Below are 144,179 nucleotides of genomic sequence, written 5' to 3'. Positions count from 1 at the left end.
GCGCCTTTATCAGCTGAGCCATCTTGACCCTTAAAAATATTGGTGAGGAAAAAAAGGAGGAGGAGGAAGAGGAGGAGGAAGAAGAGGAGGAAGAGGAGGAGGAAGAAGAAGAGGAAGAGGAGGAGGAAGAAGAGGAGGAAGAGGAGGAAGAAGAGGTGGCGCTGGTGGAGGCTGCAGGAAGGTGGTTTATGGCAGAGCTTGGAAACTCGTTGTACAAGGTCCCTTTCAGCCTCCATCTCCTTGCCTGCACAGAGCATTTTCCTACTCTTCCTACATCCCTGCTTTTGGTACTTTACCCATGCTCCTGGTTTGCCCGGGACTATTCCAGCCTTATCAGTGGTGGTCCTGTACCTGGAAAGGCCTCTTTCAACTTCAGCTATTAAGACTTAGATATGATGTGTCCCAAGAAAGGCTCATGTGGATCATGAGGGCATTAAATTCATCCCTGGGTTATCCATTAATAGATTTATAGCTATATGGGTTCTAAGGAGATGAGGCTAATCACTGAAGCAAGTCACTAAAAGTATAGCTTTGAAGTGAGAAGCCCTGGGATCTTTCCCATTTCTATGCACCCTCCCATCGACAGGAGAGCAGCTCGGTTTCATCAGACCCTTGGCTAGGATGGACTGCCCCCATGGGGGCTACGATGCCCCCCAGAGGCCTATTAACAATGGAGCCAGCTGTAGACTGGCATCTCTGAAAATACACATCAAAATAAGTCCTTCAGACTTTAATCTGTTTCCTTGGGTATTTGTCACAGCTGTCTACAGAGGTGACCACGGAGCCAGTTAAGGGTACGTCAGGACAGTTGACTGCCCTAGCTGCACTGTAAGCCGGGAACATTGCTTTGAGCTTTTTGGCTCTCTGAACTCTCACCATTTATCTGGTTCCTGGCGTGTTTTACTTTACAGGGGGGCCTTGGCATATAAGAAATGTTTCAAAATTAGCTTATAACACTGCTTAAGGGCAGAATGGTGTCTTTCATCATCTCTTATTCCAGACAACATTAAACCAGGGTCAGGTATGTAAAAGTCACTCAAGAGGTGGAATGAAAGAGCTCATTTAAGGGGAAAATAACTCTCACCTGTTGTAGTTTGTCAGCTGAGGAGTTTCCACATTGAGTCACAAAACTGAGAGCTAGGAGGTGGACACCTGCCTCTGTTTCTACTTCTGCACTCAAGACTGTTTTCCTGACTTCTGGTTACCTTTTAAAATCTCATCTCTCACTCCTCCACCATGTTTCCTAAACCATAACTGATGCAAGATTGTCCAGGAGGTAAGAGAGAGCGCAACATATTTTCCCAGAGATTAAGTGTTTATACAGAGGTTGGTTTCTAGCACAGGTGAGTGGGATGTGAGACCTTTGGCATAATTAATGTGCTTTGTCAGGTTTCTTCATCTGGAATAATGGCAGACCACCTGAAAGTTCTGGAACAGTGTGTGTGTGTGTGTGTGTGTATGTGTGTAGTGTTTATGGTGTGTATGTATGTGTGTGTATGGTGTGTATGTGTGTGTATGTGTGTATATGTGTGTATGTGTATGTATGTGTGTATATGTGTGTATGTGTCTGTATGTGTGTGTATATGGTGTGTGTGTGGTGTGTATGTGTGTATGTATATGTGTATGTGTATGTATGTATGTGTATGTGTGTTTGTGTATGTGTATGTGTGCGTATATAGTGTGCATGTGTGTGGATGTGTGTTTGTGTGTATATGTGTGTATGTGTATATTTGTATATGTGTGTATGTATATGTGTGTGTGTGTGTGTGTGTGTGTGTGTGTACAGTCAAGTCTCTCAAGAGATAAACTTTGGCATGCTGAATTTTTTTCCCTTTGGTTTTTCAAGACAGAGTTTCACTATGTAGCCCTGGCTATCCTGGAACTTGCTCTGTAGAGCAGGCTGGCCTCAAACTCACATAGATCTTCCTGCGTCTTCCTCCCAAGTGTTGGGATTAAAGTTATTTGCCACCAGTGCCTGGCTAGTATGCTTAAAATTTAATAACTATATGCACTTTAGCTGGTTTAGGAATTGGGTAATGATGGGTAAAATTGTTCAGTGCTCTACAAAGTGATGAGAGAAGAAATACTATGATTTGTTTGTTTTAGTTAGAAAAAAAATTAAAGGCATGAAGTAGTGGTGAACATCTTTAATTCTGGGTCTCAGAGGCAGAGGTGGACTGTGAGTTCCCAGGAAAGTCAGAACCATACCATGAGATACAGTCTTAGAAAAAGTTTAAGGAGCTGGGTGGTGGTGGCGCACGCCTGTAATCCCAGCACTCTGGGAGGCAGAGGCGGGTGGATTTCTGAGTTCCAGGCCAGCCTGGTCTATAGAGTGAGTTCCAGGACAGCCAGGACTATACAGAGAAACCCTGTCTCAAAAAACAAAACAAAACAAAACAAACAAACAAAACCAACCCAAATCCAAGAAACCAAAATACCAAAAAGTTTAAGGGCTGGAGAGATGGCTCAGCAGTCAATTCCCAGCAACCACATGGTGGCTCACAACGATATGCAATGTGAACTGATGCCCCCTTCTGGTGTGTCTGAAGACTACTACAGTGTACGCATATACATAAAATTAATAAATCTTTTAAAAAGAGTTTAATATGAAAATATACATGCCCCAACTTTATGTTATAAGTAAATAGGTCTTGTGGGGAGGGCAGCTACAGATATCTTGGCTGCACAGCCATTCAAGTCCTCTGGGGCACTGTGTGCAGGGAGTGGTGTGCACTTTTAACCAGAGGCAGGTGGATCGCTAGGTACGAGGCCAGCCTGGTCTACAGTGCAAGTTCTAGGCCAGTCAGGGCTACACAGAGAAATCCTGTCTCAGAACAGAAAATGAACAAAAAGTTCTCTGGGGTGCCTCCTAACATGAAATGGTTCCAATATTATTCTGTTGCCTGCTAGTTACTATGCCACGTATTCATTTTGATCTGAAGGTTCATAGAGGGATCAGATCCCTGAAGTATTCCTTGTACGTGTCTGTTGTCAGGTTCATTTCAGTAATAACTTCCTGCCCATACATTGCTTCAGCTAGGGAGGGCGGCCATTGATCCATGTCTGTCACTGACGGGCAGCCTGGCTCTCTCACCCAACCTTGGACGCTCATTCGCAACTCAGGAAGAAACTTTTAAAGATGTCCTCTGGGACAGCAACAGTGCTTTTAACCCCTGAGTCATCTCTCCAGCCCGCACCTGTTGCTCTTCCGGAGGACCCAGGTTAATCAACCCTAGAAGCCTAGTAGGAAGAGTGTAGTCAAAAATCTTTTCTGAGGGGGTAGTTTGAAGACAGGGCTTTGTTCTCTAGCCCAGGGTTTCCTTGTACTTACTATGGAGTCTGTGATGGCCTTGGACTTTGGAAATCCTCTTTCCTCAACCTTCTGAGTGCTGAGATCGAAGGTATGGACCAACATGCCAACCAAGCTTTATTCAAATATGCAATTTAAAATGTGTGTGTGTGTGTGTGTGTGTGTGTGGGCTCACCCATGTAGAAACCAGAGGTCTATGTCATTCTGGGTATCACTTAGGCTCAGGGTCTCTTGTTTGTGGAGCGATTCCTTTACCCACCGACCCTTCAGATTTCTAACAGATGGTCTTTGATTACACTGCTAGTAATCAGAATTACCACTTGGATTTCTGGTGGTAATTAGCTTCTAGCTTCTAATATAATAATAAATATCACATTACATATTTATTATTTTATGTAATATGGTTGTTATGCCTGCTTGTACAGCTTACATGTGTGCAGTGCCCAAAGAGGCCAGGAGATGGCACCCCCTGGGACTGGAGTTACAGATGGTTGTGAGCCACTGTGTGGATTCTGGGAATTGAACCCAGGTCCGCTGAACGAGCAGCCAGTGCTCTTAACTGTGAGCCGTCTCGCCTGTCCCTTTACTGGCACCATCACTAAACTCCAGTGGAGCTGAGAAGTAGGTCAAAGGTTCTGGTGAGCAGATGCTCTGTGAGAAGATGGTTTTGCAGACCTGCTTTCGTCTCTGGGTATGAAGTTTAATGTCTCCCCGCCTTTCACTCCAAAAGTCATCCCAAGACACCTGTGTCACTATCCCAGCGTCTCTCTCTGACTCATGACTCTCTCACCTATATTAGTTCTTCATTGTGGCAAAGAGTCCAGTAGGCCCAATGTTGCACGTTGGGTAATTGTTCTCTGTTGCATATGCATTGTGTGTCCTGAGGAAACTTGAATTTCAACAGCCAACACTCTTACTTGTTGGATTTCTTAAATACATCGCATCTAGAAAGCTTCACTATTTTTTTTTTTTTTTTGAGACTAGGTCCCACGTAGTCAGACTGAGGTTCAACTCTCCATGGAGCTGTGGATGACTTTGTACTCCTGAGTTTCCCGCCTTTACCTCCCAATCCTGGATTACAGAAAGTTCTCTAAACAGAAAGTTTAGAGAACTTTCTGAGGTGCACTTCCCACATCCTATATGTGTGATTTCGTGACATTCAAAATCTGTTTCTTGAGGACCTGCCTACCATTACCATGATAGATACCATTGGGGGCAGTGTCATAATGGCATGCATGTTCTGGGGGAGAAGGGGGAAGGGAGATGGGCAGAGGGAGAGGGGAGGGGGAGAGAGAGAGGAGAACAAAGGAGGGAGGGAGGGAGGGAGGTACAGTCCATGTGCTAGTTTGCTTCTCTCCTTTCACCTTTTTGAGACAGGATCTATCTTGTTTATGTCACACTATGACCAGGTTCCAGGGTAGCTGGTCCTTAAGCTCTACCGCCACCACCTCCCATCTTGAGGGAGGAGGGTAAATAATACAGATGCATATTGCTGTATTGGAATGTTTTGTTTGTTTGTTTGCTTGCTTGTTTGCTTGCTTTTGAGACAGGCTCTCACTATGTCCAGAAACTCTTTCTGTAGGCTTGTAGACCAGCCTGTCCCTCAAACACACATAGATCCCCCTGCCTCTGCCTCCCCAGTGCTGGGACAAAAGGCTTGCATTACCATCCCTGGCTGGGATATATAAATATAAAATCATATATGTGTGAGAGACATATGGGTTTTTTTGGGGGGGGTTGGTTTCGGTTTTGGTTTGGTTTGTTGTGTGCCACAGCATGTATGTAGCGGTCAGAAGATAACTCTGTGGAATTGGTTCTCTTCCCAGGTTTGCTGGGGTTCCAGAAATCTAACTCAGGTCACCAGGCTTGTGGGGAAAGCGCCTTTAACCGTGAAGCTGAAGAAGCAAATAAATGTTACATAGTTTTAGCTCTTATGGTGCGCAGGATTGGACACAGTACTTTGCACATACTCTTCCACAGGGCTCCACCCCAGCCAAGGAGGCGGTGCCACACACCTTTAATCGCAGCATTCAGCAAAGCAGAGACAGCCAGATTTCTGAGTTTGAGGCTAATCTGGCTTACAGAGTGAGTTCCAAGACAGCTAGGGCTACACAGAGAAACCCTGTCTCAAAAACCAAAACCAACTAACCAACCAACCAAATAAATGTAGAGTTTCAGACTGGAGAGATGGCTCAGTAGTTAAATGTACTCTCTGCTCTTACAGAGGATCTGGGTTTGGTTTCTAATGCCCACAGATGCCTCACAGACATTCATGATTCTAGTTCCATGGGTTTCAGTGGCTTCTCCTGACCTCCTTGGGGACACCAGTCATGTCTATGGTGCACATACATACATGCAAACAAAACACTCATGCACATAAGATAAAAATGCATGAATCTAATGAATTTTTCAAGATTTTACAGTTCCTGGTTTATTTGTTTTGTTTTGTTGTTTTTAAGACAGGGTTCATCTATGTATACACGGCTGTCCTGGAATTTGATCTGTATTCCAGACTGGTTTCAAACTCAGCAATCTGCCTGCTGAGTGCTGGGATTACAGGCATGCACCACCACCACTGGCTAGTTTCATGGGGTTTTAAGTATATTCAGAATTTTGGACTTTCACTTGTAATCATTTTAGAATAGTTTCATTCTTCTCCAGAGAAATGGTGCCAATGAGCAGCCCCCTTCATTCCCTCCCAGTTCTAGGCAAGTACAGAGCTGCTTTCTGTTTCCTGTAGCCTGGTTAACTTTTCTGGATATTCAAATAAATGACTCATAGAATATGCGGTTTTCAGCAGCACCCCTTTCCTTGGTTAGCATGCCACAGAGGTCCATCCACGTCGGAGCATGCGACAGCTCGCAGTTCTTGTCATCTAAGGGGTAGTCTTCTGCTGTGTGGACGCCTCTCGTGTATCTGCTCATCAGCTGCTCAGCATGGTGAGTTGTTCCCACTTCCCACTGCCATGCACGCCACTGCTGTGGACGTCCTGGTGCTGGCGTTTTAGGGTCGTTTCCAGTTCTCTTGGGTCTCCCCAGGAGCAGAACTGCTGAGCCTCATGGTGATCCTGCTTAACTGTTGCCCAGAACACTTTTAATGTTGTAGTTGTTGTTTTCCTTAAAGTCTATTTTGTCTGATACCCCATCTCCCTATGGCTACTCTGGTGGATAGTCTGTTATAGTCTGTATTTCCTTCTATCAGCTGTGCTTTGCAATTTTTATTTTTTAACAACTTCATATATATAGATACGTGATGGGAGAGGTCCACACTCTTGAGTTTTTAAAAATTGCTGTTATGTGTGGGTATGAGTACAGTCATGTGGAGGTCACAGGGTCACTTTAGGGTTATTTCCTTCTGTCGTGGGATATGGAGACTGAACTCAGGTCATCAGAAAGCAGCTGTACCTGCAGAACCATTTTTTATAAGTGTTTTATTACACGATCTCTCTCTGTCTCTCCCTCTCTGTCTTTGTCTCTTTCTCTCTCTCTCTCTCTCTCTCTCTCTCTCTCTCTCTCTCTCTCTCTCGTGTGTGTTTGTGTGTGTGTGTGTGTGTGTGAGAGAGAGAGAGAGAGATGGTGTTTATGTGGAGTGGAGGTCAGATGACAACTTAAAGTTCTTTCTCTCCTTCTACATTGGGTCCTGGGCATTGAACTCAGGGAGTCAAGCTTGGCGGCAAGCATCTTTACCTGCTGGGCTAGCTCACTGGTCCCCTCCCCCTCCCTTTTGAGACAGGATCTTGCTGTGCTGCCTGTCACTCAACTTAGCCTTGAACCCAGTATGTTCCTGCCTCAGTTTCCCAACAGCTGGCACTTCAGGACACACTGTCTGTGCTCAGTTATCACCACAATTGATACAGTTGGTTTAATTGCAGGCGGGGAGGGGGGGTTGAGACAGGGTTTCTCTGTGTAGCCTCTCCAGGCTGTCCTGGAACTCACTCTGTACACCAGGCTGACCTCGAACTCAGAGAACCGCCTGCCTCTGCCTCCCAAGTGCTGAGATTAATGGCGTGTGCCACCATCACCCAGTGGATTAAATATTTTGTTTTCTCCTGTGTTTTTATTCTTCCTCTTTTACTGTTTATTATAACAGATACAATTCATAACTAACTTACCATTGAGCAAGCAGCCCTTGTGTGTGTGTGTGTGAGAGAGAGAGAGAGAGAGAGAGAGATAATAGTCCCATGGGATCCAATGCTTACTTTGACACCCACAGGCACCAAGTATGCACATGGTACACACATATATACATATATGTACACAAAACAATTTTTTTTTTTGGATTTGGTTTTTTTTTCGAGACAGGGTTTCTCTGTATAGCCCTGGCTGTCCTGGAGCTCACTCTGTAGACCAGGCTGGCCTCGAACTCAGAAATCTGCCTGCTTCTGCCTCCCAAGTGCTGGGATTAAAGGTGTGCGCCGCTGCCACCAGCTCAATATTTTTTTAAAGCAATGGTAGGCCTGGAAGGATGGAAGGGAGGAAGGTTCAGTGGTCAAACGTGCTTGTTCCCCTTTCAGAGGCCCCAAGTTCCATTCCCAGCACCTACTGGGCAGCTGGCAGTTGCCTATAACTTCAGGCTCAGGGAATCTGATGTCCTCTTTGGCACTGGCATACATATTGCATACACTCACAGGGTCACACATAAATATACATAAATAAATCTTAAAAAAATAAAACAATTTCTTTTAGATCTGTTACTATTTTGTGTGCACGAGTGTTTTGCCAGGATGTATGTGTGTGCATCGTGTGTGCCTGAGAAAGTTGGGAGAGGTTACAGATCCTCTGGCGGATAGTTACATAAGGTTGCCAGCTGTCATGTAGGTGCTGGGAATCAAACCTTGATCCTCTGCAAGAATGCCAAGTGCTTTTGACCACCGAGCCATCTCCCCAGCCACTGTGTGAATCTTTTCAAGTTGGTGAAAAGCATTGTCAGTCCTTTAAACTTTCTGACACTGAAAACACATACGCAGTACTTCTCCAGTGTGAATTCTTTGGAGGGAATTGGAATGAGGGATGGTTTTCCCACACTGGTTATGCACAAAGAGCTTCACATGACTGTGAGTTTTTTCGTATATTTTTGGGGGGGGGGGGCTCGAATAAGTTATCATGGAGTCACCACCAGAGAAGACTGCTTGGATGGGTTTAAGTCAATAGAAAGTCTTAATCAGCCAACCTGCCACTACACTGGGCATTTGGGATCCTAGCATAGCCCCAAGCCTTTCTCTCAAGGTGAACTTTTAAGCACAAGAACCGCATCATGGGTTGACATGATTTGGTTAACAAGAATAGTTAGCCTGAAGTGGGACTACAGAAGCCAAAACTCAAGCTTCTTTCATTAAGACAATTTCCCATGACTATGGATTTCGATGGATTAGGCCTTTGTTTTAGCTTGGGTAGGTGGTGCTATCTATATGCTGAGACAGCATATGTTTTACAGCCTGAAAGGTTGGTGCTTCCAACCATGGAGTCAGTCGTGTTAAGGTCTCAGGGCCTACTAATGACTAGGGGCCCTGTTACAAAGTGAGGACCTTTCCTTCCCACAAAGATCATTGATAGAAGACCTCTCTGTACTGTGAAGGTGTTCGTGTCTTTGAAAGGAATGAGAGGAAATGAGAACTTTCCCACAAGGCATGATATACGTGGTGTTTCTCTCCAGTGTGAGCCTTTTCTTGACTTCGATCAGTACAGAAATACACAAAAGCTTCATCATAGTGTTTTGTCTGTGTGTGTGCACGTGTTTTAAAGAATTGATTGTTATGAGTGTTCTGCCTGCACATATGTATGTGTACCATGAGTATGCCTGATGTCTATGTAGGCCACGAGAAGACATGAACTCCATGGAACTGGAGTTTAAGATGGTTGTGAGGTGCCATGTGGGTGCCTGAAGACCTAGACAGCTCCTCTGCAAGGGCAGCCTGCGCTCTTGACCAGGGAGCCATCTCCCCAGCCCTGCCTTCTGATTCTCATGTGGGTTTAGTCACTCACTAGTGCCACCTACCTTCAGCCTAAAGACCTCTACTTCTTATGAGGTGAATCTGTTAGCAATAGACCCTCTCAGTTTTGGATAATCTGGGAATGCCTGTACCTTGGAAGTTTTGATTTTCTGACTATAAAATTTTTGGTTCATGGGCAGCCTTTCCACTCTCCAGCTACTTGAATATAGCACCTGATGGGTTTCTGGTCCCATTGTTTCTGATGAGCTGTTAGCTACCGATCTTTTTATAGCTCCCTTTAGATTGCTGCTTTCAGGATTTTGTTTTACAAGGCTGACACTATCACTATGCTGTGTCTAAGTGTTCAGCTTATCCTACTCAGTGTCTGGTGAATATCTTGGCTGTTTAGATTCAGGTTCCTAATAGATAAAGATGGTTAGACCTGACACCCTTCCTCCTGAAATTCACCCTCAGAAGACAGAGATAAGGGGTCCCCACCTCGGACCTCCACATGTGCTCACTCACACTGCATTAATCACACTACATGTGCACCCACAGAATACCACACACACAGGAAAATACAGGGAAAATCAGTGAAAAAAATGTCAACATTTGTACATATCTAAGATGCATAAAGTATTGTATGCAAAGAGGTAAAACAAAGACTACAGTGTTAAAATGCTCATCTCAGAATGGTATCATTTCCGGACATTATTTTCTGCTCTTATAATTTGATATGTTGCTTAAGGTTCTTCTCCAACAAGTTTCTCTTATTCATCTAATAGAATATTTTTTTCTTTGTGGAATTGAAAAATCCCTGTTGGGATATAAGAAGGAAACAAGTTCCTTCCATTAAGTTGCCCAAACATATATATATTAAGAATTCCAGAAGAGAGATGAAAAGAAAAGGGGAAATTAAAAAAAAGAAACAAACAAAATGTAAGCCAAAAAGACAAATTGCTGAAAATGACCAGCACTGAGACTCTGCTCCTCATAACTGAGTGGTAAATACTTGGAGGCATTGCTAGGGTCCTAAGAATTTTTTTTTTTTTTTGGCTTTTTGTTGTTGTTGATTTGTTGATCAGGCTTTCTTTGTGTAGTCCTGGATCTGGCTATGTAGATTAAGCTAGCCTCAAACTCAGAGATCTACTTTGCCTCTGCTTCCTGAGTCGCTGGGATTAAGGGATGGGTCTCCATGCCTGACTTTCTTGACTCTTTCTGAAAGATTTTTTTTAACTGTTAATTACGTGAACACATAAGTACAGCACAGGAGTGCAGGTGTCCACAGAGGCTGGAGGGCATTGGATCCCCAAGAGCTGGAATTTCCAGTACTGTGAAGCACCTAACATGGGCTGAGGAATCTCTCTAGCCACAGATTATAAACTCAGGTTTAGATCAATAGGAAAGCAGAAATTAGAGATGGCTATAGCCCTCCTCCCCCTCAGTTGTCCAACACCCTCCTTATCAAAGTCCCCTCTAGTGGTACACTGTGTCAAATAATGTACAGGCACATCCTTGTCACCAGCATATGCTGTTGATGTCAGTTCCATTCACTGCTGGGATTTTCTACATCTCCCACGACCCCCAAACACAGGGTTTCTCTGTGTAGTCCTGGCTGGCCTGGAACCCACTTAGTGTATCAGGCTGGCCTGGAACTCAGAGATCCTCCTGCCTCTGCCTCCTGAGAGCTGGGTGAAAGCCCGGCTAGAGACTGATGACTCTTCCACCATGTAAGTTAAGACAGCTCTTTGTAGACTACAAATGATACAAAAACTTTCAAGATGACAAAATCACCGGAAGGAAGGAAGGAAGGAAGGAAGGAAGGAAGGAAGGAAGGAAGGGAGGGAGGGAGGGAGGGAGGAAATCTGTGTCTGACTGTACTCCAGGCCCCATGCCTTTTGTTGGTTTGTCAGCTCATTAAAAAAAGACTTAAGTGAAATATTAGTGGTTTATTTTTTATTTTTATTTTTTATTTATATCGATAGAGAGTCTCACCATGTAGCCCAGGCTAAATTGAAATGAGCCTGTTATCCACTTTGGACTTCTAGCTCAGCCTCCAGAGTGTTGACATTACAGGTGTGAACTACCTACCACGCCCAGATTATTAATTCATTCAACATTTAATGTGTGACACACAGGTGCTGTGTTAGGTGTTTCCAAAAACTACAAACAGGACAGAACTGCAGCCCGGCAGGATTCAGGGGCAGTCGATTGTATATGGGTATATTCTGCGCTCCAGAGTACTTGGCTATCTCATTTTATCTTCTGTTTTGGTTATCTGGAGACTGGTTCTCACTCTAGCCCAGGCTGGTCTGGAACTCATCAGGTAGCCCAGTCTGGCCTTCAATTTATGGCAATCCCCCTGCCTTCAGCTTCTGAGTACTGGGATCAAAGGTGTGCACCATCATGCCTAGACCTTCCCTCATTCTTAATCAACCTATTTTCTGTATGTTTTAGTGTCCATAGTAACAGGCTGGGCCAGGATGGCCACTTAGTTCCCATTTGGTGTCATTAAGGGAGATGTGTTCCTCTGAAGAACTAAGATGTTCAGTTTTTTGTTGTTTTGTCCTGTCTGTCTGTCTGTCTGTCTTGAAACAGGGTACCTCCATTTCCGAGCTGGCCTGGAATTCCCTATCAGACTAGGGGAGCCTGGAATCACCTGCCTCAGCATCCTGAGCACCAGGATTGAAAGCAGGCATCAACCTGCTCTGCTAATGTTGACATAGTCTTAAAGTTCCATTTCTATTTTGGCTTTTCTGTAAAACCTAGCACATTCTGGTAAAGGGGCTCAGAGCCCAGGCTCAAGCACCGCTCTCCTCCTCTACATCAAAATGAACCGAATCTCTAATTAAAATGTTATCTGGCTTTTATACTTGCTCTTCCTCCCTTTCTCCCTCCCTCCTTTTCTCTTTCCTTCCTTCTTTCTTTCTTTCTTTCTTTCTTTCTTTCCTTTCTCTCTTTCTCTCTTTCTTTCTTTCTCTCTCTCTCTCTCTCTCTCTCTCTCTCTCTCTCTCTCTCTCTCTCTATTCTTTCTGGTACTGGGGACTGAAACCAGGGCCTTGAGCCTTGAGTTTATTAGGCAAGCCCTCTTGTGAGCCAAATCCCCAAGCCCCGTGCTTTTCTGCATTTGATTTTATTGGCTGTAATAAGTATGCATTATTGATATAACCAGACAAAACATGAAGGCTAGGTTTGATTGCCTCCTGTTCAGTTCCTTCAGGTCTCAGTAGGAGCAGAGTAGTGTGGCTTAAACATTAACCCGCGTGAAGCCTTTTCTCGCTCCTTCTCCAGGATGTACATTCTTACCTCTGTCAGCACTGGATCCTGCCACCTGCTCTCTTAGTCAGATTCTGAATACAGCCTTAGCTCCCGCATCAAGAATACTACTTTATTCTGTCCTGTAAGAGGTTTCAAATATTAGCTTCCCTATTCTTTGAGGCAGGGTCCCATTGTAGCCAGGCTAGTCTCAAAGTCCCTGTGTTGCAGGGATCACTTTGAATTTCTGAGCTTCCTGCCTCCATCCCAATGCTAGCAAGAGCACCTTCGTGACTGGGTGACACAATGCTGGAGATGGAACTTAGGGCTTTTTGTATGCCAGGCGACCGTGCTGCCAACTGAGCTGCATCCCCAGCCCTTTCCCCATTCATCTGTCTCCTCATTCTCTCTCTCCCACGTGGCTATTGCCTAAGCTCTTCAGCATCTCACCTATATTACACATCAGCCTTCTAATTAATCTACCCACCTCCAGCTGCACCTCTGTCCCGTGAGGTCCTCTGAATCCCGAGTTTCTCCTGCTTGGCATTCTTCACCGGCTCCCCGATGTCTATGGGACACTGAGTCAGGATGTCTCAGACACACTGACTTACTAATTCAGCTTTAGCTCTTCTTGCTTCTCAGGAAGTACCCTGCAGTTAGGGACACTCTGCTCCCTCTGCGTGCCTTTTCTGGCTTAGAGGTTTGGACCTTCTTTTCCCTTTATTTTGTAAATTCCTCCTTCCTTTCCTTGACAACTGCTCTACTAGTTAGAAAGTTAGTCTCGGGACCTCTCCTCTTCATTCTCCATCCAGAAGAGCAGCCACAGAGACAGTAGCTGCTAATGGAAAGCTTTGAAAACATGCACTTACTAAATACAGTGACCCTACTAAGTAAGCACTGCCTGAAACATCTTTTTTCTTGTAACATTTGTCCTACAGTTTTCAAATGACTTGGTTAGTGCTCTTCCCGATAGACAGTCTCAATCAACTGGCTACAGGTTCTGTAAATGTTTTGTGGATTTTTTGGGGGGTTTTTTTGTTTTGTTTTGTTTAATTTGGGTGTTTTGTTTTGGAATATGATGAAATGAGTAGCATTTAACTAAGCCTTGATCCCAGAATGAGGTGATGTGAGATTTTTATGGGCCAGTTCCTAAGCACTTGGATTCTAGCCAGAGGCTCTGGAGTTTTTCTCACCTTTACTCTAGATGATATCAACACCCACCTAGTTGCTCAAAGAAACGACCTGTAGTTACCTTGAGTCCAAGTTTCTTCACTTCTGCACCTCAGGGAAGTACTCTGACCTCTCTCACCCTTGATTTCTACAGTAAGAACCCCAATCCAGGGAACGACTATGATCTACCCCAAATGCTTAGCCAAGAACATCTCTGTTACCTTGTTTCTTGTTGTTCCGCTTTGCTCTTCTGTAGAGATCCTGCTCCATATTCTCTATAAAATAGGTTAAAAAAAAAAAAAAGGAAAAACCCTAGATGAAAACAAACAAGAAAAAACACACAAAAAACGACAAGAAAGCCCAGGTTGGCTGCGGAGTTCCTGGCCTTCAATACCAGCTCAGGCAGGTGGATGAGTGAATTAGAGGCAGCCAGGACTTTGCTGTGAGGCCAAGGTTCAATCCCCTCCCTCCCCCCAGGAACCCTTTATCTTCTTTCCTTTGAACTTAGGAATAAGAATACAAACATCAAGATTGGGCTCCTGCTCAAGGCTCCAACCTCAGTATCCTCCCCCTCCTGCCCGGGCTCCAGCCTCGGGTCCTCTCCTCGGCCCAGCCAAAGCTGCTCAGTATCAGGCTCATCCCACATTGTTCTTCTGCCTGTGGCTGGGATTTCTAAGTCTTCCTTATTTGGGTCTTAATTCAGACCGCCTCAGAAAAATCAGCCTTTCCTTTGTCTTTACAAAATGTTTAAGTGGTTAATCATGTGCAATTCATGCCATCCAACTCTGTTTTTTTATGAAAACCTAGGAAACCTTTAAAATTAATCATGGCATTGTTTCACAGCTTTTCCTGACCACTATTTTTTCCTAACACCTATCACTACTTGTAATTGTCTTATTTTTCTTCCCCACTAGAAACACACGCTTGCAATTGTGGAGGCTGCTTCTGTTTTTAATTCATGGTTGTGCCTTGAAAGTGTGCCTTGAAGTAACGGGACATTCAAGTCCTTTAAAAAGCGTCCTTGGGATGTAATAGTCAAAAGATGATTTGGATTGATTTAGGACATAGATAAAGCCGTTTAGGCCTTGGACTTCTCAAAAGCAAAGATGTGAGTGAATTTAGGGTAAAGGCAAGTGAAAGGGAAAGCTAAAAGAAACAGAGACTGGAGAGACACTGTCAGCCTGCAAAATTGAACTTCTGTTCCTTCTACTTCATCTTTTATCTGTCTGTCTGTCTGTCAACAGGGTCTTTTTACAAAGCCCCGTCTGTCTTGGAACTCACTATGTGGATCAGGCTGGCCTCCAACTCACAGAGATCCACCTGCCTCTGCCCACGGGTACTGGGATTAAACGTGTGCGTCACCAAGTTCAGGAGCTGTATTAACAGCCCTGTATTTTTATTTTTAACTAACTAAATGTATAGGCAAGTGTCTCTATCAAGAGTCCCAACAGAAGTAAATTTTCAGTCCCAAATGTTCTAACTGGTGGGATAGGAGGAGGAAGCAAAGGCAGTTGAGCACTTCCAAATGCTATCACCAAACTGTTGACAGAACCATTAATCACAGTTGTTCCAGGGAGGGCAAAAACTGGGCACACTGTGCAGAGCCCCGCTCTAAGGTAAGCAGTGGTGCCTGCTATGGGCCAGCAGGGGAACGAACTCCTTTTGTGAACCATCTCCAGAGCAGGCAATTCTTGCAAGCCTCAGGCATTGTTTAGTGTATCTGACTTGGAAAGGAATGGTCAACTGGACAGATTATGAACTGACTGAAAGATTAGCGAAATCAATTTAGCTGACACTGTTTTGCAGGCCGACAGGATCTTCCCAGTCTTTTAGTTTTCTTTTTCATCCCACCTTTACCCTAAATTCACTCACATCTTTGCTTTTGAGAAGTCCAAGGCTTAAACTGCTTTATCTATGTCCTAAATCTATCTGTATTATTTATTATTATTATAGTCCCAAGGATCCTTTTTAAATTACTGGATTGTCCCATAACTTCAAGTGACTCACTTCTGTTGTGTGTTGCTGAAGGACAGGCTGAGTCAAGTAGAATTTAGACCACAAAGCAACTTATGACAGGTTTCCGGCCACTGCTTCTGTCTTATTGCTTAACGGTCAGTATCAGAGCCCCCGCTCTGTCCCATGCTATCTCGCAGGCTGTTTTCAAATTCTCAGGAAGTTGACTAGGTACCCTCGGCGACACCCAGGAGGAGAGTTGGGTGGAGCCAGAAAGCCAGGTAGCCGGAGAAGCCCAGCGGGTACCCTAGAGCCGGGAGGGGCGTGGCAGTGGGCGTTGCCAGGCGCCGCAGGACCACCAATGGCATCCGGGAGCTCGGGGCGATGCGCGTGACGCAGCCGCGGGCAGGAAGGTTGGGGCGGAGAACGGGGGTGGGGGCCTGCGCTTTATCTTCCTCCGTAGCCCGGCTAGCGGCGTTGCGGGCTGGCGAAGGGACATCCTAAGGCTGCGACTCTCCCGCGGCCGCCCAGCCTGCTGCCTAGACCGCCGCAGCTGCCCTCCGGTCGCAGGTAACCCCAAGCTTCCGCTCCGCTTCTTTCCTTACCAGGTCCACCCTGAGCCCGAGAGGAAGGGGACCGCGGTGGCGGCGCCGCTCCGGCGCTGCGGGCCTGGCCTGGGCCGGACTGTCCCGCCCGGACGCTGCCTGCTGCGGTGGGAGGGTCCCGCCGAGTTTGGAGGGGAGAGCGGGAAAGTTACCCAGAGCCATCCGATGCATCCGATGACTGGCAGCCTTTCATTAGCAGTGATGGTTTGATGTCCGCTCCGAATCCTGTGGCGTCTCTCAAACCAGTCAGTAATGAAGAAAGTTGAGAATTAGAAGTCATCGCATTCTTTGAAAAGCGACATCAAAAAATGCGCTCAGGAAGTCAGTGTTTTGTTTTTTTTTCCTGATGTGGGCGGGGGAGATGTATATATATGAGGGGAAAGGTGGCATTACCAGACACCGGACTCTATATGGGCTAGGGGCGCCGAAACCTTTCTTCAAGCTCGTATTCTGTTTTTAAGTAGCAAGGGAGAGTTAAGTTTCTGTCTTTGATCTTAAGTGCTAATAGGCGTGTGCTTAAGCGGTTATTTGGGAGAAATTACTGTAAGCTCCATTCTCTGCATAAAACTCCTCCGTCACCGTAACACTTTAGTTGCTACTGGTTCCCCTGCCCCCCAAACTTCATGCCTTCTTCAAGAATGCAGGATCCAACTTGAATATTTTCTTTTCTTTTGTTTGCTTTCAACTGGGAAATATAAATGACTTTTTCCCCCTAAAGCCAGCTAAGGCAGCATGGGAGTGGGGCTTGCAAAGAGCTCTGATGCTGTCAAGAGTTAGCAGAGTAAACGTGGAGGAGCACGTGGCTTAGCTCGTCACGTGCTTGGAACTGGGCAGGGGTTTCACGTTCTCTCAGGACTCAGACCAAGCTGCTGGGGGCCGAGCGCCTACTATCTTCAAGCCTGGGCTGGTTCTTCGCTCTCCAGCTTCCTTTCTTGTGCTTGGAAAGCGTCCTCTTATCTCTTGGACCATTTCCCCCAGGCCTTATTCCCCTTCTTCTGCCGCCCCCTAAGCATTCCTCAAACCAAAGATCACTTCCGGGCTGGAGCCACTGGTCAGTATAAGCCTGTTAGCTCTCTGAAGTCTCCTTACCAGCAGTGTTGTAAGTAGATGCTTTAATTGCTTTATAGTGGATTTCTCTCTCTCTCTCTCTCTCTCTCTCTCTCTCTCTCTCTCTCTCTCTCTCTCTCTCTCTCTCGTTTTTCAAGACAGGGTTTCTCTGTAGCCCTGACTGTCTTGGAACTCACTCTATAGACCAGGCTGGCCTCAAACTCAGAAATCCGCCTGCCTCTGCCTCCCAAGTGCTAGATTAAAGGCGTGCACCACCACTGCCTGGCTTATAGTGGATTTCTCGAGGTTAGTCTATCTTTTCTGTGTCTTCTCAGTGTCTGGCCCAGTATCTTGAAGGAACAGGACTGAAGAGTTGGAGGGCCAAGGAAGGAACTTTGAGGAAAAAGCATTAACAGAGGAGTGCCTGCTTCCAATGGAAGTTCCATTTGTCAGACAGAACTCCTAGAATTTTTTTCTTTTTTGCCATGTTGGATAACTAGTTATATTTAATCATTTGTAAGTAAAGTAAACTTAGATGTAAATAAAATTTGCCCAAGTTCTCATATTCTTCACTCTTGTTAGCTGACCCAGTTCTGTTAGCTACATGAAAAGGTTGTAGGATTGCCAGGTGGTGGCCCAGGGTTGCAGAAGCAGTTGGATTTGAGTTCCAGGTCAGCCTGGTCTACAGAATGAGATCTAGGACAGCCAGGCTATACAGAGAAGAAATCTTATCTTGAAAAACCAAACCAACCAACCAAACAAACAAACAAAAAATCCTACAAAAAAACCTTTCCCAAATCCCTGAAACAAAACACCCCCTAAAAACAGACACATTATGCTTTGGATTGTTAATTTCTTCCTCTCCGTTGTTCTCCCCTTCCCTTTCCTTCCTTTTGGCAGGAACTCGTGTAGCCCAGGCTGTTCTAACTGTGTAGCTGAGAATAATCTTGAACTCCTGCTTCTCCTGCCTCACCCCCCAAACCTAGGATTATAGGTGTGTAATCACTGTTTCGACGTTGGATTGTACACTCTATCCACAGAGGTTTTTTTTTTTCTGCTGAACCTCAGGGTGATGTAGGAGTCATTCACCTGCAGTAGCTACCCGGTATTTATTTGTGATACAACTATATAGGATCTTTTGAAATCTTTGTTAATGAGAACACTGCCGGAGGCTACCGTGGACATTTCTTTGGGACATGATTCATTTGTTTCTCTAATTCTTTCTATTTGCTCTCTGGAGTCACGATGCTTACCGCAGAACATTACACGACTTCCCTGTACAGATTGGATTCTTATATTTCTTTTCTAATCAGTGTGTTACATTTTAATACTCTTGAGTGTGTGTAGGGATGGCACACACATGTCGCTGTAGTGAGTATGGAGGTCAGAGGACAACTTGGTGGGCTTGGTTTTCTCCTTATACCTTTATGTGGCTTCTAGGAATTAAATTTGGGATGTCAGGCTTGTGTGGCAAGCATTTTCACCCACTAAGACAGCTGGCTAAGCCCTCTGGTCAACTGTGTTACCTCAAAGGAGGATAGTTCTGCTACACAAACCTACATCTTTGCAAATGGAGTGGAGATGTGTGCAGTGGTCAGGCCTATTATCCCAGTCCTTTGAGGAAGAGGTAGGTGGATCTGAGTTCTAGGGCAGCCAGGGCTACACAGTGAAACCTTGGCTGAAAACACAAACGACAAACCCCTAAACAAAACAGACAGAAAAATCAACAAGAACTAAGATGTGCAAATGTTAAGTGAGCTAGCGGCTCGCCTCCCCTGGTGCCCTAAACTGTGTATGGTCCTTATTTTCCTTTACTGCTGGGCCTCTTGTGAGAACAGTCCTGTGATCTGATTTCAGTTCCTCAAACATTTTGCAACCTACTCCAGTACATTTGCTCTTCCTGAAACCAACTGTACATGTAGTTAGTAAATCACCCACTTTAGCATATCTCCACATTGTGAAATAGCTGTCTCAAGCTCCACCTTCTATTTTTTTAAATAACCATATATATATATATAAAACCCAAACCCTTACAAATAAATATAAACGTCACACACCTCTGTTCTTGTGTTTGTTCTTCACCTGAATTCTTCCATGGTGCTGACCCTGGAATCCCTCTGAGTCCTCTCATTTCCCTAGCATCCTGTGCTCCTTTTCTCCTTTAATCTTCTTTGCTTTTTGTCTCTTTGCTGTTAAAGTTTTAAATGCCTCACAATACTGGGGAAAGCACTTCACCATTATACGAGGATATGCTAGGATCCACTGCTTACCATGCTAAGTGCTATGTAAATAGTAGCCTGGTTATTTCCTGGGTGGCCTACCTGGGGAACTTCCAGAACTTGTGCCTTAACCTTAGTTGTCAGTGCACCAGGGCATGGTAGATCCCTATCTTCAGTCCGGACCCTTGTGTTCTGTTGCCCTTTTATACCTTGGCTGGCCTACAGGCACATAATACTGGTCTTATCTAATTTTCCTCCTCCCTGTAATTAGCATAATGCTATTCCTAGCCTTTCTGAGTGAGCATACTCGCTTGGGATCTGGGAACAACTGCCTTCTGTTTAGCCAGCCACGCATCTCAAAGACTTCTCCTGTTAATCATTTGTCTACTTATCTGATCTCCCTTATCTCTTCCCTCTTCATTTATTTTTCCTATAAGCGCGTGTCATGTGAATCTTCAGGCCTTTTGGCTTTCCTTATGAGCTCATGGTTGGCACTGCCAGCCTTGCTTTGCTCTGAGTTAATCTTCCTCAAGATAAATATTAAGTCCTTCTTTGAGACCTTTTTTTTTAAAACTTGGAGACTGAACTGAGGGCCTCCCATGTGCCAGACAATGAACCTGCTATTGAAGTTCACACTGAGCTCCCAACCTTCCCTTCTCACAAGTGTAATTCTAGTGCTGTGTTTGAGAGGGAGAAGAAAATCAGTAAGACTAGAAGAGGAGAGGTGATTAGGAGACTGCCATAGAGGTCAGTGGAGGAGTGGAGGTGTGTGTGTGTGTGTGTGTGTGTGTGTGTGTGTGTGTGTGTGAGAGAGAGAGAGAGACAGAGAAACAGAGAGACAGAGACGCAAACCCCAAGATGTCCCTAAACTCTTAACCGCTTTTCTGCCTCGCCCCCCCCCCCCCATTGGAGATACAGGCATGAGTCCTTTTGCCCAGCCTTGTATAGTGCTTTTGACTTAAGTAGCAAATGTGAGAAGCGATTAGAATCACGATTCCAGAGACAAATGGATTTGTTTTGGATTATATAAGGGAAACTTAAGAGTTTCAAGGAAAAAGACCAACCAAATGTGTACAAAGAATGGCAGTATAATCCTATTGCCTGGGGTGGAGATGAGCAAGGCGGAAATGGACAGGACGTCAGCAGTCCGAGCTGGGTTCGATGATGCACGACATATAATCCTCATGGGCACGACCAAGGCAACTCTTATACGGGAAAACATTTACCTGGGGATGGCTTACAGGTTCAGAGGTTTAGTCTGTTATCATGGCAGGAAACATGGCAGCATGCAGGCAGACGTGGTCCTTGAGAGGGAGCTGAGAGTTCTCCATCTTGATCTGCAGGCAGCAGGAGACTGTACCACACTGGGCATAGCTTGAGTGCAGGAGACCTTAAAAACCCACCTCCACAGCTATATACTTCCTCCAAGAAGGCCACACCTCCTAATATCATCCTCTCTGTGGGCCAAGCATTCAAACACATGAGTCTGTGAGGGCCACACCTATTCAAACCACCACCACTGCTTCCTTCAGAGGAAGCATCCACTCCTGCTTATCGCGGCTGTAATCATTTCTGTGGGATGGGCAGATGCTCTGTGGCCTCCTCTCAGACTGTTACACGGATGACTTGTAAATCGCTATTACTAGCCGAGGCCAAATTGTTTGTAAGTTCCTCTTTTGCTCATGTGCATATGTATGTGTCTATTTTTAGATTCATTCATTTTATGTGTGAGTGTTTTGCCTGTATGCATGTGTGAGTCGTATGAATGCTTCCTGCCCACAGGGTCAGAAGATCATTTAGATGCCCAGAACCACAGTTGTGGATGGTTGTGAGCCACCATGTAAGTACTGGGGACTGAGTTGGGTCCTCTGGAAGAACAGCTGGTCCTCCTCACTGCTGAGCCATCTCCGTACCCCCCATAGCTGGGGATCTGAACTCAGGTTCTCTGCTTGGCACAGGAGGCCCTTTACCCACAGATCCCCAATCCCAGTTTTAGGTCTTTGATACATTTTGGGTTAAATTTCGCCTAGAATGAGAGATGAGGGTCTGCCTTCGCTTAGCCTTTGTTGGGTAGCTTTCTTTTTATTCTATCTTTGAAAAGTGTCAGTTGCTTTTACTCCGTTCTGTCTGTCTTCACTAACAAGAAGAATGCACATGACATTGTTACCACAGACGCAAATAACTGTGACTCTGACTCAGCTCTTAGTCTTAGAGCTTGTAGTTCAGTTACCACTGAAACGATGAGGAATCTGGCCAATGGATTCTGCTGCCAACAGGGTCAGCACAGAGCAGGGTCTGTGCTTGTTCCTCTCTCTCTCCCTCTCTCTGTCTCTCTGTCTCTCTCTCTCTCTGTGTGTGTGTGTGTGTCTGCGTGTGCGTGCGCATGTGTGTGTGAATTTCTGAATGTGTATAGGTGCCAGAACAGGGTGTCTGGTCTCTTTGGGGCTATAGTTGCAACCCATTGTGAGCTACCTGACGGGTGGGGGCCAGGGAGCTGGAGAGTCGGGTATTCTGGGAACCAAAATATGTTGTCTGGAAGAGCAATAAGAACAGTTAACCTCTGAGCCTTCTCTTAGCCAAGAGAGTTTCTGTTTTAACTCTTTCTCACACATACAGTGTTCATCCTTCAAGGCTTAATCAACGATACCTTTTCTCTTGAATCCATTATCTCGATCTAGCCTTTCTTAGAACTCTAAATGTTTGCAATTAATATCACTGACTTGGTAATCATACTCTCTAGGTTGTGGCTTCATGTGTGACTGTTCCTAAGAGATGTAAAATTAGCACCTGCCTTCAAATGGGAATAGTACCAGCAGCCCAAGGACTGAGTCATTCATACTCCTACCTCTCGATAGGGGTCACTTAAGTAGCTATGAACGAATAAAAATAGCCCTATATCCCCTCCTCCTTACCCAGCGTCTGCTGTAAAGTCTACAACAGAGTTAATGAAAACCTGGCTTGAGGGTAGTACCCACTGTTAAGGCAGCAGAGGTGACTGAGGGTCACTGCAACTCTCAGGCAATCACGGTGTATGGCACTAGAAGTGACTACAGGCTCAGCCCTGTAAAGCCAAGCCTAGTGTACTGAGGGAGGGAAGTTCCTTGTACGTGCACTTCCGCCATTGCCCTTCCCAGTTGGCTGTCTTGGAAGGCACCTCAGCCATGGAGAGGGTGACACAGTCTGGCCTGCAGAACAGTTAATGGTGGCTCGTGAAAGGTGGAGGTCCTCTGGCTAGGCCTCCGAGGTCTGTCTCATTACACATCTCTGTCTTCTGCTCTCTCTTCTCTTCTCTTCTCTTCTCTTCTCTTCTCTTCTCTTCTCTTCTCTTCTCTTCTCTTCTCTTCTCTTCTCTTCATTATTTTGAAGCAGGATCTTTCTATATGACTATCCTGGAATTTGGGATAGACCAGGCTGGCCTCAAATTCACACACACAAAAAAAATTCTCCTGCTGGGATTAAAGGCATTGGCCCTCCATGCTAGCCCTTCTACTGATCTTAGGGTTCAGCTGCTCAGCGCTTTGCTCAGTTAAATTTTTCTTTAGGATGGGGCTGTGTCTAAAAGCGGGGCCCTTGGAGCTAGCCAGCTATTTGATAGGGCCTAACGTCTTCAAACTCGTTGCAATATCTTATACGTAAAAAGTCTTAAAACTGGTTAAGACGACATCAAAAAAAGACAATATATCATTATTAGTTTTCCTCTCTTTCAAACCTAGTAGTGATATGACATTCCCTAGCCAAATACTTAGTGAATTGTTCCCCAGCTTTTACTTTTTAAAGTAAGCTAATCTTTTTGTGATACTATGGTTCAAATCCAGGCTATAGCCATGCACATTAGGAAAGTGCTGTACGTCTGAGCTCCAGCTCCCACTTTATTCAAATTTTTAACCGACACATAATTATTAGGCACACTTAGGATATGCAGTGATGGTTTCCTGTGCACTGCTCGGTCAGGACAGACAGCTTGTCCACGAACTGCTCCTTCATGCTGCATCCGTCTTTATTCCCGGCCCTCTTTCTTTCCTAGGACGCTCGATGGTGGGAGAAGAGAAGATGTCACTAAGAAACCGGCTGTCAAAATACAGTGAGAATCCTGAGCAAGATGAAGCCCAGAAAAATCTCTTGGACACACAGAGAAATGGTAAGGGCTTTAATGTTTCTGAGGTAAATTAATGAGCCAGCGAACAAGTTCCCTGCTTTAGGACAGGGCTTGTATTTGTTATTACAGATTCGTTTTGGTGCTTTTGTGTATCTGGTAGTGATACACAATTAATTTAGTGACGAGCTGGAGAGATGGCTCAGTGGTTAAGAGCAGTTGTTCTTGGTAAGGTCCCAAGTTCGAATCCCAGCACCCATGTACATGGTAGTTAGTAACTATAACTCCAGTTCCAGGGAATCTGCTGCCCTCATCTGGCCTCTGAGAGCACTACATGCATGTGCTACACAGACACGTGCAGACGAAACTGTGAGCATAAAATAAGAATAAATAAATAAAAACAAATTCAACAAACATTTCTATTGTGTTTTAGATATTACCCATTCATTCAGCCAGCCCAGCCTACCAGTGATTATTGAAATGTCCTGCTGGATCCTTGATTACAGAAGTGATTAATACATATGTGTTTGCATTTATGGAGCCTCAAGTTACATGAATGGTGTAGCCCTCAAAATCATGCAGTTTGGGATATAGTTTACTGATGCCCTGGGTTTGTTCCCCCGCGTAACCAACCAAACCAGAACAAAACAAAAAACAGCATTGTCTTAGTTAGGGTTTCACTGCTGTGAACAGACGCCATGACCAAGGCAACTCTCATAAGGACAACATTTCATTGGACTGGCTTACAGGTTCAGAGGCTCAGTCCATCATTATCAAGGTGGGAGCATGGCAGCGTCCAGGCAGGCATGGTGCAGGAGGAGCTGAGAGTTCTACATCTTCATTTGAAGGCCACTAGGAGAAGACTGGCTTCCAGGCAGCTAAAATGAGTGGTTAAAGCCCACGCCTACAGTGACACACCTACTCCAACCTCCTAATAGTGCCACTCCCTGGGCCAAGCATATACAAACCATCACAGTCACACAATTGAATTTCTATAGATAAGTGTACTCTCATAAAGCTACTAATTTTTCTTTTATGTAATGAATGAAATTGAGTAGGGAGCAGGGTCTGAACTGATGTATAAATCTCAGGAGAGGGAAACTTTGGGGATTTAGTTTTTGCTCAATACACGAAGAGTGTAATGTAGCGCTTGTTTTTTTTGTTTGTTTGTTTATTTTTTTTAAGACAGGGTCTCTCTGTATAGCCCTGGCTGTCCTGGAACTCACTCTGTAGACTAGGCTGGCCTCGAACTCAGAAATCCACCTGCCTCTGTCTCCCAGAGTGCTGGGATTACAGGCGTGCGCCACCACCACCCGGCTAATGTAGCACTTGTTAAGGTTGAGGCTTATGGTTAAGAATGGAAGATTTGGAGTCGCAGCCCTCGTGATACCATCTATTGCATCAGGATATTTATTTTTTGCAATGGCATTTGTATAGTTTTGCTTTCAGTGGAGATTTGAAACTCGAGACTTGTTTGGTTAACAAATAGGGGAAGGATTTCTAGAGTTGTCTTTGGCACCCTCAGACCTTTTTTCATAAAGAGGCTGACTTTAACCTTTCCTACTTTGGGTATCAGCAGCCAGATTGCACCAGGACTGTGAGGGGTTTGTGTAGTCGGTATAATGAGGTTTACAGACAGACTCTCCGGCAGCTACCTATGACATATTGCACGTGGTTGCATTCTAATGTGCTCCAGAGAGTGAAGTTTATGCATAAAGGCAAGAGGCAGCCCCGGACAGAAGTGTTCTCCTTTCTTCCATTATTCCTGGTCTTGTTGTAGTCTGGGTTGTTTCCTTTGCCTGGATTCCTACACATTAGGTTTCCACTTATTTTTTTTTAATGTTAATACTTCTTAGAGACTGAGAAAGTATTATTGAAATCTGTCATTATAACATATTATTGCTCTCTTTATAGTTCGCTTTTTAGAAAGCTGTTTTGTTTTGCCAAGAGGGTTTTTCTCTGTTGCTTTGCGTCCGTCTCCCAAGTGTAGGCAGGCATCAGAGGCAGTCGGCACCAAGCCCAGTTTTCACACAGGGCGTCCTGCTTGCTTGACAAACATGCTGCTGAGCTCGAGTCCCCAGCCAGGAGTTGTGATCACTCTAGGTTTTAATACAGCTGTTGAAAAATTAAATTGTTTAGCTTCAACTCAGAAGCGTGTCACTCTCCTGGTTTTAATACCGGTAATGCGGATCAGAAAATAAAGTGTGTTTCTCCACTTTAATGCTTTGTGGGATCCGGATGAGTAAACTGTGACCTTTCAATTGCAAGGGCTTTGAAGGCCTGTCAGGCCGGCCTAGAGCTTACTGCTTTCCCTCACATGTGGTGAATACAAATTTCATTTAATTCGTAGGGTCCTTGGTGGTTCATATATAGGTTAAAATTTGAGACACAGCTTACATACAGACTAAAATGTGCCCCCTCCTCCCCTTTATTTTTCTGAGGCGGGCTGTAACCCAGGCTGGCCTGGGACTTGGTTACGGGGTTGGAGTTGGCCTTGAACTTTTGATTCTCCTGCTGTTGCCTCGCAGGTGCTGAGACTATAGATTTGTACCACCATGTCCAGATTGCGACACAGCTTTTAGTGTGGCACATATCATTTGGGGTGTGAATGACGATCACCTCTGAATGAAGAGATTCTTCAGTACAGCAGCTTGAGATCTGAGTCTGAATCTGCAGGGAGGCCCCACAGTGTGGAAGTATGCAAGAGCCTGCTGATGGTACTGATTGCTTTTTTTTTTTTGGAGGTGGGGTGGGGCAGATACCACTGCTGTGAAGAACTTTGACACCTAACTTCTTTATACTTCACTGATAAAATTCCACTGGCCTTCATGACACACGCCTTTAAATCACAGCCCTCAGCCGGCAGAAGCAGATGGGTCTCTGTGAAGCCACATTGAGCCCATGTCTCAAAACCAAACAAGGGCTGGAGAGGTGGCTCAGCTGTTAATAGCACCAACTGCTCCTCCGAAGGTCCTGAGTTCAAATCCCAGCAACCACATGGTGGCTCACAACCATCTGTAATGAGATCTGATGCTCTCTTCTGGTGCGTCTGAAGACAGCTACGGTGTACTTAGATATAGTAATAAATAAGTCTTTAGGCGGGAGCGAGCCGGGCCAACTGGAGCGAGTAGGGGTCCTGAGTTTAATCCCCAGCAACCACAGGATGGCTCACAACCATCAGTACCACTGCTACAGTGTACTCATATACATAAAACAAACAAATCTACAAACAAAAAGATAATAATTGTTGGGGGAGGCTGTAGAGATGGCTCAGTGCCTAACAGTACTCACCGCTCTCTGCACCCACTAAAGGCTTGCAGCGACCATCTTAACTAACTCAGTTGTAGAGAATCTGACTCTGGCGTCCTCAGGCACCAAGCATGCACATAGTACACAGACACACATGCAGCAAAACATTCATATGCATAGAAAAATCTAGGTCTGGAGAGATGGCTCAGCTCTTTCAGAGGACCCAGGTTCAATTCCCGCACCCACTTGGCAGCTTATAACTGTCTATAACTCCTGTCTGTTTCAGGGGTATGCAACTCCCTAATACAGACATATTCAGTCAAAACACCAATGTACCTAAAATAAGAATAAATAGATTATTTTTTAAAAACTAAAAAAAAAAAAAATACTTGTATGTATATGTGGCACAGACAGGGAAGCCTGCCAGGGTTACACAGTGAGACTGTGTCTCAAAAACAAACACTCAGTAGAGAGAGCTGCTTAGTCAGAGGGAGCTGCATACCTGAGTGAGGTGTGGGCTTCCTGGGAGAGCCTTAGGATCCTTATCGGTGATCTCGGTGTCCTCGAAGTCCTTCAGAGTTTTTCGGCCACTTTGGCCCTGCTCTTTTCCAGTAAATGAGATCACGGGGCTTCTTGAGGTGCCTTGGGTACAATTACAGTCTGATACCTAAAACCACTGGTCATGTAGGTTGCTCCACTGGTCATAAAGGTTGCTCGGGGACTGAAGACCTGTTTTTCCTGTGAATAAACTTCACAGTCTTGTTTTTTGAGATTGCCAGAAAATTGTAGATTTATGTCTAGGAAAGGAGTTTATGTTCTTTGGCCTGGTCTGGTGATGTTTGAATAGCCTTTCTTGGTTTTTCTGAGACAAGACAAGGTTTCTCTGTAGCCCTGGCTGGCCTAGAATTCCTTGTAGAGCTGTGTGGATCTGGGATTATAGTCTGTGCGATCAGGCTGGCTGTTTGAACATTCTTATTGGCACTGTCTCTTCAAGGGATGTATTCTCTCTGTCAAGCAACCTTTACTGAAGTTTTTAATTTTGCTGGGGTATTTTTTTTTTAAAGATTTATTTTTATTTAATGTGCATCTGTGAGTGCAGCTACCTATAGAGGAAGAGGCAGGAGAGTCAGCAGGTCAAGGCTAGTTTCATTTACATAGCAAGTTTGAGGTTACCCTCAGATAACTGAGACCTTGTCAGAAAACCACCACCACCGCCACTACACACACACACACACACACACACACACACAACTCCTTACTCTGAAAATTCCTAAGTGTAACTATTTTAGATCTAGACTAGAGGTGTCTTTCTTTTTTTCTTTTTTAAGAGTTACCTATTAACTCTTTGTGTTTTGCCTGTGTCAGGATGCCAGATCCCCTGGAACTGGAGTTACAGACAGTTGTGAATTCCATGTAGCTGCTCTGAATTGAGCCTCTGGAAGAACAGTTAGTGCTCTTAAACCCTGAGCCATCTCTCCAGCCCCCCACAGACAGCTTTCAAATGACTCTTATTTTTAATCTCATTTTGGCAAGCAGAGTAATGTTAGGATGAAAGGTAGTCTGTTTTAAGGGGAAAAAATGGGAAGGCTAAAAAAATGCTTATGTACATGAGTATTTTGCGTGTATGTGTACATGTGTACTTGGTACCCACAGAGGTCAGAAGAGGGCATTGGATCTACAGATGGTTCTGAGTTACCATGCAGGTGCTCGGAATTGAACCCCGGTCTTCTGCACAGTGCTCCTAGTCACTTAACTTTTTTTTCCATCAATAATCAGAATTTTAAAGTCAGTCTGGCCTTCAGTAGGCAACAAAACCTTGCTGGTCTCTGCCAAACCATTAGCTAAGTCTGTCCTTGCTGCTAACTGATGAATGTTCTTTATATGAACTTTAAAATCACTTGTCACCTTGTAGCACTCCGTAGCCACCAGGAAGAGCTCTTCTGCTTCCAGTTTAAGTGTTTGAGTGTGACAGGGAATGTCAGAAGGCGTGGCTTCCCTAGGCTCAGTTATGTACTGGCCCACGTGACGTGAACACTTTTTTTTTTTTTTTTGAGTTAGCTGATTTATTTTGAAAACAAAAATGGGACAAACCCCTGCTTTTTTCACTGGGTTTTGGTTAGATTATTGATGTGTGATACATTCTTTACAGGTTATCTGTGGAGTAATTGATTATGTGTATGGACCAGGTCTTGACAGATATTGCAGTGGTTAGACCAGGGTAATTGACCTGCCTGTCACCTCATAGCTATACTTTCTATAGATTGGTAGTGCCTTTCAAGGTAAAGGGTTAGCAGTTCAGAGCCCACAGCGGCGCCACAGAGTAGGGTAGGGAGAAAGGTAAACTGTCTTTGCAGGACTTGCTAAAGGAAAACTGTGTAAGATAGTTGGGGCACAAGCTAAATGGATCGCTGGAAAGAGCTGTTGTTTAAAGTATTGCATCTCAAAGTCAGGATTTTATTTTTGTATTTTGTTATTATGTCTAAACCAAATATACTGTTAAATATCTTGCATTTCAGTTTTTAAAATTAATTTTTAAGTTAATACACAAAGAATAGGTTTCGTTTTCCTTTGTTGTTGTTGTTATTATTATTACTACTATTATTATTATTATTTATTGTGTGTGTATGATGTATATGTATGAGTGTGGGTGCACATGTACCGTAGCATGAATGGAGGTCAGAAGTCAGTCACAGCATGTGTGGAGGTCAGAGGTCAGCTTTGGGAGTTGGAACTTGGGTTTACTCCAGGTACTGAAGAAGGATGGTTGAGCTATCTCAGAACACTTGTTGCTTTGAGACAGCATCTTACTCTGTAGCCCAGGTTGGCCTTGAACTCTAGGTGACCTTCCGTCAGGCTCCCTACTGCCTCCAATATCAATGTGCTGTGGCGGCAGCGTTCTCCTACGGTTGGGTCCTGGGAACTTGAACTCAGGGCTTCAATCTTGGCAGGAAGCACCTTTACCAGCTGAGCCATCGCACCACCCCCAGCCAGGTGCTTTCTGTTTTGTTTTGTTTCTTTAATTTGTTTGTTTGGTTGGTTAGTTTTTCAAGCCAGGATCTCTCTGTGTAGCCTTGGAACTCACTTTGTAGATAGGCTGGCCTTTAACTCAGAAATCTGCCTGGTCTGCCTTCCGAGGTGCAGGGATCAAAGGGGTATGCCACCATGGGGTTGTGCCACCACCGCCCCTCCCCCCAGGTCAGTTTTAGCACTAGGTTTCCTCTTCAGGTGGCACCCACCCAAGCTCTCTGTCATGGAGCAGTCCTCCTCAGCTGCTACACCAGTCCTGACCGAGAAGTCAGTCTCAGCAAGACCAGAGGTGGTTTGCTGTTTATGGGAGCTGGCCCTGGCCTGTGGGCGGCCTGTTTGTTTCCTCTGGTCAGGCTTCCTGGTTTACTTTCTGGATGAGGTAGGGGTGGTGAACCGTGAGCTACACGTCCTGTTTCTCCTCTATTGGCTATCATGCTTGAAGGGTTTCTGAAATACTTCCTTTCTGGAATAGTCTGTGCTTTTTCTTATTTTGACAGTTTTGTACTGTATCATAGAGGCAGATTCCAATTTGCCAATTTACCTAGAAGTCCTAGAAACCCTTATTAAGCAGGGTGTGGTGTTACCACCTATAATCCTACAATTTGTGAGCTGTATGCAGGTAGATCAGGAGTTCAAGGCCAGCCTGGGCTATATAGTGAGTACAACCATGGATAACACTGATTTGACTGACCATGCAACTGGTAACCTAGACACTAAGTATACATTATCTGACTTTTGGCAAAGAGCGTATTAAATTCAATATTGTAAAGCAATGTGAGCTTGACTTTTGACCAAGGTTAAAGTTAACAAAGCTTAAAGGTTAAAAACCTAGCAAGTCTTCATACTATTTTGTTTTTTTTTTCTAGAAAAATCATTTTAGCATATGCTTACCATCATTTTTCTTTATTATTTGAGGCTATCTATCTATACATAGATAATTGTATAGATAGATATGTAATTACATAATTACATTATGTAAATGTAATTAAACATTTAATAAAATATACAAAATACATATACATAAAATGTATGTATGTGCCGGGCGTTGGTGGCGCACACCTGTAATCCCAGCACTCTGGGAGGCAGAGGCAGGCGGATTTCTGAGTTCGAGGCTAGCCTGGTCTACAGAGTGAGTTCCAGGACAGCCAGGGCTACACAGAGAAACCCTGTTTCGAAAAAACCAAATCCAAAAAACCAAAAAAAAAAAAAAAAAATGTATGTATGTTCGTAAATAAATTGCTTACATGGCGTTACCAATGTCTGCTGCTTCTGACCTGCGCGCCTCTGTGTTGCCCCTGCTGCTGCTCTTTGGTTTGTAACCAGGAGGAGCTTCTCCCTGCTGCTCAGAACTCGGCTTGAACTGTTGAAGGCCTTGGCTGATTCTGTGACCTTCTGAGAGGAATTGTATTTATCTGTGGGCAGTCTAGGAACACCGCTTGAGTTTGCTGTTAAACAAACACACTCTGAGGGTTTTGAGATAACAAAAGTTTAGGTTGCAAAATTCACAGAAGTGTTGCAAGTTTTCAGAGGAGTCTCTCCCGGACTTTTGAAGGAAAGAAAGACACATTTCCCTTCTGCTGCCTTCTGTTCCTGTCCAGGACGTGGCCACTTGGGTCCTTAGCTTTAAGGTGGTATTCTGTTAGACCTCTGAATCTACAGTCCAAACAGGCCCTAGGTTTTGCCTTTCTGTAAAGAACCAGACCTTAGTTTCTGTTTAGTGAAAGGACCACATGCTGTGTGGCCGCCAGTGTGCAAAAGCTGTAGCTAGCATTTGGCAAGAATCCACGTGTTTATCACATGTCCCTTGGGGGTCTCGCTTCTTCTTTATCTTTCATTCTCTGGACTTGGGCCAGCTTTGCAATGAGTTTTTTAAAAGATTTTTTTAAACGTTAAAATTATGTATTTATGCACATGTGAGTGCAGGTGCCCTTGGAGGAGGCTACAGAGGTGTCGGATGCCCTGGATCAAGGGCCAGGCAGTTGCTCGCAGGCTGACTTGAGGGTTGGGAACCAGCTCCGGCTCTTTGCACCAGCAGCAAGCACTCAGCCATAGAGCCTTGAGCCCCCAGTCCCAGCAATGAACCTTAAAAGCAAGTGTTGTTTTCATTCTTAATATTCTATTCAGTATCTTCATAGCCTCAAGTGAAGATCTGTTCTGGGACCTAGTTTCTCACCTTGCCAGAGGTGGACCCTTAACTGCATGGAATCGTCCTGGACTGCCGTGCTTCTATCCGAAGGGCTCTGTTGGGTTTGCAGCATGATCTACGCACTCTTTATATTTGCTTGCTCTCAATGTAATGGTTTACTGCTGCTAGATAATCAACCTAAGGCTCGATTTTAAACATCCAATTATTATTTCCTGTAGGTCACATTACCATGAAACAGTTGATAGCCAAGAAGAGGCAGTTGGCAGCAGAGGCGGAGGTAAGCATCTTTTTTTGTTCTTTCGGTAAAGTTAACGTTGTAAATATTCTTCATTTATGTAGTTAGGTTTTGTTTTATTTTATTTATTTATTTTTTAAAGATTTATTTATTTATTTAATGTAAATACACTGATGCTGTCTTCAGACACACCAGAAGAGGGTGTCAGATCCCATTACAGATGGTTCTGAGCCACCATGTGGTTGCTGGGATTTGAACTCAGGACCTCTGGAAGAGCAGTCTGTGCTCTTTTTTTTTTTTAAAGGTTTATTTATTTATTATATGTAAGTACACTGTAGCTGTCTTCAGACACTCCAGAAGAGGGAGTCAAATCTTGTTAAGGATGGTTTTGAGCCACCATGTGGTTGCTGGGATTTGAACTTAGGACCTTCAGAAGATCAGTCAGTGCTCTTAACCGCTGAGTCATCTCTCCAGCCCCCTTATTTTATTTTTTTCAGACAACTTCTCATGTAGCCCAGGACTGACCTGGAGTTCCTGATCCATACCCTCTGCTTTTTACTTTACTTTATTGCTGTTGTTGTGTGTATGTGTTGAGTACATATGTGGAGGTTGGACAGTAACTTGCCAGAGTCAGTTCTTTCCTTTCTGACGTGGGTCCTGGGGATTGAACTCGGGTCGCCAGGTTTGCAGCACCCACCTTTACCAGCTGAGCCATCTCACTGGCCCAGCCCCATTTTTGTTTTGTTTGTTTGTTTGTTTGTTTATATATTTATTTATTTGAGACTCCCAGTCTAATCCAGGCCTGGAGCTGTAGTTCCTCTTACCTCCGTCTCTCCAGTGCCGGGATTACAAGTGCTTGCCGCCTCATCGTACTCATTAACGAGTTATTTGCCTTTCTTACAAGTTGAGATCTTGCTGTGAACAGGAAAAGAATATGTCACTTTTCCATCCCACATAAGATTGCACATCGCCCTTCTCTCTGGTTCCGTCCATCAGTGTCATCATCTGGCTTTTACAAGCACATCTTTGTAGTGGTGAACCCTGAGAGCAGCTGGTGCAGGTGTGTGTGTGAGTGCGAAGGTGTGAGTGTGCAGGTTTGAGTGTGCAGGTGTGAACGTGCAGGTGTGCATGTGAGTGCATTGTGAAAACACCCGCTGTGCTTTTTTGTTTGTTTTTGTTTTGGTTTTTTTTATGATTTATTTTATATATGTGAGTACACTGTAGCTGTCTTCAGACACACCAGTAGAGGGCCTCAGACCCCATTACAGATGGCTGTGAGCCACCATGTAGTTGCTGGGAATTGAACTCAGGACCTCTGGAAGAGCAGTCAGTGCTCTTAACTGCTGAGCCATCTCTCCAGCCCCCCCCCCCCCCCCCCCCCCCCCCCCGTGCTTCTTACTGCATCTGTTCATATTTAAATGTTCTGAGTCTAGAAGCTAATTACCTGTCAGGGAAGGATAAAGAATTTTAAAAACTTGTGTGAAGTCATTTTAAATGTGGACAGATTGTTCTGTGAACCATATAGGCTCAGCAGTGCCATTTAGTTCTCTAAGGATGTATAGTTTTATTTTGACTGTGTTAAACTTCTCCCTTTTGGGCTGGAGAGATAGCTCAGTGGTTAAGAGCACTGACTGCTCTTCCAAAGGTCCTGAGTTCAATTCCCAGCAACTACATGGAGCTCACAAGGGGTCCGGTGCTCTCTTCTGGTGTGTCTGGAAACAGCTACAGTGTACTCATATAAATAAATAAATCTTTAAAAAAAAAACCCGAAAACTTTTCCCTTTTCTGATGAGATCACTAGTAAAGTTTACTGACAAGATTAAAGTTATACTCAGTGTCCAATGACCAGTTTTAGTCCAGTGTCTGACTTTAAGGCCAGCCTGGGCTACATAGGAGACCTTATGTAAAAAATTGTGGAGCTGGGAGAGGTGGGTCAGTGGTTAGAACATTTGATCTTGCAGAGGATCCAATTTTGGCTCCCAGGACTCACCCCAGGTAGCTTGTAATCACCTCAAATCCTTCAGCTCTAGGGGATCTGACTCCCTCTTCTGGTCTCTGTAGTCACTGGCATACATGAGATGAACATACATACACATGTCTGTACACACACACACACACACACACCACACACACACAAACACACACACGCTTAAAAAATAAATCTTTTAAAAAGGTCACCAGATGCCATATTTTAAGTGAGTCGACTTAAGAATGACTTTGGGGCCTAGAGTGGTGGCTCAGTGGGTAAGAGCACTGACCGCTCTTCCAGAGGACATGAATCTGATGCCCAGGACATCTGTGGAGCTCATAACTTCTGTAACTCCAGTTCCAGGGGATCTACTGGTCTTGTCAAACCAGTGCCCAATGGCACTGCCTCCGTGTAATGCACAGAAATATGTGCAGGCAAAATACCCATCCACACAGAACAGTAAATCAAAGGAGAATGAAGTTGGACTGCATTGCTAATTAGCCCCAGTACAAATTAGTGTCATAGGCTGGACCATTTAGTGAATAATGGGCAAATCTGTTCTCCCTGAGCATTTACAGAAGTATTATAAAAGATTTCCATAAGAGAGAGGAAAAAGCTGAAGTGGCAGGAACATTTTCATACAGTTCCACAAATCCATAGGGGTAAGAATGTGGAGAAGGGAAGTAGAGGTGAGGGGAGAAGGTGTCAGGAAGAGCACAGAGCGGGGTTTGGGGTGAAGTCCACAGATCTAAGCTATCGTAGTTAGGGTTTCACTGCTGTGAAGAGACACCACGACCAAGGCTCTTATAAAGGCCAACATTTAATTGGGGCTGGCTTAACCCTTTCAGAGGTATCATCATGGCAGGAAGTATGGCAGCATGCAGACAGGTGCAGATGGTACTGGAGGAGTGGCTGAGGGTTCTACATCTCCATCTGAAGACAGCCAGGAGACTGCATTCCACACTGGGCAGAGCTTAAGCATAGGACACGGCAAAGCCTACCCCCACAGTGACACACTTCCTCCAACAAGGCCACACCCACAACAAGACCTCACCTCCTAATAGTGCCACCCCCTGTGGCATTCAAACACATGAATCTATGGGGGCCATGCCTATTCTTTTTAGGCTTGATTTTGTTATTTTGGGACAAGCTCTTGCTATGTATCTTAGACTGGGCTTGAACTCGAAACAATCCCTCTGCCTCAGCTTTGAAGTACTGAAATTACTACCCTGCCCAGCTAGAATCCTTTTTAAAAAAGAATACTCTGTTTCATGTGTTCATGAATAAAACTATAAAATTCTGGACCTGTGAGATGCCTCACTGAATAAAAGTTTCTTGCCACCCCAATCAGCAACCTGAGTTCAATCCCCAGAATTCAGCTGGGGAATTAGAGAATTGACTCCCTAAAATTGTCCTCAAATCTCTACATTTATGCTGTGGTACTTCTGTGCCCATACATAAAATAAATACATAAGTAGTAAGTAAATGCAAAATTCCTTCCTTTGGTCGTTAGGACTCTGGAAGAGAAAGAAATGAGTGAAGTAAAGAAAAAAAGTAGTTGAGGTGAGCATCAAGTTAGCCACAGCAGTGATTATGTGTGGGACGAGGCTTTAGGGTTACGGGACATTTTTCCTGCTGTTAGGGCCGGCAGCCGTCTGAATCATGGTGCGAGTGGGGACAGACAACCCACACTGTCTCATTTCTTTGATGGTTATTTATGCTTTCCTGGGAGCAATGGACAAGGTCCTTGGAAAGTTGGCGTCACGTTGTACTTTTTCCTGTTTCATGGTCACATGGTTTATCTCTTTTTACCTGCACGTTGTACTTTTTCCTGTTTCATGCCCACATGGTGTATCTTTTTTTACCTGCACGTTGTACTTTTTCCTGTTTCATGCCTGCATGGTGTATCTCTTTTTAGCTGCACGTTGTACTTTTTCCTGTTTCATGCCTGCATGGTGTATCTCTTTTTAGCTGCACGATGTACTTTTTCCTGTTTCATGCCCACACGGTATATCTCTGCATGTTGTACTTTTTCCTGTTTCATGCCCGCATGGTGTATCTTTTTTTTTACCTGCACGTTGTACTTTTTCCTGTTTCATGCCCGCATGGTGTATCTCTTTTTAGCGTCACGATGTACTTTGTCCTGTTTCATGCCTGCATGGTGTGTCTCTTTTTAGCGTCACGATGTACTTTTTCCTGTTCCGTGCCCGTGTGGTGTATCTCTTTTTAGCGTCACGATGTACTTTGTCCTGTTTCATGCCCCATGGTGTTTTTCTTTTTAGCTGCTTTCTTTGACTTTATTCTCTCACCAATGGAAACAATTCCCCGTAGTCCTCAGCGTCCAGCCCATCCCACGGACGGCAGTTTCCTACCATCCTTGATTTGAGTACGGCTTCCCCGGTTTTGTCCTCCCGAGTTCTTAGCCTACGGTTTGACCGATGGAGGTCGGGGAGAAAATGGGGGGCCATGAGCTGCCTCCCTTGCTCCTTTTATTTCTTGGCTTGGGGATCCTTATGGTATCTGTCCAGCTGCCCTGGAACTCAAGCCTAGCTCTGGCAGGCCTCCCCCTGTGGTGTCGCCCAGGTCACAGTCCCCTGCAGCGGCTCCCTGCAGCTATTATGTAGTCCTCCATCCTAAAGGAATCACTACACTCCATCTAAGGAAGGACAAGGGATTTGGTGGAAATGTGTTTGACCCGGCAGTTGGGGGCTGTGGTGTGGCCTGCTTGGCTGAGTGTCCTGGAGCCCTGGATTTGATCCCCAGCACCTTTGCTATGACAATGGTCCCTTTTTCTTTGTCCCTCTGGCTTCCAGTCACTTTCTACTTAGCTGTGCAGGTCTGCATACATTCTCCTGAAGTTCCTTTCTCATTTTATTTATAAACACACAAGCCGCACTCTAGTCTGCCTTGGAGACTTTTGGAAAAGTCGGGCCATTGGTCTTTTTATTTCATCATTTAAAAAGACTACAAAGTCCTTGCCCTTGGGAATGGTTCAGTCTTCGGGACTCGCAGGACTCCGTCCGTGTATAGTGTGGACTCTGACGGCCCCGTCCGTGTTTAGTGTGGACTCTCAGGACCCCATCCGTGTTTAGTGTGGACTCTCAGGGCCCCGTCTGTGTTTAGTGTGGACTCGCAGGACCCCGTCCATGTTTAGTGTGGACTCTCAGGACCCCGTCCGTGTTTAGTGTGGACTCTCAGGGCACCGTCTGTGTTTAGTGTGGACTCGCAGGACCCCGTCCATGTTTAGTGTGGACTCTCAGGACCCTGTCCGTGTTTAGTGTGGACTCTCAGGACCCTGTCTGTGTTTACTGTGGACTTGCAGGGCTTGGCCACCTCACCTGCTCAGCACTCCTCATGCATCTCTGTCCTGTTCTTCATGCTCTGTACAAAGTGGGTGATAGGTAGCGTGGATCAGTTAGATACTTAAAAGGCCCATGTCAGGTGGGTTCTATGAGAAGGACTTTACCAATTTTAGAGCTATTAAAGACTTGTTGGGGAGCCCTATTTCATTTTATTATCTTGTGGGGGTTTGGATTTTTTTCTTTTTCTTTTTTTTTTAGACAGGATTTTGCCTTGTAGCAGGATCTTAGCTTGGAGCCCAGACTGGCTTCAAACTTGAGTGAGTCCTCTCGCCTCGGCCTGGCCAGTGGCCACCTCACCTGTGGCTCTAGTCTGTTTTATGGTTAATGAAGCCAAAACAGCAAAATTAGTCAAAGGATAATGATTTGCATGACCCTGGTCAAGGAATACATTTTCCATATGTTCTATTTAATATCTCTGAAATTGGAATAGATACACTGGGCTATGTGTATAATTCATTTTCTTTCCCTTCCTTTCTCCCTCTCTCTTTCCCATTTTCTCCCTTCCCCTCACCATCCCCTCCCGGGAAAACAGGGTCTCATGTAGCCCAGGCTGGACTAAAGGCCCGATGAGGTTGAGGTGGTGTTGGACTCTTGACCTCTGTCAAGACCCATGGCGTGTGTCAGCTCTGGAGAGGAAGCTTTGTACCTTAAACTTTTGTATATCTTAGCACCACACAAAACCAGCATCATCTGGATTAGATAGAAAACTTAAAAAAAAATGAGACGAGAGCTGGGCATGATGACGTACACTCATTAATTATCCAAGCACAGGTGAAGCGGAGGGAGGAGGAGTTCAAGTATCAAGTTCACGTCTGGGCATTTGAGACCCTGTCTCAAAACAGTGCAGACAACAAAACCACCACAGAGAAGACGCTCTGATTCTCTTCTGGTTGTATAACTCACTTCTACTAATAAAAAATATCCACAATTTAAGATTTTAAGATGTTATATCGCTGCACCAATTGGTTTTACAATCAGGAAGAATATATTTTATTACATACCCCCCCCCATTATAGATGTGGTATAGGCTCATCGCAGAAAACCCCTAAAAGAAACATTATAGAAAAGAAATAGCTACCAGCTAAACGCCCACCACCAGGAGGTACATTTTGGCTCATTTTCCTCCTGACCATTTCTTTTCCTGTTTTTGTCATATACACGGTTCCTTGTAGACGGATTGTGCAAAGCTTGCATCTATCTGTATAGAGAGAGCGCACACACACACACACACACACACACACACACATGTATGTGTATACATTGCTGTGTATTTAGTATACATTACGTCTTAAGGTTTTGTGTTTGTATTTTATGTATTTTGAAGTGATTTTAAAGTGGTCTCATAGTTCTGTGTATGAATGTCTCATTGGTTAACTATGAGGAATATATTCTTACTACTTTTCTAGTTTCCTAGATCGTTACAAAGACTAATGAAGAAGGGAAGGAGGTAGATGAAAAGCACGAGGAAATAAAATCTGCCCTTTGGTGGCCTGCAATCCCAGTACCCGCTAGGCTGAAGCATTTCAAGTTCAAGGTTAGCGTGGGCTACATAGTAAAACACTGTCTTTAATAATACTTAACAAACTAACAAAACATCTGGAAGGTGAAGATTAATAGGTTACTTAAGTGGAAGATTAAAGTGGATAAATATATTTTGGCTTAGTGTGGACTGATTAAATGAGGTTTACTAAGAATATTATAGACTAAATTGGGTGATAACCCAGTGTGAATTTTGAAATATGACCTTGAACTTCAGATCCTTTTACCATCCCACCCATATGAATACAGGGATGTCAGGCTGACAAAATCATCTGTGGTGCATGCTGGGCCAAGAGCAGATAGATCCCTCCTTGACGCTAGGTGAGCTTTCTGTCAACTGATCTGTATCCACAGCTGCCCCCTGCCCTGTCTTACTGTTGGAGACAGAAGCTCAGACTTCGCCGAGGCTGGTCTCAAACTGCCAGCATCCTCTGCCCTGGCATTCTGTGCATGGGGATTGCTGTCCTGTACCACAATGCCCTGCGTGCAGCACCCTGGTTAGGTTTTTGCTTTCAGACAAAATGCTTGTGATTGACTTAACTTCTATAAGGCCTTTCTTCTTACTAGGTCACTTGAAGTTCAACCTGAATGAGACCTTTCTTATTAGATTACCAGCCATTTTGGGGCTACGTGTTTTTATTGGCTTTTTTAAAGCAGTCTCTCTTTATGTAGCTCTGGCTGTCCTAGAACTCTCATATGGGCCAGGCTGGCCTCAAACTCACAGAGATCCACCTAATACCTACCTCTGCCTCCCATGCACATTGATAGTGCATATTTTTCATTCCTAAAATTTTGGGTTATTTTATTTTGTTGATGCTACTGAACATATATAGAGGAAATATTTCAGATAATGTTTGGAGGAGAACAGTATCGTGTGATGAAGCCTGAGGGTGCATGAACCCAGGTTTTCCCCAGTGTGTCAACTGACAAGTTCTGGGGTTCTGCATGCACCACTATACCTGCTCCTTTTAACTAACCCTCCCAAGTCCAGGTGAGGGATGGGACTCGGAGCCTTGCTCCAGCTCAGCAAGGTCTGTCAGCGAGCCACAGCCCTCGCTCTTCAATTGACTTTTTTAAAGCTAGGTGTAGGCCTGTGCCACCACCACCCGGCTTTGTCTTGTTTTTAATAACCACTTTTCTATAGTCTTAATAGCAAAGATTAAGTTAGTCCAGCTGTAGTATGTATAGGAGAGCTTTAGTACTGGCTGCTTCCACAGTTGTTTGGAAACTACACAGTCACTGAAGTGACTTCTCTGAGTGCTGAGTGCATAATATACAAAGAGAGGTAGTGTTCAGTTAGACATGGCATCAGGTGCATTCAGGAGGCTGAGGCAGGAGGATCACCTCCAGCTTGAGATCAGTCTGGGCTAGAGAATAAAACTCTGCTTCAAAAGACCAAAAAAACCAACCAATAGAGACGTTGAAAGTTGGGAAGGCAAACCGGAAAAAGACAGATAAAAGCTTTTCAAATGGAGGTAAATAATGAAGGAAAAGAACCAGGAGCGACTTCCCAGGGTAGACCCAGGAGGAGAGTGGAGCAGTGAACCCAGAACCTGGGGTCTGGGGTAGGCCCAGGGGGATAGTGGAGCAGTTAACCCAGAACCTGGGGTCTGGGGTAGGCCCAGGGGGACAGTGGAGCAGTCAACCCAGAACCTGGGGTCTGGGGTAGGCCCAGGGGGACAGTGGAGCAGTGAACCCAGGGCCCCGCCCTCCCCATTCCTTCTGTTGCTTGCTTTGTGAGAAAGGTCGGGTTTCTGTCCCATGCTGCTATGAGGTTGAAGGGTTCTCTGTGCTGAGGCAGGCACTGCATCAGAGGAACAAAACAATTCCCAGACTATTAGAGGCTGTGTGGAGTCAGCATAATCTTCCTTATAGGCAGCCTTGAAGAGATGGGGATTAAGTCATATGGGTTTTTGAGGTGCTAAAAAGCTGGGCCGTGATTGGTTTGCTTTGTGCTTTTTCTCCCAGCCGACTTGGAATTTTCCCAGCTTTTGAAAGAGTTATTTTATTTATCTACAAATGACTCTTTTCTTATTTCAGTACCCAGTCCAACGTAGCTTCTTTCTGAAAGTCTCTCTGGAAGAACTACTTTCTGAGTTGTGGATCTGAGAGGGTTATAAATCTGTACCTAAAATGTCAGTCCCCCCTGCCTGTTCCTGTGCCATCGCGAGCACTTGGGCTCTTTTGTGTAGGAACCACAGGCTTTGTTGTTCTCTGTTCCCGGATTCTTTCAGGTGCCGGATTCAGCTGCTTCTTTAGAACAGAGGGTTCATTTGGTCTTTGTTGCTTTCAAGCAGGGTCTTATTCTGTAGCCCAGGATGCCCTGGATACATACAGAATGGCCAGCAATCCTCCTGCCTCAGTCTCCCAAGTGCTTGCCATGCTTGTTAGATTATCTAAACACCTTCCTTTTCTAGTCAGCTTCTTTCCTCCCCTCTGCATCTGTCCATCTCGAGGGGTCCATTGGTGAGTGAAATTAATACGAACAGATGCATGTTTGAGAGCATGTCACTCGTGAAGCCTCCTCTAACGCCACGTCACTTCAGGTTCCGCGTTCCACAGGCTTTATTCCGACTCGCTGTGCTCCCATTTTGAATTCTAAATAACAGCCGTTTCATGTGCTTGGAGAACTTGGAAGGCAGAAGACCCTTCGTTAGGTGTGTCTTTCTGCTCCCCTTCACAGAGGGGACGACGTCCAAGTAGTCACTAGTGTCCTCTCTGAGGATTTTTGAAAGGAGTTTTAAGGAACTTTGTGGTCTCCACAAAGCAGTTTTTCTGAGTCTCACTGGCAGCAGCTTCTGCTGTCTTTAATTCCTCAGAGAAAGACATTAAGACTTGACCATATTAGGCACCTAATTATAATGCTCTGTATAAGAAGTGCTGCAATTAGTGATTGCCTTGAATTACAGATTTGAGCTGGGGGGAGGGGGCAGTAAAAGGCAGGAGTTAATCCTGTTGGAATGCCTCCAGTGTCCTTTGGGGTGTCAGAGGAAACTTGAAGCCTTCTGCATCACACTGGCTGTCACCATTGGTGCTTCTAAGTTCCATCTCGAATAGTCTGTGTGGTCTCAGTTACTCAGTTACTCAGGCCTGTCTTTCCATGTGACACTGCTTTCCCTCATTGCTAGACAAAGGCAAAGGCTTACACTCATTAGTAAGCATGTGGTGGATATGGATTTAAAGCTGTGTCATAGCTGGGTGTGGTGGCACATGTCTGTAATCTGTATTCAGGAAGCTAGTGTAGAGGAGTGCTTTGACTTTGGGGATATCCTGGGCTATGCAGCAGGATTTTTTTTTTTTTTTGTCTTAAAGAAGAAAAATAAAAGACACAGCAATTACAATTATTATTATTATTATTGTATGTGTGTGTTGTGTGTGTGACATGTGTTTGTGATGTGTATGTGTGACACATGTGTTCCACAGCACGCTTTTGGAGGTCAGGGGAGTCAATGCTCTCTCTCTTTCTACCTAGGGTTCTGGGGAGTCAGACTTGGCACCAGGAGTACTTTTACCTGCCCCTCTTGGTGACACCCCTCCCCCCCAGCAGCCCTTACTGAAATTTTAGAGCTTTCCTTAACGAGTGCTCATGCTTTTATTTATTTATTTATTTTGGTTTTTTTGAGACAGGGTTTCTCTGTGTAGCCCTGTCTGTCCTGGAACTCACTCTGTAGACCAGGCTGGCCTCGAACTCAGAAATCCGCCTGCCTCTGCCTCCCAAGTGCTGGGATTACAGGCGTGCACCACCACCGCCCCACTGCTTTTATTTCCTTTAACTTGTTACCTGGGTGTGCCACACTGGTGGCAGGGTGTGAGGAAAGCTAGCAGAGAGAGGTGGCTCGGAAACCTTTACCACGTCTAAGAGCCCGGGCTTCTCCTTTAGTGCTGGATAAAAGATGGAAGCTTGCTCCAAGCACGGCAGTGCTGAGCTGAGGCCTTGCATGGCTTGTCCCTGCGCCTTCCTTCCCGCTCCTGACCTCAGCTCTCAGCACTGGTCTGTTTCAACAGTGAAGAACTCCATTCCTGTTGTTTCTGGAACGTGCCAAGGGCATTGCCGCACTGCAAATTCCACAAGGACAGAGTCCTGGGTTTGTCATTATTTATTGCCTCCTGGTCCCTCACATGGCCCAGAATTTGTCCTAGCCTGGGTGGGATCAAAGGATCCTGTCCTTTCTCTCTCCGAATTCTCCTTCCACAGGACAAAGCGTTTACTTTTTAAAAGTTTTTTTTGGTGGCCTTGTGTGGTACACAGAACTTTAACCCAGCACTTGGGAGGCAAAGGCGGGTCTTCATCTCCCTCCTGATCACCTATCACCCCTGATCACCTATCGCCGTGTCACCAGAACCGTGAGAGCATTCCAGCACACTCTCCCTGCCCTACGTGCAGTGATGCGAGTAGGCATTTCAGGATTTATTTTTATTTTATTTACTTAATTCCATTTATTTTATTTATTTTTAAAATACAGAGTCTCTCACTAGAATGGCCTCTGCTGTTCTAGAGCTTACTTGTGTAGCTTGGGCTGGCATCAGATTTATAGCATATTATAACCTGAAAAAAACATATTTATAATACATAAATATACTCAAAGACTGGAAGTATTTGTCTTAAAATGTTAAGATCAGGGTGGAGAGATGGCTCAGATGTTAAGAGCACCGACTGTTTTTCCAGAGGTCCTGAGTTCAATTCTCAGCAACCACCTGGTAGCTCACAACCATCTGTAATGGGATCTGCTGCCCTTTTCTGGCATGCAGGTAAACATGCAGGCAGAACACTGTATAGATTATAAATAAATAAATCTTAAAAAAAAAAGTCAAGAACAGCTGAAGGCCCAAAGCAGTAACAATTTTTTAAATATTTATTTATTTATTATATGTAAGTACACTGTAGCTATCTTTAGATGCCAGAAGAGTCAGATCTCCTTTCGGATGGTGGTGAGCCACCATGTGGATGCTGGGATTTGAACTCATGACCTTTGGAAGAGCAGTCAGTGCTCCTACCTGCTGAACCATCTCTCCAGCCCTTAAAACCTTTTTTTTTTTTTTTTTTTTTTTTTTTTTTTTTTTTTAAGACAGGGTTTCTCGGTATAGCCCTGGCTGTACTTGAACTCCGTCTGTAGACCAGGCTGGCCTCGAACTCAGAAATCCATCTGCCTCTGCCTTCCAAGTGCTGGGATTAAAGGCGTGAACCACTACTGCCCAGCTAGCAATAACAATTGTATATACTTTTTATTTATGGTGGTTTTTTTTTTTTTTTGAGACAGAAGATCTTCCTGCTTCTGTTTCCTGAGTGTTCGGATTACCTATATGCACCCCTTCACATGGCTCTACATATATATATTTTTTATAAGATGGATTTATATATAAATATAAAAGTATATACTCTTAAAAGTTTTGTAATTGTGTGTGTCAATATTTAGATGTACAGCTATGGACACACATATATTCATGGTTTATGGTTAGCTAAGTACATAGTTATGGGGTGTAAGAATAAATATTATATGAACATAGATATGATACAGAATGACATGGTTTAAAATGTAAATCATGGGGGTGAGAAGATGTCTCGTGATTAAGAGCACTTGTTGCTCTTGCAGAGGACTGGGACTTGGTTCCCCGCACCCTCATGGTGGTGCCCATTTCTGACCTCCACAGGCACTAGGCGTGCACCTGGTGCACAGATATACAGGCAGGCAAACCACAGAATAAGATAAATCATTTTAAAATGCCGTTTAGAATATAAATGTGGGAACTTGGGGGCAAAAGAATATCTTTGGGGGAAAAAAGTCATAATTACATAATATACATATGATGCACTGATTTTTTTTTTTTATCAAGGTCAGCTTTTTATCTAGGTAGCAACTTTGAGGTCAGCCTGGGCTATATGATATCTTGTCTAAGAAAAAAAAAAAGGAGGAGGGAGATAGAAGGCATTCACTTTTAATGGGGTGTGCATTATGCCTGTGTTTTGAGTAGCCAGTCTGTGAACTCACTGGTCTAGCGAGGCTTCCGGTTGAAGCAGCTCTGTTTAAGGAATCCCTTTGTCCCTTCATCCGAGCGGCCATTAACCCGTGAGCATGTGCTGATGTTTCCTTTGTTTGTTTTAAACCTCAAGGAGCTGAAGCCACTGTTTCTGAAGGAAGTTGGCTGTCACTTTGATGACTTTGTGACCAACCTCATTGAGAAGTCAGCATCTCTGGACAATGGCGGGTGCGCGCTCACAACCTTCTCCATTCTTGAAGAAATGAAAAACAACCACAGAGCCAAGTGAGTATGTGAGGCTTGCCTCTCAGTGTGGACACTTGCTCCCGCACAGCCGCTTGTCAGACGTGGAGTGCAGCGGATGCCCGTCACGGGTCTCCACACTTTTACTTCATTTCAATTTATTTTCTGAGTTAGATTCTTATTATATTGCCTTGGCTAGCCTTGAGCTCTCTATGTAGACCAGGCTGGCCTCAAACTCACAGAGCCTGCTTCTGCCTCCCAAGTATTAGGATTAAAGTTTTTTTTTCTCCTCAACATGGAGTTCTGTTCATTTATTATGTAGCCTTAATTTTTTTTTAACATTTACTATGTATATAGGCATGTATGTATGTATGTATATATGTATGTATGTATGTATGTATGTATGTATGTGGGCATACAGTCTATAGTATACATGTAGAAGTCAGTGGACAGTATGAGATTATCAATTTTGGGTCTCACATTGAACTAAGGTTGTCAGGTTTGGTGAGGAGTACCTTTACCTGCTAAGCCATCGCACTGGCCCAGTGTGATGATTATAACGTGTTTACATAACCTCCTTAGCCAAGCCCCTCATTGTGTGGTTGATACTATAGCTGTCTGCAACAATCTGTAAGATCCCACGATGGGGGATTTAACCTAGAATCTGGATCCAGAGTCCTTGCTCTTAACCACATCATCCCGTGCCTGTTATAGTTGATTTGGTGTGTACTTGTAATAAAGTACCCTGTAGTTAGGATGTGTTTTTTCATTTGTTAAGTCACTGAAAATAAAAGGAAAGGTATCAGTGGCTTTGCTGTTCTGGGCTCTCTGCCAGTGTCTCCTGGAGAAGGGTTTTGAGAAGCAAGGGCCAACAGTGGTACCCAAAGTAAGATGGTATACCGGGCGATAAAATGTGAGTTATTACCCCAAAGCAGAGGATCTGATCAGGGGCTGTTAGGAGTTGATGTAAGTTCTTTGCCACTAGGAAGAGCTGACTCCTGCAAGTTATTCTCTGACCTCTGTACACACACACATGCCACCCTCCCCTGAAGAAGTAGTTGAATAAAATGTAAAAAGTAGACCAACATCAGGACAGTGTGGAGGACACCCAGTAGCAGTGTACAGCATGGCGGGGACCCCCGCACCCCTCAGAGGCTCTCAGGATGCTCGTGTGGGGACTGCCTTTCCATGGAGGCTGAAGTAGAAGGTCCAGGCCTGCAGTTAGGTATCTGATGTGGCTCCTTCCCAAATAGGAATCACTCACCCGCTGAGTTCACTGTCACGAGTGGAAGGGGGAGGAGCCCGGTAAACATTAGTGAGTGAGCCAGCGGGTCGCTGGGGGCAAGCACCCCCTCTGTGCTCGTGGGAGTGAGTTTGTCATCACCCTCCCCTGCCTGTGGTTTGTTGTCATTTTTTTTTCTTTTCCAGAGATCTGAGAGCACCTCCAGAACAAGGGAAGATATTCATTTCAAGGCGGTCTCTTTTAGAGTGAGTGATAATTGCTTTTGTTAATTATCAATCTAATGTCAGAAGAAAAAAGCTGTCTGTATTTATAGAGTTTATGCTCTATCCGTCTGTCTATTCATCCGTCCATCCGTCCGTCCATCCATCTATCTCTCCCAAGCCCATACAAATCATGACTTCGGTGATGTTTTTGAATTCCTTCTTGCTTATCTTCTGGTTCTCTATCTGGCTTCTCTGGAAAAGATAGACAGAAAAACAGAAATCTGTCCTTTGGCAAATTCTTTGAAATTGTGTTACAAAGAGTTGTTTATCCAGGGGGGTAGAGTAGAAATAATCTACTTGGAGAGAGTTTTGGAATTGCCGCCTTCTTAATATATGTGTGTGTTTTCCCACCTCAGTTTCTTGAGTAAGATTCTTAATAGTTTTTTCAAGACTATTTTTAACCCCCCCCCTGCCTGTCTAATCTGGTGCTTCTCAACCTTCTTAATGCTGCGACCCTTTGATACAGTTCTTCATGTTGTGGTAACTTTCAACCATAAAATTATTTTCATTGCTGTTTTTGTGAATCTTAATGTAAATATCTGTGTTTTCCAATGGTCTTAGGTGACCCCTGTTAAAGGGGTCGTGAACCATAGGTTAAGAACCCCTGGCCTAATCTCTTTAATATTGCATGAATGGATTGTGCTGACTTAATTTATGAACCAAAAACAAAAGGTGCCCTTTGGGTGGGAGATGGCTGTCTCTTCTTTGTCATTGTGTTCATTGGGATATTGATGGAATTTATTCCGTGAGAATATTGGGTTGGTGAGAATTACCTAATGTGCCTGTGTTTAAAAATGAACCTTGTGTATGAACATTTACTGTATAAGGGAAATTGGTATGTACTTCCTGATGAGAAGGCAGAGCGTTTAAATTCTATTCATGTCGAGACTGGGTTGTGTTGTAGTTTCAAGAGAGGGATCTTCTAACATTTGCATCTGGAGGAAAATGCAAGCTTCTTACATAAAAGGAATAACATAAGAAGTGCATTATTGAAAACTTAACAGAATGAAAGGGGCTGTAGCTTAGTGGTAGAATGCCTTCCTAGACCTGCCTGAAGCCCGAGTCCAGTCCTCATTAACGCGAGGAGGGGGGGAGGGGAAGGAGGGAGGGAGAAAGCAAAGGAGAAGAGAAAAATTATCAATTAAAATATATTTGAACTTTAAAAAGATAGGAAGGAATGTGACCAAGGAAATAGCTTAGCTAGGTTTTTATTAGGTTTTGACGACCTTTAAATGAGGCTTAAGAATATTTTAGGTCCTTCAAAGTTGTTTAGAAGCTGCATACACTTCCCTGAGGCCAAGGCTGCATCCCTTGTTAGAGTCCTTGGGGAGCAGCCATCGGGAAGGTCATGTCTGTTAAAAGGCGACCAGCCCCGGCCCCAGCCCCAGGCTGCCCGCCCCCCTGCGCCTGTGAGGGTGGACAGCATTTAGGAAGGCTGTGCAGGAAGGTGGTGGGAGGTGCCTGCTTACAGTCCTCGAAAGAGGAACAGAAAGGGGTTTGAAAACTTAGTCCTCTTTAGAGACTAGCGCCGTGGGTGGGTTTCTAGCTGTAGGTCGCCCTCCAAGGCAGCCATGCTGCTCCTGTGAGCCACTGCCCTATTTTGGAAAGAAAGCTGTAAGGATCCATTATTTTTTACCTTGATTGTATTCTTTAATTTCTGTATATTGCAGACTTAATATCGTCTTTTTTGAGCTTTTATGGTTTGTTTATTTGGTTGGTTTTGGTCTGGGACAAGGTTTCTCTGATAGACTTGGCTGTCCTGGAACTTGCTCTGTAGAGCAGGCTGGCCTTGAACTCAGAGCTGGAACTAAAGGTGTATTTTGATTTTTTTAGAGATTTCTTGAAAAGTAGATTAAACGTCTTGTAAACTGCTTTAAAGAGTGCCTTTGCTGTGTGGTTCTTCAGAGTTGAACAGATTCCTAACTCATGCCCTGCTTGGCCTGCCCTTGCAGCGAGCTGTTTGAAGTGGACCACATCAGAACGATTTACCACATGTTCATCGCGCTCCTCATTCTCTTCATCCTCAGCACGCTCGTCGTGGATTACATCGACGAGGGGAGGTGAGGCAGAGGCCTGTGAGAAGTTAACAGTTCTTATTTGCCTAAAAAAAATTCTCAGGCAGCCGACTTGGTGATGAATTTCTTCTCTCCTAAAAGTAAGAGAGAAGAGTTTCATTTCTCCTCACCATCATTATTAATAATCCTTTTTGAGAAAGTCGTCCAGTTAGACTCAGACTGACCACATAGCTGACAATAATCTTGAGCTCCTGATGTACAACCCCATCCTCACCCCATTGCTGGGCTGACGTTTGCCCAGCGCTCCTGCCGTAGGAGGTGCTGAAGCACTCCACAGCTGAGCGTGCCACGGCTCTGTATAGTTCTCTCTCTCTCTCTCTCTCTCTCCCCCCCTCCCTCTCCCTCTCCCCCTCTCTCCCCTCCCTCCCTCTTTCCCTTTCCCTCCCCTTCCCCTCCCCTTTCCCCATTCCCCTTCCCTTCCCCCCTCCTCCTCCCATTCCCTCTCCCTCTCCCTCTCTCATACAGGGTTACATAAGGCCACTTCTGTGCTTATTTTCTCATGGAGGAAGAGGCTGCCCTCCTCCCTCTGCCCCTCCTCCTAGTCCTCCTCCTGCCTCAGTTTGCTTCTGCTTTCATGTCACCTGTATGTACATAAACGATCTTAGGTGTCTATAAAGACTAGGTCCACAAATGATAGAAAACATATAATATGTATCTCCCTGAGGCTGACATAATTCCCTTAAAAAGATTTTCTCCAGTTGCACTTGTTTTCCTGTAAATGATATAACTTTATCCTTTTTTTTTAAATTTTATGCATATGAGTACACTGTTGCTGTCTTCAGACACATCAGGAGAGGGCATTGGATCCCATTACAGATGGTTATGAACCATCATGTGGTTGCTGGGATTTGAACTCAGGACCTCTGGAAGAACAGTCAGTGCTCTTAACCACTGAGCCATCTCTCCAGCCCCCAACTTCATTCTTTAGACTGAGAAAAATTCCATTATGTATATAAACCACATTTTTATTATGCATCCTCCATTGATGGACATTTAATTTGGGTCAATAACCTAGTTCTGTGAGCAGTGGTATAATAAGCACACGTGACATGCGGACACTGTGACCTTGATATATTATTATTTCCTAAAGTCGAAAGCTTGTGTGTGTGCGCACGCGCGCGCGCGCGCGTGTGTGTGTCAGAGAGAGAGAGAGAGAGAGAGAGAGAGAGAGTGAGAATTTTGAGTTCTAAAAATTGATTGCATATCAAAGATGCACTTTTTTTTCTTTTCTCCCCCACAGACTGGTACTTGAGTTCAATCTCCTGTCCTATGCTTTTGGCAAGCTTCCTATCGTTATTTGGACATGGTGGGCCATGTTCCTGTCTACGCTGTCAATCCCCTATTTCCTGTTCCAGCGATGGGCCCATGGTTACAGAAAGAGTTCTCACCCACTGGTCTATTCCCTTGTCCACGGCTCGCTCTTCTTAGTCTTCCAACTTGGAATTCTAGGTTTCGTACCGACATATGTTGTCTTAGCATACACACTGCCACCGGCCTCCCGGTTCATCCTGATCCTGGAACAGGTGAGGGCTGAGTGCTGCTGGGAATGATGCCACACTTCCCTGCCTAGCAGAACTGATCTGAGACTGAGGCTAGTGCTGCGTACATGTTCTTAAGTGTCTCAGTGCCACAGCATACCAACTTAAGTCCGATTTTCCTGCCATCTGCACCCAAATCCTGGGATTGCAGGTATGTTCCACCATGGCTGGCTTTAGAACTGAAGGGTTTGACTGGCTAATATTTTACAAAATTCATTCTACTTCAGTTATATGGATCTTATATACATTATGTTGAACTTTTTTGACTGTTTTGTTTTGTTTGAGACAGGGTCTTTCTATATAAGGTCTGGTTATCCTAGAACTCACTATGTAGACCAGGCTGGCTTGGAACTTCCACAGATCCATCTGTCCCTGCCTCCCAAGACTGGGATTAGAGGAGTGCACCACCACACCTGGCTCCCTTGAACAGATGTTTAAGTTCCCATTTTTTAAAAATATAAACCTGTAATATTCATGTCTTTATTTGGAAGGTTTTTTCCCCCCCACCTTTATAAAGGCTAACTTAAGCTGATATATGCAAATTTAAGTTGTTTTGTATGAATGTTATTAGCCAGTGTAGTTCTGGAGTTACTTATAGGAGACAGATAGGACATTCATTTTCCCTCTGCTTTGACAGATTCGTTTGGTAATGAAGGCTCACTCGTTTGTCAGAGAGAATGTGCCACGAGTACTAAATGCTGCCAAGGAGAAATCAAGTATGTAACTGTCATCTTAGTGGGACATCTCGTTGTCTGGCTCTGGGATGACGTGTCCTGGGGGGCCTGTACTGCATTCTAAGACATCTTAGTAGATGACTTACTAGGGTCTCTCTATGTAACCATCACTGTCCTAGAGCTAACTCTGTGGACCAGGCTGTCCTGGAACTCAGAGATTTGTCTACCTTTGCCTCCAGAGTGGTGCTGGAATTAAAGCTGTGCCTACCACTGCCAGCTTTGCCAACCATTCTTGGTCTGCCTGAGACTAAGGGCGTGCGACACTGCCCTCCCCGCTTCCCCGTTCTTGTTGCTGACTTTGGCTCTCCTGCTTTTGTGGGTGAAGTCAAAGCTTTTTTGTTGTTGTTGTTTGTTTGGTTTGGTTTGGGTTTTTTTGAGACAGGATTTCTCTGTGTAGCCCTGACTGTCCAGGCTGGCCTGGAACTCAGAAATCTGCCTGCCTCTGCCTCCCAAGTCAAAGCTTTGTAACCCAATAGTTTTCCCTTTTTAGGCACAGTTCCGGTACCCACAGTCAACCAGTACCTGTACTTCCTGTTTGCTCCTACACTTATTTACCGTGACAACTACCCGAGGTAACCATGAAGGGGGGGAGGTGTGTGGGGCACAGAGGTGCCCACTGAGGGGCAGCTTTAGAGGTGGGCAGTCCATACAGGGCTGCAGAGAAAACTGTTTGTTCTAACAGGGCAGTGCTAATTAATAATTCTTGATAGAATTATATAATCTTGTTATGATTTTGATGTTAAAATTGAGGGGGGAGTTGGAGGTCAGATTCAAGGCTTTGTGGCACACTGTCCTGTTAAGCTATTCCTCCAGCCCATAAATGATATTCTGTGTAGAAAACCACTGTTAGGTTCTTTACATTGTAGATAAAAGGACAAAACAGAAAGAGTTCATTATTTTTAGAAAACCTGCTTTTTTTTTTTCTCTCTTTTCAGGACTCCTACTGTAAGATGGGGTTATGTTGCTATGCAGTTTTTACAGGTAACTTTTGAAAAACTGCTTAATGTGCTATTGATTGGTATTTTTTTTTATTGCTAAGATTTTTATTTTATTTTAATTTTTTAACAAATGGGCTACACATCAAATGAGATACAAGAAGAAAGGAGGAGTGGCCCCTGGTTCTGGAAAGACTCAGTGAAACAGTATTCGGCAAAACCAGAACGGGGAAGTGGGAAGGGGTGGGAGGGAGGACAGGGGAAGAGAAGGGGGCTTACGGGACTTTCGGGGAGGGGGGGGCTAGAAAAGGGGAAATCATTTGAAATGTAAATAAATTATATCGAATAAAAAAAATTAAAAAAAAGTATGAACAAAAAAAAAAAAAAACAAAAAAACAAATGGGCTAAGTTGGGTGGTGGTGGCACACGCCTGTAATCCCAGCACTCTGGGAGGCAGAGGCAGATGGATTTCTGAGTTTGAGGCCATCCTGGTTTACAGAGTGAGTTCCAGAACAGCCAGGACTATACAGAGAAACCCTGTCTCAAAAAAAAAAAACATATCCAAACAACAACAACAACAACAACAAAAACCAAAAAAGAAAACCAAAAAAAACCAAAAAACAAAAAAAACCACCACCAACAACAACAACAAAAGGGCTTCTTGTCAGGTGGTGGTGACATATGCCTTTAGTCCCAGCACTTGGGAGGCAGAGGCAAGCAGATCTCTTAGTTGAAGGCCAGCCTGGTCTACAGATCAAGTTCCAGGACAGCCAGGGCTACACAGAGAAACCTGGTCTTGAGACAAACAACAAGAGAACCAAATGAGCGTCCTTTGAAAAATATAAATAATTTATTTTTATTTTATATGCATTGTTTTATCTGTATGTATGTCTGTGTGAGGTGTCAGAAGCCTTGGCATTACATACAGGTTTGAGCTGCCATGTGGGTGCTAGAAATTGAACCTTGGTCGTCTGGAAGAGCAGCCAGTGCTCTGAACCCTGGGTCAGCTCCTCAGCACTCTACATTTTTTTGAGCTAGGATTTCTCTATTATGTAGCTCTGGCTGTCTTAAAACTCACTTTGTAGACAAGGCTGGCCTTGAACTCACAGAGATCTGCTTGCCTCTGCCTTCCAAGTGCTTAATTAAAGGCATGTGCCGTTATGTCTGGCTCTTATTTTTTAAAATTTATTTTAAAATGAACTAGGTTTGGTGGCTCATGCCTTTGGTCTTAGCACTTGGGAGACAGAGGCAGGAGGATCTTTGAATTCTAGTGTCAACCAGGACTGTATAATGAGACCCTGTCTCAGACACACACACACACACACACACACACACAAACCCAAAACAAACAAACAAAAAGCAGCTCAAGAATGCTTTCTGTCAGGACGAGAGCCTTTAAGTTCCTCCATCGCAGGCCCTGGCATGTGCTTTGCCAGCATCACAGGCATTTTCTTCATTAAAGAATATTTAGATTAAGGTAATTCTGTTTGGTTATTTCAGTAAGAACCCGGTAGCTTTCCCTCTGCCTTTTCTGGGTGGGGTAGTGGTATGTGTGGGGTCTGCTTGGAACGCCCCATTTCTTCCTTGCGCATTTTGAGAATCAGAAATCCCAGAAAATCCTATTTTAAATTCTGTAAGTCAAAAATTCAGTTGTAAAATGAGTTCTCTTATTCTAGACTTCAGAAATAGGTTCTTTGATAATCATCTAAAAATGCCATTTGGGCCAGGTGTGGTGACACACGTCTGTAAACCCAGTACTTAGGATGCTGAGGCAGGGGGATTATTGAGTCTAAAGCTAGCCTGGGCTACACAGCAAGACACAGTCTTAAGTAAGTGATCAGGAAGGACCATGGGAGATAGGAAGCTTGAAAGCCCTCTCTGGAGGGGTTAATGGGTGTGTGCAAGCCTTAGTCATACATGCGTTTCTTCAGGAGGAAGCCCTGTCCTCCCTCTTCCTTTCTAAGATGCCGTGGTTTTCTTTGCTGTGTTCCAGGTTTTTGGTTGCCTGTTTTATGTGTACTACATCTTTGAGAGACTCTGCGCCCCACTGTTCCGGAATATCAAGCAGGAGCCCTTCAGTGCTCGGGTCCTGGTGCTGTGTGTATTTAACTCCATCTTGCCAGGTAACCCGGGTGCTCATGAGTTTGTCCATCCACGTGGACAGTCAGGAAGAAGGCAGGAAGCTGCTGTCTGTGGGTGCCTTTAGTTCCTGGTTTCCTGTGAACTCGGCTGTACACACCCCCTCCACCACTCTCAGCCTGCTCCACAAGTGAAACGCCTTTCCAGTTTCGCTTCTTGCTTAAGTCTGCTCCCTCCAGTGGTGGGAAGTCCACATTTATGTCTGTCTTCCTCTTTCTATTCAGTTCTCTATAACCTCTCAGTCTCACCATCAAATGCCCATTGTTAAAGTCAATGGCAACCTTCTCCTGATGCTAAACCCTTTAATGGCTTAGGGGTCACTCTCCAGAGGACACGGGATGCTCTGGCACTTTTTTTTTCATGTATGTGTGTACACTGTCACTGTCTTCAGACACACCAGAAGAGGGCATCAGATCCCTTTACAGTTGGTTGTGAACTACCATGTTCACATGCTGGGAATTGAACTCAGGACCTCTGGAAGAGCAGTCAGTGCTCTTTACCTCTGAGCCAGCCTGACTGGCCACGTTTTGCAGTCTTAATTTGCCACCATTGCTTACCTGTCTGCTTTTCACCAGACCTTGTCTCTTAGCTTCACTCACTCAATGTACTTTTCCTGGTAACACACATATTCCTACTGTGTGCCAGTGCTGCGAACGCAGGTGTGGATGCGTAAGGTGTGGATGGGGAAGCAGACAGTCTTCACTTCAGGGGGCTTCATCAGTTTAGCCTTTTTGTCTCCACTTGCTAATGTTTAGCATTGTCTGTTGTCACCTTTTGTTACTATAACAGGGACAGCTCCCCTGGCTAACCTTTTTTTTTTTTTTTTTTTTTTTGGTGTTTTTGGCTTTGGTTTTTTCGAAACAGGGTTTCTCTGTGTAGCCTTGGCTGTCCTGGAACTCACTCTGTAGACCAGGCTGGCCTCGAACTCAGAAATCCGCCTGCCTCTGCCTCCCAGAGTTCTGGAATAACAGGCGCCACCGCCCAGCTAAATAAATAAATCTTAAAAAAAAAAAAACCCAGAAAACAAAAATACTGCTTGTAGAAAAGTGGTGGTAAGGTTTCCAGACAGCAGGGCAGATGGAAAGGCCCGGGGTACCTTGGAATGGCAGAAGTCCATTACAAGTATTTGGTGTTCGCAGCACGCAGGGCAGAGTTAAAGGGTCTTGGACTGTGAGGCCAGGCATTTCTTTAAACCAGGCTGGAGCCATCTATTTTATCTTAAAATTACATAGAAATTAATGTTTTTAAAGTAAAAAAAAAATAACCTAGCTTTCCAAGGTGCACTGTATCACCTCTGCCATGGGTGAGCTGGGATCCCCGCAGGTGTTGTGGCAGCGTCCCAGCTAAACGCACACACGCTGGCGGGTTCATGGCGGCTGGCTCCACGGGCTGCTGGAAAGGCTTCCCGTTGTCTCTCATTTCAGGCGTGCTCATGCTGTTCCTCTCCTTCTTTGCCTTTTTGCACTGCTGGCTCAATGCCTTTGCTGAGATGTTACGCTTTGGTGACAGGATGTTTTATAAGGTATTGTATACGTTATATAGTATATATTATTTTGTGTGTGTGTGTGTGTGTGTGTGTGTGTGTGTGTGTGTGTGTGTGTAAAATTGAAACATACATATACTTCTGTGTAGCTGCCTCCCCAGTGCTGTGATTAAAGGCGTGGGTCACCATGCCTGGCATTTCTAATGAATTTTAAAAATTATTGGGATGAGGAGTGGTCACATGCATGTAGCACAGTGTTCATGTGTGTTCAGAGATGGAATCAGGCTGTCAGGCTTGGCAGCAAGACCTTTCACCAGCTGAGCCATCCTACCGGCCCTCAAGTTCCATTTTATTTATGTATTATTAATACATAATTGAGTTTTTTTGGTACAAATCCTGTAAGATACTTTTCTATGAGTTTTACCCATGTTAAATCTGAAATTCTGATGCAGGTATAATTAATGTAATCCAGATGCTGTTACATACTGAGGAGGCTGAGGCAGGATGGTTACCGTGGGTTCCAGGTCAACCTGGGTTGCATCAGAGTAAGACCCAGTCTCGGCCTTCCTTCTTCCCACCTGCATGAAGAACAGCGAGTGTCTGCTGGATCCTGTAGAGCTACTGTGCAGCGGGAAAGTGCTAGTCAGAGGGTGTGCCAGCGCCACCACTGTGTTTCAGTTGGCCATTTATGAAGTGGCTTCATGGGTCAGTCACTTAAGACTAGAGCAGTTCACAAGGGAAATCACTTTCTTCACTTTCGGTGGTGTTCTTTCTGTGTCAGATGGTATTAGCTTGCTAAAGCTGGCCTTGTCAAGTTGTATTATTTTGACTTCAAGTCTACCACTCCCTTCTCAAAGACAGTCAGTGTGGATGGCAAATTTTAGATATCTGATTCTATTAGTCTTACCTTGAAATTGGGAGCCAGAACTATGAATGCTGCCATAGTGGTCCCAGTCGGTCTGTTTCCATGTGTTCTCTTATGTGTAACAAGGTGGAGAGGAAGTTTACTGACTCTGTAATGGCAAATATTAGATTTAAATTATAGTGTGCTCTGTATCTATATAACACATTGATAACGAGACAGTGCACTCTGAGACTTAGCCTTTGTATGTATGTATGCATGTATGTATGTATGTAATTATGTGTGTGTATATGTATGAGTGGCGTTAGTGTTAATACTATCTGCCCACATGCCTCTGAGATTTTTAGTGTCAGTGTGCGGACAGACAATTCTGTCATAATGTGTTCTAGGCTTTCTTTCCATCAGGCGTGTGTAATCTTTGGAAATAGCAGGGGTCTGCTGTGTGTGTAACTTTACCGCTTTCCTTTCCTCCAGGACTGGTGGAACTCTACGTCCTACTCCAACTACTACCGGACCTGGAATGTGGTGGTCCACGACTGGCTCTACTACTATGTGTACAAGGACCTCCTCTGGGTAAGCAGCGGGACCTAGTTGATGACACTTAGGACATGGGGAAGCCAGGCGGTGGTGGCGCACGCCTTTAATCCCAGCGCTTGGGAGGCAGAGGCAGGCGTATTTCTGAGTTCGAGGCCAGCCTGGTCTACAGAGTGAGTTCCAGGACAGCCAGGGCTACAGAGAAACCCTGTCTCGAAAACAAACAAACAAAAAGGACATGGGGATTCCAAGGGGCCTAGAGAGATGGCTCAGTGCTCAGAACTCACATTGGGCAGCTTACAATCACATGTACCTGTAGTTCCTGGAGATCAGATACCTTCTGCACGTACAGCATGCATGTGCTACACATATATACACATCAAAACCCAAGAAGTAAATCTTTACAAAAAGTCTTCCATGGTGGCATGCACCTCCCAGCACTTGGGAGGCAGAGGCAAGTGGATCTGTGAGTTCAAAGCCAGGCTGGTGTACGTCATAGAGCTAGAGCTACACAGTAAGGAACTGTCTCTGAAGAAAACAAAAGCCATGAACATGAAGGAAACAGGGATTCTTTTACAGGCAATGCTGGACAAGCTGCAGAAAGTTGTGTTTAATTGCCTATGAGGAAGGGGTTACGGTTTCTTGCCCGTTTCCCTGGTTCTTACATCTAAGTACCCTTATGCCATGAATGGTATTGATCATGACAGCCATCATATACATTATAGGACAATGCCATGCCTTTCTCTGGACTTCACTGTCTGGTTACAGAATTACACTTCTTAGAGGCCTGTATTAGGAGCTGAAGTGACCCACCTTCCAAGAACCTTTCAAAACTTCATTGCCCACAAATAATTTCCCTCTAGCCACACCTCCCTGTGCTCACACACTCTCACGGTCCCTCACTTGCTCTCCCCCTCTACTCCCCTCTCTTCCCCTCTCCTCCCCTCCCTGCCCTTCCCTCCCTCTCTCTTTCCTTTGTAGACCAGGCAGGCCTGAAATTTGCAGAGCCCCTCTTGCCTCAGCATACCACACACGTTTCACTTGGGTTGGTTTGTTAAAAGTAGATTTGAATTTCCACCTCTCCAAGCAGAGACAGTCTATGCGAGCCATGCTGTGGGGCACAATGTAGAGTAACTAGGTGTAGTCTGTACTTCTGCTTAGTGCCCGTGTCTCAGATGCAGTTTTCGTTGTTAAGGAAGTGTGTCATCCGCCTCCGTGACTGACAGCATCCTAAGGAAGGAGGCATGTGTTAAGGCTGGGAGTTCTCTCTCTCACAGTGAAGTCCTATGTTGGGCTGAGGCAAGACTCGTTTTTAAATCTTAGTTTTGGAAAGGGCGCCTGCTGGGTGTGGTTCTGCGAGCATTTGGAAGGTGGAGGGGAAAACCGACCAGGAGCTCACGACCAGCCTCTAGTGTATGAAACCTGGCTGAAGAGTGCTTCTAGAACATCAGCCCAGAGATCAAGCCCTCAGCACACAAGGTTTCAGTCAGGACACCTCATATCCAAACTAGAGCATTGAGCATTGAGCATGTTCTTGCAATTCTTTTAATAGATTCGGATTAACCTAAGGAGTAGGTTGGAATACTATTGAGTGGGTGCCTTTACTGTGTGATAATCATGTCTCATATTGTTTGTACATTCATTTTTGTTTTAAGTTGCTAACTCTGATATTTTCTTTGTGCCTTAGTTTTTCTCGAAGAGGTTCAAATCTGCCGCCATGTTGGCTGTCTTCGCCCTCTCGGCTGTGGTGCATGAGTACGCCCTCGCTGTCTGCCTGAGCTACTTCTACCCAGTGCTCTTTGTGCTCTTCATGTTCTTTGGAAGTGAGTGACGTGGCCGGCTGCTGTTATACCAGGGAAAGTGAGACAGGAAGGAAACTACAAAGTCATCTTAGCAAAGCTAGATGGTGACACCGTTTCAAGGCAGTTAGTTTAGCAGGCGGTCAGAATGGTGACTTTGAGTAACTGCATGCAGCTGTGTCTACGGGTGTTTGCACACTGGAGGGAAATGTGGACTAGGTAGCCTCTTGGGGACCAATAGTAAACACTCACTGCCGCTCCTGAGAACAGGCCCATGTTTGAGCGTGTAGAGAGGTGCCCATAAGAATAGCTCCGTGAAATGTGTTTTGCTTTGTCTCAATACAGTTGGTTTCCTAATAATTAGTGATAATTAGTAGGGATAACTGATGCATTTCCCAAGTGAAGCATCATTTACTTGTAGAGTGTAAGATCAGGATAAAGGATGCATATGAAAGCCCACTGCTGGGGTCAGCCCCAGCCTGCGTCTGAACCTCAGCCCAGGTGGACTGCAACTGGATAACTGATGTATTTTGTTTTCTTTCTGACTTCAGTGGCTTTTAACTTCATCGTTAACGACAGCCGGAAAAGGCCGATCTGGAACATCATGGTTTGGGCTTCTCTGTTCCTGGGCCATGGAGTCATTCTGTGTTTTTACTCTCAAGAGTGGTATGCCCGTCAGCACTGTCCTCTGAAGAACGTGAGTCGCTGGCCCAGTGAGGGTAGCACAGGAATGGACAGTGAGGGTGGCTGGAAAGAAGGGAGGAGGAAGTAAGCCTCAGTTTACCCCACCCCCACCCCCAGGGTCTGTCCACGCTGCCTGAGAGCCTGCTCCTTCGAGTTGCTTCATTCCGTGCTGCTGATTCTTGGTTTTCTTTTTCCTGACCTCCCTGTGGCTTTCTGTCTCCAGGGTTTTCCCAGTGACACATGCATCCGTGCCTCTGAAATGTGGATGTCGTCACCTCTGTCCCCTAGGAGCAATACGCTTGTCTAAATGTCAGACCACACTGAGTGTGGACTGCGCTTCTGGATTGTTCTTTCTCTGTCTCCCTTGTGCTTGGGTTTTGTTTGTCCCACCTTTCCTGTTTTGGACAAAGTACTTCATCTTGGAGTGGATCACTAACAGTCATATGCATATGTGTTATTATCTAGTCTTACCTCTGTTTAGACTTTAGTCTAAAACTGAGTTTTGCTAAAAGAAGCTGTCAAGAAGCTGAGAGACAGTGTCTGTTTACAGTTTGATACATGGTCCCTGGAGCTGAATGCAGTTGACTGAAATTGAGTTAATTCAGTGCTGTTAGTAGAAAACATGTCAGTGTCCTTTGAATTAGGAGGTTTCTTATACCTTCCAGGTCACAGAAGTGCTGGGAGTTAGCTTTGAGAAGTCCAGTATATCACGCTCAGCCAGTACCTGCCCCGAACCTAATTCACATGTACTGCGGACATAAATAAACTCTTCTTTCTTTATCTCTCCCATCGTAGCCTACATTTCTGGATTATGTCCGGCCACGGTCCTGGACTTGTCGGTATGTGTTTTAGAAGCCCTGGCTCTGCCTGCTTTCTTGCCTCTGAAGACTGGACATTCTTCCTGCCTTCGAGCCAGCCGTCTTCAGCAGTCACGGAACACCTGTGCCAGCGTGTGGAGCTCTGCCCTTCCGGGGCGCACCTGGAGTTGGGCTGTGGGAAGTTCACTTAGCGATTATTATTACTATCATTTTTTGTTCCCTCTGGGGGAGAAAGGAGACCAGCGAGGTGATGGCAGAGTCTCGCAGGGTTATCTCAGGTCCAGCCTTGGTAGTTTTATATGTTTATTTCCTTGATTCCATCCAACCAGAGACTAAACATATCTTGGCCACAAGTTAGCCAAAGTACCTTAGGAAGACATCATTTCAGTGTCTTTGAACTTAGAAGTTTTTTTCATGCACACTATCAGGAGGTATGCTAGTGTAGTTGGGAAGAAATAAATTTTGTTATTTTTGGTAGAGAAAAGAATACCTATTTTCCAAAGATAATCTTGTTATGCATTCTGCTCATCTGTTGCTGATCTGTGCTTTGCTTCTGTGCGGGGACTGGAACCCAGGGCCTTGCTCAGGGCGGCGCACGGAGCCACACCCTAGCCCTGCCGTTGTATATTTCTCAAAGTTCTGGTCTACTGTTTTGTTTTCCATTTTCTGTATAAGTTGTGATTCTTTTAAACAATTAGTGTTCTTTCCCTACTACAAATTCAAGGGTCAGAAGTAGAAAGGGAAAAAAGACATTTCCTTTAGAAACTTCAAAAGTCATTTTAAAATATAGACTCACTGAGCTGGCCAGGCATTTTTAATTATTTTATCATAGAAGTTCTGTGGAAGCTTTTATTGTTGTTGGTTTGTTTTTTTGTTTTTTAGAGGTGGGGGTCTTGCTATGTAGCCCAGGCTGGTCTTGAACTTGCTATGTAGCCTGGCTGGCCTTGAACCCCTGACCTCCTGCTCCTGCCTTCCAAGTGCTAGGATCACAGAAGACATCTCCATGCCTGATCAAGATTTTTTTTTTAAACTTTTAGGTTGTAACTTCTTTGAAGTTACTTAGAAGTATCCTTTGGTACAATTGCTTTATTGTCTAATACGTAGTGACTGTCCTTGTTACAGACTAGTGAGTCCACAGTGGAAGTATTAATCTTTCTCTACTAATAATCCTAAAATGACTACTAAGGATCCAGAAGCTGGCTTCTGAAACGTCTGCTCAGTCATTATACTTTAACAGTATATTTTTAGATGAAATAAATTACTATGTGATCATTTGTAAGGACATGTACTCATTATGTGACATTTGCAAATTGTGAGGTGCCCGTTCCTTACCTGGTGTGTCAGAAGGGCCCGCTGTGCTTGTGTGCAAGGGTGTGTGAGAACTGCGCATCAGTAGGGTACCACAAACCATGTAGTTCAAACCTCCTGCCCAAAGAAATGAGCCTTCCAAGTTGCTCACACACAGAATGCCATGGCACAGTCACTTTGGTGGTTATTTCCTGGCAACCATCCATACAGGTTTGGGAAGTCTTTTCAGAGTGGCTTTAGAACTCAATTTGAGTCTCACAAGAAGATCTGTAATGCTCTTTTATAACCACTCCCATGAGGACCACGTGTCTCCAGGTTCCTTACCTGCTTTACCACCGCTGGAGATGAGTTGTGGCTGTTTCTGTCAGCAGATCTTTGTTCCCAAACAGTAGTGTTCTGTGTTGTCATAGAACCACAGCCCCTCAATACAGCCTGTGAATGGAGCCTATGAAGTCCTGACTTGTGTCTTAAAGATTAAAACAAGCTGGTCACTTTTATGTGTAATGACATTTTAAATGTACGAGGGAACAGATTGGCCTGGGACTTGGTTATAAGCCAGACTTCGGAAGCACCGGATGGAATTTCAGAGGGCGGGGGACTTTTTTTCTGAGACAAGGTCTTTCTCCACAACCAAGCTGGTGTGGACCTCACATCCTCCTGCCTCAGCCTCCTCAGGTGCCAGAATTTATAAGCATGTGCTGCCACAGAAGGCCTTTCATTAGGAATTATTTTCCTGACAAGATTTTAGGCGATAATAATGTGTGTAAGACTGCAAACTACTTAGAATTCTAAGAGCGTTGTAGGAGAACCTCAAAAATACAAAACCCCAAACTAGGTGGCCACTTAAAATACAAAACCCCAAACTAGGTGGCCACTTTTGTGAAAGAGATTGGGTTGGCAACCATGACCACATTGCTGGCAGCGTTAGCAGTCTTTTTTTTCAAATCATGTCTGAACTCTTTAAAGAGAAAATAAAACCAAAACCTCTTGCTAATAGTGTGTTCCAAGCGAGTTTGTTTATTGTTCCCTGTTGTGCCAATGGGAGAAAGCTGTTTTCTGTTAATATTTCTTATTTGTCTACAAGGTAAGGGATTTAGTGTTTTCTATAAGAAGTATTAATGCTGATAACTGATTTGAAGTGAGCACACACACACACAAAACTACTGTATGTACAGCGTTTCAGTTTGCATTTGGATGTCTGTCTTTTACTACTGTGTTGGATGTTTTTTATTCTCAGATAAGAGGAAGAGGGAGCAAGGTTAGGAATTTTTTGGTTGATGAATGGATGTATTAAAATCGCCTGGGTAACGTTGCTTGCCTCGTGTTAGAATTTAATTAGAAGACTAAGGCTGGGATTTTTGTTGTTGTTTGTTTGTTTGTTTTTGAAACAGGGTCACTCTACATATCTCTGTCTATCCCAGAACTCATGTTGACCAGGCTGTCCTCTAACTCACAGATGTGTCTCCCGAGAGCTTGGTTAAAGGTGTGCACCACCAGGCCTAGCTGGGACTGCTTTTAACTTGTCAGTAACTGCAGCATTTGGCAGTGTGGAAAATGTATCTGTTTCCCTTCTAGTCAAGGGAAAAGCTATTAGTGTTGGCAGGTTAAGAAAGAAAGTAAATGTTGAATACAAATACAATAATTGTATTTGTAAACATTGTTACAGAACTTACTCATTTATGATATGTAACTTGTTTTGAAATTTAAAAATTATTCTTGCCAAAAATTGAATATCACAGGTTTTCTAGACAAGTCATATTATGTTTGAAAATCACTCACTTGGTCTATATAACCTAAAAAGATGGAATTTTGCCTAGTAGTGGTGGTCCATGCCTTTAATTCCAGCACAATTCCTTACAGTAGCAAGGAATTATAGTTACAAAGTAGCAATGAAATAACTTTATGACTTGAGGGGTCACCACAACATGAGGAACTGCTTTAGGAAGGTTGAGAACCAATGACCTAAAGTCATGTGATTGTAGTAATAGGACTCCTCATAAAGTGTAAATAGTTTAAACTTTTATGGCATCATTTTAAAAAAATAAGTTGTGGGAACTCCTCATTGGAGGAATTTTTTGAGTTCTCTCTCACTTTTCCTTAATAAATGTTTTTTTACTCTGCTCAAAAAAAAGGGGGAGGGATTGTTTGGGGGTTGGCGTTGTACTTGCTTACCACACACAAACTGCTGATAGGCTTGGCCAAGGCGCAGCCATGCTAGGACGGCATACACTGGATGGCGTGATACGTACCTGGAATCCCAGCTCTGGAGAGGTGGGAGAAGGAGGGTCACGAGTTCTAGATTATCCCTAGCTACACAATCAGTTGGAGTCGAAGACCAGCCTTGGCTACAAGTGACCCTCTCCCAAGCCCCTTCACATAAACTAGACACAGTGTATTCACATAGGGCTGTTCTCTCCTTTAGTACAGCCATCTCTCCTTCCCGGAGAATACCCAGATTGAGAACCAGTAGGGAGGTGACTGATGCATGGGCTGTGGATTCACACGGCTGGGGGTGGGGTGGAGTGGGGGGTTGGACTTACAGAAGAGTGAGCAGGGGCAGGCTGCCTACATTACACTGCCAGAGTTTTCCTCATCTGTCAACTGGGGATGATAACTACCTCATAGGATGCTGCAGAGCACCATCCCTGGCAGAAACAGCCTTACTATTTTCTTAGTCTCCCTACAATTAAAGCCTGAGTCTGGGTTGTTGCCTCCTAAAAACTGCAAGGTCCTAAGAACTTAATGCTACTTTTGCAGACTGCCCCTCACCCCAAGGATTGAGTCCACCTGCTTCTTGATAGGTTTGTGCAAGATGCAATGGCCCTGCCGTGCCTCCTGAGTATCATGTGGGAACCACCCTACAATTCTGTCTTACCTCGATATCTTTTTCCTTTTTTTTAAAAGATTTGTTTATTTTATGCATATGAGTACACTATAGCGGTCTTCAGACACCAGAAGAGGGCATCAGATCCCATTACAGATGGTTGTTAGCCACCATGTGTGGTTGCTGGGAATTGAACTCAGGACCTCTGGAAAGAAAGGAGTCAGTGCTGTTAACCACTGAGCCATCCCTCCAGCTATCTTGTTATCTTAAACTACAGGGTCATAGGCCTTCCCTTGTGTTTTGTCTTTCTGAAATCACTTCATGTTTATCTGCCTTAACATTAGGGAGAGGCAGCAAGCTTCCGGAGGGCATTGCTGCTGTTACTTAGGTATTTATCCAGTGTTTAGAACCAGTGTGCATATTTCATAGCTGGGCCCTAAGATGATTGAGTAGACGGCGCCTTGTGAGGACTTCTGACTGTGTAAACAATGCTTTATAGCCTTCGGAGGCAGGATCAATTTCTGTGCTGTATCAGGGAGTAAGCCTTGTGCATGCTGGGCAAGCACTGAGCTAGAGGTCCAGCCTTAGAATAAATTTCTTAGTCAAAGATAGCTCACTCCCTTGATTAATAAAGGTTCAAGTGTCTTGCTGACTAATGTTATGTGGTAATGCCATGTACAACTTACCCACATTGGCAAAGAGCTCTGAGTGTCTAGGCTTTGGTGGCTCTGGCCCTGGGAAGGCTGGAGGGTGTTGAGGACAGTGGTGAGTGACACTTGTGTCTCCAGGGCAGTGGAGCGCTAGGCCCTGGGTCGGAACAAGACATCACATAAAGGCCCAGTTTGAACAGAAAATAAAGACAGCTGACTGTTGAAGCAGAGATCGGAGCCCTCCTCCACCTTCAGCTCAATCGGAAGCTGAGATACCAGCAGATTAAAAACAATTAGCTGTAAGTTGGTGTCCAGACTCTTGTGATCCTTAGTGAATCTTTTTTCTCTGTAAATGCCTTTAAATTAATTTAGACTTGAGAAAAGGTGTATCATTTTCAGAACTGCCGCAAACTGTTTTGTGTTTAAATAGGGGAAAAAAATGCACAGATCCCCTTCCCTGTCTGTCTGCTCTCTCTCTCCACCGCCACATTGCCCGTGTCTACTTGAGCATGTCCTGCTCGTGGGGCACTCCCCTGCAGGTGAGTGGTTGGCACCCGGGGCCTGGTGGCAGTGTGTCTTCCTGACTGGGAGCTGTGCTGTTGTTGAAACAGGCGGCACCCACACCTAAGTCTTTAGAGATGCAGTCTGAATGCCCGGACATCAACGACTCTTGGGTGTGAAGAGGGCTGGCCTAGGCCCTGGCGTTTGAACTGTGCAGCAGCTGCCCTCGTGCCTTGGGTCTGCATGTCATAAGTCACAGAAGAAAAGGCTGTTTTTAAATTGTGTGTGTGTGTGTGTGTGTGTGTGTGTGTGTGTGTGTGAGTGAGTGATTAAACATAGCTTCTGGTTGTCTTTCTTACTTTTTACTCCTGAATTATTTTGATTACTTCTTCCTGCAGATCTTTAATCACTGGTATGATGTATTTGTTTAATACGTATCGTTCCCGGTCCACTGAAAACTTCTTAAATTTTGTGTTCATATACAAAATGGCAAACTACTGCATATGTGAAGAATGCGGTAAATAAATATATTTAGGAAAAAAAACCCTTCAGTGTGTGTAGTGTTTGCATGTGTGTAGCAGTGTGCACCTGTGGGTGCATATGGAGCTCAGAGGACATGGGGTGTCTTGTTCATTCGCCTTGGTCCCTTGAGTCTCCTTAACCTGGACTCACTCTTGACTAGAAGGCTGGTCAGCAAAGCTCCAGCGATCCTGTCTCAGCGTCGTAGTTACAGGCACAGGTGTCCAGTCACACTTTGGTTGTCATTGAGAGTCTCATACTGAAGTCTTGAGTGGCCGGTAACTCCCTGTGTAGACCAGGCTGGCCTAGAGATGTGTTCCTGCCTCCCTAGTGCTGGGTTAAAGGAGTCCACCTCAGGCACGGCTCACATCCATGGGTGCTGGGACTAGCTGGCACAGCAAGTGTGTTCACCACTGAGTCATCCCAGTCCCTTTTAATAGACACAGTCATTCAGCATCTTGATCAGCTGACAGCATGGGTAGAAAAAAAGTCTAAAATGTAACCCTCAACTCCCAGTTCAGAAACAACAGAAAGCCCTGATACATTCATAGACACAAGTACAGTCCTTGAGGGGTTCCTGCTCCTGTACTCATGAGTATTCCCCAAAACATCTCTGTGATAGGCCCTGCCACCTTTACTGCTCTGGTTTGTAACCTGTAGCTTCCTAGCTCTTCCTTTTAACTGTTTCCTGGAAGTAATTAGAACTCTCCACCACCACCACCACCACCCCATCATGGCCACGTTATATGCCTTGATAAAGTATTGGCCTTTGCAATCCCAGGGGCCAGAGCTGCTGCCTCTAAGGTTTCTACCACTGCCCAAGGCTGATGATGGATTGTAAAGGTCACTGCAGCTCCCACCACCGTTGTTGTGTGGCTTGTAGAGCTGGGGTTCCCAGGTGGCTGCTGCCTAGCTTTCCATGACCCTGCTGAGGACTGTCGCCTCTGCTGTGCATATTCCTGCAGATAACCAAGGACACATCAACCTTGTGTGTCGCCTCAGCAACCACTATCATTAGCAAGTCTGTTACGAGAGCCATTTCCGCTGCCTCGGGCAAAATTGTCATTACCAACCAAACTACCTCGGTGGAACCACCAAAGTTTCCACGGTGCCTTTGGCTTGAGGAAGCACTGGCTCTGCCTTGCTCTGACAACTGTTGTCTGCCTTTCATGGTCATTCAGAGTCTGTTTCTGAGTGATAGTCTTAAAGCCCCTTCCCACCGTCCTGGCCAACCTCGATGTCAAGTGCTCCAGGTCTTTCATGCTGTGCAAAACAATGTGAAACTATTCTTTGGAGCTCTTAATGCCACCCACAGAGATCTTTATTTCAGTTTTGGGTGCACCTGATGGTTTTTGAGAAATTTCTCTGGACAGTTATTTGGTCCCATGACTCTTCCTGGGTGGCCTCACAGCTGAATCAACTTGCTCCACAGTGTTGAAAGTGGCTTTCTAAAGGCCCTGGAGTTGTAGCTGTAGATCCCTGTTCCCTCCCACACACTGAGCGAATGAATGCTCCCGGCTCGCAGGGGCTCCTCATCAGAGGCAAAGCTCAGCTCTTCTGTGGAGAGTTCCACAGCTGTCGGCTCTGTAGCACAGTGCCTAAGCTTTTCCGCTCTCGGCTCTTTTTCTCTGACATTGTTTTGTTTTTTGTTTTAAGATGGTCTTTTTGTCTGGCCTGGAACTCACAAAGATTCACCCCTACCTACCTCCAGAGGGACGGGACTTAAGGCGTGTACTACCATGCTTAGCTGATTATTTTTACATTGGGTTTTAGATCCTGACTGAATGTTTAGTAGTGCAGGATGTATAGTATCTTGAGAACACAACTTCGCACAAATACACTGATCCCAAGTTAAAGTTTATTTAAGTTTATTTCTTTTTCTTTTTCTTTTTTTTTTTTTTTTTTTTTTTTTGGTTGAGACAGGGTTTCTTTGTGTAGCACTGGCTGTCCTGGAACTCATTCTGTAGACCAGGCTGGCCTCAAACACAGAAATCCGCCTGCCTCTGCCTCCCAAGTGCTGGGATTACAGGCATTTACAGGCATGCGCCACCATGCCCGGCTTAAGTTTATTTCTTTTCCCCTTTTGGAGACAAGATCTCTCATGTAGCCCAGGCTGGTCTAGAATTCAATATGTTGCCAAAGATGGACTTGAACTCCTGATCCTCCTGCCTCCATCTCACAAGTGCCAGGGTTACAAGTGTGCTCCATCCACCACTTCCACCATTTAATGATTTTGTTGTTATTAAAAATGAAACTCAAGTCTGCAATTCTTATTTTTTTTTTTTTGAGACAGGGTTTCTCTGTGTAGTCCTGGCTGTCCTGGAACTCACTCTGTAGACCAGGCTGGCCTCGACTCAGAAATCTGCCTGTCTCTGCCTCCCAGAGTGCTGGGATTACAGGTGTGCGCCACCACCGCCTGGCTCAAGTCTGCAATTCTAACAGCATTATTTAAAATCAAGATTTTGAGGCTGAAAGATGATTTAGTATCTAAGAGGGCAGACTGCTCTTGCAGATGACCTGAATTTGGTCCCTAGAACCCATGTCAGGTGGCTCACAACCACCTGCAACCCCAGAGGCTCTGAGTCCTCTTCTCTGGGGCATTTTCCCTCACATGCAGAAAGCATGTACTCATAACCTAAAAGAAAATATAAAATCAGAGTGAGCAGCCATGCCACCCTTGAGGATGGCACCCACAAGAGCTGTCGCTTGTTAAATTTACAAACTGTTATATCAATGTCACGAATCAGATGCACAGTCTTGGTTAACTTGAGTCCAAGTGGACCATAAACCTTCATAAATCGGCACCCCCCCCCCAACACACACACACACAGTCCTTTGCCCTTGCATGACAATAAATAGCATTCGATTCAGTAAACGGGCACACGTAATTTCTGAAGAGATTTCTCTAATCTCCCTTGCACTGCAGGAATGGGTGGCATAGGTTAGGTCATACAGGGTAGGTAGAGAGTTACTTTGTGCTTGTTGTTCCCATAGGCACTTCAATGGGAAGATTGTTGTCAACTATTGATGATGATTCTTTGGAGAGAAAGTGTCTTTAGCACACTCGTGCTGCTTCAATAGAAGATGGCAATCTACTGGAAAGAGCTAAGCGCTGGCAGCTCCACTTGGGTGGCTCATGGCAATAATCCCAGCACTTGGGAGGTGGAGACGTGGGCTATAGAAACCCTATCTCAACCCCTACCTGGGCTCCATCTCCCCCCAAAGAGGAATAGCCACAGTAGAGAGACCGCCAGAGAGCCAATGCCACTGCAACCTGTAACGTAATTCCTCCGTGAGCCTAGGGGAGAGAGTCCTGCTCAGTTATTTGTCTTCTCCTTCAGCTACTGTTGGCATGTAACGCGGCTGACACTAAGATGAACGGCACTTACATACATGAACTGAGTGCACAGAAGTTCCTTGAACAGCAGAACTAGGATGTGTGTTTGCTAGTTTACTCCTCCCCTCTTCTTGAGACAAGGTTCTCACAAAGTTGCCCTGGCTGATGCAGAACTCATAGATTATGCTAGCCTTGAACAGATTCAAGAACAGAAAGGACTCATTCCTACATCACCCTCTCATGGGAGGAGGGTCCCCCCCTCCCACCCCGGGAGTCTGTATAGGCGCTCCGGTCTGCGCTTGCGCAGTCTGCACCCGGAAGCGCGGCTTCGAGAGCCTGTCCCATTCCGAGACGAGTCCGATTAAACATTCTTCCTTATTGCTACTACCCATAACTAAAAACACACGGAAACATCTAAAGAGTGTAGAGATTTCATATTTCTTCTTTTGACGGCTCCGCTGGAGGCAGCTCGGCCCGCAAGTTGCTAGGACCAGGGGGTCCTGCGTTGCTATGACGACACAGGGGCGTTCTAGAAAAGGGATGGCCGACCGACGCCAGGCGGCAAACACAACTTGTGGGTACAGCGGCGAGTGCCATGCACTCCTACAGTGCATTCCTAGGGTGCAGGACTTTGCTGAAAGGACCGTGGGAGCCCCGCCCCAGTCGCGCCCGCGGAGCTAGGTTGCGCTGACCCGTCCGCAGTCTTTGGGCGGCGGTGTCTGACTCTCCCGGGCTGGGCCCTGACTCTGACCCACCCACACCCCTCTCTGTCAGTCCCTTATCCTAGAGGGCTCCCCAAAGGGAAGAAACCATGCCAGATGAATTCTGAATTTCAGTCTGAACACAAACACTCAAGAGGTCTCTCTGTTCATTTGCTTTGTTTTGCCTACAGAATTATGGACAGCTTGAAAGTCCTGAGCACGATTTTGATTTGCTTTTGAATTAACTTTTTGGAGGAATATTTCTGAAAGTAATAGCAGGCATTGTTCAATATGTCTCTCCACAAAGTGTCGGACACTTCGCTGACCTCCCCATCAACATCTGAGTCCAAACAGGCAAAACTGTATGTAGTCAAGGAGGCAAAAGGTAAATAAACTTCAAGGATGCCATGGACGGAACCATCATGACCACTGACAGAATCCACAATTCGTTCTCCCCTTCTCCTTAGCCAGCCTGGACAGTCACCAAATCAGAATCCTGTTTCATCTTCGTTTAAATCCTAATAGCTATATGAAGTCTGACTTCTTGTTTTCCCTGACTTTAAGGGAGCTTTAAAAACATAGTTATGTGGATAGGAAAAACACGACTTAGCTCAGGATGCCTATTTGTTTAAGATTCAAGGATTTTTTTTCCCCGAGATTCCTTAAGATTTCCATCCTTGGGGCTGCATCTTTGTGGTTCACACCTTTAATTCCAACACTTGGAAGGCAGAGGCAGGTGATCTCTGTGAATTTGAGGTCAGCGGGGGGTATATAGTAAATACCAGGCTAGTCAGAGTTACAAAGTGAGACCCCGTTTCAAGAAAAATGTAAAAAGACTTAATGATAAATGTAGACCTTTGCCAGATTAAGAATCAAGTCACTCATCCTTTTGCCCTTGTTCATCAGGCTGAGGCTATCTCCAGTCTTAAGGTCATGGGGCTTTTTGGTTTGTTTCTTATTTATATTTTGCTACAGTCCCATCGTCTAGGAGGTACGATCCAACTCAAGGACTTACACTAAGCAAGCCCTCTACCCCAAGTTAGCTAACCTATTCCCTATTTACGCTGACGGGCCCTGGAGGGGTGGGTCTGGGAGGCTGTATACTCACTCCAACCGAGGCCTTTTACTTTGTATCTCTCTTCACGTTCTCATATCCCCCCTTCCTCCCTTTCCTCCACCCTTCTGTGGACTGTATGCTACTCAGGGCTTTAAATATTTGTAGCTGGGCTGGTCCACTAGAAGAACCCTTCTTGTTAGAAACATGATATTGCGAGGCAGTCTGGGAAACTTTAACTCCCCAGAACGCTCCACTAAGAGGTGTCTTTCCTATTACTTTCTTAGGGCTTCCTGAGCTAAAGGAGAAGAAATCCACGATGAATCACCTCAAACCCCTTCCTACTTCCCTTCAGAATGAATTCAGAATCCCTGAGGAAGTTCTTATCTCCCTGAACTATGCAGCCAATGCTGGTCCCTGTCCTGAAAACTTACTGCCTGCGAAGAAATGTAAAGCCCCAAAGGTTTGTATGCGCATACCTAGCATGTTTGGGCTCCTCTTCCTCTTTCATATTCGCTTCGTTAAGTGTTGGTGAGCAGAAGTTGTTTATTCAGATGATCTTTTAAAATGCAGATTTAAATTTAAAACCCAATTATTATTAGTTCACAAGTGAGTTTGGGCTCAGGGTCAGAAGACAGCTTTCAGGGGCTGGCTCTCCATCCCGGCGTGGGCTCTGGGGAGAAGCACACGTCACGGGGTTGCAAGTTCTTTCAGTTGCCAAGCCATCTTGCCAACTAGAAAATTCAGATCTTGCTGAGTGTGGTGACCGGCACTGATAGTTCCATCATTTCAGAGGCTGAAGCAGGAGGATTTCCATGAGTTCCAGGCCAGACTGGGCTACACAATAAGATCCTGTCTCAAAAAACAAACAAACAAACAAACAAACAAACAAACAAACAAAACAAAATTAAAAAAACTAAATCGAAAATCCTCAGGTCTCCTGAAGCAAATGTTTCCATTGCTTGAATATTTCTGTTAACCTGTTTGGTTTCTTTTTTCTTGTTTTGGTTTTTCGAGACAGGGTTTCTCTGTGTAGCCCCGGCTGTCCTGGAGCTCACTCTGTGGACCAGGCTGGCCTCGAACTCAGAAATCCACCTGCTTCTGCCTCCCAAGTGCTGGGATTAAAGGCACTTCCTGGCCTGTTAACCTGTTTTATGCAAACTTATCATTTATTATTGATGCTCTCTTAATGTTCTGTCTTGCCCTTCTTTATGAATTCTGCTCCTCTATAAAGCATCTAAATGGCCTTGATGTAGTCAAATAAATAACATTTTCTTCAACCAGAGTGCCCTCTGCTGGACATTTGTGTTTTTGCTTTTTTTTTCCCCACAGGGTGCCCTTCCGCGGCTTGTAGATCATGTCTGGCAGCACCCTATTCGAAGAGATAAATTCAAATACCTGATTGATCATCCTGTCTCCCTAACAGGAGCTGGAAGGTAAAGGAGGAAGAGAGTGGGGTGCAGATAAACAGATAGAATTATTTTCTCACGTTGTGTGGCAGTTTTGGGAGAAGGCAGAGTGGCAACACTGAAGAATTCTAGATTTTGAAACTCTCAGTATCATTGATAAGTGAGAATTCTGAAAGGATCTATGTATAGTTATTATTAGTAGCTATACATGTTGGCTGTACATCCTTTTGGTTGTTGAATTTCTAAACACATACACATTCATTCATTCATTCATTCATTCTGTGTATGCCATGTCCCATGTGTGAATTAGAAGGCACCTTGTAGGAGTCGATTCTCCCCATGCTCAGTGGCAAGCGCCTTTAACCTCTGAGACCTCGAGACCTCTCCCCGGCTTGGTTTGTTGGGGTTTGTTTGTCTTTGTTTTGTTTTATTTTGCTTTGCATGCATTTGTATACTTCTTCCTGCAGTTTCCTGTGGGGTTTCCCCCCTGTATTAAAAAGAACAAGATCCACCAGACCGAAGCTCTTCGTACGTCTCGCATCCGTGGGTGTCCATAGTTTTTGTACATCTTCAAGGAAACATGATGTAGAAAACCTTGATGAATAGGTTAATGTCCCTGGTCTTTTCAAAGGGAACCTGGAGGTGGTCTTTGCGACTTTGTGGGTTCTCCTTTTTCCCACCTTTTATCTCCCTGGTTTCCCCCACTGTCTTAGGGTTTCTATTGCTGCAATGGAACACCATGATCAAAAGAGCAAGTTGGGGAGGAAAGGGGTTATTTGGCTTACACTTCCAGATCACAGTCCATTGTTGGAAGAAGTCAGGAACTCACACAGGGTCGGCACTAGGAGGCAGGAGCTGATGCAGAGGCCATGGAGGGGGCTGCTTCCCCTGGCTTGCTTAGGCTAATTTCTTATAGAACCCAGAACCACCAGCCTAGGGATGGCACCACCCACAATGGCCTGGGCCCTCCCTGTTAATCACTAATTGAGAAAATGCCCTACAGCTCGATCTCGTGGAGGCACTTTTCCAATTGAAGCTCCTTTCTCTGTGATGACTCTTAGCTTGTGTCAAGTTGACACAAAATCAGCCAGAACACCCCCTATCACCAGATAGGAGAGAAAGAAGGATAGAGGGGGAGGGGAAGATCTGCATCTAATTTCTTTTTTCTTGTTTCTTTTTTGAGCATATCTACTAATAAAGTGCAACAAGCCCCCCTAAATGACCAACAACCCCTGCCCGTTGGGGCTCTCATATTTATAAACCCTCTGAAAATTTCCCAGAATTCCAAATGGCACACAATATCAGAAATTATCTGCAGCTGGCAAAACGGTGCCTCTGCTAGACACGAGGTAAATCTTAGTCACTTGCTGTGAAGCAGCTCCACCCACACCTGGGATTAAAACCAAAACATAGTCTGATAATATTTCTGGCTTTTTAAAAAAAGAAACCAAAATTCTAGAATTATCACCACAGAAACCCTTAACCTTTTTATACTGTTTCAGATTAAATCATCAAATACTATTTATTATTTTGTATCATTCCCCAAAATACTCTGTCAACTTTTGTTCCATGAAGATTGTGGCCTATTCATTTGAAAGAATTTTCCATTTATCAAAATCTCCTTGCATGCCTGGCTGACATGCCACGTTCATCTGGAAGGTGGCCACACTTGAGCAGGATATTTAATCGTATTGAAGCTACTTCTCTCATCTGTGAAAAGGGATGACTAGGGTTGCTCAATTTTTTGTGCCTGCAGGGATACTGGAAAGCAGAAATGAGAGGTGAGGCCAGAGCATCTCCAACCATAACATCCTATCTAAGTGGGTTATTATCACTCAGCTGTGCTGCCTGTCACAAAGAGCAGCAGAAACTTGGCTGTGTGGCTTTCGTCACTGTGAAGCTTTTGTGGCTTAAAGAATCTGCGTCTTCATGCCTTCAGATCACGGTTGTAGATGTTTGATGGTTGTAAGGTGTTTGAAGTGTTTTGAAAAGTTAACTATTTCTATCTAAATGTTGCAGTAAACTTACAAAAAGTTTTAATGTCGAATGATTTCGGAGCGGAAATTCTTAAAAATGTGGACATCAAGTAGTAGCACCCCCATCCATCTTTACTGTAACCCCAGGACCTGTGAACACAGAGCCCACCAGCAGAAGACTTGGCAGAGGTTGTGAGGATTAAAGACAGAGAGATTATGGCTGTTGTTAGTGAGCCCGGCATAGGCACCAGGCTCTGAGAGCGGAAAAGGGAGATGGTTGGGTGGGTCAGGAGACCAACCAAGGACGGCAGAATGGAAGGACACAAATGGAAAATGGAGTTGTCTAAGGACAACTCAGCTGATATCCATCAAGGAAAGTCTCAGGCCCATGATCTCCAGGAGTGAATCCTGTCAACAACCAGATGAAGACGTCTTAGGGTTTCTCTTGCTGTGATAGAACACTGTGATCTAAGGCAACTTCGGGGAGAGAGGGTTTGTTTCAGCTGACAGCTCTCAGGCCACACTCCATCACTGAGGGAAGTCAGGGCAGGAACTGAAGTAAAAGCCATAGGTCCACGGATGAATACCAACTCTTGTTTTGCCCCCTTTGGCTTGTTCAGTTGGCTTTCGACACAGACCAGGACCACTCGCCCAGGCAGCACGCCCACCTCAGTCAGTGTTTAAGAAAATGCCCTACCGGCAATATGTTGGAGGCATTTCCTCGACTGAGGTTTCTCTTCCTAGATAACCAGCTTGTGTCAAGTTAACAAAATAAAAACTTAGTCAGCACAAGCATGGCTCTTCCAGCATCTGCACCCCAGTTACCATCGACATCTTGGTTTTAGTTCTGTGACCCCTGCATTGGACCTGCGCACATAGAAAATAACACAGCTGGTAGGGACAAGGAGTAATATATCTAAGAACGCCAAATATTCAGGGCACAGCAATAAAACACAACCAAGAAAGCATTTAGCGCCTGAGACTCTTTTCTGATGACTCCACCAGTCAGCATTCAATGCAAAAAATAAATCTCAGGATTTTAACCAGGAAACGATTGGCTGCAGAAAATTGACTGCTACCAAAGTTGTTGAGGCCAGCAGGATGGCTCAGCAGATAAAGTTCTTACCTCGCAAGCCTGGTAACCTGAACCCATTCCCATGGGAGAGAGCTGACTCCCTCCAACTGCCAAATGAGCACTATGGAAAATCTGTGCCTATATTCACATACCTCCTCCCCCCCCAGACACACACATCTCCACCAACAATAAAGTAATGAAGTATTTTTTGAGATATGGTCTTACTGCATAGCCCTAGCTAACCTGGAGCTTACCGTGCAGACCAGGCTGGTCTTGAACTCACAGAGGTCTGCCTGCTTCTGCTTCCAGAATGCTGAGATTAAAGGCATCCCTACCATGCCTACGTAAGCATGTAGTAGATGTAGAATTGTGCATTATTGTAGACTTACATAAAAGAGGAGGGAGGATGTAACTCCACTGCTAATGCGAACGTAACGCCTGCATCTCCTCCACTGAGGCATCTTGCCTTCCCTAAATGATCTTTTTAAAATACTGTTTATATTTTATTAATATTGTGTTTTTTGTGTTGGTTTGTGTCATGGCCTTCTTGTGATGGTTAGATGCAATGTTAGATCAACTGGACAATGTTGTGCAGTTGATTCTCCTCTTCTACCTTTCTTTGGGTTCCACTGAACAAATGTATGTCTTCTAGCTTATGTGACAAGTGTCTTTACTTGAGACATGTCTTGCTGGCACCCAGATTTTTTTTTTTTTTGAGAGACCTAACAGAGGAGCAGGGCAATTATTCAAAGGAAAACGAGAGAACTAGAACTTTGATGGAAAGGAAAAGGGTACCTGGCCAGCAGAGTCCGCCAGTGTCCTCTGTAGCACCAGCAATGCAGAGGAGAGAGAATAAACCCTGAGCACAGGTCAGGCCAAAGTCTACTTTAAAGTTAGACAGAGGGATGGAGACATGAAAACATTACACATTAAATCCATAATGCCTCTCAGCGTTAAATCTGACAGCAGTCTTTAGGAAATACCCTAGAAACCTGAGAATCCACATCAAAAGTAATGACAAGTCAGACTAGAGGTTCACTATTGTCATGAAATGAGAGGACTGACTACTGTCCCTCTCTGAGGGCGACTGCAGTGTTAATTGGCATTAGCAGTAGATTGGGGATTGAGGGCAAAGGACAGGGAGGGATTGGGTCTCGATGCTGAGATTTTGAGGACAGCCTTAGCCAATAGAGGAGGGTGAAGCGCGGACTGCAGAAAGTATAGAGCAGTGGTTCTCAGTCTTCCCAATGCTGCCACCCTTTAATACAGTTCCTCATGTTGTGCTGACCCCAACCATAACATTATTTGTTACTTTATAACTGTAACTTTGCTACTGTTATGAATCATACTGTAAATACTTGATGTGCAGGATATCTGATGTGCAAACCCTGTGAAAGGGTCATTCATTCCCCAGGGGGTCGAGACCCACAGGTTGAGAACCACTGGTATAGAGGACACAGCTTTGTGGAGCATCCCTAGGGGATGAAGACACAGGCGTTCCGAGGAACAGCAGCTGGGGCAGACAGAAGGTTCAGGAGTGTCGCAAACACGGGGAGAATCCAGGAGACTGGTTTCAGACAGGGGTAGTCAAATCAGGAAAGTATTCCAGGTAGTGGCAGAAAGTGGATGAGGTTACCTTAGTAAAGGGAAGTCCTCACTCGGTCTGCCACATGGTTTCAGAAGGGAGATGATATGCCTTGTTGAGGAAACATCAGGAAGGTTGATATTTAACAGACATAGATAATAGATTCTAGCTAGCTCCATCAGAGTACTGTAACAGCAATGCATGGTGAAGGAAAGAGTTTCAGAAGGGAGCAGTCATGTTGTGAATCTTCTGGCCAGTCTTGGTCAGCCAGGCCCAGACTAGAGCTGCCTGGGAAGATGGACGCCCGGCTGAGGAATTGTCTCCCTCAGCCTGGCCTCTGGGCGTGGCTGTGGGCATTTTCTTGATTAGCGACCCTTGCACTGGAAGCGGTGCCATGTCTGGGCAGGGGTTTTGGGTTGAAGAAGGCAGGTTGAGCAACCCGTGAAGAACCAGCCAGTAAGCACAGTTCCTCTCTAGTCCTTGCCTCAGTTTCTCTCCATGATGGTCTGGAGCCTGCAAGCCAAATTAGCCTTTTCCTTTCCTGGGTTGGTTTTGGTCAGTATTTTATCACAGTGGAACAAAAAGAAAACCAGGACAAGGAGTGTCTTAGCAGGGCAGAGGGTGTTTTCTACAGAAGCTTTCAATGGTGGAATGAGATTCCAGGGCACTGGACCAAGATGGGGTCCAGCACACAGCTGGCAGGGATGACTGTGAGGAAAGCGATTCGTTCGAGGTTGAAGGGGAGGAAGGAGTTGGTGATGTGAGCGAGGAGCTTGTGATGGTGTAGAGGAAGAGTGACAGCAGACTCCTGACGAATGCCCAGTCTTCCGTGTGGTGGGAAGTGGCTGGTCCAGGTGTCAGCAGGTTCCCCCTGCAAACTTGGATTCTGGCCACGGGGTGGGGGGGGGAAGGGGGGCTGGATGCTAAATCCAAGGTTATCACCCAGGTGAGCAGCGGGAGTGAGTCTCACCCGGGGCTTCAGCATCCTCCCCAGGCCAGGGACATCTGCCCGGGAAGTGATGCCATTGTGATTTAACCTGCCCTGCCCAGAGAGTTCGGATCAAGTATTGTTCTACCTTAATCAGGCAACCGGTACTGGAAGCCTACCTACGCATTTGCAGAGGAAGCTGGGCCTGGCTGTGGGTCCGGACAGCTGGGACCCCTCAAGTGTCCTTACGTGTCAGTGATGCTGAAAGTGAAGAGCCAGCCCAGTGCAATGAGACTGCTACCCTTCCGGAGTCCCCCACAGCTCAGGGGTACCACTGCTATTACCGAGATCTCGAAAACTCTAACGTAAATCTAATACAAATCATCATTCTAACATAAAGGACTCGCCTTCTGACACAGCGGTGTGAGGATCAAAGGGCTTGTATTCAACGTAAACCATACTTCCGTTTTCCCATGTCTTAAAATAATTTTTAAAAATCCGATAAGCAGGGAAGACCAAGGTAGTGAGAGCAGGTCCGCCGCCCTTCCCTACGAGCAGGGAGCACACAGCTGTGTACAGGCTTAGGAAAATCCACATTTAAAACATATTTTTTTCTTAATTTTTAAGGGATATTTCTTTCCTGTATGATGTTAAATACGTGAAAGGAGAGACCAGGGAGAACAAACTTTGTCCCCCAAACAAGTCAACACAGTCACAGACCGGTGCCATGGTGCCTCATAAGGTAAGTGTGAGAAGAAGGCCTTTCTCCCACTCTTTCTCCCACTCTTGGCTTTTCAAAGTGTTTGCCTAAACTCCATAGCAACTTCAGACTGTAACAACAGCCTGCAGGGTTACCCTGTCTTCAGATACATTCTAACTATTCCTTTACAATAGCATTTACTGGGCAAAGATCAGCGATCTTCTAAGCCGTTCCCCAAACCACACTGAACTATTTTGATGAGTGTGTTTACTGATTTTACATGTACAAAATCAGGGAAGGCTAGATTCTCCTTCCCCAGGGAAAATTCGCACTCCCCACCCCATTCCCCTCCTCTTTCTTTCCCCTCCTCCCTCCCTTTCTCCCTCCCTCTCTCTTTTCTTCCCTTCCTCCTTCCCCACCCTCTCACTTTGAGATAGGGTCTCTCTATGTAGCCACACATATCCTGGAACTTGCTATGTAAATCAGGCTAGCCCCCAAACTCCCAGAGATCTGTGTGCTTCTGCCTCCCAAGTGCTGAGGGCATCTCTCCTGTTATTCACAGTGTGGGTCAGACTGCTATTTAATTACCTTATCCTTTTCATCACAAGCCTTGGCAGTAACATTAAGTTTCCTGGTGTTCTTTTTCTCTTCAAACTGTACATGTTGTATCTTCCTGCCCCACCTGCTCTTTTTTCATCATATACCAGCATAAGAATGATGACTAATAACCACAAGACAGAGTCAGTTAGCTGTCTTGAAATCTCCTCCGCCAAAGAAAGTAGTCCATTACTCCTTGATTTAACCTATTAAGACAAGGGCGGGGGCTGGAGAGATGTCTCAGCGGTTAAGAGCACCGACTGCTCTTCCAGAGGTCCTGAGTTCAAATCCCAGCAACCACATGGTGGCTCACAACCATCTGTAATGAGATCTGATGCCTTCTGGTGTGTCTGAAGACAGCTACAGTGTACTTACATATAATGAGTCTTTAAAAAAAAAAAAAAAAACGTCAAGGGCAGAAAACAGTCACAGTCTTTGTCAAAATCACAGGCATGGTCTCTAGCCAAGTTGCTAATCTTGGTCCTTTCTGAAGCCTCTTGATCTGGTCCTCCACAGTCTTCATAGCTCTCAAATTACTACTGTCTTCCAGACTCCACTGGGATGACCCACTAGCCTCCATTTATAGTGTTCAAAGGTTCTTCTAGTCCAAAGTCATCTACATTTCTCAAAAAACCAACATGGTTACGATTCATAGCAATACTTCTTCCTCTGGTTCTAGCATGTCTTAGTTACCTTTTTACTGCTGTGACAAATACCATGACCAAGAGAACCTATAAAAGAAAGTGCTAATTGGACTTATGGTTTCAGAGGGTTAGAGTCCATGATGGTGGAGCAAAGGCATGGTGGCAGGAAAAGCTGAGTCCTCACATCTTTATTCAAGATCAGGGGGCAGAGTGAGGGCACACTGGGAATGGTGCCAGTCTTTTGAAAGTTCAAGGCTGACACCCAGTGATGTACCTCCTCCAATAAGGCCACACCTCCTAATCCTTCCAAACAGTTCTGGAGACTGGGGACCAAAAGTTCAAATGCCTGAGACTTAAAAGGAATTGTAAGTGAATTATCTTTAATATAAATATTAGCAGTGAATTAAACTAGTGACTGTATTTCTTTACCTTATGCTAGTTTACAATAACTACAAAGAGAAACCAAGATTTATTTAAAACTGTACCTCAGTTGCTGAGCGGTTAAATGATCTACCTTAACCTTCTATGCTAATCTGGCTACCTCCCAGCTCCACCCTAACATTTGCATATTATTATTGATGTATTGCTTTAGGCTTCAGCTGTGTTTCCATGATCTCTGTCCAGACCCCTTCCTCATGACACCAAATCCCCCATCCTCCTTGCTCCCTCTCTCCATCTCTCTTCCCTCTGACTGGCAGATATCCCGCCCTATTCTCTATTCTGCCCAGCCATTGGGTGGTCAGCAATTATTGACAAGCCAGAGAATAAATGGTAAGAATTGTTTACACAAACTTGAGACAGGAGATTCTTGGCATAACTATTACAATGCCATGTCTGGATTAAAACAAGAGGGCAGAGAAATCAGCATTTGAATACAAGGGTAAGCATTACACTGTGTATAAAAACATTATGCCTACAAAGGATATCTCATTCAAACTGACAGAAGAAGGGAAAAAAAGAGGAGCTAAAGGATTTATGAATATAGTTGGCCCTCCATACTTGAGGATTCACCTATGTTAACAACCACAAGTGAAAAATGTTTTGCAAAAATTAAGAATGTATCTGTACTATACAAGTACAGATGTTTTCTTGTTGGTCCCTAAATTGCTGAGTCCGGCTTGACCATGTAAGGGATGGCATGACATGGTTCCCACCCCTGGAACAGAGCCAGCAGGGTGTGGTCCTCCGCAAGTGTTGATGGTTGCTGTGGGCATGAGGCTCATTTCTATAACATTGTACGTATTTTCATATTCTTCCTTTGAGGAATGTCCTCTGCCAAGGTCAACAACTCAATGATAGTCAGAGGCTGCATCAGCCACAGAGGCGAGGGTGTGGCTAATGTCTCAGCAAAAAGGTAAAGGCTGAGACCTTCAGGACAGCCCCTAAGGCTGTGGAAAAGAGCAAAGAACTCTGAAAACTTGAGTTCAAGAATATACATACATATATATATATAATATACATATATGTATATTATATATATTTCTCAACTATGCAAATGTAAGGATGCAATATGAATTGTATAAGGAGCTTTGTAGACCTAAAAGAACAGAGGCAATTGCACCGTGAGACAGCTTTTCAGAAAAATACAAAGGCAGGCATATTCCTGAGTTCAAGGTCAGCCTGGGCCAGACCCAGGTTAAGCTCAGGCATGGTAGAAATGGCAACCTCAGAGTGAAATCCCACCCAGCTAGCTTATTGTCTGTGTTTACAAAGCCAGGCAGATCTCTGACTTCACTTGCAATGTTAAAAAAATGTGCTTGCTGTCTTTTTCTAAGAATTGGGGGTCGTGGGGTGTTGCTTCTTGGGATTGTCAAGGGGGAACCTGGAATAAAAGACTTAATTGATATGTAAATAAAAGACTAAGCTTTTGTTCTGCATGAGATGAACTACCAGAGCACAATAACAGTTCTTTTGTTTAGGATTTTTTTTCTAGCAAGAGGGATCTGTGTCTATAAGAGAGCTATTTTGAGCAGAAAGGTATCTTGAGCAGAACACAGTCCATCAGCTTGTAACCCACAACTTGATTTTGAGTCCTTCTTTTCTCTGATCCCAGATTCCTCTTCCTCAGAACCCCTCTCCAATCCAAGGCTGGTCCTTGGCACTAAATAATTCAACACGACAGCAATATACTTGTATGAGGTATTGTAGTAACTCAGAGTCCATACAACATAAATAAGAGATGTAGATAGACCCCACATAAAAACTAAACTGTTTTATATAATGAAGTTGAGCATCAAAATCAGTGGCTCTCAATGTCTGGGTCACAACCACCTTGGCAACCCTCTATCTTCAAAAACTTCGAATCATTTTCTTCTCTGTCTTTCTTGATTTCTTTCTCCTCTCTCCCTCCCTCCCTCCCTCCCTCCCTCCCCCCCCCCCGCCCCCCGCGCCTCTCTCTCTCTCTCCCTCTCTCTGTGTGTGTGTGTGTGTGTGTGTGTTCTGGGCCAGGGTTTCTCTGTGTATCCCTGGATGTCCTGGAACTTGCTTTGTAGACCAATCTAGTCTTGAACTCATGGAGATTTTCCTGTATCTGTTCCCAAGTGCTAGGATTAAAAGCATGTGCATCTGCTGCCCAGTATATATTATGGTTCATAGTAGTAGTGGGATCAGAGTTATGAAGTAGCAATGAGAATAATTTCATGGTTAGGGTCACCACAACATGAGACACTGTATTAAAGGGTCACAGCATTAGAAAGGTGGCGAACCACTGATCTAGATTTTAGTATCTTTAAAGGATCTTAAAATTTGTCCTCAAATACCAAGTAATGCTTATACCAGAAGAAAGTCTGTCCTCACATTCATGCTTGCTTTTACAGTGTGTGTCCAGCTTACAGCAGTTTTTGTCCTATGCTGCGACTCACATTACTGATATTATTATTTATCTTATCAAACACTCTCTACTTAAGATGAGGTGTGGCAGGGCACCCCTTCAATCCCAGCACTTGGGAGGCAGAGGCAGGAGGATATCTGTGAGTTTGAACCAGTCTGGTCTACAGAGTGATGTTTAGGACAGTTGGAACTACATAGAGAGACCTTGTTTAAAAACAAAACAAAAGTCTCTCAAATTACAGTTGGGCATGGTGGTTCAAATCTTCAAACCCAGCTCTTAGAAGCAGAAGCAGGATTAGCCAGGAGTTCCAGCCAGGCAGGGCTGTTGTAGTGAGTGAGACTGGGTTTCGAGAAAGCTTACCAATGCCACTGTGATTGCTCAGTAATAGTATCCTTTAGGGATGGGACTAAAATTTGTGGAACTTAAGTGTTTTTCATGTATTAATATATTTATCCTTTTCTTTATGAGCAGAAGACATTAGCAGACACTTTGGTTCCTGAGGAATTTCATATTGTGTCAAATACAGGAGTTTCGGGTTTGGAGTGTTATGACGAGTGAGTACCAGGATGCTCTGTTGAGTATCTTACACGAGCTGTGTTCTCCTTTCACACTTAAAGGAACCTGGGAAGAGCACACACATCCTAGTGTGGTAAGGGGATATGTGGGCAAGCCGCCCTAGCACAGCTTAGGAAAGATTACCACAAAACAAAGGCAAAAACAAAATAAACCAAAAAACTCTTGGGTGTTTCTCTCTCTCTCTCTCTCTCTCTCTCTCTCTCTCTCTCTCTCTCTCTCTCTCTCTCTCTCTCTCTCCCTCTCTCTCTCTCTGTCTCCTTTCTGTCTTTCTTATTCTCTTTTTCTTTTTCTATTGCCTTCTCTTTTTCTTTCTCCTTCTGTTTATTTTTAGAGCAGAGTTTATAGATTTGTTAAGGTAAAACAAGAAAAAACTTTTGATAGTCAGGTGGACTCCAAGGGAGAAATTTGTGGTTTTCATGATTAAATAGTTCTATGGCTTTTCCTGCCATTTAATTTTTAATACTTTAAGAAGTGGTACTTTAGAGATAAAGAAATGACTTGGCTCTTAAGCTCAGTTGCTGCCCTTTCAGAAACCCCAGGTTTGAGTCTCAGCACCTGATGGCAATTGGCCATTTCCTGTACTCTAGTTCTGGGGGGTTGGTGTCGTATTCTGTCTCTGAAGGCATCTGCAAGCATGTGGTACACATCCATACACTCACGCATACACACATACACATAAAAAAATAAATCTTTAAAGAAATGGTGCAGACCTGTAATCCCAGCACTGGGAAGCTGAGGCAGGAGGATTACGAATTCACAGATGTCATTTTTCATTTCTTTTTCCATTTTTGGAACTGGAACTTGAACCTAGGGCTTTGTACATGCCAGCAAGTGCGATTCCACTGGGCTACTCTCCAAGCCCACATTTATTTAATCGTGTGTGTGTGTGTGTGTGTGTGTGTGTGTGATGGGGCAGAGGGGACATCAGAGAATAGCTTTTGAGAGTCAGATCTCTCCTTTCACCATGTGGGTCTTAGGCATCAAACTCAGGATGTTGGGCCTGGTGTCGAGTACTTTTACCTGCTGAGCATCTCAAAGGCTTTAAACAAATCGTATGTGGTTCAGATAGCTCTCAAACTCTTTGTAGAGGAGGTGAGCTGAAACACATCTTCCTGCCTCTGCCTCCCACGTGTTGGAATTGCAGACTATCATTTAATCAGTTGTGTTCCTGTGACCAATTGTATGTTCAAATAGTAGACCCAGCATGGTACTTGAGTACTATAATGTACTTTTATATTTTTCGTTTGTTTTAATGAATCGAGGAAATCTTTGTATTTTGATATATCAAGGAATGGAATTAAATATCCTTTACTAAAAGTGTTCCACATTTGATCAGTGTCATAATGTTTCTGTGCGGATATTTATGGATGATCTTGTATGCACATAAAGGACCTTTGAACAGTTGTGTCCAAGCTTCTGCGTTCCATTGAGGCTTTAGCTTTGCTCAGCTGGGATTTCTTGCATCTCCACTCCTTGAACACACGTTTCTTTTAGTGGAGAATGGCTCTTAGGAACCAAGATGCAAGGCCTTTGGTGTGCTAACTGATGGACAGGTGAGATAGTGTCCTCCTCCCTTGTGTCCCTCCCCCCTCCGCCCTAGGGCCTAGTTTTCCACCACCATCTTATACGCTTCAGCCCTACAGTGTGATTTTGTTTTTAATACTTTTCTTATTTGTTGCAGCAAATACACCACCCTCCTCACAGACAGTGAGAACAGGCTGTTGCTCTTCCCATCCATGTAAGTACAGATGATTTTCTAAAGTGTTTCTTGGAAAGAGAAACTACATACGCATGTTCCTTTTCTTGCTATTTTAGTATACAAAAACATTTAAGTCATAGCAGAGACCCCAGCCAGTAACAGTTGTCTATACGACCGTCATTTAATCAGTTGTGTTCCTGTGACCAGTTGCATATTCAAACAGTAGACCCAGCATGGTACTCGAGTACTATAATGCGCTTTTATGTTTTGTACATCGTTAGAATCCTTCTGCATTGCTGACTTTCCTTTTGTCTTTTCTCATACTCTGAATAATCCAGTGTTGAAGCTTGGTATTTATGGCTCCCTCCTTCTCTGTGTGTTCTTTCCATCCCTATATATGGTTATATGGCATCTTTGGTGTTGAGAATAACAATAACAATGACAGCTATAATAATAATACTTATAACTATTATTATAACAGAATTATCATTAATATATTGATTATATCAATTATATATTAATAGATAATTAATGAACATATTATATATCTATTATATATTATAAACTATATATTACATAATGCATATTATATGTTAATATATTGTAACATTTATTGTGTATCATATATGATATAAATAGATATTAACATATAATTTATATATAATTAACTACTATATTAATAGTATAAAATATATAATAATTATTCTTAGTTTTTTTAGACAGGATTATTTTTATTCTGTAGTCCTGGCTGTCCTATAACTTGGCCTATAGAGTAGACTGGCCTTGAACTCAGAGATACACCTGCCTCTGCCTCATAAGTGCTGAGATTAAAGGTGTGGGCCATTACGGCCTGGCAGAATTATTTTTTGGGAGGAAAAAAATTACACTATTTTCACTTTCATTGCTTTAAACTATGTTACTGGTATACCACTAAATAAACATATCTGGGCCTAGCCCTTTAAATTGTCCGTAGTATCCCATAGTATATATATTTCCTGAAGTGTTTTATATTTTTATTGGGATCTGAAGATGGCCCGGCGAGGTGTTACTTACCTAGTCTGTCTCCTTGGTCTTCAGGAAACCTAATAAGAGGGTGGAAGTGGTCCAGCTGAGTGACGTGATGGACACCATGCTGGAGAGGGCTGGAGTGGAAAATGAGAACTATGTAGGGCCAACCAAGGTAACGTTGTGCCAGTCAGAGTAACCTGTGGGTAAGAGGGGTGTGTGCCTGAGAGGGGGGCACCGTGTGGTCTGGAATCTGACTCTGCCGCTGGCTCACAGGCAGCCTGGGTAAATCACCTCAGCTTCCTAACCTATTGGTTAGGAGTAATGCTAGTGCCTGCCACCAGGGGGCGTGAGCGAGACTGAGTGGCACGTTAAAGCGATGTGGCAAACACTGCAGGTATCTGGACGGTTGTTTGCTGTTTGGTCATGTGGGCTGAGAGAGATATGATTAGGGGATAACATTACTGTGCAAACATGATAGCGTGGATTTACATAAACCTAGACACACACACACACACATACACACACACACACACACACACGCCCAGGAAGGATCGACTGCTACAGCTTCACAGGCAGTTGTAGCACAATGGTAAGGCTCTATAACCAAATGGAGGAGGACAGAACAAGAGCAGGCGATGGGGACTTCCAGGTCTATTTATTAACCTTACAGAGCCATGGTTAAGCCCTGGTCTGTTGTTGACTGAAGCATTGCTATTCAGCATGAGAAACATTCTCTGTTTCTCAAGGCTCCATGGGTTGATCTGACTACTTACTTTTATTTTTAACTGGCATATAATACTTACACATATTTATGGAGTAGAATAATGTTTCCATATACAATGTGTAGTGATCAGATGGGGTAATTTGTATATCCTCCATATGATTTCCTTGTACTGGTACATTTGAACTCTTCTTTACCAGATGCTTTGCTTTGAAGTAGGAGCTCTGTGAGCCACAGCTTTGCTTTGCTTTCAAGTAGAAGCTTGTCTTGTATCAGGAGCCGACTTTGAACTTTTGTGGATGTTTTGTGGATGTCCTTGAACTTCTGATTCTCCTGTCTCTGTCTTTCGAGGGTTACAGACTGACACCAACATGCCTGGTTTATGTGGTGATTGGGATTGAACCCAGGGCTTTCCAGCCTTTTACCAGCTGAAGCACATCCCTAATTGCTCTCTTGGTTATTTTGAAATACCGTAGCTGGTCATGATGGCATAGGTCTACAGCCTTCTTATTTTTTTTTGTTTTTTGTTTTTTGTTTTTTTTTGTTGTTGTTGCTATTTTTTCGAGACAGGGTTTCTCTGTGTAGCCCTGGCTGTACTGGAACTCACTCTGTAGACCAGGCTGGCCTCAAACTCAGAAATCCACCTGCCTCTGCCTCCACCGCTCGGCTGTCTATAACCTTCTTAGCACTTGAGGGTTGAGGCAGCAGAGCTTCCAGTTCCAGTCCTGCCAGGGCTATATAGCAAGTACTTATCTGAGAACCAACAACTAACAAAGAGATGGCTGATGCGATAGCTCAGTGGGTAAAGGCACCTGCCAGCAAATCTGATGACAATGGATTTGATCAATATGCGATGGATAAGATGGTTATATTCAGATTTTATAATTCACCAGTGGTTCCTTTAATGGGTTTTATAAGATATCCCCATTCAGCCTCAGATCCCAGGGTCCCCGGGTCCCAGGGTCCCAGGGTCCCACGGTGCTTTTAGTTGTCATTGCTTTTGATAGCTTCGTCTCAATCAGGGACCAGCATTTGTTTGCTTTTCTGCCCTGTGACACCCTGCCATCCATAGGCTAGTGTGTTTATAGAATCTGTCTCAGTTTGGGTTTCTCTGATATAGACTCATGATCAGGCTTTGTTCTGGTAGGTACAACTCAGGAGTGGTATCAATATTTTCGTGCATCACATAAACGCATCCAAAACTAGTTAGAGTTTAAAAGTCATTCCTGGATATGTAGATATGTGAATGAAAGAGCAGTAAGTCAGCCCAAAGTCTATAAGGCAAACTCACTTTCAGCGGACTTACCTCTTAAAATGACGTGGCTGATAGCCTGTGACAGCACCGACCGTGTGGCTTGCCTCTGCTAGATGCACCAGCTGCTCCATGTGTTGAAGAAGGAGCAGAGCATTTACAACACAGTGTTTCATGAGCTGATTCGACAGGTCAGCGTGGACTGCGTAGACCGAGGGGAGCTGCTGTCAAGAATCAGGTCAGAACCGCTAATGGAATGTTCCAGGTTCCCCACTTGTAAAGTTGTATATTTATTATTATTAGTTCCTATTAATTATACACGCTAGTAGGATTCTATTGTTATACAGCATCTTTTAAAATGTTTATGCTTATATATGCTTTTGAGAAAGCTCTTTGGAACCAACTTGTATTAGTTTTAATTTCTATAGTAAAATGCTCGTTTTGACATAAGCTCTTGGCAAAAGTCTGAGCCTTTATTTTCCCATTTGAGTGAAGAAAGTTGCCACTGTGAAGGCTTCCATGCACCCAGCCACTCATAAACCAACCAGACTGAGAGCCTACTCTCTGTCAAGTACTGAGAGTTTGACAGGACACTGGAAAGGTCTAACTGATTAATTATTAAAACAGAGTCTCACTTAGGGTAGGCTGGCCTCAAACTTGTTATATAGCCAAGGCTGGCCCGGAATTCCTGGGACTGATGTGGTGAAATTTAAATGAGAACACAGAGCTGAGTGAGCCCAGACCCAGGGCTAGAGCTCCCCACGCAAGCTGACCTGAAAGCTACAACGGAGGGAGAGCCAGCTGCCGACAGTCGCCCTCTGACCTCCACGTGTGCCATGCGCCTTCATACCCGCGAGTCACACAGCCTCGTCTCAGCATAGTAATGACGCGGCTAAGTTTAAAAAGGAAAGCAGGGATAGGTCCTCATTATATGTAGTTATTAATGGTGAAGATGATAAATACCACGGTTACTATAACAATCCTTCTTATAACTTTGGTTCTGTCCAAAAAGCTGAAAGAATGCAGTGGCCAAAGAGTATATCTTATTTCACTTTCTATTGAAGGGGGAGGGGGGAGGGCAGCTTTCTTTTTTCGTCCTTTCTTTGTTTTTTTTTTTGTTGTTGTTGTTGTTTTGGGTTTTTTTTTGTTTTGTTTTTTGTTTATTGAGACAGGCTTTCTCTATGTAGCCCTGGCTGTCCTGGAACTCACTCTGTAGACCAGGCTGGCCTCGAACTCAGAAATCCGCCCGCCTCTGCCTCCTAAGCACTGGGATTAAAGGCGTGCGCCACCACTGCCTGGCTCGTCCTTTCTTTTTTACGTACAGGATCTCACTCTGTAGTCCTGGCTGGCTGGGCAGTCGCTATGCAGACCAGGCTGGCCTCCAACCTGTTAACTATCCACTGAATTATTTTTTGAGCCCGGATCTCACTATGTAGACCAGGCTGTCCTTGACCTCACAAAGATCTGCCTTCTGGTGTGTGGGAGGTACTGGGATTAAAGGCATGTACCACCATACTCAGCCTATCCGTTTCTTTTTTAAAACTATTATTATTATATATGTGTGTATCATGTGTGTATGAGGGCACAAGGTCAGAGGTCAGCCTTGCAGAGTCAGTTCTCTCCTTCCCCTGAACCCAAGTCACAGGATTGGAATGGCAAGAGCCCTTCCCCACCGATCCACATCTCGGGCCCACCAAGCTTTTCCTCTAGAGTGAGTTATCAGTGTGAATTTCCTCCTCCTGCTGACTGACCGGCCTGAGGAACTAGAAGCAAGGCCATTGAGAGTGGTTAGGGTTAGAAGGAGAGGAGAAAGTAGAATACTGTGAGGAGCAGCAGGCCGGACACAGCAGGACAGCAGCCTGCGAGGGCAGTGAGACCTGTGAGAGAAGAACAGGACCGAGGGCAAAAGTAGCCGCCGCTTTGGATGGGGGCATCTTAGCTGTTCTTAAATAGCACGTGTCTTTACATTTAGTCGGTTTGAGGAAAATGTCATCTATGAATTCAACTATGTAAAAATCTTACTCTACTCAAGGAACTGTGGCTATTAATATAAAGAGATTTGTGACATGGTTCCTCTCTCAAAAGGGTTTATACTTGAGAACTAAAACAGTCCTTATTTTTGTTTTCTGTCTCGGATGTTATCTATGTTCGTAACAGCTACATCTTGTGTTTGGTTCTAAGGCACTTGTTCGTTTTCTCTGAGCGTGCGGCTGAACAGGAGCCTGGGCTCCTGCCTGTTAGCTCCCTGTCCCTTGTCTCTCCTGCAGAGAGAAGTACGTGCAAATGCTTGACCATATCGCCCGGCAGATGATTGAATTTTACAAAGACCTGGTGACTCAGCGGCTGATGGACCAGCGCATCTTACAAGAACTGTATAACTTCAAGAACGTGATTGAGGAACTGACCAGGTGAGAACTTTGAGGCTCCTCAACAGGAAGCAGAAGCCAGAGCCTCGTCTTTACCTGTAATCAACGCTAAACACGGAGAGGACTAGCAAAAGGCGAAGGCTCTTGTGCCTTCAGTGCTTAGCAAGAAGACTGGGAGAACTGGGGGCTGCTGGTGGGGAGACAGAGCATGGCTTACTCCTCCTAACTGAAAGTCAAAATTCTGCCTTTTGTGTGTTAGAGAAAAACATGATCCATGTTATAGATATGTATCATGTATTCCCAGAACGCTTCCATGATTGTAAATGCTAGTGCTTAAATTCCAAAGTAAACGAATATAGCAATTAAGGTTACTGAGCTAACCTTGTGTCAAGATGACCAGTGGCAAGACTGAAGAGCCCAGGCTAGGCAGACCAGAGCAGGGTACAGCATCTGCCCCTGCTGTGTTCTAAAAGGTGCGCCTGCCACCTGACGGGATTCCATCCAGGATGCGCACGGGACGTCTTTTGGTTTGGTTTACAGGGTAGAAAATGAAGGAAGAGACATATAGTAACCGAGATTATGTGTAAATCTGATTTGTAGGGGAGAAAGTTTTTGGAAGTTTCCAACTTTGAGTTTGAATTTTTTTTGTTGTTGTTGTTCTTTTTTCTTTTTCTTTTTTTTCAGGGAACTTTGTCTGGTTCGGGACCATGACAGGAAATTAACAAAGGAAGCAGAGAAAGTCCAGAAGGACCTGGCAGAAGCTCTTTTGGAAGCAGAAAAGAATGCCAAGTGAGTTGCTAATGTTTATACTGCTTGATAACGGAAAGAGGAGAGGCTTAATTGTTGATGTTCGGGCCTCAGGTGGCCGCTATGTGAAGCTCATGTTGTGTGTCACCTGCTTCTTAGGGCTGTCAGGAAGGTTGACAGTGACAGTGCAACGGAGTCCTTCAGCTCTAGGAGGGGGCCAGCTGATGGTGCCGCATCCATTCTGCCCTTGACTGTTCTGGCTCTAACAACACAGGCCAGGAAGGCAGACGGTTGTGACAGGAACCATAGCTGTGTCTGTTTCTGAAACACAATGAGAGCATTCACATGGCAAAGCACTATCGTGAAAGTATCAGCTTGTATGCTAAGAGACGGAGGCTTTTGCTAGACCTTGCAACCAGAGTCAGTGACACACTTGAGGTCACTTAAGGCTGATATCGTACTGTCTGCTCAACCTCCCAGTTTAACCTCCCTTGCCTTGGATTTCCTGTGGAGTGAGCATTTACAACTTACACCAGTGTGCGGCTGTAATCTTAAATTATGTACTCTTCTATGCCTGTGATGCAGAACAATGCATATGCATTATGATATCATTTGTTGGAAAAACAAAGAGATTGAAAGCAATCTTCTAAGATGAATATCCATTATAGATATTGGCTGATAAACAATGATGTTTATAGTATTGTTTGTTGTCTGGGTCACTTGGTATTAGTTGGAGTCAGTGACTTAGTCCCTTGTAAAACTCTGTTAAAGATTTCTATAAAGTGTCCTGTTCCTTCTCTGTGGGATGTTGTCTGTGCTATTCAGTAAGTATAAAACAAACCTTTTTGTTAGTCACAGATGGACAGACAGACAGACACACACACACACAAACATACATAGACATAGGGACAGATTCACAGACAGCTGTCAGGCAGATCCAGATCCAGACTTATACCACATACAGACAGAATAGAAGACACAGCTTGCATGAAATAGAGAATTTAAGTCTGGATTTGCTCTTGGTTAACTGACTCCAAAGGGCAGGGTTTTTACTCCTTTCCTTAATATGACACCAGTGCATAATTGGTGACTCAGAGTTAATCACAAATACATCTATTAAGCACAATTAAAACTAATAAATTCACTAAATCTAAAGATAACAGTGTGAAATGCTTTTCTCACTCCTTTTTCCAAAAACTTTCAATTCTTTAAATTAAAAAAAATGTGTGCATGTGGTACATGTGTATGTGTGTGATGCCTGTGTGTGTGTGTGTGTGCGTGTGTGGTGCATGTGTATGTGTGTGTCTGTAATTACCTCTGTATGTATGTGGTACATGTATATGTCTGTGATGCCTGTGTGTGTGTGTGTGTGTGGTACATGTGTATGTGTGTGTTTGTAATTACCTTTGTATGTGTGTGGTGCATGTGTATGTGTATGTCTGCGATGCCTGTGTGTGTTGCATCTATATGTGTATGTCTGTGATGCCTGTGTGTGCATGTGGTACATGTGTATTGTATGTCTGTGATTGCTTGTGTATATATGTATGGAAGCCAGAGTTCAGTGCAGCTTCTTCCTCTATTGCTCTCCAACTTTAAAACCATTTTACTTTATTTTATCTTATTTATGTGTGTTGGTGTTTTGCCTGCAGGTATGTCTGTGCGTGTGCAGGGCCAGTGAAGCCTTGAAGAGGGTGTCAGATACCCTAGAGCTGCAGTTACAGAAGGTGGTGAGCCACTGTTTGAGTGGGGGAACTAAACAGGAGCAAGTGCTCTCAACGGCTGAGCCGTCTCTTCAGTCCCCAGTCTTGCTCTTTTATAGCCTACTCATTCTCTTTACACACTCACTACTTGCCGGGTAGAAAGGGAAACATATCCTGAAGGGACAGTTCCAGGAATCTTTCTGTGTTTGGCCGACTATGACTTTCCTCTCAATTATTTTGAGCACACGGAAGAAGATCTGAAGTGATGGTTCCTGACTTTCCCCAAGAATACAATTCTGTGTCTCTGCACTTTAATTCTTATAGCAAAGTTAACATCAATGAGAAAAATGTTATTTGTCACTGTCTTAGTTAATGTCCTCTTTCTGTGAAGAGAAACTATGACCACAGAAACCATTTAAAGGACAACGTTTAACTGGGCCTGACTCACACAGTTCAGAGGTTTAGTCCATTATCATCATGGTAGGAAGCGTGGTGGCACACAGCCAGTCATGGGGCTGGAGAAGGAGTTGAGATCCCACATCTGCAGGTGGTTGGAAGAGAAAGAGAGAGAGAGAGAGAGAGAGACAGAGACAGAGACAGAGACAGACAGAGAGAGAGACAGAGAGACAGATAGCCGCCTGCCTATCTTGAGCTTCTAAGACCTTAAATCCCCACCCTGTAGTGACCACACTTCCTCCAATAAGACCACACCCACTCCAACAAGGCCACACCCACTCCAACAAGGCCACACCCACTCCAACAAGGCCACTTAACAGTGCCACTATTATGTCCAAGCATCCAAACTTATGAGGCTATGGGGTCATTTAAAGCACCACAGTCACTTTGTAACTTCTGTGGTTATTCTTTCATCACATGTACTGATGAATTGATGTTGTGTGAGTGTGTGTGTGTGTGTCCACATGTATTGACTGATTGATGTGTGTGTGTGTCCATGTCCACATGTATTGATTGACTGATGTGTGTATGTGTGTGTGTGTGTTCACATGTATTGATTGATTGATGTGTGTGTGTGTGCCCACATGTATTGACTGATTGATGTGTGTGTGTGTGCCCACATGTATTGACTGATTGATGTGAGTGAGTGAGTGTGTGTGTGTGTGTGTGTGTGTCCTGGTGGTTGAACTTGGATTGTCAGGTTTGGCAGCAGGTTTACCTTCTGAGCCATTCTGCCAGCCCCAACAGCTTCTTTTGGCTAAAATCAGAGTGCTTTTAATCCTGAGAGAGGCAATGGTGTCATTTAGAAGAGAAAGGTATGGTCTGCCAGTCACGAAAACAACTATAAGAGGGAGCGATGAAGCACCGTGGCTGAAAGCAATGTGGGGAGGATAGGGTTAATTTGGCCCACAGACCCTAAGTACAGCCTACTGAGGGAAGCCAAAGCAGGAACTCAAACATGGCAGGACCCTGGAAGCAGGAACTGATGTAGAGGTCATGGAGGGTTTGCTGCTTACTGGTGGACTCCTCTTGGCTTATTCAGCCTGCTTTCTTACAGAACCCAGGACCATCAGCTCAGGGATGGCCCCACCCATAATGCACTGGGCCATTCCATATCAATCCCTAATTAGGAAAATGCCCCTAGTGGCTTGCCAGCAGCCCTGTCATAAGGAGCATCTTCTAGGCTGAGGTTACTTCTTCTCAGATGACTCTAGCTTGTGTCAAGCTGACATAAAAACCAACCAGGACAAGATATTTAATTACACATTGTCTTAGTCAGGGTTTCTATTCCTGCACAAACATCATGACCAAGAAGCAAGTTGGGGAGGAAAGGGTTTATTCAGCTTACATTTCCACTTTGCTGTTCATCACCAAAGGAAGTCAGGACTGGAACTCAAGCAGGTCAGGAAGCAGGAGCTGATGCAGAGGCCATGGAGGGATGTTCCTTACTGGCTTGCTTCCCCTGGCTTGCTCAGCCTGCTCTCTTACATAACCCAAGACTACCAGCCCTGGGATGGCACCACCCACAAGGGGCCCTGCCCCACTTGATCCCTAACTGAGAAAATGCCCCACAACTGATCTCAAGGAAACACTTCCCCAACTGAAGCTCCTTTCTCTGTGATAACTCCAACACATAAACCTGAGTGGCTGTGAGGGAATTTTTTTTTTTTAAATCTTGGGCTAATTATATGATTAAAAATTTTAGTACTTTACAATTTATTAGGCTTCAGGCCTTTAAAAAAGAATCCACACTCATGCATACACAAGCACACATGTGGAAGAGAGAGGACAAGTTACAGGGTTAGTTTTTGCCTTCTACCCTGGTCGAGCCAGGGTCTCTGTTGTTTCTGCCACTGTGCTAATTATAATTACTTGACGGTGTCTACTGAGCAGACTTCCAGGTAGTGCTGCTTCCTGTCTCGCTTTTGGCATGTTGAGGGTAGATGCTTGCTACTTCATCTGGCCTTTAATGTTGTTCCTGGGCTCCTGAACTCTGGTAGACCACCAGGCTTGCAAGGCAAGTGCTTTTACCCATCCAGGTCTCTCCTGGGGATTATTCTGAAATTTTCATTGGATACAATGGTGTTTAGGAGTTTAGGTGTTTATACATTGGACTTATTATTATTTTTATCACAGCTATCATATTTGTAAATAAAATGTGAACTTTTAAAATTTCAATCTAAAAATGTTACATATATATATATATATATATATATCAAATATGTCATGGTTACTTTATGAAGGGGCTTAAAGGAAAAGAATGCTTATTTTCATAACTATTTTCAAGGCATCTAAACAGATACGTCTTACTTTTCTTTCAGAATAGTAGAAGACTACCATGACTTATACACAATGCAGAGAGGAAGGATGGAGAGTGATATTAAACTCTTAATGGCGGAGAGAGACATTTGGAGCTCAGCCACATACGAGCTGGCCCTAAAGGTTCGTTCATCTGCATTTGTAACTCAGACTTCTGTATTGGCTGAGGCTTCGTTTGGCAATTTTGTTTTGCTTTGTTTTGTTTCTCTGTGTATCCCTGGCTGTCCTAGAACTCATTCATGTACCAGTCTGGCCTCAAACTCACAGAGATCTTCCTGCCTGAGCTTTGGGAATAAAGGTGTGCATCACCACTGCCCAGCCTATTTGATAATTTTCCAAAAAAAAAAAAAAAAAAAAAAAAAAACCATACAGAAGGTACAAGAAGAAGGAGGTGTATTTTTTTTTTTTTTTTGATGAAGATCATAGGTTTTGTGGGCACTGAAGATGAAAAGCTTCTTCCCCCTCTGTTTGTAACTAGCTATTATACAATTTTGGCTTTTTTTTTTCTTTAACTGGAACTTACAAACTAGAACTATAATTTATTTTTGTTTATTTTGGGCATATATTAAGACTTATAAATGTAATACATGTCAATTTGTAGATACACTAATTCCTTAGAAAAGCTAGTATTGCTAACAAATACCAATTCTAATGTCGATGAAGGGGAACTCTTACCTTTTCATTTCATGTAATCATATTAGGGTCCTTGAGCGTCATGTCACACTGGTTATGGTACCTTGGCCAGTAAATTGAATGAGGGAAACCTATAAACATGGTGGCAATGCTTTGTGGTGGTAGAAATTCCACAACAGTCTACATTTCAAAATGTGTATGTGTTGGCCCTCTATTCTGACACTAAGGACCCGTCGGTATCAACTGGGTCTGAATTATGACCCATAGGAAATTAAACAAACAAACACAAAAGACCAGATACAACTGGATTGGTTCAAAATGTCACTGATGGCAGGTCACTGGGCTCTCTGTACAGACAGCCTCCATGATGGATTTGAACTAAAGTTCTCTCTAGGACTGCACCGTGTGGAGTTTGTCAGTTATTTGGATGAAAATGCAGAAGAAATTCTTATCAAAATGTACAGGTGTCCTAAGGCAGTGGAATCAAGACTTTCTTACTTGGGTTTAAGTCCAAGAAAAGATTAAAACTTAAAATACAAAAACCGTGACATAAATGTATTAGAGTCAGTCATAAGTATAAATGAATATTTTTATAATACTGAGATGAGGAAGTCATGTTGTAACCATGACACGAAAGGAAACTTTGAAATTAAAATGTTCTATTAGATAACAGTCACCAGAAACAAAAATATATAACAGACTAGAAGAAAATGTTGATATATATGTATATATATATATATATATATATATATATATATATATATATATATATATATGGCATGTATATATTTTAGTCTTGAAATACTTATATATGATTTAAAAATTTAGTGACTTGCAGGTTATTAGTTTTTAAGCCTTTAATAATATACACATATATATGCAGTTAATAAAACTAAAGTAATCTAATGAACACACTTTAAAATGAAAAAATAAAGCAGTATGAACAGATCCTTCAGAGTAAAAAATTCAAGTGGCTAATAAATAAATAAAAGCTTTCCTGCATCACTAATAACAAGCTGTAAAACGCAGAGAAGTTAGATCACAGGGCTTATCATATTCACAGCCATTAAACAGATGATAAGCATGGGTGCGTCCATATACTTATGACTGCAATATATAGTGGCACAACTGTTTTGGAGATTTATTGGACAATACCGCATAGCCGTTAAGATGATTTGACTCAGGATTTGATTTTCAGATTAATGATGCTGGACAGAATCAAAGCCGTGCTTCAAATTTTGACTTTTGTTCTAGTCTTACAATATACAATACAATATACATACAGTAGGATGCTCTTGGCACATAGTTACACTGCTACACTCAGCCCATACTCTGCAGTGCACTAAGTTGCTAGGCTACAATGTACTTGGTAGATAAAGTGCATCTATGTATTTTCAATTTATGATGAGTTTATTTGGATGTAACCCCATCATATGGTGAGAACTGGTATTTTAAATCTGAGGCCCTTTAACCAAGAAATTCTATTGACAAGAATACATTCCTGAGAAATACTAGTGCAAGTGAATAAGGATATGGCTATTAATTGTGATATTGCTTATGGTCACAAAGATATTGAAATAAAATTAATAAGCTACCAGCAAGGGAATAAATTGTAGTTATCCAAGCAAAAGAAAAATAAGTAAAGATAAATGATATGGTATATGCTTTCAGTCCCAGTGCTTGGGAGGTAAAGAATCAGAAGTTCAAAATCCAAAAAAAATCCAAAAAAAAAAAAAAAAAAAAAAAAAGTCGGGTGATAGTGGTGCACGCTGTAATCCCAGCACTCTGGGAGGCAGAGGCAGGAGAATTTCTGAGTTCCAGGCCAGCCTGGTCTACAGAGTGAGTTCTAGGACAGTCAGGGCTATACAGAGAAACCCTGTCTTGAAAAACCCAAATCCAAAAAATAAAAACAAAAACAAAAACAAAAACCAACAACAAAAATCATCCTTAGTTATATAGCAAGTTCAAGGCCAGCCCGGGCCACCTGAGACAGATGGACCTGCCAGTGAACCTAATGATTTGAGTTTAATATCCAGGTCCTACATAGTGGAAGGAGAGAACCAACCCCTTCAGATTCTTCTATGATGGCACAAGTACATGCATAATCAATAAGTACAAATTAAATAAAACAACATCAACAAAAATTGTTATAGACATAGAAAGATGGTTACAAGTGAAAAAGTAAGTTTTAGAATAATATATTGCAAATATACATTTATACATTCCGTTACAAGTATAAAATATATTTTCAATTAAGACTATCTTATATACATAAAATTATGTACATGTACTATATCTATTGATAAAACACAGGCTAATCACAACTGATTTTTTTTTGTGAGCTGGAATTTAGTATTGATGAGAATTTTGAAATTTTACTTTAAAAGTTGATTTTTAACAATTATGTATTAGGCTTTTTTAAACTAAGGAAAATTTTCATTTTATAGTAAACTTTGAGTACCTGTTATTATCAGACATCTGCCATGTCCTGGGTGGTGAAACAAAAATAAGACAGTGATATACCTCTTCCAACAAGGCTACACCTCCTAATCCTTCCCAAACAGTTCCAACAGCTGGAGACCACGTGTTCAAACATATGAGCCTGTGGGGGCCATTCTCACTCAAGTCAGCACATCTGTCATACAGGGGACAGTGTGGGTCATCTGCAGTAGGGACACGTTGATATCTTTCTCTTATTTCTTCCCTTCTTACCGCTCTATCAAAGACTTTACCCACTGTATTGAAAAAAGGGCGGTGACACTGAACACTTTTACCCAATTCCTGAATTAATTTATGTTAAAATTGTGTGCATGAGCATATGTGTGAGTTTGTATGAGTCTGTGTATGATGTGTGTGTGTGTGTGTGTGTGTGTGTGTGTGTCTGTCTGTGTGTGAAAAGGCAGGCACTAATAGTAGCACAGTGGCACTGTGAAGGGCTTGGGGGCCAGTCATCTTGGGCATGGTCTGCCCACCCTCCAGGGGCTTTCTTGCACCCAGCTCTCTCCTTGCTGTAGGAGTGCCGTGGGTACAGAAGTGTACTCTTATGCTGGCTTTCTCTGGGTTCTGGGTATTTGAAGTCAGGCCCTCACATTTATCTACTGGGCTGTATTTTTATTTTTCTTGACAATTTTCAGGTATTCTATTATTATCTTTGTGAAATTCTGACGCTTTTCTCTCTGTTAAGATTAGTCTGAATTTTCTTTATCTGGATAACAGCTTGTGGTCTTCCCTCTTGGCCATGTGTCTTGAATTGTGATGTACTTCCAGTTCAATAGTTTTAGAAATGTATAAATTTATGGTGCAAATTACTTATTTAACTAGAAATTTTGATTGAAGTAATACTGATAAAAATTGATATGTAAAAATGTTACAAGTAAATTTTAGTGTTTAAAAGTTGTTTTAGGTTCCTGATTATAGCACTTTTTTTTTTATAGGTAATTGAAAGAAATAGAGTTATACTGGCTAAAAAACTCTACCTTAGTGAAAAAGGCTGGAATAAATATGCTAAGCATTTCATTATAATGCTGTCATCCAAGGTAAATCCCAGTTTACCTAAGTCATGATTAAAATGATGTACGTGTTATGTGTTAAAGCCATAGGCTTGGCCCTGCCAAATCTGTAGATTCTTAAGTACAGTTATATACTTACTGCTTTATTGTGGGTAGAATGAGAAATATAAGGGAAGGAAAGGGGGATCTTTATTGCATTGCCTTCCACTGTAATAAAAAGTATAACTAAATCTACCAACACTCCAGAGTTATTCATTTATTAGTGTTTAAGCTAAAAGAGAAGTAAGAGGTGGTGGTTGGGTTGTGATCATGCGTGTAACCTCAGAACTCAGGAGGCTGAAGCAGGAAGATCACAAGTTTGAGGTTAGCCTGGGCTACAGAGAAAGAGAAGAGAAAGATAAGGAGGAAGAGGAGGAGGAGGAAGGAGGAAGAAGAAGGAAACATTATTGATACTAATAATTTATGAGAAAATTTATTCATCTCCAATGGAGCAAATGAACTGGCACTTAGTGCATTTTCACCAAGTCACCCTCACACCCGTGAGTCATTAGGCCCCTCCCTTTTGAACATAGCAAACACAGATTTAGTACGGAGATTTGAGAAAGAACTCTGGAGAGTAGGAGGGGCTCTGAGGGAGGAACACTTTCCAGTCATTTGACTATTTTTGTTTAATATTTATTTTTAAATTTATGTACGTGTGTGTGCCTGTGTGAGTTTGTGTAGCATGTGTGTGCAGGTGCCCTCAGGCCACTAGAGGGCATCAGATACCCTGGAACTGCAGTTACAGGCGCTAGTGAGTCACCCCATATGGGTGCTGGGAACAGAACTCCAGATCAACCCTCTGCAGATTAGTAAGCCTTCTTAACTACTGAGTCACATCTCCAGCTCCTGTCACCTAACTGTTAACATAATCCTCTATCTAGTAGGGTCTTTATTTTATGGATAATAAATATATACTTTAGATTAAATAATGTCACTATCTAGAATTCACATTTGGTTCTGCCTGGCTTACCAGTTCCTGTCCTTGCCTTTGCAAAAATTCTGTGGGGAAACTAGGTTCATGTTGCAGAGAAAAAAAACCCTTGTTCCTGATAACATGTGGCACAGGAAGCCATTACCATAATGTTGTTTAAAAAGAAAAACATCTTCTCAACTTTTGACCCACTTCCTGTGAATTTTTTTTTTAAGTAATTCACTATTAATAAAGGCCTGGTACATGGAAATCAGTAACACCTGGATAAGTGAATACCTTGATTCTGTGCGTTTTAGGACACTGGAGACCTTGGAATGGTGGAGAAGCTGACAGAAAAATGGAAAAAGTTAGTGAACAAATTTAAGCAGGATGTGGAACACACGGAGGAATCTACAAAAGAAAAATCACAACTTGTGAAGGCTGGGCTCATCAAATGGCAGGAATTCTTCAACAACAACATGTGGGTCCGCAGGAACCTGGCTTTCCTGATCTTATTGCGTTATGTTTGGTAACTCAGCCAACCCATCACTAATTACTAACTTAATAAGTTTGTTAGTAATTAGTTAGTAATTAGAGTTTGGGAGAGGTAAGAACATTCATTACTGGCCCAGAGTGATGTTTTTTATACAGACCTTGAACACAGGTCCTTTCCAGTGTTAAACATCTGTGAGTTTTCCAGATTGAAGGAGGATGGGAGTCTTCCATATTGTGCCAAGCCCAGAGGCTATTGGCAGATTTCAACATTAATTAGAATTTCCCCACACTTCCTTCTTTCCTTCCTTCCTTCCTTCCTTCCTTTCTTCCTTCCTTCCTTCCTTCCTTCCCTCTTCCTCTTCATCCTTCTTTTCTTCCTCCTTCCTGCCCTCCCCTGCTCCTAGAGCTGTTGGACAATCTCCATGCCTAGCTCCAAAAAATCTTTCTCCTCTCTCCTCTGTCTTTTTCCTGTCAGCAGCTGTTGGGAATTTCAGGTTGCTTGCTTGTTTTTATTAGAGCTTGAAACAAGCTCTAATAAAAATGACCTTCAAGCTTCAAAAAAGACATTATTTTGTTATTTAAAAAGATTAAACAAATAGCCAGGCAGTGGTGGTACATGCCTTTAATTCCAGAGGTAGAGGCATATGAATCTCTGAGTTTGAGGTTAGCCTAGTCTACAGAGGAAGTGCCAGGGCAGCCAAGTTTACACAAAGAAACCCTGTCTCAAAAAACAAAACAAACAGAATATTAAACAAATAATAAATAAAGATATAGAAGAATAAAAATAAAAATAGACAACAAAAAAACAAAACAAAAAAACAGAAAAAAACCAACCCAACCCAACCCCCTCCAGCTTTCTCCTTGTGTGTGTCAGAGAATGAGGGGGAGCCTCGTAGGACAACAGACCCCAATGCATGTACTGCTGCCTTAAGTATTTGCTAGGCTTCCTGTCTGAGCCTCTAGTGTTTGGCAGTTGTACTCAGCAGGGATTCTTATGAACACCTCAGTCTGGGTTTCTCAAAACGAGAGCTCATTCTTTAAAGAGACACTCTGAGGGCTTCAAGCCCCATAGCTTGGTTAGTTAGAATAAGAAATTTGTTATTTCTAATGGTGAAGTTGAAGAGGAAGGCTGGGGAGGAGACCCGCGCCGAAAGACAGAGGTAAGAAGGTTATGCTGCCGCTCCCTGCGAACTTGAGGTTTCCTCTGCGCAGGCCTCGTTCTGAGACCTTTCTGGCTTTTTTCTTCTTCCAGCGGAAAAGATATTGTAATCCCTAATAAGAGAAACCCATTCACCATAGTTCTGAATGACTTCAAGGAGTATGAGAAGGTAAGACTTTCTCAAAACAGTCTGGTCACCCATTGCCTGCCCAGAGTGCCAGTGCCGGCTCTCACCCACAGCCGAGCCTCACACCAGCCTTAAAATGCAGGGTCAAGGTTGATGACTAACAGAAAATAAAGAAACAGCCTGTAAAATGCGGTTAACATTTTTCAGTTCTGTTTTGGGTCTGTGGGCTAAATGAACTTGGGCTGTGTGCTGAGCATGCCTGTGATCCTTAGTCAAATTCCCACTTAAGAAACACTTCTGCTCCCCGTGAATAGAGCTTTTGCAGAAAGGACAAACGGGACTTTTAAAATTAATTAATTTGTATAAAGCATGGGGAAATACACAGACCATAAAGCTTTGCATTTTAGTGTATAGGCCAGTGGCATGGCATATAATCCCACTGTCACATGAGCCGGCTTTCAAACTGAAGTGTCTCTCAATGAACAGTAGCTCCTGGTGTCGGCTTTCCCTTCCACCCTGGCCAGCACAATTCTACTGTCCGTGAATTTGATGATTCTAGTATTTGTCTGTTTATGAATGGCTAATTTCCCTCAGCATATTGCCTTCAATGTTCATTCGTGTTTCAGGAGTGACTCCCTTTTTAAGGCCAAGGTGTATTTCATTGTGTATGTTATACAATAAAATATGTGTATATTATAGCTTATGTGTATATTATAGTTCCACACATTATTAGGATGATTTTTTTAAGTTTCAAGCTTTTAAAATAAATTATATTAATTAAGTCACCATTATGGTGGTGGTGCACACCTTTAATCCCAGCACTTGGGAGGCAAAGGCAGGCAGATTTCTGAGTTCAAGGCCAGCCTGGTCTACAGAGTGAGTTCCAGGACAGCTAGGGCTACACAGAGAAACCCTGTCTTGGAAAAAAAAAAGTCACCATTATGATGGCCAGGTATATGTTATAGTGCCACTGAGCCTGACACATCAAGGCTCTGGTTCAAGCTTTAGTAACACACACACACACACACACACACACACTACTGTTAAGCTATAGTAGTGGGACAAAGGAAATGCATAATGACATTGAATTCATGTAAGAAGGAATATCAAATTCATGGCCTAATGAAATCTCATACAGAGCTCAAGAAATGATTTGTCTATGTGTGTGCTTTTGAGATTAGGACTTGAGCAGCCCTTTCTGACCTTAAACTCACGACATGGCCAAGAACACACTGGAGTTCCTCCAACACTTGCCTTCTGGTGCTGGGATCATAGATGCACACCACTCCCTCTTCTTTTGGAATGACTTAGTGGGAATCATCTTAGGACTGAGGATGCCTATCTTTCCAAATACAGGAAATTTTAGAGATTTATTTGGCAGTTTTGGCGTGTATAGATAAAACTGAAAAGTGCTTTTTTAGGGGTAATAATAATTCTTATTTAGTATATTAAATACTCTGTTAGGCTGAACATGCAACCCACACATCTTCTTAGTCTTTCTGACAGCTCAGGATGGAGGTTTAATGATTTCCACCTCACACATTCCAAAACCGAAGCTCAGGAGGGTAGTTTAGTGCATCACCTGTTTGTTGGTGGTGCTTGCCCGAGTGAGCATTTGAGAGTCTCTAACTTCTCTTAAAAGAAGTATGCAGACGATGACGACAGCCGTGAGCCTCCAGAATCACGGAAGAGTCACGGAGGATGGGCGCTCGAGGCAGACTTTGGTTAATAATAATAATACAATGATACAATAATAACAAATCTAATGATATTAATTCTTTTTAGATGCTGGATGAGGAGAAAGAGAAGTATACAGGGGATTTTCTATTATCCAGATATGACGCTCTCAAAGTGATTAAACGCTTACAGGAAAACTGGACAGACATTGGGTTTGGGATACTTAGTCGTCATAAAAGTATGGATGGGTTGTTACCACCAGAGCACGAGTACATGGAAGATATGATAAAAAACATAAACAAATTCTACAGAGAATATGAAATAAGAATAAATGGTGACCATGGTAAGCAAAAAAAAAAAAAAAAAAAAAAGAAAAGAAAAGAAAAGAAAAGAAAGAAAAAAGAAATTTCTTGACAATGTAAAGAACCTTAACACTAACACAATGTTGAATACCATTAAACTCCAGAGTTCATTAGAAATTAAAGTCTAAAATGTAAGTATGAACTTTCACAGTTTTATCAAGCAAAATAATGTATTGAGTATCAATTTTTCTGAGATATACTTTAATACACAACATGATCCACATGTTTAAAGTGCACATGGTTTAAAGTGCACCAGTTGAGTTTACAAAGTACATGACAGTAGGAGTCCTACGTCCTGAATGTCTCCTTTCCTACCCTTGCCCCTTCATCCCTACCCTATTTCTAGATCCATTTCCTGTCCCATACAGTTCCATTTGGACTTTAATGGAAATGAGAAATGTGTCCTGCATCCTTTCCTGCTTCTCTCCATAGCCTCATGAGGCTTTTCTCTATATAGGGTATCTCTATGTGGCCATGACAGTCCTGAGATCCCTATATAGACCAGACTGACCTTGAACCCTGTCCTCGTCTCCTCCTCCTTCTCTTCCTCCTCCTCCTTTTGTTTTAAGATACAACTTAGCCTCAAACTTGTGGTTTTCATGTCTCAGGCCCCCAAGTGCTGGGCTTATAGGCATTTGCCACCACAAATGGCCTTTCATCATTTTTATGACCTGATACATTGAATGAATATATCTGATTTTGTATATATTTTCAACTGTAGATAGACATTTGATATCTTTTCTGTCTTCATTTCTCTTGGAGGGAACTCTTGGCTATTTGACTCTGTGTTTAGCTTTCTGAAGACTGCCACACTGTTTCTGAGGTAGACAAAGTTTTATATTCTCAGTATCAATTAATTGTGAGGCTCTGATGTTTCTGATTCTTTGGTACCACTGTAGCCATCTCATCATGACAGTGGATGTGAAATATTGTTTCATCATGGTCTCCATTGGTATGCTCCTGATAATGAAGGATACCAACATTCTTATGAGTCTTCTTAGCCATCTGTCTACCTTCTTTGGGAAAGTACCTTTTCAGGTTGCTTGCTTGCCCTCATGTGCGTGCGTGCATGCATGCGTGCGTGCGTGAGTGTGTGTGTGTGTGTGTGTGTGCACGTGTGTGTGTTGTCCTTTTACTAGTAAGTGCAAGAGTTCTTTCATTCTGGGCACAAATCACTTTTCAGGCACAGGAATTGCAAACATTTTCTTCCATTCCATCACCTCTTCAACTTTTGGTTGGTTTGGCTTGGATGCATGTCTGTGTACCACATGTGTGTTGGGCCTGCAGAGGTCTGAACAGGGGTTACAGATGGCTGTCAGTTGCCATATGGGAGTTGAACCCGGGTCCTCTGGAACCGCTGAGATCTCTCACCTACCCAAGCCTCCTATTTCTTTGCTGAGTCATTTTGTAACACAGAAAACTGGGGTAACCTGTCATTGCTGTGTCATGGTCTCCCGGTCTGGCTTTGAATGGCGGTGCTCTGCTGTTGTGTGTTTATCATGTCGATTCCTCATGGGTTGAGCTTTCATTGGTGTAAGATCTAGGTGGCCTACTTACAGACAGAAAGCTATAATTTTGTGCACGTGATGTGTGCATATACATGAGTACGTGATGCAAGGAACAGATGATTCGCTGCCCACCAGGGTGAAGCGGGTGATTACCAAATCCATGTGGGCTTTCAGTAGTTTCCTTCCGTCCGGGACCGATTCCCATATAGGTGGCTATACGTGTCTGGCTCTGTCAGGTGTTTCCGGAAGATTTATTTGACTACTTGTTAACCCTAGTCAGAAACCAGTAATTATTTTAAAAGCCTAATTTCACCGTCAGCGTATTGACTATATGCTATGTAAGGCAGCTTTCCCCCTCTGGCCTAGATGCTGTCTCCCAAATGCATGCGGTAAATCTCATCCTGGAAGAGGTAAGGCAGAACTCTGAAAACTGCTTTACCAGTAGAACGAAGAGCCTTCTGAAAATGTTCCAAGCAGGAAGTAGCACTATTGTCACAGCAGAGATCTAGTCCTCTACGTGAGGTACCTACACGATTAGTACTCACCTTTTAAAATATGGCCACTATCCACCTCTCTGGAGTTTTTGTGATCTCTCAGACAGTTAGCGGTTCAGATCCTTTAATGACTATTCACGTTATACATTTTCCTTCCTTTAACTAGTGTTTGTGAGATGACATGCTCTCAAGAATGTTTAACTTTGGCCCTTTAGTAAGCTGATAGCAGGAGATGAAAGGGACCCTAAAGTCGGATATGTCCACATTCATCAGGTTAGGTATTTCATGGAAGATGGTGATACAACTTTTTTCACTAAGAAAGCATAGAGGCTGGGGAGCTAGCTCAGCGTGAGAAGCGCTTTCTGCATTGCATGAGCATCTGAGCTCCCATCCCCAGCATCCATATTAAAAAGTTAGGTATGGTGATGATGCTGATCTTCCAGGATCCCTGGCCAGTCTGTCTAACCAACCGGTGAGCTTCAGGCTCAGTAAAAGACCCTATCTAAAATACGCCTGTGGAGAGCAGTTGAGGAAGGTTTCTTGTGCCGATCTCTGGCCTTTATGTACACACATAAACACAGGCAGGCACCACACCATACGTGTACACACCGTACATACAGACACGTGTGTATCTGCAGATGGAGAATGAGTGAGGCCTAGTGCCAGATAGCTTACTGCAGACTTTTCTGGACCCACCAATGGTTAAATGACACAGAGACTTATTAATAACAAAATCTGGCCAGTACTCAGCTCTCTGCCAATACAGCAACCAACAATTGAATATACAGAGCTAGCCTTCACACAGTGTACAAAAAGGTTGCACCAACACAGACTTCTACCAAATGTTTACTATTAATTTTCCATGAGATTATTTCAGGATATTAAAGAGGATATAATTCTTTCAAACTCATTCTGTAAGGCCATTCTTCCTGCTGTGCAAGCAGGAAACAATTTAAAAGGCCATAGGTTCATATCCTTAATAAACATAATTGTAGAAGTCCTCACCTGTGTGCTGTCAATACAAACAGCACATTAAAAACAGTTTTATTTTTGTATTATTTTTAATATCCTGACTGCAGTTTCCCCTCCCTCCTCTCCCCTCTGCTCCTCCCAACTACTTCTCCTACCCGTCCATTCCTCCTATTTATCTTCAGAAAAGGGTAGGCCTTCCATGGATTTCAACCAGCCATAGCACAGCAAGTTGCAGTAGGACTAGGTGAGGCCCATGTATAAGTGGGTACTCAGTAGTAGGTAAAAGGTCCCTAAATCAGGCAACAGAGTCAGAGACAACACCTGCTCCCACTGTTAGGAGTCCCACAAGAAGTCAGAGCTACGCAACTGTATATGTGTAGATGGCCTAGGTCAGTCCCATGGAGGTTCCCTGTGTGGAAGGTTCAGTTTCTTCCTGAGCCCAACCTGTGAGCCCAAGTTTGTTGATTTTGTGTTTTTTTGTTTCTTTGGTATTATTATTATTATTATTATTATTATTATTATGTATTTTGTTTTTTGTTTCCAAGACAGGTTTTTCCTGTCTGTCCTGGATCTCACTCTGTAGACCGGGCTGGCCTCGAACTCAGAAATCCGCCTGCCTCTGCTTCCCAAGTGCTGAGATTAAAGGCATGCGCCACCACTGCCCTGTGTTTCTTTGTTTTTTCCTGTGCTGTTTTTAACCCTTCTGGTTCCTGCAATCCTCCTTCCCCTTCTTCAGCAGGATTCTCCATCAGTTGCTGGGTGAAGTCTCTCTGATGTCAATTGCGGTAGGCACCTGTGGTGGTTTGAATATGCCCCGCCCAGGGAGTGGCACTATTAGGAGGTGTGGTCTTGTTGGAGGAGGTGTGGCCTTGTTGGAGGAAGTGTATCACTGTAGAGGTGGACAGTGAGACCCTAGCCCTGAGAGTCCCAGTCTTCTAGCATCCTTCAGATGAAGATGAGGAACTCTCAGCATCTCCTGTGCCGTTCATGCCTGGATGCTGCCATGCCCCTGCCTTGATAATAATGGTCTGAACCTCTAAACCTGTAAGCCAGCCCCAATTAGATGTTGTCCTTATCAAGAGTTGCCTTGGTCTGGAGTCTGTTCACAGCAGCAGAATCCTAACTAAGACAGCACCAGTCTATGAGTATAGCAGAATAGCATTAGGAATCATTTTATTGATCTTTTCTTTCCAGTTGCGTTTGGTTCTTTACCGAGTCTCTTGGCTGTCCAGCCTCTAGTTTCTGGCCCTCCAGGCAGTGTCAGGGGTGGGCTTCCTCTCAGGGCATGGGTCTTAGGCTGGGCCAGTCATTGCTTGGCCCTCTCCTGATTTCTGTGTCACCTTTACCCCAGTACATCTTGTAAGAAGGATAATTTGTAGGTTGAAACTTTTATGATTTGGTTAGTACCACTGGAAGTCTTGCCTGGTTACAGGATTGCTGGTTCCCCCTCCATATCCCCACTGCTAGGAGTCTTGGCTAGTGATACCCCTGTAGATTACTAGGAGTTTCCATTGTACTAGGTTTCTAGCTCTTCCCAGAGATGCCCTCCAATTCCAGTTGTTTCTCCCAGTATTCTCTCCCTCTGTTCCCTACACCTGATCTCTCCGATTTCCACCCCTCCCTGATCCACCTGGGATTTCTATTCTATTTCCCCTTTATAGTGAGAGTCATGCATCCCTCCCTTGTTCTCTCCTTCTTGCTTAGCTTCTCCAGATCTGTGGATTGTAGCATGGTTGTCCTTTATCTATTTTGCGGCTAATATCCACTTATAAGTGAGTACATACCATGTTTGCTTTTCTGGGTCTGGGTTACCTCACTCATGATGATCTTTTCTAGTTCCACCCATTTGCCTGCAAATTTCAAGATGTCATTGATTTTAATAGCTGTGTAATACTCCATTGTGTAGATGTACCATATTTTCTTTAGTACCATTCTTCAGTTGAGGGACAGCTAGGTTATTTCCAGTTTCTGTATATTACAAATAAAGCTGCTATGAATATAGTTGAGATAATGTCCTTGTGGTATAGTAGAGCATCCTTGGGACATATGCCCAGGAGTGGCAGAACTGGGGTCTTGAGGTAGATTAATCCAAATTTTCTGAAAATTTTCCATAGTGATTTTTAAAGTGGCTGTGTAACTTTGCACTCCCACCAGCAATGGAAGAGTGCTCCCCTTGCGCTACATCCTCACCAGCATGAGCTGTCACTTGTGTTTTTGATCTTAGACATTATGACAAATGTAAGATGGACTCTCAGAGTCATTTTGATTTGCATTTCTATGATGACTAAGGATCTTGAACATTTTTTAAAATGTTTCTCAGCTGTTAGAGATTCCCCTGTCAAAAATTCTCTGCTTAGATCTGAACTCTGTTTTTAATTGGGTTGTTTGGTTTGTTGATGTCTGATTTCTTGAGTTCTTTATATGTTTTGGATATCAGCCCTTTGTCAGATGTGGAGTTGGTGAGCATCTTTTCTCATTCTGTTGGTTGCCGTTTTGTCCTTTTGACAGTGTCCTTTGCCTTACAAAAGGTTTTCAGTTTCATGAGGATCCATTTATTTATTTAGTTTTCTTTTTTTTATTGATACATTTTTTATTTACATTTCAAATGATTTAACCCTTTTCTGGGTCCCCACTCCCCGCAAGTCCCATAAGCCCTCTTCCCTCCCCCTGTTCCTCCATCTACCCCTTCTCACTTCCCTGTTCTGGAATTCCCCTGTACTCTTGCACTGAGTCTTTCCAGAACCAGGGGCCACTCCTCCATTCTTCTTGGACATCATTTAATATGTGGATTATGTCTTGGGTACTCAAAGTTTCTCGGCTAATATCCACTTATCAGTGAGTGCATACCATGATTGATCTTTTGAGACTGGGTTACCTCACTTAGTATGATGTTCTCCAGCTCCATCCATTTGTCTAAGAATTTCATGAATTCATTGTTTCTAATGGCTGAATAGTACTCCATTGTGTAAATATACCACAATTTTTGTAGAGGATCCGTTTATTAATTGTTGATCTTAGTGCCTACATGACTGGTGCTCTGTTCAGGAAGTTGTCATGTGCCAGTGCAAATCAAGGCTATTCCCCACTTTCAGACTCACTGACAAATGCCTTGAGTCCCTTGAGAAAGGGAGATAAAAATATTGTTTGAGCCCAGAGGTTCAAGGCTAGCCTGGGCTACATACAAGAATGAATTAATATGATCAAGTACAATTCATTCCCAGCAAAGATGGCTCAACATGCACAAATATACATACCACATCAACAGAACAGAGAAGGAAATAAATGTATTTAGGTTAGAAAGGGAGGAACTCAGTTGTTACTGGTTGCAGGAGATGTGAGCTATCTTAGTTAGGGTTTCCATTGCTTTGAACAGACACCATGACCAATGCAACTCTTAAAAGGACATTTAATAGGAGGTGGCTTACAGGTTCAGAGGGTCAGTCCGTTATCATCAAGACCAGAGCATGGCAATGTCTAGGTCAGCATGGCACTGGAGGAGCTAAGAGTTCTACATCTTCTCCTGAAGGCAAACAGGAGAAGACTGGCTCCCACATGGCTAGGAGGAGGGTCTCAAAGCCCACCCCCACAGTGACATACTTCCTCCAACAAGACCACACCCACTCCAACAAGGTTACACTTCCTAATAGTGTCACTTCCTGGGCCAAGCATATTCAAATCACCACATGAGCTTATTTATAGAACACCCCAAGGACTCTACTACAAAACTAATAGAGCTAATAAATTCGACAGCTCCAGGACACAAAAGCAACATAAAAATTAGTAACACTGTTACAGCTCAATACTGAATCAAAACAGTAATTCCATTTCTAGGTGCTATAAAAAGTAAGAAAAAATACTTATGAGTACATTCAACCAGAAATAAAAGATCAAAATTGAAAACCATAGGAATTTGATGAAGGAAATTAAAGAGGACATAAAGAAATGGAAATGCATCCCATGTTTATGAATGAGAAGAATCAATATTTTTTAAAAAAAATCCATGTTACTCAAAGTGATTTGATGTATGGAAATATTAAAAACATTATTTAAAGAAGTATCAAAAACCATATATATATATATATATATATATATATATATATATATATATATATATATATATATATATATATATATATATATATATGGGTCAACAAATGTACATGGAACAGCAACAACAAAATAAACCCTAAATAAACAAGGTGGTCCTGAGCAAAACCTTCAAAGCAGGAGTCATCGTACTATCTGACTTCAAAATATACCACAGAATTGTAGTAATTTAAGTCAGGATGCATAAACACACTGTAAGACCACAGCCCAGGAATCAGAGTGGTAAAGGACAGAAGCAGATCTCCAGCAGATCTCCAGGCCTTTTGTTGCCCTTGATACTATTTATTTATTTATTTATTTATTTATTTTGGTTTTTCAAGACAAGGTTTCTCTGTATAGCCCTGGCTGTCCTGGAACTCACTCTGTAGACCAGGCTGGCCTCGAACTCAGAAATCCGTCTGCCTCGGCCTGGCCTTTTTTTTTTTTTTTAAGATTTCTTTATTTACTATATGTAAGTACACTGTAGCTGTCTTCAGACACTAGAAGAGGGTGTCAGATCTCTTTACGGATGGTTGTGAACCACCATGTGGTTGCTGGGATTTGAACTTATGACCTTCAGAAGAGCAGTTGGTGCTCTTACCTCCTGAGCCATCTCTCCAGCCCTGACCTTGACACCTTAAGGCAGTGGTTCTCAACCTTCCTAACTCCAACCCTTTAACCCAGTTAGTTGCTCAGGTTGTGGTGACTCCCAACCATAAAATCATTTCAGTGCTACTTCATAACTGTAATTTTGCTAGTTATGAATTGTAATGTAAATCTTTGTTTTCTGATGGTCTCAGGAGACCCCTGTGAAAGGGTCCCAAGGGGTCATGACTCACAGGTTGAGAACCACTGCCTTAAGGTATGGGGGAAGATAGCTCAGTGTGTGTGTGTGTGTGTGTGTCTGTATTTCCCTTAGAGCAGGGTCCTTAAAGTTCATCCATGCCTCAGAATGCACTGGTAATTTCTTCCTAAGATTGAATAATAGGATATGGGTTCATTTCCCTCTTCTCACTCAGAGGAAGACAGCAAGGTCACCTGGCTGTTGTGAACACTACTACCATGGACACGGATACCCCAGTGCTTTTGTTTTTGTTTTCAGTGTATACTTAGACATGTGATTGATTGCATGCTTGAATCACATCACAGTTCAATTTTCACTTCAAGAAATTGCCTGCCACATTGCTAGGGCAAGCCCCCCACCAAATCACACTTTTGCTAATACCAGCCATTTACTGTCTTTTTAAAAGTAGTTATCATGTACTGTTTAGTTTTTTGTTAACTTGACAACAAGCTGGTAGTCATCTGGGAAGAGGGAGGAGCCTCAGTTGAGGAACTGCCTCCATTAGATTGGCCCGTTGGTATGTGTGTGTGTGTGTGTGTGTGTGTGTGTGTGTGGAGGTCTCTCTCCTCCTCCCCTTCCCCTCCTCTTCCTCCTTCTCTTCCTTCTTTCTCCTCCTCCCCCCCCCCTTTTTAAAGACATCATCTCTTTATTAAGTAGGCTTGGCTGTCCTAAAACAATCAATATGTAGACCAGGCTGGCTTTAAACTTAGAGACCTTCCTATTGGGATAAAATGTGTGTGTCACCATATCCAGTGGTTGTTGTCTCTTTACGACTTTAGTCTGTGACTGAATAGTAACTAGTCTTTCCCTTTTGTGTATTTGGAAAAAGACCTTTCTTGTCTTTGGTGCTTCATGTATTTATGTGCCCCCTTTTCTATTTCCCCTCTTTAGTAGTTCTTTTTTTTTTTTTTAAGATTTTATTTTTATTTTATGTATATGAGCACACTGTTGCTCTCTTCAGACACATCAGAAGAGGGCATCAGATCCCATTACAGATGGTTGTGAGTCACCGTGTGGTTGCTGGGAATTGAACTCAAGACCTCTGGAAGAGCAGTCAGTGCTCTTAACTGCTGAGCCACAACTGCAGCCCAGGTATTTCTTATAGTAGTGATTGCTGCAGGTTTCTCTTAGTTGATGTTGTTGTTGTTGTTTTGTTTTGTTATATTTTGTTTTTTGTTTTTTGACATAGAGTTTTACTCTGTAGTCCTGGCTGGCCTGGAACCTGCCAGGTGGCCTCTAGCTGAGAGCTTCAACCTCCCCAATGTGGGGACTGGAAGTGTATCTGCCACACTTTGCTTTGCTTCTGCTTAAAGGTCATTTGTCTGTGTACAAGAATTATGGTCTGCCACAGGCCTCCTTTTGGCTTTCTCTAACCTGCTGTTAGACACGCACAGTTCTTCATTTCAATTTATTGCTTTTTTTCTCTTTCAGTCCTTGTGTTTATAAACTTTTAAGAGTTTCTAGTTTGTTACCAAACTTTTCCATTTTATCATTTAATAATAAACAGTCTTTTTTATTCCCAGTGTTAAGGATCACAGAACCTTGTAGGTGCCAGGCAACTGCTCTACCAATAGTCCTCATCCTTGACCCCTAAGAACTTCAAATGCTTAATAACTTAAGATTAACTTAGAATAACTATGATAATTGGGCCACATCTGTTTCTCCTTTAGGTCTCTCAAAATCACTTCTATGTTGTCATAGTTCTGAGCCAATTCTTTTTGTGAGCTGTATTCTGATTAAATACTGACACTATGTATCTGAAAAGTTCTAGAGATGATCTGAGACTCTGGTACCAATTTTAAATTGTTCTTGAGTATTATAGCACCCCTCCCCCTAGCAGGTCATTTAGGGCTAAAGCAGACCACCTTAATTTAAACAGAGACTGAGTTGAAATGAATCCTGTCTCTAGTCATTGCAATATGAATCCACTGTATTCTCTAAGGTGTGGTGGCTTAGAGGTTCAGGGGAAGTCTGGTGTGTTTATCAGATCATGTGCTTCTTAGTAGATTCACTGATGATTGGGGTGGGGATGTCTCCATCAAAGACACACTAAACAGCTGGCTCAGAGTCACTTCTCTCTCTGTATAGCTCTAGGAAGGCAGTGTTTTCATTTCATGTTCCAAAACCAAGATGAGACACAGAGAATGTGTTGCTAAACCATTAGATTACATTCCCTTATTTGTCCACTTCCTCCTTCTGAAGCTGACTACCACAGTCCAGCTATCAAAGTACTGAAGTCCCGCAGTCAAAAACCCCCTTTGACTCACCCGATTAACATACCCACTCTAAATTAAACACCCCCATTCTAACACAGGGTTTCCCTTTTAACCTTTATAAACTGCCATTTTCTTATGTACCACGTCTGTGCCCTTTCTCTACAGGCAATACTTTGTCGTTCTTCCTCTGCCCACAACAAATATCCTTCCCTCTTCTTGTTGCTTTTCTCCCTTACCTTCACCCTCTGTCTCCTGTTTTTGTCTCTTATTCCCTGCCCTTGGTCCCTCTGGGGCAAATACATCTTTTTATTTTATTATTTTTATTTTTATATTTATTTTTTGTACTGAAAACTTGGTCTTTGGGTGTTTTCTGCATCTCCCGAGAGGCTCTCTGGTAAATGAGAGACAAGAGAGGGTCTGCCCTCACCTAGGTTTTATACTCTATATTGAAACAATGGTATTACAAAGAGTTTGCTAATATTTTTTTCTCCCCACTTTCCTAGGTATCTCTAAAGTTCTTCCAAACTTGGTCATTTCTTTGGACATGTGTGTTTTCAAGTTAGAAAACTTCTTAGACTATTCTAAAATGCCCGCTGACGAGTGGATTGAAGTTGATGAAAAGATTAATGAAATGAAGTTTCAGCTGGAATCACTGTTAAACATCATTGGTTCCGTTCCACAGGGCATGGACATGGACTCTGGCTTGTAAGTCCCCAGGCTTTCTCCTTGGGGTGGATGTTTCTGAAGCCCTAACATGATAATCCAGCCCTGGATGTGGGCAACTGTAGTCAACTCGAAAACATTTTTTTTTTCATTCTTCTCAGAAGAAACTTTGTATGTTCTAGTGAAAAGCTTCCTGCTAATTCTCATGAATTACCAGTGGCTGGGCTGTTTATTCCAAAGAGGCTTACTTTTGTTTACAGTCTGGAAGCTGAAAGTCTTTAACAGTATGGTGCAAACTCTTTTGAGGGTTCATAACAAATGGCATCATGGCAGGGATGGGGATGCATGTGCAAGGGAGGGCATCGCCTGGGCCTTCTTTTCCAGCAACTCCGTCTTATAGGAACTACCCACAATCTCCTAAGAGGACCTCAGTAACCTAATCACTCTTTAGTAGGCCTATCCCTTAAAAGTCTCATGACCATGCAAAAAGCTAAGCTTCCAAAACCTTGAGGGAAAAAAAAAAAACTAAAAAACATAGACAAGCCATACAGCCTGTTTAGGCTGCATCCCTTCCCCCACCTATAGCTCTAACCAACCACTAATGTGCTTTCCATGTCTCTGCATGTCTCCCTTATAAACAATTCACATGAAAGAAATATGCCTGCAAAAAGAATCACTGTCAAATGTAGACCCACTAACAAAATACAGTAGTATTAAAAAAAAAATTGTCTTGCTGGGCGGTGGTGGCGCACGCCTGTAATCCCAGCACTCTGGGAGGCAGAGGCAGGCAGATTTCTGAGTTCGAGGCCAGCCTGGTCTACAGAGTGAGTTCCAGGACAGCCAGGGTTATACAGAGAAACCTTGTCTCAGAAAAACCAAATCCAAAAAACAAACAAACCAAAACCAACAACAACAAAAATCATCTTGTAAGTGCCTCATTGTGGTGGTTTGAATATACTTTGCCCAGGGAGTGGCACTATTTGGAGGTGTGGCCTTGTTGGAGTAGGTGTGTCACTGTGGGTGTGGGCTTTAAGACATCATCCTAGCTGTCTGGAAGCCATTATTCTGCTAGGAGCCTTCAGATGAAGATGTAGTACTCTCAACTTCTCCTGCGCCACATGTGCCTAGATGCTGCCATGATCCCACCTTGATGATAATGGACTAAACCTCTGAACATCTAAGCCAGCCCCAGTTAAATGTTGTCCTTTATAAGACTTGCCTTGGTCATGGTATCTCTTCACAGCAATGCAAACCCTAACTAATACACTTACTTTAGGAGGAGGTACTGATAGTATTGTTTGCATTGACTAATATTAGTTATTGTACTTGGGAATTGGAAGGAAAAAGGAAAGGGAAAAAAACCTCTGGGTAACACTAGTAGTTAGTATTGGAGAGACAGAGAAAAGGTAGAGAAGGAAACATAGAGAGCAGTAAGGGTAAAGGAGGGGCAGGAGGCCATTTTGGCTGAGGGTTGGTTGACAAGAGAGATGTATGGAAGTAATCTGGTAAGGTTATTCCCAGCTCTCAGACGGATGAAACACACAGGTGCTGCACACCAGACAGCCTCTGTTCTCTGGGAGAGGAAGATAAAAAAGAATGGTAAGGGTCTTAATCACTGTTCTACTGCTGTGAAGAGACACCATGACAAAGACAACACTTACGAAGGAAGCATTTAATTGGGTCTGGATTACAATTTCAGAGGTTTAGTCCATTATCATGGTGGGAAGCCTGTCAGTGTGCCGGCGGACATGGCACTAGCATGCCGAGAGCTGTGTCCTGATCTGCAGGCAGAGAGGGAAACATTGGGGTTGGCATGGGCTTTTGAAACCTCAAAGCCCAGCCCCAGTGACACACTTCCTCCAACAAGGCCACACCTCCTAATCCTTTCACTCCCTGGTGACTAAGCATTAAAATATAGGAGCTGGGGGGGGGGAGTGGCGTGGGGGGCATTCTTATTCAAACTATGACAGGGAGATATGGAGTTGTCTTGCTCAACTGATCGTGAGTCTTAACCAAGGAGGGGATAACTGTGAAGAGAATGCCGGATGAGTGTACACACTGGGAAAGTGTTGAGGTCTGGGAATCACCACACAAACCACTTTGACACTGGTATCAGTTAAATAGGGCTGATTTGTTGGGTGAGCACCCCAGGACTAATTGATCATGGATGTAGTCTATACTCAGGAGCTAACCTGCGACCCTGAATATTTCTCAGGTCCAGTTTATATGGGCAAAAACTACAATGAGCTCTAGTGCAGGTTCAGGAAGCACTAGCCAGTAGTTGGCTGAGACTCAAGCTATTTTGGCTACTTAGACAGAAGTTCTAACTGATCTTTTTCTGAATGGTTCTAAGTAGAGCCTATGGTTGTGGGATATCTTTCCATTAACAAACCTCAGAACATAACAGGGTATGTGGTCAGCTTGACCCTGCTCTGAGCCAAGCTATTTTTCCGTGCCAGTAACAATATGACATGACTGGCAGGCCTGGAACAAGGCTACAGCTATGCTGGGAGAGCAGGCTTCAACAGAACACACTTTGGCCTGCTCGAGGTCTGCTGGGTTGTTTCCTGTCTGAGCCTCATGATTATTCTTCCCAGGCTACCAGAAGCCTGTGTGCCTCTGAATGACCCTCTTCTCACCTGGGTACTTTCTTCTGGGAGATAAGATTACAGACGTGTCTGGTCGGTGAGTGGCGCTTTGATATGTTAATTGTGTCTTGAGTATTCAGAGCTTCTGGACTAATTAATATCCACTTATCAGTGACTGCATTCCATGTGTGTTCTTTTGTGATTGCCTTACCTCACTTAGGATGATATTTTCCAGTTCCAACCATTTGCCTAAGAATTTCATGAATTCATTGTTTTTAATTGCTGAATGGTATTCCATTGTGTAAATATACCACATTTTCTGTATCCATTCCTCCACTGAGGGACATCTGGGTTCTTTCTAGCTTCTGGCTATTATAATTGTATTAGTTTTTAGTGCTGCACTCCCCTCCCCCCACAGCCTCGTGCACATTGGGCATGTATCCTGTCTGCCACTCAGGGACATAGTCTTAAGGTGAACTGGTAGGTCATAAATTTGAAACCCTTATGAACTCCCCTCTAAGGACTTCTGAGTTACAGAGTGGTGTCTCTTCATTTGCATTAACTCAAAGCATTTGATGATTAGTCTTGAACTAACATTTGTTGACCCACTTAAATTTAAATTTCACGTGTGAGTTTCCTCATTCTTTCCAATTGTTGACTATAGTTTTATCCAGTTGTGTTGTGTTAGTTTTGCTTTTAATGAATTGAGACTTGCTTTGTGATTCAGCGTCTCTCTCTATTTAGTCTGCTTGGAGACTGCTGAACCTTGTGTGTTGTTTTTCCATAAAATTGGGTTGTTTATAGCCGTTGTTTCTTTGACTTTTTCTTCATTTTCCTTTCTACATCATTTCTGGAGGCCTTCAATAGTTTTGTTTTTCAAAATTAGCTCTCATCATTTTCATTGAGGAGTGGACCATGCTGACTGCATGCTGGAAACCAATCATTGAATGGGTTTTAAAATTAATTAGCATTACACAAAAAGGTTTGCCTAGCCTAGGTGTGAAGAGGCAAGGGCATGCCCATTTATTGTGGAGAGAAATATTGCAGGTAGAACAAGTGATCATGTCAGTTGAGTTAGGAAGGCTGTCTCAACCTAACCAATCTATCAAGCGCCTCATGGCCTTGAATCGCTTTTGCCTATGTTCTTAAAAACTTCTCAGTATCCATGCTTACCATGCCCTGCTAAATAAACCGCTCTCACCTCACTGACGGCTTCTTGTATACTCCACTCAAGTCTCCTGTTTATTTTGCCTATGTTCTTCCGGCAGGGCACTCCAAGCACACATATATGAAATGATTCAACAATGTCTCCTATGTTTATTTTGCCTATGTTCTTCCGGCAGGGCACTCCAAGCACATATATATGAAATGATTCAACAATGTCTCCTATGTTTATTTTGCCTATGTTCTTCCGGCAGGACACTCCAAGCACATATATATGAAATGATTCAACAATGTCTCCTATGTTTATTTTGCCTATGTTCTTCCGGCAGGGCACTCCAAGCACATATATATGAAATGATTCAACAATGGCTTTTGAAGTTAGGCAACGAAATCACCAATGGTCAAGTCGAACTTCTTCGCCATGTATGTATCTGTATGGCTTGGCAGGGTTCTACTTTGCTTTGGTTGAGGATTTTCTTCAAGGAAGAACAAGGCCCAAATGAAGCAAGGCAGCAGGAAGAGCAAAATGGAAACTTATGTCTTAATAATTCAAATGATTTTCAATGGAAAATGAAAAAACTTTAGCAGAGTGGGTATCCCATCAGAGGACTCAATACTTGTCCAGCACTGTTAGTATCTCAGGGCATTGCTTCAGCAAGCCTTTCCACAGAGTGCTCAGTTTGCCATTTTTGAGATCCGTGGACCCACACACTTGTTTGCGTTCTAGAGTTCATTCTTTGCCACAGGAGCATTTGGAAATGCCCTATGCCCTTCTTTTTTAACACGGTGTTACTGTCATGTAGTTAAGTCCATGGAGGCAGTGGGAGACAGGAGATACTTCTGGGACCTATGTGCATGAGTGTTTGAAAAGTGGAAATCTGTCTTTCTGTCCAACGACCAGGCCTTTCACTTCCTAACCCCGTTTTCCCATTGCTGTTTCCTCTCTACCCTTTGTTCTATTTGCCCTGTGCTACTTGTTTGTCTGAAACATTGGTTGGTAAACTTTTCTTTTTTGCCTGTGCGTGTGGTGTGCGTGCCTGTGTGTACGTGTGTTTGCAAGTATATGAGTGAGCATGTGTGTGGAGGCCACAAGTTGGCCTTACGTGTCTTCCTTACTCTGTTTATTTGCTGAACCAGGACGCACAGATTCAGTCACCAAGCTCAGCTGGTTTAGCTAGCTAGCCAGTTTGCCCTTGGGCTCCGTTTCTACCTTCTAAGCACTGGGGCGCAGGCAGGCCACATGCCTGTCCAGGCATTTGTGAGTGTTGTGTGTGTTTCACGTGTGTATGTATGCAGGTGCATGTGCGCATGCTTGTGAAGCTCTGAGACTGATGGCAGATGGCTTCCTCAATGGCTCTTCTACCTTATTCATTGAGGCAAGGTCTCCTAACCAAACTCAGAGCTGGCCTGTATAGCTAGGCTTGCTAGCCAGCTTGTTTTGTGGATCTCCTGCCTCTGCTGTCCAGGACTGGAAGGACAGGCATGCAGGTATGTCCACCCAACATTTGTTTGAGGTCCCAGGCTTACAGGTGCTGTAAGGCCGAGCCATCCTTCCCAGCCCCCTTCCTGCCTTTATGATTTAAATGTGATATAATGTTCTAAATTGGTTGCTTGGATTGTATTCACTTTCACAGATGGATGAACTGCACATAGCTATGATCCAGTGGATGGTAAATTTGCTGACCATCATGCTTCCTGATTTTACTGACCAAGGCATTGTCCCAACGGTGAAGGAGGACAACTTAGATATCATTGAGGAGCATGATATAGGAGTCGCAGAATTAGAGTTAAATGCAATTTCACTGGCCAAGCGGTTGGCACGCTACTCCAGCTACTTGCACAGGTGACACCTTCTGGTTCCTGCATTGCTGTCCATTTGAAGGTTAATACATGTAAGGTAGGACAGATATCAAAGTAACAACAATAGGGTACGTTAAGACCTTGAAAGAAATGCCAGACTGAAGCAGGAGGGTTGGGAGTTCAAGCACAGGCTGGCTATGTAATAAAACTCCTGTCTCAGAAAAAGAATGAAATCCTAGTTTAGGTTTTTCAACTTGCTTCAGCACTGTGCCCAGTGGTGATGCAGGATTTTGGAAACAGTTTTGGCAGAAGAAAGATAGGAAATGTGCTTTGCACACCAGAGTGGTTTTTTTTTTTTTAAAGGACTGGCTTGCTTGCATAAATCAGATATATCCTGTACTTTTATATGTACTGGGAAGCATTTAAGATGCTTGTGGTCTTGAGGCTTAGAAGATGGCTCAGTGGGTGTTGCTCTTCCCACGGAAGTGTAAACCCCTGAGTTCTATCTCTAGCACTTACATAAGAGACAAGCAGTATGTCTGTCCCTAGAGCTGGAGGTTGGGAGAATCAGAGAGAAGCAGGTTCCTGGAGCTTGCTGGCCAGTCGGTCTAGACAGAACAGGAAGCCCCACACTCAGCAGGACACTCTTTCTCAAAAGGTAAAGGAGAGGACACCAGTGGAAGGTCCCTGACCACAGACCCTGGCTTACCCCCACAGGGAGAGAGCAGAATAAAATAAGATGCTTCTAATTCCATGAGAAATTTAATTGATAACTTTTGTGTGTTTCACTAAATACTAACCAATTATCTTTTATAATTTTTATAATTTTTTTTTTGATTTTTGGATTTGTTTTTTTTTTTTTTTTTGAGACAGTGTTTCTCTGTATAGCCCTGGCTGTCCTGGAATGAACTCTGTAGACCAGGCTGGCCTTGAATTCAGAAATCCGTCTGCCTCTGCCTCCCAGAGTGCTGGGCTCACAGGCATGCACTACCACCTCCTGGCTCTTTTATAAAACTGAAAAAACAAAAAAGCAATAGACTGAGCTGGGTGTGGTGCCCACACCTTTAATTCCTGTATTCAGGAGGCAGGGTAAGGCAGATCTCTGGTCTAATAGTGAGTTCTAGGACAGCTAGATCTATATAGAGAGAGACCTTTTCAAACAAACAAACAAACAAACAAACAAACAACAAAAATCACCACCACCAACAGCAACAATAACAAAACCCACCTCAAAACCAAAGCACAAAGAAAACAATAAAAATCTGGATATGGTAACACCTGCCCTGCCTTTAGGAAATGAAGCAGGAGAATCAGGAGCTCAAGGCTGAGATTAGTTTGGGTTACACGAAATATTGTTTCAAAAACAAAAAACAAGAATCTGAAAAGTTAGATTTGCAAAATTAGAAGATTCCCATCAAGAAAAGATTAGACATGAAAACTGTAACCTGTATTTTAAATTGAGAGTTGAGTGTGGTTACTTTTAGTTTGGAAAGTCGCAAGTAAAATCAAGCTGAATTTGCCCTTTAGTTCAACTCAAGTTTACAAATGTTCAGAGATGAAAGGAATGGGGCAGCAAGGCCACAGGGTGAGAAATTTAGCAAGCAGAACTTACTGTCCAGAGGAAGCAGTGCTATGATTATTATGGTAAATTATCATGGCTAATCGTGTCTGGCTTTTAAGCACTTAATGGATCAGTAATGAGTTGAGCATGCTAGGAATATCAGTCAGCTTCTTATTGCTATGATTAAATACCTGAGATAATTAATTTGTAAAGGCAAAAGTTTTGTTTTAGCTTCTAGTTTGAAGTGTTCCAGTCTGTGGTCCTGAAGGCAAGGCAGGAGGCACATCGTCACCTAAGGAGTCTGGGAGAGAACAACTTCACAGCAAGGAAGCAAAAGGGAAGAGAATAGATAGCACAGTCCTTTCCACGGGCAGAGACCCAAGGTCTCCACTAGCCTCTCCTCCTGTAGCTCTCAATATCTCCCAGTAGTGGCATCTTGGGAGGAGAGGACCAAGTGTCTGTAGCATGTGACCCACTGGGAATTACAGTCTTCCAAATCAGATTCATGTGAGCTCACTGCCACTGTTGCGTCTGTCTGTCTGTCTGTCTGTCTCCAGTTGCTGCGTAGGCATGGTTAGAGCAATGGCCCTGAGTCGAGCTGCTCACTTACAGAAGAATCCTGCTAAGGACCGTCAGGAACTGGATAAGATGAACGTAAGAATTTCTTTTCTTGGTTTTGTTCCATTTTGTTGTTAGCAGATTTTCCAGGTCTAATTAAATGAAAACACTCTGTACATATTTGAATTACATAATTTTATAGTTCTAAAATATTCATGCAGTCATCAAAACATTCATTATAATAAAAGTGGTGTGAAGGCATAACTGTTTTGTAACCTACTTTTAATAAGGGTTCACCCTCTCCTCTAGCCCACCACCCAGCAGAGGGAGTAGAAGATAAAAGTTAGTAGGATGTGGGGGAAGTGGACCTGTTCAGCATTAGTTCTTTGCAGGTGAGCTCGATCTTCTTGAGCAACAGTACGCTCTCATAGCAAACACCAAGTATGACTCAGCAGCTACAGTCTAGTCTTTTCTGCAGGCAGACACCAGGCAAGAACCAGCAGCTATAGTTCAATCCTGAAGAAATCTCCTGAGGCAAGGCTGCAGAAGCAGCAAGCTGCCTCAGGAACCTCACAAGCGGTTCTTGGGCAAGTTTCTCTCAATGGTGCATTACCACACCAAGTTGAGCTCAACAACACCATGTAAAGTGAACCAATACATGCATGTTGTTATCGAAGAATCGTGAAACAGAGCAAAACAGACCAATGCTCAGTGCCCATCCCCCACTGTCTGTGGAGCCATATTTATACTCTTTCGTCAAGCATCCTTTCAAGTGTTTCCTATATCAAAACATCCTTTCACCTGTGCCTGCTTCAGAAAAAGTCTTTCCTGTGTCTGCCCCAGCAAAACATCATTTGACATAACTAACTTTCCAAAGAAACCAGAAGTTTCCACTACAGTGGTGGATATATTTAACACTCTCAAAGTTTACACTCCTTGGTAATCATTTCCTCTTGGCATCATTTTATCCCCAGGGAATATTTGAACCACTGTCTGATATCAATTTTTTTTAAAATTTTCTTGAACTTATAAAAATGGAATTTTATAGAATCGGGGATATTTTGGGTTAAAATTGTTATTGTTGATATTTATATATCCCTGTCTTTGTGTGCACATACATGTGGGTATCCTCCAAGGCCAGAAGAAGGTGTGGTTGGATCTGGAGTTACGAACAGTTGTGAGCTGAGTGACGTGGATACAGGAGATGGAGCTCAGATCCTCCACAGGAGCGTCAGGTCCCCTTAACCAGTGTGCTTCTGGCCTAGCCCCAGGATGGACCTTTTTGAATAATTAGTTAATCTGAGACTCACTCATATTGTTGATTGTATCACAAGCCTGTGTTTCTAGTGATGAGGAGCTGTTGTAGTCATTTGTCATCTGTGATTTGAGAGAAGGAAATATTTTGGCTCATATTTTCAGTCAGTGTTCAGCTGGCTCCATTGAGCTGTACTGAGGCAGGGCATCATGGCAGAGGGGATGTGGTAGACAAGAGATGTTCACCTCATGGCAACTGCAAAGCAGAAAGAGTCAGGAAGGGGCTTGTTGTGGTTTGCCTATGCTCAGCCCAGGGAGTAGCACTATTAGAAGGTATGGCCCTGTTAGAGTAGGTATGGCCTTGTTGGAGTAGGTGTGTCATACTGTAAGTGTAGGCTTTAGACCCTCATCCTAGCTGTATGAAAGCCATTATTCTGCTAGGAACCTTCAGATGAAGATGTAGAACTCTCAGTTCCTCCTGCACCGCAAATGCCTAGATGCTACCATGCTCCCACCTTGATGATAATGGACTGAATCTCTGAACCTGTAATCCAGTCCCAATTAAATGTCCTTTATAAGGCTTGCTATGGCCATGGTATCTGTTCACAGAAGTAAAACCCTAACTAAGACAGGTTAGGGACTGGACTTGTTCTTCAAAGACAGAACCCCCACATTCTCCAACCACATCCCACTTTCTATTAGTCCATTTCTCACAAACTTCTCAATGGATTAATCCATCCATGAAGTTGGTACCCTCATGATAGACCTCTCAATAGCACCATGAGGCAAAGAGCAACACAAGTACACACACACACACACACACACACACACACATAGATATATATTCCATTGTCTCTTGATGGACAACTAAGTCGTTTCCAACTTTGATTGTTATAGGAAAAGCTTCATGGTACTTTAATGCCCTAATCTTTGATTTGGATTTGGTTTTTTTGAGACAGGGTTTCTCTATATAGCCTTGGCTGTCCTGGAACTCACTCTGTAGACCAGGCTGGCCTCAAACTCAGAAATCCGTCTGCCTCTGCCTCCCAGAGTGCTGGGATTACAGGCATGTGCCACCACCATCACCGCCCGGCTGCCCTAATCTTTGAACAGACATCTCTTGGAATGGGATATGTATATTTCCAGGGTGACTGAACCATTTCTATACTCCTCTTGTTAGGGTCTGTGATTTGCTGAAGAAAGACCCAGACTCCATTAGTATGCAAAAGCAAAGAGTGTTTATTCAGCTGAATTTCCTGCATGCAGGGGTCTCCCCGTTAAGGAATGAAACCCCTGGTGGAGTCACAGGCCCAACTTTTATTATCAGTTAGGGGAATTCCAGGGAGGGATATTTGCCCTTTTACCTTTATTGGTTAGCTCTGTCTCTAGGGGTCTGACTGATGCTACGGTTGGTTATGCTTGGGAGACTTCCCAGGGTGGGGGTTGCTTACTCATCCCAGCAACCTATTCTTACTTCAGGCAAGATGACAAGCTGTCCTCGGATTGGCTGCCTGAAGCTATGGCTGATCACAGGTTCTTGGATGCAGGTTCTCATCTCTAGGAAACAGACACTTAGGCCTAAGTCTCCCAAACTGCCAGTGTGCAGCCTGTCATGGAGTCAGCCTGGCTCTGGCTAACTCAGTCGTCTATCAGCAGGAAATAATAATCCTTTGCTTCATATCTGTCTTAGTCAGGGTTTCTATTCCTGCACAAACATCATGACCAAGAAGCAAGTTGGGGAGGAAAGGGTTTATTCAACTTACAGTTCTGCATTGCTGTTCATCACAAAAGGAAGTCAGGGCTGGAACTCAAGCAGGTTAGGAAGCAGGAGCTGATGCAGAGGCCATGGAGAAATGTTCCTTACTGGCTTGCTTCCCCTGGCTTGCTCAGCCTGCTTTCTTATAGAACCCAAGAGCACCAGCCCAAAGGTGGTACCACTCACAAGGGGTCCTCCCCCTTGATCACTAATTGAGAAAATGCCCCACAGCTGGGTCTCATGGAGGCACTTCCCCAACTGAATCTCCTCTCTCTGTGATAACTCCAGCCTGTATCAAGTTGACACACGAAACTAGCCAGTACAACATCCTCACCAACGGTTGATATAGCCCGTATTTTAAACTGTAGACATTCCAATAGGTGGGCAATAATAGGTTGTCATGGTTGCTACTTACATTTCCTTCATGACTGATGATGTTGAATTTCTTCTCTTGTGCTTATTCTTTATACACTTGTTGTCTTTGGTAAAAGTCTGTCTAAATCATTGGCCCATTAGTGGTGGCTTGGTTTTTATTAAGTACTGGGAATATGTGTATGTGTGTGTGTGTGTGTGTGTGTGTGTACTATATGTAGTACAGCCTACATATAGGCTAGATGATAAATCTTATATCCTATGTATTATTTAAAAATGTTTCCTCCAGCTTGTGATGTTTCTTGTCTTAATAAGACTTTGATGGCTGGGGGGATGGCTCAGCAGGTAAATCACTTGCTTGCCCATGCCTGAGAACTGGTATTCAGATCTCCAGAACGCATGTAAATACTGGCAACCTGCCAGTAATCCCATGGCTCAGAAGACAAAAACAGAAGACCCCCAGATCATGCTGCTTAGTTAGACCAGTGGAATCAGTAAGGTCTAGACTCTTCTAGAATCATGAAAAGTTTTACACAATTTTAAGTGTGTAAAAGTGGGAGAGTGAACAGGTACAATGCCAGATGTCACCTTCTGGATTCCATGCATCCTCATTTGCACATACCCCCTCACACACTTGTCACAACATGTGTCCAAACACATGAGAACACATGTACAGACATGCATGTCACACATACAAAACTGCCCCCCTCAAGGGTACCTTGAGAGATGGGAGGTTCTTAACTTTGATGGTGATCTAGCTTTTATTTCATGAATCTTGCTTTTTGTGTTACTTCAAAGGAAAAGTTTTGCCTAACAGCATCTAAAAGATTGTTCTTTCATGTGTCTTCTAGATGTTAAATAGTTTTAGGCTCTATTCTCAGGTTTATTATCCACTTTGAGTTAATTTTTTTTTAAATCTATGCTGCCAGGTATGGTTCTTCTTTTTGGCATCTATGTATCTGATTATTGTGGCGCCCTCTGTTAAAAAGACTGTCAAGAGATTTTGCCATCCTTGCTGAAACATCTGTTGGCCATATATGTGTTATATTGTAGATCTATTGGTCAACATGATCACCATTACCAGTTTTCATAATTTTTATCATAAATTTTGTAATCTCATAGTGGAAATCCTCAAAATTTGTTTTTAAAGGTTACACCAGATCTTTTGTTTTTCCATATGAAACTTTAGCTTACCAATCTCTTCAAAAGGTATTGAGTTTTTTATTTGGATTACATTTTAACTATTGATCAGTGGGTGGAGAGTTGACCCCCTAACCACCTCTGTATCTTCATTTGTTTAATTGAAACTGTGGCTTTCGGCAAATAGTTCTTACTCTCATCAAGCTTATACCTATCTTATTTTATTGTTACTATAAATATTCAGTATTTCATACTGAGAATTAAATGAATATTTGATTGGTACAGATGTATATACACAGTGCTTAGAAAAGAGCTTAATGTAGAACTAAAAACCGTAAGTGAGTTTGCTACTTCTATTTGTTTCTGAGGAGACAAACATGTCTGCTTACCCCAGATAGGGAGCCCACGACAGACCAAAGCAATTATAGCAGTGTCCAACTTGGTGGATCAAGGAGTTTTATCAGGGCTACTTATAGGAATACGAGGAGCCACTCAAGGACAGCTGCGTCACCAAAGCCCACTCCAGCATGGACGGCAGCTCCCAAAGCTGGGAACCCAGGTCACAGTGTCTGACCTACAGACTGATCACAAGTAGAGTGTCCTTTCCTGGTGGTTCAGTTGGTCTGAGCCTTTTCTAGGCAGATAAATTGGTCTCTGCTGCTGGGCTTGTCTGAAAACAACTTTCAACAGGCTTTACTACGCATAGACTCTTGGGGAGAAGGAAAAAGAGTCTGGCGAATGTGATCAGTTTCAAGGACTCCCTGAAGCTACTTTGAGTCATTTCCTGTTTCACTCTTAGAGGAAACTCACACACAACACTATTGTTATTAGCCAACAATCATGTTGACATGGTCAGTTACATAAAATGTATTGGGACAGATCATTTAAGTGTTAGCAAACCCAAGAATTCTTTATCTGGTTTTGTGGTACCTCATCACACTTACCCTCAACAGCCCAAATCATAAACCCTGTCAGTGGGGCGTGGTGTGATTAGGCCTACATTTGGAGTAAGACATGTCTGTGCAGGTCTTAGAACTGACCACAAAGCAGTTAGAGAGGAGCTGTACTGAGCAGCCCAGTGGGAGTCAATGAGTCGCCATAGTTTGATTCCCCCCCCCATATAGTAATTATGCTATTATCTCTTCCCAGAGAGAATGTTATGATTGGATCAGCACATGTTCATACCTCATTTCTGATATCAAAGGCAGGAGAATACGCCTACTGTCATATGAGGAAGCAGAGAAGCTGCTTGGGGAAGAGGTATCTACTACATGCTGCTATCATTTGGTTTGTAAGGAAATGAATGACCGTCAGCCATACTGAGGTTCTTCCCGAATCTCAGGGTACCTAAGTTGCAGCATCTTTCTGAAATGGCTGTTCTACATCCTCACATAGACTGCCGGAAGGGAATTCATCTCTGACCTAGAGTGTCAGCAGCTCTCCTTCCTCCTCCCAAGGAAGAGGCTCCTCCACTCAGTGTTTTAAAATAAACTTAAGTCTTCTCTCTCTCTCTCTCTCTCTCTCTCTCTCTCTCTCTCTCTCTCTCTCTCATGAAACATGGTCTCACTCTGTAGCTCTGTCTAGCTTGGAACTCCTGAATGCTGGGATCAAAGGCGTGTGCCACAATTCCTGGCTTGAATCTACTTCTTAAGGGAAATGGCTTTCAGACGGGAGTCCCCGAGGCTTCCTGTGGTCATCAGGGTCATGTCTCCTCTTGAGTATATCATCTGTGGAATGGCTTCCCTTTCGTATCACTAACATAGCTGAAAATACTTTATAAACATGGTAATTTCTCACTCTAAAAAAATATGCTCTTTTGTTTTTTTAAATCTCGTTTTCTCTCTTCTTCCATCATAATAATTTCTTTTAATGGCACTAATCTTACCCAGGTCCTAATGAATGCTGAGCAGCCTCTGAGTCATAGCCCTGACCCACATGGGTTCTGTTACAATTCTAAAGCTACTGTGAGTCACTAGTAACTTTATTGCCTGCTCTAGAATGTTCAGGATAGACTCCTCTTGGCCTTGAACTTGTGACAATCTTTCTTCATCGGCTTCTTAAGTGAATGATGGGGTTACAGGTGTGAGCCATCTTTCCTGGCTAATCCTGTGTATTTAACTGCCATCTGCTTACCAGTGACCCCAGATCAGTGCTTACTAATTATTTAATGACAGTCACATAGTCAGTCCTTCAGTCTCTGACTGACTGGCATTTATGTCTGGTAAAATCTGAAGAAGCTCCTGTTATGACAGCCACACCCTACAGTATGATCTGATGGCATGTAAATTCATGCCCCTGGGTCTGAGAGGAAGGAGATGTCTCTATACGAACATTTTAAAGACTTTATACATTGCCTTTAAAAAAAATTATGCATCTTCAACAAATCCTTTCCTAGGTTGACTAGATCATAGCCAGAATTATTTCTGGATTAACCACTGAAAGATTTCACTGACATCATAAATCTTAAACTGCAGTATAATACTAGAAACTTGCTAAAGTAGCATAGTCATGATTGTGGTTGCAAACTAATCTACAGGAACCATGTAAGTATACAGAATCAGCTGGGTGTGGTGACAAACATCTATAATCCCAGCCCTTGGAAAGAAGAGGCAGGATGACAGGAGTTCAAGAGCGTCTTTGGCTACACAGCAAGTTCTAGGCCAGCCTGTGCTACAAAATGCCTCATATTGAATGGACAATTCACATGTAAAGGTTTTTAGAAAGTATGCATAACTCTAGAGACATGAGTGCAGAAGGGACCTTAAAGGTGATTTAACTTAACCTGACAGGAATTTGATTCGTGACTCTTAAGGGAGCATTCAGCACTTGATCACTGTGCCCAGGTTTGAATATCTGATGACAGAGATGCTTTCAAAAACAGTCCATGTGGTGTTGATAAGCAGCCGAGCACTGAGCACTAGTCTCTCTCTGAGGTGAATGTGCTGTGTCTCCCTGTATCTTTTCCTACCAACTGCTGATAATTCCTTTTTTAAACCTCTTAATCCAATGTTTGAGTTAATATCTTTGACATTATAAAATTTCCAATACTTGGCAATATTCAATCAAAGTCTATTTCTGGCTTTTCTATATTTCTTTGATCTGTTTATTTATGAATCATTACAACATATTTTCTTTTTAAGATTTATTTCTATTTCTAAAATTATGTGTACGTGTGTGTCTGTGGATGGCTCCTGTGTGTGAGTGCGGGTGCCTGTGGAGGCCAGAAGACAGTGGTGGATCCCTGGAGTCAGAGGCAGCTGTGAGCTGCCCAGCATGGGTGTGGCGAACGGATCCTGGGTTCTCTGAAAGAGCTCTGAACTGCTGAGCCACCCCTCAGCCTCACACCATGATGTTTTATTATTGATGGTTAGCATCCAAAAGAACCAGTCTTCCTCACAGATTTTTATTTTTATTTTAACATTTCTTGGCTTTTCTTACTTATTCTTTAGGTAACTTTATAATTTAACTCTAGAAAAATGACTTTTTAAAAAGTAGGATAATGTGAATTTCTATTAGTTCAGAACAGACAACTTTCTAATGCTGCAATGTTCTTTCCAAGAACATGGGTTATAATGTGTACTTTTATGCTTACAAATGTTAAATAATTTGCTCATCTTGCATATTTCTTGTTAAGTTTATGTCTGAATATTTTATCTTGATATTTTCTTATAACGTTTGCATCTTAGTTTTATATGTTGTGAATTTACTCAGTTTTTATTTTTACAGTCTTTTTCAAATTTGGTGGGGCAAGTTATCTAGATATCTAACATGTTACCTACAAAAAATAGTTTTGTGTTTTTTCTATCAATTTTGATGCTTTTTTTCCTTGTTTTTTTTTCAACACAGGGTTTTTCTGTGTAGCCCTGGAACTCAAGCTCCTGTCCTGGAACTTGCTTTATAGACCACACTAGCCTTCAGCTCACAGAGATCCTCCTGCCTGTGCCTCCCAAGTACTGGGATTAAAGGCAGGCACTACCACTACCCAGCTCAATTTTGAAAACTTCTAATGGCTTTTTAATTGTTAGATTGTGTTGAATTCTTCTTATTCAGTGTTAATTAAATAAAAGAGATAGCAAGGAGACTTTTTTTCTTTTTACCTCTTTTTAAAAGATGTAGTGTGTGTGTGTGTGTGTGTGTACACTCATGCAAGTGACTTTTGAAGTCCAAAAAAGGGCAGTGGAACTTTTGGAGCTGCAGTTCCAGCTGCCAGAGGTGGGCGCTGAGAACTGCATTTGGGTCCTGGAGAACAGCAACTGTTCTACCCCAGAGCTTTCTCTCTGGCCCACTCCTTTTTTCTTGTTTTTGACTTTAGCAGAAATGCTTTTTAATGATTTGTCTTTAAGATGTTGGAGGCTGGATCTGGTGGTGTGTGCTTTTAATCCTAGCACTCGGAGGCAGGCTGATGTCTCTTAAATTCTGCACAGTGAGTTAGTTCTATGCCAGTCAGAACTGTATAGTGAGACCCTCTCTTGAAACAAAACAACAATAAACCAACCAAACAACCAAACAAACGAAAGAAAGTAAGAAAGAAAAGTTGATAGTAAAGATAAAAGAAAAGAACATTAGTAAAAATTAAAAACAATAGATTGACCTACTAGTTAATGTTTTTATTGTTCCTTCAGAAATTTCAGCTCTTATATATGGAGACTTTTTCTTCTGCCTTACCCATTACTCTTGGGATCCTTGTTTGTTCTCTCCTTCTCTGTCCTCCTCCTCTTCTCCCTCCTTCTCTTCCTCCTCCTCTTCTTTCTAATTGAGGATTTATCTACTAGTGGCAAACCAAATTTTTGCTTCTCTGGAATATCTTTGCTTCAAAGTTTTGCTGTGCATGTAATTAGCTCTACAATTCCCTCGATATGTTGACTCTTATTTCTATCGATTTATGTATATTACTGTTACAAAATTAATGATGGGGAGTTCAGCTGTCAGTTCCTTTGAATATAACCCATCCTTTTTCTCTGGTGACTTTTAAGATCCCACTTTGCCATCAGTATTCTGCACCCTTACTCTGATGTCAGGTGCCCTTCAGGCGTTGGATACTGTTTACTCCTTTTCTCTCCCAGTTCTTCTGGTAACCCTCAGACCTCTGGGGCTACTCTTGGGATCCTTCTCCTTCTGTGCTGTTTTATGTAACTAATTCCTGTCTTAAGTCATTGCACCACAAGTTTGTGGAAATGTGATTTATTTTCTGAGCTTTAAATGAATATAACTGTTAAATATTTAGCCCAAATTGAACTCTCTAGACTCCAGATGCATATTTGCACTTAGCCCTTTTAGCAGTACCCTGAACGTGCACAGCTGACTGGAGCTTGTTAGGGGCGTTTTTAAACAAACAAACAAACAAACAAACAAATAAATGTTGCGGTTTCTCTTTTAACTAGCTCCCAAATAATTGAGACAGAACCAGGAGACTTATATAACAAGCTTTAAGGGTACAACAACTGAATAGTATTAATCTATATTAATCCTCTAATCTGGCTACTTCCCAGCCAAAATCCTCTAGATACTTGCATTTTATTGTTGTTGTTGTTGTTTTTGGGTTTTTTTTTTTTTTTTTTGGATATGTTTTTTTCGAGATAGGGTTTCTCTGTACAGTCCTGGCTGTCCTGGAACTCACTCTGTAGACCAGGCTGGCCTCGAACTCAGAAATCCGCCTGCCTCTGCCTCCCAGAATGCTGGGATTACAGGCGTGTGCCAACCACCGCCCGGTGATACTTGCATTTTATGGATTTCTCTGTACCATGTTTCCATGGTGTTTCTAGAACTCTTTCTCTGTGGCTGATCCCACACTTACTCTCTTCTTCCCTCTTCTGGCTGGGAGGAAGACAAGTCCTATTCTCTCCCCTGCTCAGTCATTGGCTGATCAACTTCTTTATTGACCAATCAGGAAATAATTGGGGAGCAATCTTTACACAGCACTGAGGGACAGGAGATTCTCAGAATAAGGTTACAATCAGATTTGGTTTTCTTTCTTTCTTTTTTTTTTAATTTTCTATATTCTTTGTTTACATTCCAAATGCTTTCCCCTTTCCCGGTTCTCCCCTCCCCATAAGTCCCATAAGCCCTCTTCCCTCTGCCTATTCTCCAATCAACCCCCTCCCACTTCTCTACCCTGGTATTCCCCTACATTGCTGCATCAAGCCTTTCCAGGACCAGGGCCCTCTCCTTCTTCTTGGGAATCATTTGATTATGTTAATTGTGTCTTGGGTATTCAGAGCTTCTGGGCTAATATCCTCTTATCAGTGACTGCATTCCATGTGTGTTCTTTTGTGATTGGGTTACCTCACTTAGGATGATATTTTCCATATCCAACCATTTGCCTAAGAATTTCATGAATTCATTGTTTTTAATTGCTGAGTAGTATTCCATTGTGTAAATATACCACATTTTCTGTATTAATTTTTCCACTGAGGGACGTCTGGGTTCTTTCCAGCTTCTGGCTATTATAAATAAGGCTGCTATCAACATAGTGGAGCATGTGTCCTTATTACATGCCAGGGAATCCTCTGGGTATATGCCTAGGAGTGGTATAACAGGGTCCTTCAGAAGTATCATGCCCAGTTTTCTGAGGAACCGCCAGAGCAATCAGATTTGTTAACATGGAAATCAGCATTTGAATAATACAAGGATAATCTTTATACAGTACTTAATAACATTATGCTTACAGGAAGTCATATCATTGCTAAACCTGCTTCCTCCACCTTGCCCATTTTCTCTGTGAATGGCACCCCCTCCATTCGTGTCATAAGCCATCAGTCATGTGTCACTCAAGATGCACCTTGTCCCTAACCATTTTGTGTCCATTCATTGGTCAGTAAGAAGCACTGCTTCAGTATCCTGGACCACCCTTCTCTTCACTGCTACAAACACTGTATTCACTCTCTCCTTGGATTTCTTCCTTCCTTTTTTTCTGATCTGTTTTCCTATTGTGAGAAGGATTGCTTTAAAATTTAAATCAGAATCACTAAAAAGAAATGTTCTGCTGCCTTTTGGATATTTTGCCACCTTTCAGACACAGTCCAGTCTCCTGACATGACAGTTGAGTCCTGTGTTTGGCTTGTGTTAGTCAGAGGTTCTGTCTTAGGGAACCACTGTTCTTCTCAGAACCCCTCTGTGCCTCCTTCTTTCCCCTTTCACACCACAAGAAAAAGTGCTCTGCCATTAGTGCCCTCTTGTTGAGTGCCTTGTACCGCCTTGGTCTGCTACATGTTCTGGCTTGGATGTCCCTGCTTCATGCTCTATCATAAGATGGCACTGTCACAAATGGGGAGCTTTGTGAGAACAGGAACCACCCTCGCCACCATTTGTTTTTTTTAAAGACCTCATTGTTATTTTAATTATCCATACGTGAGTAGATTTGTGCACGTGAGTGCAGGTGCCTGAGGAGGCTGTCAGATCTCTCTGGAGTTGTAGTTCCAGGTGATTCTGAGCTCCTAATAAGGTTCTGGGAGCAGTTTGTGCTGTTAACCATTGAGCCGTCTCTTAACCCCCTCCCCTGTTTGTGTTCTTATTCATAGCACAATACTCATTTTACTATGAAACTGCTAATATTTGCACACATGAATCACTTTATGTAAATACATTTCATAATACTGTTGTTACATTGCACAGGAAGCTACAAAAATTTATTTTGATCCCGAAAAGCCTCATATTGATGATGATACCGATGATGAAACTGACTTTAAGGAGCCTGAGGGTCAAGAAAAGGAAGCATCACCACCACCACCAACAGCAGAAGCAGAAGCAACAGAGGCAGCAGAAGCAGCAGAGGCAGCAGAGGCAGCAGAGGCAGCAGAGGCAGCAGAGGCAGAAGCAACAGAGGCAGCAGAAGTAGAAACAACAGAAGCAGCAGAAGTCACAACAGAAGCAGCAGAAGGCACAACAGAACAGGTAAGATTATTCGCTGGGCATAGTGACAGGTGCCTATAATCTCAGCTACCTGGGAGGCTGACAAAGGACTCTTTTGAGCCTAGAAGTTCAAGACTTAGCAACACAGTGAGAACAAAACAAAATAAAACAATCAAAAAAGCAAGAAGACAAAAAAAATGACGTGTGATTATTTAGCATTAGTTTTTCCCTTCCCTCTATCTTTCCAAAGATTAAGTGATAACAAATAGAAGATGGGAGTAGGTCTGCCTGTTGGAGTGAAAGCTTCAACCTCCTTTCCCCATCCAGGTGTAGCCACACCTGCAGTGTGCTCATCCTTCCAGGTGTAGCCGCCACACTTGCTTCCAGGTGTAGTAGCCACACCTGCTTCCAGGTGTAGTAGCCACACCTGCTTCCAGGTGTAGTAGCCACACCTGCTTCCAGGTGTAGTAGCCACACCTGCAGTGTGCTCATCCTTCCAGGTGACACCACACCTGCAGTGTGTTCATCCTTCCAGGTGACACCACACCTGTGGTGTGCTCATCCTTCCCGGCGTAGCCACACCTGCAGTGTGCTCATCCTTCCAGGTGTAACCACACCTGCAGGTGAGCTCATCCTTGAGACTTTTTTTCTAAACCCAAATGTACCCAATTAGCTTCATTCATTCACCTCTTACAAACAGCTACACAGTCCACCCCACACCCTGCTGCTTCTTTTTTCTCCCTTTATTACTAGATTTTCTAAAAGGAAGTTTAACCTTCCCATTGCCTCTGCTTCAGCTTCCCTGCTGTCCCACCCTTTCCTTCTCCCAGTCTCTAACTTTCTCATCTTACTCTGACTCTCTCTAGAGCTGCTGAGGAATTTGTAACAATAACAACCCATCCTGGACATTTAGAGTGGTCATAATAGTACAATGACAGTTACCAGTAACTGAGTGTAGATTATGAGTTCTGTGCTGTGCATGTTGCCTGGTATAATAACTTAGGGCATGAATTGGCTTATTTTATAGATAGGAGATTTATGCTCCAAAGGTTGATAGAATTACCTAAAACCATATAGTCTCAAGTGGCAGAATCAGCATTCAAACCCAGATGATTGCGGCAGAAGATCCCTTACCAATTCTTGGACTGACTGCTACTGTCTCTGGCTTTGAGCCTGTGATTGCCCAATGTTCTCTGCACATCTTGATTTATGTCTCTGCACATGGTTTAAGTGTTGCCATAAAGACTGGCAAGATGGCTTTCAACATGAGCTCTAGTCTCAGAACTCACATGAAGGTGGAAGAAAAAAACTGACTTCATGTAGAAGTTGTTTTCCTTCCTTCCTTCTTTCCTTTCTTCCCTCCCTCCCTCCCTCCTTCCCTCCCTCCTTCCTTCCTTCCTTCCTTCCTTCCTTCCTTCCTTCCTTCCTTCCCTCATGCATGCCCCCACACACTAATAATAAGTTTTTAAAAAGTTGCTTTGACCCCAGACTCTATTATAGGTCTTCTATTCAAAACAGAGGAAGAAGGACAGACAGAATTATGTACAACAATCAGCCCTCTGTTCTCAAGTATTGTCTTTTTTATTTTTGGTAAAGTGCTTGGTTTATGGAAGACCAAATACTTTTCCATTTATTTACAGAGCACATTAAAGTTGTCACCATCTTTGAACTTACTTCAGGCCCTTTCCTTTCTACTTCACAAGCACCTATTCAATCTTCAATTATCATTTTTTCCCTGTGAGCAGGGCCCCCTTGTGTGTACGCACAGCCCTTAGAACACACATTTATGCCGAGAGTCATTGTATGGCACGATTGTGCCTCCTATTATCTGCCTTTCTGGCTGTGTTAAGTTTCTGTATTAGTCAGGGTTCTCTAGAGGAAGAGAACTTATAGAATGAATATATATTTATAACCATATATATTATCTATATATGGTTAAGGGTTAGTATTAGGGAGTCATATATATCACTCTTATTTTTCCATCTGGACTTTATTAGAAACCTTCTCATTCTCTTTCTTCCCTGTGTCTCCATAAAAAGCTTGCTATAGGACCATGGTAGATTTAAACAGTTCTTGATTGACTTCTAATTCTCTGCAGAACACCATTATTTTAGGGATCTGTGGGCTACATTCCATCAATCTCCTGAAATTTGGTGCTACACTTTGTGTGTATGTGTGTGTGTGTGTGTGTGTGTGTGAGAGAGAGAGAGAGAGAGAGAGAGAGAGAGAGAGAGAGAGAGGGAGAACCAGTGGAAGATTCATGAATCTGGTAGTTGTTCAGTCATGTCTCAGCTGGCCTTCAGTATATACTTGAACCTTGAAGGAACAGACTTGACAGCAAGAGTGAGAGCAAGCAGGCTAAATAAGAAGCTCTCTTCTTCTAGGTCCCTTATGCAAGTCACCTACATAAAGGACCTGCCAGCCCGGAAAAAGGACTTATATAGATGTGGCCCAGATTAGAGGCAGATCTTTTCACCTCAAAAGATCTGGATTAAAACTGGGGTTTCCCACTTCAAATGATTTAATTAAGAAAAATCCATCCCAGGTGTACCCAGCAGCCTTTGAGTATTAGTTGGTTCCTGATGTCCAGATGCAGTCAAGCTGACAGCTGGCAGCAGCTCTCTCAGTCTTAGAGGTCTGGGATGACCCTCCCCTGTTGTTTGCTCTGATTGTCTCCTCCCCCTTCCCCCCCCCCTCCCAGTCCTCCATCCCCATCTTTGCCAGTGTTTGGAGCACGCCTACAAACACTGCTGGGTGGAGACAAATGGGGAGGTAAAGTTTCAGCCAGGCTCTGGGTGACTTGCAGTGCTGGGTGTCCTGTGGCTAACAGATCCTTGGCTTTCCCGTGCCCTAGGAACCTTCAACATCTACAAACAAGAAAACCATTCGATACATTAAGAAAGATGAAAATGTTCATTGCAAACCTCTCTTTGAAAAAGACATATTTATATCCTGGGTATGTAACTTAACCAAACTAGGAAATCTAAAACTGCTTAATATTCTTTGAAAACAATATGGGTCTAATGCAGCTTTTAAGCGTTCCTCTCAGGTACTCCTAGTTAGTGTATTTTGCAATTTTTTTTTTTCTTCTTCCAGCACTGTCTTTAGAAGACCTTTGTTTTTCCATTTTGATTTGAAAAAAAAAAAAAAAAAAAAGCAACCCAAAACCCAAAAGCAAAACAAAACAAAGCCTCATTCTCTTTCTTTTGTGTCTCCATAGAAATCTCATTCTAGGACCACGGTAGAACAGCTCCTAACTGGCTTCTAGCTCTCTGCGACCACCATTACTTTAGGAGTCTATGGTGGGCTTCAACCCACCAATCTCCTGAAATCTGATGCTACACTTTCTGTGTGCCTTCATAATGTATTTTTCTGGGTTTGGGGGAGGGAACCAATATATATCACCAAATTGCTCAATCAAAAAAAAAATTTAGGAAACTCTCAATTGTTTGACGGTATGATTCCTTAGACTGGGTGGTTGCACAGGGAGGTGAGGAGGTGTGTCAGTAGAATGGTGGAAGGCAAGTAGAGTGCTTAGCGGGAGGTCAGGCCTAGGGTGGAGGTGTTTGCAGTGAGTTCATCCAAGGTCATTGTAGGCGATAAACCCCACCTATGACTTGCATAAGTCATGTAGGGCCAGCTGGCACATTTCCCCGAATGCAGAGCTGCCAGGCCCAGTCAACACAGTTCTTTCTTAAAGACCCTCCTGTTCCATCCAGAGGAGGCATTGGGATTGGGCTTTGGAGGCAGGCAGGAAGCAGAAGAGAGAAGTCTGTAGGGGGGCAAAACTGAGGACTATTGGTCTGGGGTTCACTGCTCTGGGATGCTGCCTGTGTTGGTCATCTTTCTATCCCTGTGACACAGTGCCCAAGAAAGCCAGTCAACAGGAAGAAAGATTCCCTTTGCTCTGGGTTCAGCCTACCTCCATCTCTTGGCTCCAATGTACCAGTGCTGCAGTGAGCAAACCAGTTTGGCAGGGAGCATGTGATGGATCAGGGCTGCCCTCCTCAGTGGCAGGAAATTCGAGAGGGAGAGAGGAGGGTTGGAAGGGCATAGGAAGATGGAGGGAAGGAAGAGAGGAAAAGTGGGAGAGAGAGGAAAGAAGAGGAGGTGAGAGGGAGGGAAGGGTGAGGGAGAGAAAGGAGAAAAGGGGCCAAAATACACCCTTCAAGGCAAGTCACAAGTGACCCAGCTCCCAAAATCTCCATTATATCCGGTCCTGCCACAAGCTGGGAACCAGGTGCTTAGCATATGGCTTTGGGGGACATTTCAGATACCATAAGCTGGTATAAGTACTGACCTGCCTCTCCTCCCTGGGGAAGGCTAATTTTATTAAGTCTGAAAATGTTTAGCATAGCAGCATTTTGGGTCTATATCTGGGACACAATTATTTCAACATCTCATTAGAGAGCAAACAGCTTAGACTCTGAGATTTCAGACCAACTGGTGGACACACAGAATGTTTAAATTCAGCAGGGACCACCAGAGGGCTATGCTGTGTCTTAAAGGGCTCAACTGTATGAACAGGGGTACCTGTAGCTCAACTATTCTAGCCAGCAAGCAACACATTAGAAACAGACTACATGAGGGTCATCTTAAATTCTTGGGTCCTGACTGTCCACAAGGAATCATAGACATATTAGAGGATTTACCTGACCATATGTGAATAACCTTGGAAAGGCAAGCAGGAGACAGACTTGGCTTCTGCCATATTTTTAACCCAAGATTAGATATTCTTCTCTTACCTATCATTTGAGCTGAATGACTGGTCTGAATTTTCATACCATAATACTATATACCCCAGGTTTAGATATTATGAGCATTGGCTAATTTATCCATTTTATAACAACAATAGGAAAGGGCCCTTGGAATTATGACTTCAGAAAAGAAATGTGTCAGAAGCAGATAGGTCACAAAATCTGGCAGGGAGTTTGGTGCTAAGAACGGTCTCTATAGACGGTGGGCGGACACAGAGCTTTGCAGAGGCACTTCTGGGCCAGAGAGGTTAGTCCCCTAGCAAAGCTGGGAAGAGTGAGCCCCAGTGGCAAAGGTAGAAGGTCCCCACAAGAGACTGGCTTAAGGCCACGTGGGGAGGTCAGGAAGGGCCACATCACCTTTCCGAGCTGTGCCTCCACGTTCATCTGTCAGACACTGAGGCAGAAGAGTGCCAATTCCAGAAGGAGGTCATGAACACAAGCAAGGTGTGCCAGGCAGGAGCTGTGAACTCTTTGCTGCACATACATCGGTGTACAGACCTACCCCTAATATAGTCTCTGCTTGGCAAGATTTGCACCTTTAAGCAATTATGGCATTCCTGAAGGAATGTAAAACTCTAACTGGATTTTGCAGTGTTTTGCAGGAAGTGAAATTAACAGTGAATTATTAATAATTAACTGTGAATTGTTTCCTTTCTTTAATTGATTAGAGACATGTTTACCCTTCTTACTTTTCAAGGATTTCCACATTTCTTTTTTTGTTACTGTTCTCCTCCCTTTTCTCCCCCTACACTAATGTCTTTCCCATCTACCTGTATGTGATTGATTTGGAAATCTGCTGTGCTATCTGATCACAGGCAGTGCCTATAGAGCTTTGGTGTTCAGGTTGTAGGCAACCATCTACTAGATAAATATGAGCAATAGAAAAGAATATTTTAGACAATTCCTGAAGACATAGACCATTAACTGTTCTGTCCCCTCACACATTTTCTTTGCCAGAGAGAACCTGCTAATCAAGGTGTATTGGAGCCAAAGTATCTTGAAATAATGAATGTAATTGAACATATGCAGGAGAAACTAATGTAAGTATAGATACCACGATGGTAAGAGGACAAAGACTGTTGGACAGAGCTTGGCTGAGCAATCCTTGCTTCTTAGCTGGCCTCTGCCCTGCTGGTTTGGTCTCACTAGTAGGATGAATATCTGAAAACCATTGGCTAGAAGCACTGAACCATACTGCCATACTAAGAAAAAACCTTTCCTTAGCCTGCAGTGGAGATGGTAGCTAGTGTGGATATTTGTAATGTGTATCTATGTCAGGAAGGGCATGAAGACCCATCCGAGTCAGTGTATCTGTGGGAGGTGACTTAAGGAAAAGAATGGAACTGAGAGAGAGAAATGTACTTGAGAAAGAATGTCCTGTAACCCAGAGTTGGGAGTACAATACAGTTAAGATGGCTGATAAGTATTAGAAGACTCTCTTATATAGATATGACATGCACCCTACATTTTTTGCTACATTTACTTTGTGTGCATGTATGCGTGTCTCTGTGTATGTCTATGTATGTGTGTGTGTATCCGTGTATCTATGTATGTATGTGTGTTTGTGTGTATATGCCTGTGTGTGTATTGGTATCTGTGTGTCTATGTGTGTGCATGTATATGTATTCATGTGTATGTATTTGTGGGTATGTGTATATGTATATATGTATGCTTGTACCTAGGTGTGTGTATCTGTATGTATGTGTCTGTGTGTATCTGTGTGTATGTGTGCACATATGTTTATGTGTATATGTGTGTATGTGTATATGTGTATATGTATGTCTGTGCCTATGTGTCTATATGTGTATCTGTGTGTGTATGTTGCATGTGGAGATCAAGGGATAGCTTCCAGAAGTCAGTTCTTTCTTCTGCCATGTGGGATTAACTCAAGGTTGTCAGGCTTGGCACAAGTCCTTAGGTCACTGACCCTCTCACCAGTCCTACCATGTACTTTCATAAGTAGGAAGTATATCTCAAATTGGTTTTCTTCATTATAAACTCCAGTTTTAGAGGTGTTAGAAAAGAAGGGACATTATTGAATTTAGTTTGTTGAGTTCTATTAATTCCTTGAAGCTAAAATCAGCTACTGGTGAGGGTTCTCTGGCTATTGAATTCTCTGGGAACTTCCAATATACCAAAGCCCAATCTCACTCAGACATGAGGACTATGGTACATTCCGGTGTGGTGTGGAGTCGCATCTAGGCCTCAGGTCTCCGTTTGTCACTGCTGATGCCTCATGTCTGCACACCTCAGATAGGCGTCTCCTCTCACATGAGTCTCTGTGGGAAGCACAGATCCCTTCTCACCACTCCCTGTTGTTGTTTCCCTGGACTTTATCCACACCAGAGAGATGGACAACAGGGCCAGAGAGGCCGAGGAGAGGTTTGATGAGGTGAACGAGCAGCTCCATCACACCATCATCAAGAACAGAGATCTGGAGAAGGAACTAGAAGAACTGGTGAAGAAAACCATCAAAGGCTCGCAGGTGAAGATAGAAGACACCAAGGAGAATCAAGGGGGAGAGGAGGAAGGAGAGGAGCACCCAAAAGTAAAAAAGTCCCCCAAATCTGCCAAGAAAGGTGAGGTTTGTTTTTTGCATTTTTATGAAGAAAATTTGACTGCAGCACAAATATTTTAAAAGAGCACAAGTATTTTACATTTATTCATTCATTGTACAGAAGCTCCACATGCACAAACACGAGTGTACACCCTACCATGTGTGTATGTGTGTGTGTGTGTGTGTGTGTGTGCACTCATGCGCATGCGCACGCGCAAACACACACACACACACACACACACACACACACACACACACACACATACACGAGTTTTCAAAGAGAAAAGAAGATTGATAGAGGATGACACCTAGCGTCATCATGGCCTTTACACATGCACAGGTGCCCATCCCCATAATGCATGCACATATATTGCACATAAACATATACCACATACACATACACACACACACACACACACACATACACACTATACAGCAGGCAAACAAAGGTGACTATGCAGACATGACACCCAGCCCCCACAGCTCAGACAACCTCTGTCACTTCCCCTCATGCTTAGCCACCTTCTAACGTTCATGATCTGAGAGCAGGCTTGATGGCCAGAGGTCTCCTGTCCTCATCCCAGGGTTGCATCTCATAGAGCCAGTGTGTTCAGGAGGCTAGAGAGAGAGGTGCAGGGATGAGCAGATGCGGACACTGAAGACTAACTCTGCTTGAATGTCCTCTTCTTTGTTACTTACTGCATAATCCTTTATCTCAGCACCATGAAATCAAGTAATTAACTGGCCACACATAATTCTGAATAAGCAATTTAGTCATTAGTTGGATTGGACTTACTCAGGCCAAATGTCATTTAAAAACTTTTTTTTTAAAGTTATAAGCCTTTTTAGTACATAGAAGATATCAGTCACTAACATATTCTAATCATTTTTGTCTTTTTAGATACACAGTCCGTAGACAGTTCTGAAGCATCTGGAAGTCGGACTAAACCTAAGAGCAAACCCAAGTAGCCTCCCTAGAGACTGGGGTACCCAGCGGCTGTGTCCCTGGACATGCATAGGTATTGCTGGGCTGTAGCAATGGCAGCGCAGCTCACATGGATGGACTCCCTTAGTTAGCAACAACCATTAGAAAAGCCATGCCACCAAGCCAAGAAAGTTTCCCTTCAGAAGCATGGCAGAGGCCATAGGAAGTCAGTATATGAGTTTACTTGCCAGATTAAAAGCAGCTTATGAGAAAGTATGCTGGCCTC

General features: G+C 43.5%; 2 protein-coding genes across 5 annotated transcripts; both read left to right on the top strand.

Annotated features, from left to right (window-relative positions):
* The first annotated feature begins 16,038 nt into the window (after nucleotides 1-16,038).
* Nucleotides 16,039-62,736, top strand: Soat1 (sterol O-acyltransferase 1). Of its 4 annotated transcripts, XR_007980411.1 has the most exons (17): nucleotides 16,039-16,187; nucleotides 23,513-23,626; nucleotides 32,222-32,280; nucleotides 45,218-45,369; nucleotides 46,756-46,815; nucleotides 48,786-48,893; nucleotides 50,149-50,431; nucleotides 51,084-51,162; nucleotides 51,671-51,752; nucleotides 52,116-52,161; nucleotides 54,109-54,238; nucleotides 55,679-55,776; nucleotides 57,074-57,172; nucleotides 58,821-58,956; nucleotides 59,484-59,629; nucleotides 60,412-62,577; nucleotides 62,610-62,736. XR_007980411.1 is itself a non-coding variant. In XM_052200032.1 (16 exons), exons 2-16 carry the CDS (start codon nucleotides 23,521-23,523, stop codon nucleotides 60,466-60,468), a joined length of 1,641 nt encoding a protein of 546 aa, XP_052055992.1. In that variant the 5' UTR covers nucleotides 16,039-16,187; nucleotides 23,513-23,520; the 3' UTR covers nucleotides 60,469-62,736. The 4 variants fall into 4 exon arrangements, 3 of the variants coding, with proteins under 3 accessions (XP_052055992.1, XP_052055993.1, XP_052055994.1); XM_052200032.1 differs by having other exon boundaries at nucleotides 60,412-62,736; XM_052200033.1 differs by lacking the exon at nucleotides 16,039-16,187 and adding an exon at nucleotides 17,121-17,321 and having other exon boundaries at nucleotides 60,412-62,736.
* Nucleotides 62,737-70,498: 7,762 nt separating this feature from the next.
* On the top strand, nucleotides 70,499-143,937 carry Axdnd1 (axonemal dynein light chain domain containing 1). The gene is made up of 25 exons (XM_052199924.1): nucleotides 70,499-70,659; nucleotides 71,616-71,791; nucleotides 72,661-72,764; nucleotides 78,929-79,043; nucleotides 83,541-83,626; nucleotides 85,330-85,386; nucleotides 86,425-86,527; nucleotides 88,445-88,566; nucleotides 90,596-90,736; nucleotides 91,379-91,483; nucleotides 95,919-96,039; nucleotides 99,984-100,085; nucleotides 101,328-101,491; nucleotides 102,758-102,833; nucleotides 104,577-104,811; nucleotides 115,454-115,655; nucleotides 119,695-119,788; nucleotides 121,000-121,208; nucleotides 123,284-123,380; nucleotides 128,956-129,066; nucleotides 135,418-135,696; nucleotides 138,509-138,610; nucleotides 141,369-141,451; nucleotides 142,758-142,990; nucleotides 143,870-143,937. The coding sequence occupies exons 1-25, from the start codon at nucleotides 70,566-70,568 to the stop codon at nucleotides 143,935-143,937; spliced, it is 3,279 nt and encodes a 1,092-aa protein (XP_052055884.1). The 5' UTR covers nucleotides 70,499-70,565.
* Nucleotides 143,938-144,179: the final 242 nt, after the last annotated feature.

The sequence above is a fragment of the Apodemus sylvaticus genome, chromosome 12 (genome assembly GCF_947179515.1).
Source record: "Apodemus sylvaticus chromosome 12, mApoSyl1.1, whole genome shotgun sequence".
Taxonomy (NCBI): domain Eukaryota; kingdom Metazoa; phylum Chordata; class Mammalia; order Rodentia; family Muridae; genus Apodemus; species Apodemus sylvaticus.
The sequence above is the reverse complement of the archived record's forward strand: the minus strand, read 5'-3'. Positions and strand labels throughout refer to the sequence as shown.

Bases quoted from the DNA above. Each gene is read 5' to 3' on its own strand.
- Soat1 (XM_052200032.1), top strand. From the start codon at position 23,521: ATGGTGGGAGAAGAGAAGATGTCACTAAGAAACCGGCTGTCAAAATAC. The intron at 23,627-32,221 runs GTAAGGGCTTTA...TATTTCCTGTAG, and splicing joins CTTGGACACACAGAGAAATG to GTCACATTACCATGAAACAG. The intron at 46,816-48,785 runs GTGAGTGATAAT...CTGCCCTTGCAG, and splicing joins TCAAGGCGGTCTCTTTTAGA to CGAGCTGTTTGAAGTGGACC.
- Axdnd1 (XM_052199924.1), top strand. From the start codon at position 70,566: ATGTCTCTCCACAAAGTGTCGGACACTTCGCTGACCTCCCCATCAACA. The intron at 115,656-119,694 runs GTAAGTCCCCAG...TTCTTCCGGCAG, and splicing joins ATGGACATGGACTCTGGCTT to GGCACTCCAAGCACATATAT. The intron at 119,789-120,999 runs GTATGTATCTGT...TCACTTTCACAG, and splicing joins AAGTCGAACTTCTTCGCCAT to ATGGATGAACTGCACATAGC.